The following is a 144,179-nucleotide window of genomic DNA, read 5'->3' on the forward strand; positions in this document are numbered from 1 at the left end:
GGGGAGGAACAGTGGAATAGCCAACTCCTTCACTTAGCCATGTGACCTTGGGCCATGATGTAACCTCTCGGAGCCCTAGTTTCCTCATCTTTAAAATGAGAATGATGATAGTATTTACAATGGCTTATCAAGAGTACTTATTAAAGTACTTTGTAACTTACCTGGCAGTAGAAAGACACAGTATGTGTTAGCTTGAATTATTATTCTCAACAAGTGGTGGAAATTCATTTATAAATCAGGTTATTGGCATTTTCCCTAATTGGGAGCCTTATTTTCTTTAGACTTTTCTTGAGAGTTAATGAAAAAGATCTCAACAGTTCACAGAAAATCACTAGTTGGATGTTAAGTCATTTTTGGTATTTGCTATTTTAGTATTTGGTATTTAGTATTGGGATTCTTGCCCTGGGAGCTTTCCCGTGTTAAGTAGATACTCTGATGCCCTTTCACTGGATGCATACAAAGGATCATTGCCTGAAACCTTCACAGGTCCAGCTTCCAAGCACAACTGTGTCAAGTATATGGGGTCACCTTTGATTTTTACAGGTGTGGGAAGGCCCTGCTAGATGTCTATTTTGGGTGAAGTTGAAGTGATGTTCTAGCTATGGAATGTCCTATGTAGACTGCACTTCTTTTATATCACTATGTTAGGACCAGCTCTGCAGAATCATTTTTTAATCATTATCATCATCATCCTTATCTTTCTGTTTGATGAATTCTGGAATTTTGCCAAACCGGACAGCTTGTAAAATAACTTCTCTCTACTATTTGTAGTGAGCCTTGAATCATGAACACCAGCTGTTTCTTGTATTTGAAGTAAAGCTCCAGGGGTATTGGGGCATCCAGAGAGCACAGGCAGTTTTTTCCTCCTTGAGAATATATGGGGACTGTGGCGCAGCTGGGCAATTTGTCCCTTTAATTCAGAAAGTGAATCTCATAGTTTTTTGTATCTCCTACAAGGCCAGGCTCAGCAGCCAGTAAATATTTGTTGATTTGATTTGCTGCAGGGCAGCAAGTTAAAAATCCATAAGCCATACTCTCAACAAGTTAGGGCAGCTGGAAAAGAGCACTTTTTCCAACCAATATTATCTGTGGAATTCTGGAAAATAGATTGGAATGTATTTCCCGAAGTTCTAAGAGGGACAGAGTATAAATTAAACCTTCAGAGCTAAGGAAGACTTGATATTAGTTAAATTACTTGCATTTTTGTAATGATTTATAGTTTTAAAATGCTTTTATAGATATTGGATAATTGTTACTACAACCACCTGGTAATATATGTGGACTGGGGATTATTATCTCTGTTAAACTGATGAAGAATCGAAGTCTTAAGGAAGTGAAGTAACATGTCCAAACACACACAGTTGGAAACGGTGAAGCAGATCCTCAAGGCCAGCTCTACAGATTGTTGCTGCAAAAGCAAAGAGGACACTGTTCTGTTGACTTTGTTTTTGAATTTAGACACCTTTAAAATGCGTAGAGTTCCTTCAGTCCCTCTGGTCTCACAGCCCTGTATTACGTGCCTCGTCCTGAAGCCTTTGAGCTTCCAGTTTTGCACTGATGACAGGGAATTTAGGGGGGAAACAGAAGCCAGGTCTCCCTCTCTGGCTTCCGTTGCTGGCTGATGATGACCACAATTGAGGGCATTGTGTCATAGTTCCTATGGGTCTGCCCACCTTGTGCCTGCGCCAGAGACTGTCATACAGGAGTAGTGTTTTAATTACTATAAAACATCCAGAATGGACCCAAGACACCGTTTCTGTCCTTTAAGGACTTTATGCCTTTCATAGGGATTGGACAACCCATGGAACCACCTACCCCCATCTTTCACTATTAGCCTTTTGAAACCTAGTGTAACAAAATGTCCTCTTCTCTCAACAAGCAACTAGATATATTCTGTTGGAGTGTTTAAACAACTTGGCCTAAACTTAGAAAACCTTTAACCCAGGTTTTGGGCTTATAATTCCCTCAAGGGCAGAGCCAGGGTTTGATTTATTTTGGATCCCCAGCACCTAATGGTGGATGGTCATGGTGCATCAGGAAGACATTGAATGAATACTTGCAGCCATGTCAGTTTCACATCTGATCCAAGAGAAGCCCATTGTCTTTCTTCCACTTAGCTAACTGGCTGAGGCAGTCTCCCTTCCTTGGCTCTGAGTACCTTGCCCTGGCATCGTTCTTTTCTGATCGATGTAAGAAACGCAGAGGTCAGGGAAAGCAAAGACCTTCTGCTCCAATTTCAGCAAATCTGTACTGGAAAGCTCAACAAGGCCAATCCTGGTGGGAAAGGAACGCTGGCCTATCGCATCATTGTGAAGTGGTATTTCTAAACTGCTTCCAGAGGCAGCTTGGTGGTGGGCAGGTTTTAACTTGTTAAGGAGGCAGGTCAAAGAACAAGGCACTAGATCTTCCTCATTCTCTCCCTCCTGCCCCAGGGCCGTGAGTAGGATCAATATTTAACAGGCGTGTCTCTCTATGTCCTCGGGGCTCCCTGGTGCCTGGCAGAACATCTAGGAGCCTTCTGTTTACTCTGGAAAACAAGTGAAAGACTTGTATAGTCAGAAAGATATTCATTCAAGCTGGAAAGTGGACAAATTGCTAGACTGGCGAAGGCCTGATAATGAGTAGCACTGGCCCTGGAAGAGACTATTTCCCTCCCACTCCTTACCAGTGCTGCGGGGTAGTGGAAGGGTGCAGGGGCCCTCTCTGTCATCTCAGAGGCCAATGATATCATGACCTTTGGAAGTTAAACCAGGAGATTGGAAGGAGGTGGGCCAGAGATGATTTCCGTTACTCTCAATAGAAGGAGAAATAATAAGAAGTTGATCAATGTTTTATCTGAGTTGCTCAAACCTGTTGGAGCTCTTGCTCCAGCAATATCAGGATTTTATTTTTTATTTCTCTGACCCTTAGATCCAAATTTGTGGACCCTTCCCCAACTGCTACCATTATCAATATTTGAGCAATGTAAGGTTTAGAGGAAAGTTGTTGCTTAGGATTTAACGGCTCTGTGCTCTAAATCTCTGTTTTTTCAACACCCTGAAGCGTCTCTCAAATTTCTCATGACGTCAGCACCCAGGGTATTTCTGTGGCCCTAGGAAGGGATAGACCTCACTCTTATTGCCAGAACCATCTTCCAGAGTCAGCCTGCCTTCTCCTTTCATACATGATAAATTCCTGAACATGTATGTATATAAAGCCTCAAGTATGAAAGTCTAGCAGTAAGCACAGATTATAACGAGAAGTTTATTCCCGGTGAGGCAAAAACTTTCTGCTCAAAGTCAAATGACAGCATCAGGCTGTACCAGGAAGCTTGTCAGAAACAGAATCTCTAGCATCACTCCAGATCTACCAAATCTGATTCTCAGGAAGTTCATGTGCCCAGCAGAGTTTGGGAAGCACTGAGCTAAAAATCTATATTATACCTTTCCTCATCATCTCTTAGACAGGTGGTCTCCATTCTGGCTATAGGTTAGAATCACCTGGGGCTTTTGCGAAATACAGATGCTTGGGTTCCATCCCAGACCAATTAAAACAGAATCTCTGGACATGGGTTTTATAAAAACCTGCCCAGGTGATGCTAATAGACAGCCAAGGCTGAGGACCATTGTCTTAAACCCAATTTCCAGCACCATTTTTCCAATGTTTTTTTTTTTAAGATTTTACTTTTTCCTTTTTCTCCCCAAAGCCCCCCAGTACATAGTTGTATATTCTTCGTTGTGGGTCCTTCTAGTTGCGGCATGGGGGACGCTGCCTCAGCGTGGTTTGATGAGCAGTGCCATGTCTGCGCCCAGGATTCGAACCAACGAAACACTGGGCTGCCTGCAGCGGAGCGCGTGAACTTAACCACTCGGCCACGGGGCCAGCCCCCTCCAGTGTTTGATATACATCAGTTGGGAGACAGGCCTCCATGGATTTCTTATATTTCTGCACATCCAGATTATTCCAGATTATCTTTTCAAGGATGTTAGAATAATAAACAACCTTGGAAGACAGAAATAATGTTTCCCTCTGTGGTGAAGGGCAGATTTGTTTATGGTCCAGTATAATAGAAATAATCATCATATTCAAACTGCAGAAAAATAAAGACAAAGAGAAAATCTTGAAAGAAGCCAGAGGCAAAAAAGCCACCTTCCCAATAGAGAAATAAGAAATTACAGTGAACTTCTTATCAGAAGAGGAGAGTGGAGTGAAATATTTAAAGGATTAAAAGAAAAACCCACCAACCTAGAATTCCTATGCAGTGAGATTATTTGGGTGAAGGAGAAATACTTTCTCAGACAAACAAAAACTGAGGGAATTTGTCACCAGCAGACATGCTCTGCAAGAATCATTAAAAGAAGTTCTTCAGGAAGTAGGAAAATGATATAGATCAGAAATTCATATCTACATAAAGAAAGGGAAGGAGAAGGAATAAATAAAGGTAAAATAAATTTTTTAATTTTTTTTTTTTGAGGAAGATTAGCCCTGAGCTAACTACTGCTAATCCTCCTCTTTTTGCTGAGGAAGACTGGCCCTGAGCTAACATCCATGCCCATCTTCCTCTACTTTTTTATATGTGGGACTCCTACCACAGCATGGCTTGCCAAGCGGTGCCATGTCCACATCTGGGATCCGAACTGTCGAACCCCGGGCCGCCGAGAAGCGGCATGTGCGAACTTAACCACCGGGCTGGCCCAAATAAAATATTTTAATTTTCTTATTCTTAACTAGTCTAAAAGATAGCTGTTTAAAGTTGTATTGTGTGATTATAGCTTATGGATAGTGAAATTTATTTCAGCAGTGTCTTAAGGGATAGGAGGAAGGAATTGGGAAAGCTCTGTTTTGAGGTACATGCTCTACATGTGAAGTAGTGTAGTGTTATTTGAAGGCAGATATAGATTAAAGTGTACATTGCAAACTCTAGATCAATTGCTAAAATAATGATAATAAGTATACTTGATACGCCGAGAGAGAAGATCAAATGGAATCACACAAAATGCTCAATTAAAACCAGAGAAGGCGGGAAAAGAGAGGAACAAAAGAAACAAAGAGCAAGTGTAATAAGTAGAAAACAGTTACAAACATGGTAACTATTACTCCAACTATATCAGTGACACACTTAAATGTGAATGGTCTAAATACACTAATTAAAAGACAGAGATTGTCAGACTGGATAAAGAAACAAGATCCAACTATTAAGTTATCTACGAGAAACTCACTTTAAACATAAAGATTCAGATACGTTAAAAGTGAAGGGATGGAGAAAGCTATTCCATACTAACGAATCAAAAGAAAATTGTAGTCATATCTTAATTTCAGACAAAGCAAACTTTAGAAAAACAAAAATTATCACGGATAAAGAGGGGCATTATGTGACAACACAGGATTTAATTCTCAGAGAAGAGATAACAATTCTTAATATGTACGTGCTTGACAAGAGTGTGTCACAATACACGAGGCACAAACTGATAGAACTGCCAGGAGAAACAGACAATCCACTGTCTGGGTGGAGACTTCAACACTCTTCTTTCAGTAATTTATAGGTCAAGCAGGCAGAAAATCAGTAAGAATATAGTTGACCCAAACAGCACCATCAATCGACTTGATCTAATTGACATTTATGGGACGCTTTATCCAACAACAGTAGAATACACATTCTTCTCAAGCTATCATGGAATTTTCGTGAAGATAGACCACATTTGGGGTGATTAAAAAACCTAACAAATTTAAAAGAATAGAAATCATAAAAGGTTTCAGCTTCCCTACGATCAGGATAATGCAGGTGTCACCTGGCCCTCTTTGTGGAAAATAGGGCTCAGGGAACTGGCACAAATGCTGATATTGCCATGAGTAATAAAGTCCTTTGTCTGTGACCCAGGATTTTTGTCTCCTGCTGGCATCCATGAAACTGTGGCAAGCTAACTTGTTAGCCTGAAGGCTGGGTAAGATCTCTGACCTTTCAGAGTTTTGACAACATCTTTGATAATTTTATTCTTTTCTTGCCCAGATCAATACCTAGCTCCTGGGTTAATCCAATGAGTGTCCAAGCGAGGCTATTTGCTCCCAGAATGTTTATTTCCATCTTTATCTCAGTTGCATCAAGTTTATCTCAATTATGTAATCATTGGCACTAATAATTTCAGTTTTCCATTTTCCACTAATTTCTACAACATATGGGCAAAATGCACAAACACTGCTGTTTAGATGAAATCAAGTAAGTTGAGGAGCTAAATTGGCAGGCAGCCCCCTCCCACCTTCCACCCCCCTCACATTTGCTCTCCTTCCACTGTTGCACAGAAGTCTGCTGTTGTACAAGAGGCTGAGTTCAGCGCATACAGAGAGTGTTACTGCACAACTGCTGTAAGTGGAGGAGAGCCTGAAGGAAGCACGGGCCCAGCAGTGGTCTTAGAGTTCTTGATCCCAAAGGCCTGCTGCGGGGGAAGATGGTTCTGACGAGCTACATGACAAAAAGGAGCAGCAAAGATTCAAAATCCCAACCAGACACCAGGTTCCAAAGGCAGAACCTTGCTCACAGCAGTGCTCAAACAGCTTTTTCTTTTCCTCATAATACGTTGATTTCAGAGATAGTGAAATTCTCCCATATCTGCCAACATTGATTTAAATAAATTTTAGTTTAAAAAATCAGATTTTACTACCCAATGCTATGTGAGAGAAGAGGTACTTATTAAGAATGCCAGCACTTAGGCCAGCATTCTTCCGATTTTTTTCATCCTGCACTCCTATAATTAAAAAATTTTTAGCGTGTCACACGGAACATATAAATTATAAATCCTGCATAAATACTATTGAACTCATGTATTTTATAAAATTGAAGAAATGGAACAGAAATTGAAATAAAAAAGGATGAGATAAAAATATACCGTAGAAGTCTTAATACTTTCTTTCTTTACTCCCAATAGGAGTGAATGCCTCACTTTGGAGATCGTTAGATTTGATTAAGAATGCTTCTAACTCCTTCTCTAATTTACATTGAACTCTAGTAGTTTCTAATAGTCTCATAAATGAATGGCTGCCTTGTCAATTAGACCAGGGGTAGGCAAACCACAGCCTGCAGGCCAAATCTAGTCTCCACCTTTTTTTCTTTTTTTTTTTTGAGGAAGATTAGCCCTGAGCTAATATCCACCACCAATCTTCCTCTTTTTGCTGAGGAAGACTGGCCCTGAGCTAACATCTGTTGCCCATATTCCTCTACTTTATATGTGAGATGCCTGCCACAGCATGACTTGATAAGTGATGCATAAGTCCGGGCCTGGGATCCCAGCCGGCAAACCCCGGGCTGCCAAAGCGGAGCTCGCGAACTTAACCACTCAGCCACCGGCTGGCCCCCTGGACTCCACCTGTTTTTGCACAACCCGAAAGCTAAGAATGGTTTTTATATTTTTAAATGCAAGAAAGACTATTCAGCAAGAACAGGGCTGTACAGGTGGCTCTCCAGCCCAAGGGGCTGGCCCTGGCAGTAGCTGCACCCCTGGGCCTGTAGGTACCCTTCTTCCAAAAAGGAGGAAGTGGCTTCTTGGGTGGTGACTGCCAACCGTCTTCCTCACTGGGAGCGGGCTCTTGGCCTGTGGTCTGGGGCACCTCACAGTGATCATTAGCTAGGCAGTCCTGGCTGGCCAGAGTCTCAGCCGCAGGATGGTGAGAGCTGTGGGCTGAGGGCCAGGGCATGTCACTGGGCAAACCCTCTCCCCCTTAGAGACTGGGTAGAGGTGGCCTGGAGCTGGCGACTCCCTTGTTAGCTGGCTGGACCAGTGCGGAAGGGGGTGGGTATACTGCGTTTGGGAGGAGCCCAGCTGGGTGCCCAGGTGGAGGCAGCCATGTGGCAGAGGGTAGCCCAAGAGCCTGTCATCAACTGCTGGGTCTCGGTTTGGGAATGGACACCAGTCCTAGCAGAGGGGAAGGCAAGACCCTGCTGTCGGAGGGCTGCACTTAAGATGACACCAGGTGAGGCCTCTGGTTGTGGGTGGTGAGAATGGGGTCTAGACACTAAAAATGGGGAGCAGGACAGAACAAAGATTTAGGAACTCTGAGCTGGTGGAACAGGCACAGGGAAAGGCCTGGGAAACAAGGGTTGGTTTCTCTGAGCTTTGGGCCATCATTGGAATGAGTGAATCAACAACTCAGTCAATAAGTAGGTCCTAGGCAGTGGCCTGGGCTGTGTGCAGGGCTCCTGGGGTCACATAGATGAAAATGACACGGACCCAGCCCACGAGGACTTGGTTTCATGTTAGACTGATGCTTGTCGAGAATTAGAACCTATACGCTGTGTGATGATAGGGGGAGGCACAAGGTGTGATTAGCTAAATTGGAGATATGAGCAGCCGTCTACGGCTTCTCCCCAGGGGAGGGTGGGGGTTGGCCCAGTGTGGGATTTGAAATGATGAAGTGGATTTAGAAACTCTAGTCTAGAGCAGCATTAACCCACCATTTGGGGGGTCATTGTTTTCTTGGATTTTCGGTACTTGATTTCCTCTGAAAACACCTGTTTAGAATATTTCTGGAAGGAGGGATAAGCCTGCTTTTTGTTGATTAAAGCACATTTTGAGTGTAGCAGGGAAGCTGGCTATGTTAAGAGACTGTGGTAAATCCTCTTGTTAATCAAAGAGTCCTTTTGTAATGTGAAGGATGACACTCCTGTTTTTCTGTTTTTTAAGATTACATTTGATGTATTTATTGCCATTAAGCACCCAAAGGGGACTTTTGGACATTAAATATAATTTAGTTTGGGAGTTTTATGTGCGGATATTGGAGCACCCCCTGAGATCTCTGGAGACCCTCGGCGGGGGTGGGGGGGTGGAGGGTGGGGTGGGGGTCCTAACCAGCAGTGGGAATTAATACCTTTAATGAGGAAGGAATTCAGGGCAAGAATCAGATTTCCTGCAACCTCCTCACCCTGCTTCGGCTTGTTAACTCCTTCATACCCAACCTAACTCAGCTCAAATGAGCTTTAATTTTCTGTGTGTGGTAAAATGTACATAAAATTTACCACTTTTAATACTTTTTGAGTGTACAGTTTCGTGGCATTGAGCACATTCATATTGTTGTGCCAGCCTCAGTAGCATCCGTCTCCAGAACTTTTTCATCTTCCCCAACTGAAGCTGTACCCAGCAAACACCACCTCCCCATTGCCCCTCCCCCCGCGCCTGGCGACCACCATTCTACTTCCTGTCTCTATGAATTTGACTCCTGTAGGTATCAAAAGCCACTTTTTAAAGTTCAGTTTTATTTTAATCAGTTATACAGTTAAATAAATTGTTTGCAGAGTCAGTGGGTTCTACAAGACTTGTGAGAAAAAGCAGCAGGGTCCTGCACCCCTTCCTTCTTCCCACGTCTTGCTTTCTGGCAACAACCGTACTGAATTCATTTAACCTTGTTACTCACATCCACAAACCTAGACAAGGTGTTTATGTTGCTGCTTCTTGATTTTTCAGCTTTAGGCATTTCCTATTGATTTTTCACTGTGAAAAATAAGAATTTAGCTTTTCCATATTTCCTTTAAAATGTGTCTTATTATAAAGTATATCATACATACAAGAGCTTGTCTAAAACTTCCATAACCTGTTAAAAATCAAATTAACACTCTTTTACCCACCGTTTAGCTTAAGAACAAGAACATAAGGCTGCCCGAGAGGTCTGCATGTGCCCCTCAATCGCGCAGTCTTCCCTTCCCCAGAGGCAACCACTGATCCATGCCAGCAATTTCCTTCCTTTGCCTTCTAATTACCATGTGTGTAGACATTCCTAAACAATATATTGTTTCGTCTTGCCCGTCCGTGAACGTATATAAATGGGAATACACAGTGCATATTCTGATTTTGCTTCTTTTACTCAACGTTCCAGTTTTGAGGGTCATCCCCTGGGTGCATGTAGCTGCAGCGCGTTCATTTTCTCGACTCTGTTGCCTTCGGTGTGAATGCAACCATATCTCCATTTATCTAATCTCGTACATTTACCTTGCTGCACACGCACGAGAGTTTCTGCAGGCTGTATAGCTGGGAGTGGAATTGTCAGGGCAGAGGGTGTGCAGTACATTTTCAACTTTACTAGGTGACAACTGTTTTCCAAAATGATTTCATCAATTCAAAGCTCCACCAGGGGTGAGTGAGAAATTCTGTTGCCCCCCATCCTTGCCAACACTGGGTATTGACTGACTCACTTCACTTCTGCCCATTTGGTGGTGTGATATGGTAATTTCATTGTGGTTTTGGCTTGCTGTTCCCTGATTACTCATTACTAATTTTCATATGTTTACAGATCATTTGTGAGTCCTCTTCTGTGAAATGGCCTTTCATGTTTTTTGCCCATTAAAAAAAATTAATTCACAGATGTTGTTTATAAATCATGGATATTAATTGTTTACCAGTTTTACGTGTTGTAAATAAGTCTTCTCAGTTTGAGGTCTGCTTTCTAATCTCTGTCAAGGGTCTTAAGAACAAAAAGTTCTTAATTTTAATGTAATTAGTTTGTCCATCTTTCCCTTTATGGAAGTCTTTATTTTTTTTCTTTTTGTGTCTTATTTAGAAAAATTATTCCTTATCCAAATGTCATAAAAAATATTCTCTATATTGTCTTCTAAGTGTTTTATAGTTTTGCCTTTTACATTTAAATATTGTAATCTACCTGGAATTGATTTTTTTCTTTTTTTCTTTTCTATCTTTCTTTATTTTGAGGAAGATTAGCCCTGAGCTAACATCTGCTGCCAATCCTCCTCTTTTTTTGCTGAGGAAGACTGGCCTTGAGCTAACATCCATGCCCATCTTCCTCTACTTTATATGTGGGATGCCTATCACAGCATGGCTCGACAAGTGGTGTGTAGGTCTGCACCCAGGATCCGAACCGGCGAACCCCACACCACCAAAGCAGAACGTGCGAACTTAACCGCTACACCGCTGGGCTGGCCCCTGGAATTGATTTTTGTATGTGGCATGATAGGGATTTGGTTCCATTTTTCCCAAGTAGATCTACGATTGTCTCAGCAACATTTATTACTTATTCTATCTGTTCCACAATGATCCACTGTGCCAAGTCTGCAAAAAGTAAAGTCTCCAAATGTGCTTGGGTTTGTTTCTGTGCTGTGTTCTATTGATCTATGTTTGCCAAGACTATACTGTCTTCATAACTATAGCTTTATGTGTTTTAATGTCTGATATAGAAAGTTCTCCCACTTTGTTCCTCTTCAGGATTGTGTTGACTCTTCTTAGGATCTTTGTTTTTTTCATGTACATTTTTATCAGCTTGTGAAGTTTTGTGGGACTCTTGGTCTTTTGACTGGAATTACATCGAATCTCTAGATCTATTTGGGGAGAATGGATAATTTTATCACTTTGAGTTTTCTTATCCAAAAATATAGTGTATCTTTAGATTTATTTAGAAACTTAGCATTTTTCAATCAAGTTTTATGATTGTCTCCAGGAAGGGTTGCATAGTTTTTGTTAGAATTATTCCCGAATATTTTTATATGTTACATATTCTTGGGAAATTGAAAGTAGTATCATTATTTAGTGACCTTCTTATTTCTGATAATGCTTTTTGCCTTAAAGTTTATTTTATCTTATATTAATAAATGCACAGATGCTTTCTTCCACTTAGCATTTACCTGGAATATCTTTTTTCCATCTTTGACTTTTAGTTTCCCTTTGCTCTTATGCTTTGAGAATGCCTATTGTGAATACATATAGCTAGGTTTAAAAAAAAATCTATTCTGATCATTTTTGTCTTCCACTGGAGAGAGAAAACCATTTACATTTAGTACAATCAAAAATATATTAGTGAGTTTCTTCTTTTTACATCCTATTTGTCCTCCTTTTAAAAATTCCTTTGTTCACCTTCTTTTCTTACTTCTTTTGCTTTATTTTTCCCACTTTTTCTCATTTCATCTCCACCTTTTCTACCTGTTTGGAGATTATATGGCTCTATGCTTAGTCTTTTAGTTGTTATTCAAGCAATTTGAACATTGCATACTTACCAAAGTCTAGAAAATTATCAAAATCTCTTCTTTCTCCCAACAATTCCAAGACCTTGAAACACTAACTCTGATTTCCCACTTGTAACTGATATGCTATTATTGTCCAGGATTTTAAAATCTTGGTGTTAGTTAGGTGATCTGTGGAAAAATATCCCCTGAGAATTCATAACCATAAGTGAGCCCCTACCTGAGTTTGTGGTCTAAATTTATGCTAACCATACAATCCAAAAAAACTCAAGTAAATAATTTAATTTAGAGTGGTCTCAGGTTGGTAGGGCCCCCCCAGGCAATTCACAAAAGTAAATGCAAATCCTCTCAGGAGGAACTCAACTTCAATCCAGGCCTCGAAGGATTTCCACCGATAAAGGTTCAAAGAAAATGACTGGCTCATAGATAAATGGCACAAGAAAACAATGCACCATGAGTCAAAACCATAAGAAACAAAATGCAGCAGAAATAGACTTACAAAATCTTCAGATGTTCCAATTATCTGACACAGAATATAAACTGTGTTTTATAAGTTTAAGGAAACAAACAAGGAGTTCTAAAATACATAAGAAATTCAAATCATTTGGGCTTGACAAAAGAATCAAATGGACTTTCTAAGAAGGAAAAATGAACACCATATTGTGTTGACTAAAAAACACAATTGATTGTAAGATGCACCATAATTTTATGTACCATCAAAAACACTGCCAATTATCATTGCAAGATGCCACTGATTAAAAGATGTATCCTGATTTCAGAGGTGTTAAAATGTGAGAAAAAAATTGTTTCAAAGTCGATGAACTGTAGAAATAGAAATTTACAATTTAGCAGATTGATTAAAGTACAGATTAAACTCAGCTGATGAGAGAATCAGTTAACTGGAATAAAGAAACAAATGTTTGATACAAATAAATTATCCGGAATGTAGCCTAGAGAGATAATGAAATGGAAATATAACAGAATGATTAAAAGTCTTGGAGGACAGAAGAAGACCTAACATATCTAATCAAAGTTCCAGGGGAAAGTAATAGAAAGAATGGAAAAGAGGCAATGTTAAAAAATATAATGACTGAGAAATTTGTGAAAATAGTGGAAAGAGAGCTACCTCCAGATACTGGAATCTAAATGATTCCCAAGCAGGGTGAACCAAAAGAAATTTATGCCCAGATGCATTGTGGTGTATGGTGGTGAAGATAAAATGGCAGGACATCAAAAGACAAACAGAAGATCTTCAAAGCAACTAATTGATTACCTTTTAACAGCAAATGGAGGCCAGAAGACCGTGGGAGAGTGTTTTCAGTGTGCTGAGAGAAAAACAATAATCAACCTAGAATTTAAACCAAGTAAGACTCTTTCAAGAATGAAAGTAAAATAAAGAATTTTCAAGCAAATACAAACAGAGAACTTTGCCAAAGGAAAGTTTTAAAAGATATACTTCAAGCAGAAGGACAATGATCTTAGATATGAGATGTATTCTTCCAGGTGGAAGATGGAGAACTCTCGAGTTCAGAGGACTCTTCAGGAGAAAATGTGATTACCTCTCAGGCGTCTGGCTTTTGCTTCTTTGTGGGATCTGTAGATTCTTACTTTCATGCTGACACAGCAATATATTTAAAAAGCTGTTATTAAAAATATTTTATCCAGGGCTGGCCTGGTGGTGTAGTGGTTAAGTTCGAGTGCTCTGCTTTGGCATCTTGGGGTTCACAGGTTTGGATTGCAGGCATGGATCTAGCACTGCTCGTCAGGCCACGCTGTGGCGGCATCCCACATAAAATAGAGGAAGATTGGCACAGGTGTTAGCTCAGTGACAATCTTCCTCACCAAAAAAAAAAAAAAAAATTTTATCCAGCATTTTAGTTGTTTCCTTTGGGCAGAATTGTCTAGCTGTCTAATCCACTCACCTGCAGGAGATAAAAGTCCTCCAACAAAATTCTTCAGGGAAACTCTTGTCTCTTCAGTCTGTGTGGAGTCCATGTTACCTGTCCTCATGGCACATGGCACCTTCCCCTTGTAGCACATACACTAGCTATATTTTTATATTTATTTGTATGCTCTTTGAATTAATTGTTTACTTACCCCATTAGAAATCTAAGGGCCAAGTCTGTATGGCTCTCTATTTTATTCCCAGGCCTTAGCAAGTGTCTGGCACATAGTAGGTATTCGATGGACATTTATTGAATAAATGATTAGATGAGTAAACAGTTTTGAGTGAGAAGCCAACATTAGGTATTAAGTCAGGTACAGCTGTGTGTCTCTGCTTCCGATCCAGCCATTGGAGGGAGTCTCTAGGGCAAGTGAATTCCCATAGAATCATGTGGCCTAACAGGATAGCCATTACCACAGAGCCTGTTTAAATTATTTAAATTAATTAAAATTAAATAAAATTAAAAATTCAATTCCTTAGTCTCACTAGTCACATTTCAAGTGGCTAACGGCTCTCCCATTGGACACTGTGGACATAGAACATTTCCATTATCACAGAAAGTTCTATTGGAAGTGCTGCCATAGAATTCTCAAAAATTCTTAACTGCTCCTCTCTCTTTCTCTTTCTTTCTCTTTTGCTCTGCTTTTGTTCTCGCTCTTTCTCTCTCTCTCCTCCACCCCTAAACCAAGGACAGGAATAGTTGTCTTATTATTAGTGACTTAAAATGATGCTTTTGAACGAGAAGATGCTGGGTACTTTTGGTGACTAGCACCATCTGCACTTTTTTTTCTTTTAAATTCCTGAGCTATTGTTTACTAATGCGTTCTTTTATTCCTGTTTCTACTAAAGCTGAATGTTACTTGGGTGGAAAACCTAATTGCTTTCTTTTCTAGGACCCTAAACCCTTTGCTAATGTTTCTGTCTGAGAGTTCCCAAAGCCAGGGTTCTAGGAGAGTGTGGCACAGCTCGACAGCTGAACCACGAGATAATGGAGTAGGTCCAGTGGGGTGTGGAAGCAGGGCATTCTGTCAATAAAAGAGCTCCCCTCTCTGCACACATGGCCAGTTAATTGGCCGTTCTGGGAAAGGACGGATGGGGAGGGGGGCTTCTGAGAATCGCCGGTGACAGTTAAGTGGCCTTTTGTTGATGTCCTCTGCCGAACAATTTTGTTGGATTTAGTCTCTGCCTTTCCTCCACCTCCTGCGGATTTTCTGTTAGATTCATCATTTACCATTCAGGCATCATCTTTCACTTTCTCCTTCCAATATGACTGCTTTGTGTGCTGGCCTCTGCTTTATTCCTACTATTCTCAGACCATAAAGGGGGCCGTGTGGGGCTTCAGCGGGACTGAGAAATTGGCTCTGCTCTCTGTTGAGAACCATAATAATGGCGGCAGTGACCTTCATGTCTGGCAGAAAACGCACTACCTATCCTAGCATAATGGTGACCCCCTGCAGATAGAGAAAAGGGAATCTTCACTGAATTCCTTCTCATACAATACATATTTCCTTTGTTCCCCTCTCCATTCTCTTCTCTTCCCATTCTCCCCATTGCAACTGGAGTACTGACCCAAGATGTGGCTATGACTAAGAATTAATGCTTTGAAATAATAATGTTACATTTTTCAGGCTTTGCTAAGCCAGTTCCTCAGATTGTCTCCTCTAATACCATCCCCTCTAAACCCTGTGAAGTAGGGCCGGGAGGTGTTATTAACCCCATTTGGCTGATGAGTAAACCGAGACTTAGAGAGAGTAGGTCAATTGTCCCGGATCTTTTAGACACGAAGCAGCACCAGCTGTCGCTCTCTAAACCCTGCATTCTTTCAATGGTGTCCACACCCTTATGCGTAAGGAGGCTGTGGCCCAGGGAAAGTGTGAGTGGATGGGGAGGCAGAAGGAAGTGAAAGAAAAGAATTAAATGAGGAGGGAGGAAAGGAGTGGTGTCCTTGGGCCTCTAGCTGCTTTCGTCTTTCCCGAGAGATTGAGGGTTCGATGTTCACAAGAGGTTGGCCCAGCACACCTCCAGGGGGCACAGAAAGCTAAGGGCCTTGTCTTCCTCTTTCCCCCTTCCCTCTCCCCTTCCCAGGAGAGGATTTGCCTGGAAGTGGAGAGGGGCAGCCCTGGCTCTCCCAAGGCCTGGTATGTGCGAGTCATACGCTGGGTCTCCCCAGAGACAGCCTAACACCCATTCTCAGGCCGGGCCTGCCGGCCTTTAGGTGCTGTGCTGTCCTGAGGCCTGGGCCATGCCTGTGTGTGAGGAAAGCCCCTGAAGCTCGCCTGGAGGAAGAAGCATGCAGGGCACCCACAGAGGAGGCGTGGGCCCTGGGCTGTCCCCTGTGGACAGCCGGACGCTTCTGGTCTGCAGCTTTATCCTGGCAGCAGCTTTGGGCCAAATGAATTTCACAGGGTGAGTGACAGCTCCCTAGTAGGAGGGAGGGACCACTAGTGCCAAGAGCTAGGGGACCAGGTGTCCAAGCGGGGCCTGTCCTGCTGAGACCTGATCAAGGCAGAGGGAGTCAGAATTTCGGTTCCCACCCTGAACCCACTTCCAGTTCCATAATCTCCCACTCTCCTGCTCAAAGGCAGGGCACAAAGCTGTAGGATTCTCCCTTCCCAAATCCAGAGTTGTAATCTAGGGTCTTTGGGTAAGCTTTCAAGGCTCGAAGAATCCTCTGAAATCATATGTAAAGTTTTTTGTGTATCTACCTTTTTTTCTGGGGGAAGTGTTCATAACTTTCCTTTGATTCTTAAAGAAGTTAGTAACCCCCAAAATACTGTGTACCCCTACCATAAGTATGTGGTATTGTCCTCCTTTGAATAACAATGAGCGCTAATATAAATAACATATAGTATACTATACTTTTTGTGTGTGTGTGTGAGGAAGATTGTCCCTGAGCTAACATCTATGTCAATCTTGCTCTATTTTCTGTGGGACACCACCACAGCATGGCTTGATGAGTGGGGCTAGGTCCCTGCCTAGCACCAAACCTATGAACCCCGGGCTGCCAAAGCAGAGCACGCAAACTTAACCACTATGCCACCAGGCCAGCCCCCACTATTTTTTATAAATACATACAAATAATATAGTATAATAAGCAGTAGCAGCCTGGTGGCCTAGTGGTTAAGATTCAGTGCTCTCACTGCCACAATCTGGGTTCAGGTTGGTTTCCCGGTCAGGGAACCACACCACCCATCTCTCTGTTGTCATACTGTGGCGGCTACGTGTTGCTGTGATGCTGAAAGCTATGCCAACGGTATTTCAAACACCAGCAAGGTCACCCATGGTGGAGAGGTTTACAGTGGGGTTTCCAGACTAAGATAGTCTAGGAAGAAGGACCTGGCCACCCACTTCTAGAAAAGTTGGCCATGAAAATCCTATGAATAGCCTCAGAGCATTGTCTGATACAGCACTGGAAGGTGAGAGGATGCTGTAAAAAGACCAGGCAGGGTTCTGCTCTGTTGTTCACAAGGTCACTTAGGAGTCAGTATCGACCCCAAGGCACTAACAACCACCACTAGTATTATACACCAGGCCCTCTATGGACATGATTTCTCAGTCTCCCAAAGCCCCCGCAAGGTAACTGCTCCATAGTAGAGAAGAGGAAACACAAGCTTAGGGAGGGGGCCCATTGTCCACAGTATCAGAGCCAGTCTGGGAGGGAGTCAATGCCATCCCAGGCATCAGGCCCCAGGGTCACACTGAAGGCTGCTCAGTTATACCTCCTCCCACCCCATCCAGTGGGCTGGGAAGGAGTGAGACAGGGGTGCCCTATACGGTAGGGTGGGGCTGATCTCTCCTTCCATGTCCTCAGGCTCTTGAATGAAGGCAAGGAGAGGGCACCAGGTTTGGACAGACCATGGCCTTGGGCCCTTATTTGAAGAGTACTTGGGGCCACTGTTGGACCCTCGGCCCCCCTGTATCTATTCCTCTCTCCCCTGCCCTCCTCCATCCCCACATTCCTTTCCCATCTCTCTTCGCCCGTCTTGGCATTGCGTTAGTCAGTAACACTGACCGGCTTTATTTAGTCTCCTGGGTGGTCCGTCCTTGGGGCTGGAGAGACAGCCGGCCCCAGGCTGAAGGACTTGCCTGCTTCCCAGAGCTACAAATCCTTCTGCTCAGGGGTCCTCCAGCCTCCTGGTGACAGGGTGCCTCCAGCCTTCTGCCAGGTTCCCTCAGCCTGGTCTCTTCTCCTCTCTGCCTCCTCCAAGCAGCACAGCCTTCCAGGAGACCCTCTCAGCAGCTCCCTCTGCTCCTCCCCGTGTCTTTGCAGAGACCAGGTTCTTCGAGTCTTGGCCAAAAATGAGAAGGAGCTTTCACTTCTCAAGGAGCTGGAAGGCCTGAAGCCCCAGAAGGTGAGGACTCCTCAGGGCTCGGGGACACGTTCTGCCTCCCTCACAGCGGCTTGTACTTTTGGCTCCCTGTCCTGCGCCCCCAACCCCAAACCTGCCCTCAGATATCTCTGCCAAAGATCACAACAGTGTGGGAAAGTCAAATGCGGCTCCTCTTCAGGAAAGGTGGGGAACACTCCCCCGGACGGTTGGGTGGCCCTTTCTGGCTTTCTGCTCTGTCCAGATGGGGGGCTGCTGAGCAGACCCTGTCTGGGGGCCACTCTGAAAATAGCTGGAATGTCCTGAAGCCATACGGCAGGTACCTATGCCTCCGGGTGAGATGCCATACAGCTCGCAGACTGGACACATCTGTTTCCCAATTGACATGGCTTAGCTTGGCAAAGCTGTGTTTTATTTGGGTTCGTCCCTGTCAGCCTGAGCATTTGTTTCCAAGAACATTTGTCATCTGCAAGTATTCCACAATGGAAAACATTTTCCTCAGCTATTATCATAGGAGGGTTTTGTTCGAGGGCTGTTGAAACAACCAGGTGTTTCTGGAGGTGGCCCAAAGCCCTCATTCGTATTCGTGTGAGTGGCCCTGTCAACCAGTAATTCTCTCCATTTTACAAATTGAAAAATAGCATTCAGGTGACACAGGCACCCAGATTAGGCCTCTCCTACTTCTCCCAGGTTTGGGGGCAGTGATGGCTCTCTTCTGACCGGAGCTCTTGTCCCTGTTAATGTCCCAGATGATGAGCCGTCTCACTTTGAGAAACAGTTTCGGGCTCTTTGGATCCTGGGGAAGTTATAGTGCTTGGGTGGAGCTGGGAGATGAAAGTGCCTGAAATTAGAGACGAGAACTCAGTGCCTTGGGGATTTTGTTTGTCCCCAGCTCTCTGCTCGGCCTTAGGCCCTGCTTTATGGAACTGGGGACCTTGTTTACCATATAAGAGAAGATCATCTGGCTCTCCAGGGTGCCTACAGGATTGTGTGTAAGGACATGTGATAAATATGCCCATTTTTCTTTCCCTTGTGAACAAGGTGGACTTCTGGCGAGGCCCAGCCAGGCCCAGCCTCCCTGTGGATATGAGAGTTCCTTTCTCTGAACTGACAGACGTCAAAGCTTATCTGGGATCTCACGGCCTTGCTTACAGCATCATGATAAAGGACGTCCAGGTGAGGTCATGCCCCAGCGCTGCAGCTGGGGGCTCATCTTCCACACACCTTTCTGGTTTAGGCCCAACATGGAGCAGAAAGATCCAGGGCTACAATGGACGTCTTGTTTCTGGAGTTCCACCTGATTTTTGTGAACCAGCTGTGGAAGGAGTGGAACCTCACACTTCTCAGAGAAAATTTAAATCTAAGACAGAGCTCACGGGGGAGAAGAGCTCATAGTGTGGTAACAGGGTCACTTGTGGATGGGTCCTCCTAGAGAGGATTTGCGGCTCACGGCCAAGGAGGAGATGGGGAGAAGGAAGACGGGAGGAGAGAGCAGAGGCCTGTTCCAGGCGCCGTGCAGAGGCAGCTCTGGATGGCCTCCTCTGCGTTTCCGACTGCTCCCTCCTGTGCTGTGTGTCTCGGCCATCCAGGGAATTCCTTCCCTCTAGAGGAGTAGGAAGCGGTGAGAGAAGCTTCGTGTGAGCCCTGCTGTTTCCCTCACTAGGCACCCCTCCCAGGCAGAACTCTCCCAGAGGAACAGCTTCAGGAGAAGGGGCTGCAGACCCGCCCTCGGGTAGGGCGAAGAAAGACTTCGTCCCAGGCACCCCAATCTCCTCACCCCCCTTGTTGCTGTACCTTACAGCGTCTCTTCTGGACGTGTGAAATTCTATTTCAATTGTTCTGTCTTCAAGGATAGCCCAAGGGGCCTCCTTCCTAAAGTGACTCTTTTGGGTACCACTCCTTGGTTAGGCCTCTCTGGCTGCGCCCCTCTGCAGATGCTGTTGTGTACCTGTAGAATGATATCCACAAAGGTTCATTCCCAACCACGTTGTATTGCGGCTAATCTCCTCTAAGGGCTCTGAGTGTGGGAACGCAGTCTCCCGGGGCGCACACACTTGACACCGCATGCCAGGGGATAAACGCATTAGGCGGCATTCCTTTCTCATGCAGGCACAGGGCCGGGCCACTCAGGTCCATTCAAAGACCTTTATCCCTCATCAGGCACATCTGTTTCCCCGCTCAACATGGGGGTGGGGAGTGGTGGGCTATTTCTCTAATTAAATCCCCCCAAACAAAAATGGGGGAACTCCCCACAGACGGGAGAGGCCACCAGCGCAAAAGAGATAGAACTCCTTTCTCGTTTTTAGCCCATGCCTGCATTGTGAAGTCTGCATTTCCCTGCTTCTGCCGCACCCTGGAAACTTCACAGCATTTGGCCAACAGATATCAAGAGGTCTCCCAAAATTTTCTGTTGATTTCTGCATATCAAGAAGGCCCTGGAGGCACCCTTGAGCCTGGCTCCCCTAGAGTTGGTCATCTGCCTTTTCCTTGGCCTGTCCTCTCCTGTCGTCCTCAGCCCTGCAATTGCTCTGGGGGTTTTCACTCCCTCTCATTTACTGGACTCTTTCGGCCTTCACCCAGCTAGGCGGGATTTTCACCAGCAACTCACTCTGTCTGCAACGTGTCAAGCTCTGATTGTCACACTTGGGATCACATTTTAGCTTCAAGGGCCCTGGGAGAGGGCGAGGCTGCTGCGCTGAGTTGATTTGTGGTGACGATAAGGGACAGTGTCCAGGAGGAGGAAAGCTCAGAGCCGCTAACAGGAGGCTTTGCCCCCCTCGGGTCGTTGGCCTCCAGTTTTGTGTTTTAGTTATTGACGCTCAGGCCTGATTTCTCCCCGTCTTCTGGTTCTTCTCAGCTCCAGTATTTGGCATAGTGTCTCCTGCCTGGTGGGCCCTCGACAACTGTCCACTGAATGAATTACTCTGCTGGCAGATTCAGGAGGAGGATGCCCAGAGGGAGACCTTACAATATGTTGGTCTTTATCTCCAGAGCCCCCTCCCCGAGCCCCTCAAGGTCCAGGATCATGCCCCTTATCCATCTTTCTACCCCAGCACCTACGATAGGATCTGCTACTTAGTTGCGGCCTAATAAGTGTTAGTTGAATTAATAGACGTGAGAAGGAAAGGAGGGAGGAGAGGGTGTGTTTGCTTGATACTACAAGGCTGAGAGGGAGCGTGAAAACCCTTGGTGCTGCCTTTCCCTTTGGCCAGAGGCCCCCGAGATTTTTGAGGAAAGGACGTGCACCTCTGCCCCCCTGCCCTGTGACCAGAGGGATGTTTGAGATGGAAGAGGTGGGTTCATTCCCTCCACCCACAGATACAGAGATACCTACTGTGTGCTGGGCATTGGGCCAGGGGCTGGAAATACAAAGATAAGAAATCTGGCCCCTGTATCTAGGGGAGCTGGAGCATCGTGGGGGTGGAGAGCGAGGGGAGTAAATCAGTGATTACAATGGAGTGGATGAGTGCTCTGATGGAGTGGAGCAGGTTGCTATGGGAGCGAGTACAAGAGGCACTGCTTGTCTCGGCTCTGAGAAGGCAGTAATTACGGTGCGGCTGAAGAGCGGGCGAGGGGCGGATGGCAGAGGGGAAGGGCCCACCCCCCACCCCGCTTTGAGATGAGGCTGAACCAGATCACAAAGGGCATGCTCCACCGGGTCAAGAGGTCGAGATTTTGTCCCCAAAACTGCCAGGGAGCCATGGGAGGGCTCTGTCATGATCAAATTTGCATTGAAGAAAAATCCCTCTGACGGTGACAATGCAGAATTGGGGACAGGAGCAGGGAGAGACTGACAGACAGGAAGGTGGTGAGGAAATTGCAGTGGGCCAGGCAAGAAATTATCTGATTCCGAGTGAGCTCTATTTGCATTTAATTTTTCCTCACCTCTTCGTTCTTTTCAGCCGTTTGGTTTTTGTGGTTTTTTTCCCTGGGATGAGGCACTGTGGAAAGGCTTCACTTGAGCAATCAGCTCTGTGGATTTTAATAGCTTTTTCTGATTACAAAATTAATAAATATTCATGTTAGATAATTTGGAAAATAGGGGAAAGCACAAAGGAGAAAACAAAAATCACCCATGCTCTGAGCATCTAGAGCAAAATACAATTTAGTGTAAATATTGCTTTGCCAATTTTCCCCCTCTCTCCTGGGTCATTCCCATTAGCATAGAAATACAGAGCTATTTGTCTCATCTTAAAAAAAATCCTCTCTTGATCCTTCCCCCAGCTATCACCCCATTTCTCTGCTTCCCCACAGAGCAAAACTCCTGGAAATGTTGACTATACTTGCCATCTCCATCCCTCTCCTCGGACAGACTGTCCACCCCTCGCTTCACCAAACTGCCCTTGACAATGTCACACACATCTCCTAGGTCCACCTCCATGGTCAACTCTGAGTGCTCATCGTTCTTTTGTCTTTTAGCACAACTGCTGGCTCTCTCCTCGTTGAGATGGGCCTCTTCTTCTGGCTTCCAGGACACCATGCTCTCCTGGGTTATCTCATCTTACCGGCTGCTCCTTTGCATATTGTTTTCCTGTTTCCCAGCTCTGTCCTTGGACTTCTCCCCTATCCCCTCATCCAGGATCATGGTGTGGAAATACCTTCAGCCTCCTTAGTGCTCCCATATTTCTAGCTCCAGCCAGACGCACATATACGACCTGAACTGCTCTTTTCGGAGTTCGGGGGGAATTCAGATTCCCTGGTCATGCCTTGTAATGATTGTTCCATCAGAGAGTCCTGGAGTCACCCCAAGGGTTACAATTGTTGTCCTGTCATTGTCATCATCATCATAGCTGGCGTTTACTACATGCTAGGCAACTTTCTAAGCATTTTGTATGTATTAATGCTTCAAGTCCTCACGAGAACGCTTTGAAGTATGTGCTAAAGTGTGTGATCACATGACCCCCATTTTATGAAGGCCCAGGGAAATTAGTAATTTGCCCAAGTTAGTGACAGCGTCAGGATTTAATCTGAGGCAGCCTGGCTCCAGGCGCTGCACTCGTTGATCTTGTGCCATCTGCCTCCTCAGCAGTGGTCACTGTTGTTTGTGTGGTGTTTTAACTTTGCCTTTTGGGCAGTGAAGCGACGGTTCAGCCTTGAGCTCTGAGGGGGTCCATTCTGACAACCCCATATCCATAGACACCCCCTACATCGGCATGGACTGTAGTCGCCACCAGCCGTACAGCTGCTACTGCGAACGTTAGGCCTGGAGAACAAGCCAGGGACATATGAGGCGAGGTGACTGCTGTCATCACAGAGCAGGGGTTAGAGCCCATCTCCAGCTTTCACCGACTGTTTCTAGGAGCTGCATCCATCCTGCGTCGGTGGTTGGAGTTTTGCTGCTGACTGCCATTCCGTCTCCTCCCCTCCCCCATTCTGGAGATGCTGTTCTGTGCTTAATATTCCCATCCTTCCTTACCCTGTCATAAATTAATTCACACCAAGGTATTACTTTCCCTGACAGGTTATGACTTCCAGGGAGGCAAATGGCTTACTTCTGAGAAGGCTGACAGGGCTGTAATTAGGCATTCCTGAGCCTGTGGCAGGACTGCATTCTCAGTTCTCCCGTCCCCTTCCCTCAGCCCCTTGAAGGGAGCAAACATCTGTGTATTTTTCAAGCCAGGGTAGATTAATGTTCCTGGAATTGGGGCCCAGCTGTGAGGGCTGAGCATTCCCAATTTGTAAGCGGGTGTCATATCCATTCACAGGGCTGGGAGGGGGTTTGGAAAGTTATTTGCAGTTTGGTGCTGACTTCCCATTTGCCTCCAAGCTGTTGTGTGGAACAAAGGACTGCCTCAAGGGAGCTGTCTTCTTGTGGGCGTCCCTGGGCTGTGTGGGAAGAACTGGGTCCTCCGGTCCGGTCCTTTCTTCCCAATTTCTCCTCCCTGTCCTCAACTGTCACCCACCGCCTCAGGCCCTTCACCAGCCCCTAGGAAACTAGATATGTGTCCTCTGTAACTTCATTCCAGTGGGACCAGAGCGAGGACCAGACCGGGCCTGACTCTGGGGGCACTCTGGGTCCGGCCTGCCTGCAGCTGCTCGCCGCGCCTGGCAGTGCCCAGCCTACAGTGACCGGCACACATCGGTCATGGGGGCTGCTGAGATTTCCGTTGATTTCCTGGGAAGAAGCCAAATTCCTGTTGTGGTGCTCCGGCTGGTGAGGATCAGGGCTCCTCCAGCCATCTCCAGCCCAACCAGCAACCCCAGCTTTGCCTGAGTGGGAACGTCCCCAGCCTAGCCAGTTCAGCTACAAAACATTGCAATTACAGTTGCCTAGCGTGTCAGTCGGTGCTCACAAGGAAAATAAAATGAGCCCCACACATCGATTTCTAGTTGCACTTTTAAATCTTTGAGCTTGAGGTTTGTGAGCAAGCTGACTGGGACAGCAGGATGAGCGAGTCACTGGGCAATGGCTTAGTCCAGGCAGGGGGCTCTCCTCCAGCCCCGGGACCGAAGACCCCATGGCTGCTTCGTTTTACCCATTAGGGCTCTCTGTTTTTGTTTTAGTATAATTTATTCGTTTAGAAGATCATACTTACTGAAGTAGTACAAGCACACTGCAAAAATGTAAAAATAGAGAACGGAAAAACATTGCTTAAAATCATAATCCTTCTATCCTAACAGGCATTGTTAGTATTTTAGTGTCTTGTTTTTATATGCCTGGGGTACTTGCTTTTTCATTATTTTAAAACACTTTTTAATTGCAAGAATAGTACAATAGGCTTTCCCCTGTTGTTAACATTTTGTATCATTTGCTTTCTCTCTTTCTATGTATACACACACACACATCTGTATCTCTATCTGTATCTTAATACACATATATAGATATGCATGTATACATATAACGTATGTATCTATATGTGTGTGTTTGTTATTATTGTTAGCCTTTAGTTTTTTTGTTTTTGTTTTTTTGCTGAGGAAGATTCACCCTTAGCTAACATCTTCCAATGTTGCCAATCTTCCTCTTTTTTTTGCTTGAGGAAGATTAGGCTTGAGCTAACATCTGTGCCAATCTTCCTCTACTTTATATGTGGGTCACTGCCACAGCATGGCTGATGAGTGGTATAGGTCTGTGACTGGGATCTGAACCTGTGAACCTGGGCCGCTGAAGCAGAGTGCACCAAACTTAATCACCATCCCATGGGACCTGCCCCATTAGCCTTTAGTTTTGATAGCTAGCTAGCCTTAAGGAAGCCAAGGCTAGGAACCAGGACATCTGATTCTTATCTCACTTCTGGCCCTTGTTAACTTTGCCAGTAAGTCCTTCACCTCTCCAATCTGCTTAATCTCTAAAACACGAATAGTTAATTCCTGACTTATTATCTGGTCATCTGACCAGATCAACTGAGATAATGAGAATAAAGACGCCTGGTAAACTCAAAGACTCTGGCCTGAAGCAAGGCATCATCAAAACTTGTGACCCAGAGCCGCAAACTAGGGGTGACTTTGTATTGAGGTCCTAGGCTTTCCCAGCACCCTTTGTGGCAGAGGGGCCCAGGCACTTCTCATACTGAACAGTCAGCACTGAGTCCTGGAGTGCCTTGGCCCCTGGGTGCCAGCATAAGGGTATGAGCTTGGGGTGAAGGGCACCTGCCCACCTCACTGAGTCCCAAACTGGGATGACTAACCCAACCCAGGTACTATACTGCCCTCTCTATGGTCAGTGGAAGTACCATGTGAAGACTGAGTGCCAACTCCAAGTTAATACCCAAGGATATTTCTTTTGGATCACCTATTCTTATATTTAAGAGGCAGTTAACATGGTGAGTGAAAGACTGTTGGAACATTAATAATAATGATTTGGATTGGCCTTGCTCACACCTGGCTTTCTGAACGGCTTGGACACCAATTGTCTAGGCTACTTCCTGGGAGCAGAGTCGATGCTGGGGGTCAGGGGAGCCCTCTGCTCCCATAGGGAGTCAGTGCACATGGTTCAGCTTGGGCCTTGACTCCACAGATTGTTCACAGAGCAAAAGCAAAAGCAATGTCGGCAGTAGACTGTGAGCATCTTTTCTGAAACACTATCATATCCATTACTACATCTTATCCTTTGAGATGGGCAAGGCAGGTATCGCTGTCCCAATTTTCAAGCTGAGGAAACTAAGGCCAGGTTTCCACAGCAAGTTAGTGGCAGTGGCAGACTTAGAACGCAGCTCTCTGGACTCCTTGCCTTGTGCCCGTTTGAGAAATGGTGGCATGAATGCCAGCTTACCAAGCAGAAGAATCACCCGGCAACCTGGCATCTTCTCCTATTGCACCGCTCACCCTCATGGTGGCTCATTCTCCTGTGTCAGTGCTGTCTTTGTGCACAGCCAGCTGAGGCAGGGCTCAGAAGAGGCGTGGTGGGCCTGGCTCTCCTCTTCCCTTCCAATATGTGCTCCTGTCTCCTAGGTGCTGCTGGATGAGGAGAGAGAAGCCATGGCGAAATCCCGCCGGCTGGAGCGCAGCACCAATAGCTTCAGTTACTCCTCCTACCACACCCTGGAGGAGGTAGGTCTGCCTGGTCAAGCTCTGGGCTCTGTTGCCCCTTTGGGCACCTGGGATCTCCAGACTCATGCAGAGACTAGTCAAGGACTTTGGAGTCTATGGGACTGTGAGTTGAGGCTTGGGGAGTACAGAACAGACAGTGGGGGAAGGTCTGTTGGTGGACAGTCAGCTTCAAAGAGGTCCAGAAGCCAGGATTCAGATAGAGGGGACTGCAGTTCAATAGTACAGCCTATGGCATGTAGGGAACCAGAGTACAGGGTCTGCTAGGCAGAACACTCAGGCAGGGACCTGTCATAGGCCAGAACAGGGCAGGTAGACACCTTCATATCCAACGCTCTGGCTGGGGATCCAGGGCTCTTGACATCTTCACAACCAGCCCTGGTGTTAAGTGGCCCCAGCTGTAGGTACTGGAGGGTAGAAGGGGCAGGAAGGCAGGCACATCGGAGAGCCATTTTGTAGAATAAAAGAGTTGCCTTTACTTGGAAAAAATTCATGATCACATGTACAGCCAGCTAGGGTGGGTGTGCCTGATTGTGACTTGTCTATAGAGGAGAATATATAAGAGCATAGGGATGCCCAGTCCAGAAAGAAACTCAAGGTACAGGCTCCATTTCCATGTAAAGGATGTGATGTTATTGATATTGTCCACTCTATTGTTATCATCATCACTCTTCCTATTTCACAAGGCCTGTAATAGAGGATTCATTTTCTTTCATATATTTGTTAATTCAGTTATGTGTATTGAAAGAATAAGAGAATGAATTAATAAAGTCCATCAGTATTTATTGATGTCAGGGATAAATAATCGTGCCTTCAAGGAGCTTAGAGTCTTAAAGGGGCAAGAAGACCAAAAATAACACTGCAAGGTCTATGAGATCTGTCAAATGGATTGAACGGGCAAAGAGAATGGAGGCAAGAGAGAAAATTTCCAACCAGAGAGAGACTTGCAGGCCGACCCTGGGAACTGAGTAGGCTCAGCATATGCTGTTCTTTCAGGCAAAGGCTTAGCTCTGCCCAGTGGTGAGAAGCCTGGGAATCTGGGCTGACCACAGCTCGTTATGTTAGGCCTGGAGGGCATCTTTGATTTTTGCAGTTCTTGATCTGGGTTCTTCTATATCCTCAAGGGAGGTGGGGAAGCATTAAGGTGGGTGGGATGGGGGAAGGAGAACATTTAGAGAAGTCCTAGGGTTCGTCCCCTCCCTGCTTGACTGCCCGTCTGATAAACTTCATTCCTTTCAGATATATAGCTGGATCGACAACTTTGTAACTGAGCATTCAGATATTGTCTCAAAAATTCGGATTGGCCACAGCTTTGAAAATCGGTCCATTCTTGTCCTGAAGGTAAAAGCTCATGGTGTTGACCGCTAGACTCTGCAGTGAGAATCTCTGTCATTGAGCTCATGTGGGGTTGTGGCTGGATGGGAGCTTTGGGGAGAGAGAAGATGTGCATACTCCTGTCCTGAGGTGACTTGCAAGCTGTGGGATTGTGGTGTTCAGGGACACACCCTTGTAAGTATGGCCAGGTGACATGTGGTGATCTGGCACATCCTGGATCAGGGAGGAGAGGGGAGGGTCCCTAAGGAGATAGAACTGCAGAGTGGCAGTCATCACCCTGGACTGGGGGTGTGGGTGTGGGTGAGTCAGCATTCTTCCTGTTACCTTAGTCACTTCATCTGTTAAATGGGAAGAGAGAGACATGGAGCCTCATTTGTAAACGACTTAGGTCATCTGGCTCAAGCAGCCACACATAGGCCTGAGACTATGGGCCTGAGATTCACAGGGGCCACTGGAAACAGAGTTTGAGCAAACTTGGCAGCTGCAGTGCCCTTGGTAGTGAAGGAGACGGCATGAGTGCGAGTGTGGAGCCCGTGGAAAACAATTCTGGGCGTGTGTCTACAGGCACCCAGGAGCATGGACCACACAGGGCATTGGACATCCAGCTCTCAGAGAAGACAGGTGCTGCTGCTCTCAGCAATGCCCTGGGGACTCTGCTGAAGGGCCTGGTGGTCTCACCTGACTTGAGACTTGCCTTTTCCTGTTGCTGCTTCCATTCCCTCTGGGGGCTGTCTATGTTCTCTTTTTATATACGTAGTGCTTGCTCCTTGAAGTGTGGTCCTTGCACCAGCAGCAGCAGCAGCAGCCCTGGGGGCTTGTTAGAAATGCCGAGCCTCAGACGCCTCTCTAGACCTACTGAGTCAGAATCTGCATTTTACTAAGATCCTCAGGGGAGTCATGGGCCCTTTAAAGTTTGAGAAGCACTAGTCTAAGATACTTTCAAACCTGGGAGATTCTGGGCTTCTGGCTGGATCACTTTGCTCTCCAAGAGAATCACTGTGTCACCAGGGCTCCCACATGCATGCGCTTCATGGGCTCATGCACAGGTACCTGCACACACAGCCCCTCCCTCGGGCACATCTGGCGGCCTTCCCTATGCATCTGGGACCTCCTCACCGGCAGCTCAGGGACAGCCTTGCAGCTGTCTCGGTTCAAACTTGTTTGGATTCCTCCTTTTCCCAGTTCAGCACTGGAGGTTCTCAGCGCGGGGCCATCTGGATTGACACTGGAATTCACTCCCGGGAGTGGATCACCCATGCCACTGGCATCTGGACTGCCAAGAAGGTCAGCACGGACGATGGGGGCTGGTGCAGGGGGCGGGGGCTGCTCCACTGTGTAAGAGCATCTCTAGTTGAGAAATTATTCTTGGTTCCTTTAAACTCAGGGTTCTGTCTGCCCTCCTGCCTTTTGGAACAGCTGCCACGTGCTCTGGCCTTTTGCAGCACAGAGCCCATATCTACCTTCTGCCTTCCAGTTGTTTAAAACCCAGGTCTTCGTTTCTGCACGAAGGATGTACCTGATGGCCTGATGCCACCTCTGCCTGCAGCCAATGGTCGTGCAAATGTCCTGCTCCACCTCGGAGGAGAGCCCAGCAGGGTCTTGCATCCCTCACCCTGTATGCACTCTGCCCTTTCTTGCAGATTGTCAGTGAATATGGCAAAGACCGCAGCCTGACGAACATATTGAACGCCATGGACATCTTCATGGAGATCGTCACCAACCCCGATGGGTTTGCTTTTACCCACAGCATGGTGAGGACACCTTGGAGGGAGGGGGTCAGGGGTCAGCTCTGGGGGTTTGGAGGATAGGTCACTGCAGCTTTGGGAAGCTGGGCTGAGGTTCACTGGGAACCAGCTCCTCAGGGGCTCCCTACGGAGAGTCTCACTGAGGCAGGCGGGCTGCTAGGTACTGAAGCTGCGACTCTCGCCTTCTGGCCTCCCTCCTGCTGCCCCAGGAAGGCCACTGCTGGCTGCCTGTGCTCAGGCCTCTCCCCACACCCCAGCTTTAACCATAAAGTGTCTGACCTGCAGCCTTGGCCCAGCCCCATGCCAGCCCCATCCTGCCCTAGAGATTCCTTCCCTTTGCCCCTCCCGGGCCCAGCAGACCCCCCTTCCTAGGCCAGGATGTCAGCGGTTCCCACCCCTGGGAATGGGCCCAGGGAATGACGGCACCTGACCTGGCCTTTCTCAGAACCGCTTGTGGCGGAAGAACAAGTCCACCAGACCTGGAAGTTTCTGCATTGGTGTGGACCTTAACAGGAACTGGAAGTCAGGTTTCGGAGGTATGGCAGTCTACTGGGCCGGGGGCAGGGCTGGAGGAGGACTTGTGGGTCCTTGGCACATTCTCCCACACAGTCAGATTAGGTTGACTCATAGCTTGGGAGGCAAGGGAGTTAGCTAACGCAAGTGAGTCATGGCCAGGGACAGGCAAGCATGTGCCTCGATTGGCCGTGGGATATGGGGAGAGGCTGTACATGTGTGTTACATGTGTACATATGCTAAGCTTTTATGGGAAACAGCTCCTTGCTTGGGGATGAACTGCAAGGATCAAATCTTCAATATGGTGGAGAAGGGCTTGGGGTAGTCTTGCTGGTTGCTCAAAACTCAGAGTTTATGTGCCCCCAAAATATCCCTACCCCTTCCTTGAAGGGAACATGTCAGAAGAAAATACCTCTGAGCTCGTTCCCTGAGAGCTGTGACCTGATATTTGCCCTTTGAGGAGGCCAGAATGATACTTCACTTATAGAGTAAGCCGGTTCCCTATCATCGACATTGACTCGAAGCCTGGTTTTTATTTTTGACTCAGATACTTTGTAACCCTGGGCTGATGGGCTGGTGCATATCTGCAGGGCTGTATGATTCCAGGGAGGGGCGGGCAGCTTCCTCCCAAGTTCCTTGATGTTCTTCCCTGGTTATTTCCCTTATCATACAAGGGGCACAGGGACTAGATGGGGAAAATGAGACTTCCAGATAGCCCAGAGATGCACACGTGGACCTCGGGAACGTGGCAATTTGATGGGTGGGATGCTGGGTGTAGCCAGGACAGTCTGCAGAGTGGAGGGTTGCATGGGCACAGCCCTCAGCCCCCAGATGTGGCATCCACTCTGTACTGTGGGATTGGGGTTTGGCTCCACAGGAGACAGTGCCATTGCTGTTGAAAAGCAGATCCACAGACGGGTGGCCAAACCAACAAGATAGAACATTCTAGATCTGGATGCCTATTGCTTTGAAAATCTGGCTTCTTTGGGTCTGTTGTCATTGAAAACTAATGACAGCTCTGAAGTGTCTGGAGTGAGGCCCCCAGCCCACAGTGTCGGGGTTGCCTGAGAGTCTGGGCTGTGTGTGTAACGCGTGTGTAAGGGAACACGACCCCGTAAAATTAGGTGATTCTACCTCCAAATGACCAGACGCTCGCCCCAAGTGGGCATCCACATGGGCCCCTCAGAACCGGTTGAAGTCAGTGCCCATGGAACATGAGCTGGACGGGCTGGTAGAAAGACAAATTACCTCTTAAAGAAAATAACTTTTATGGGTTTCGTTGCAGGAAAAAAAGATCAGTATATACACAATGGAAAAAAAAGGAAGCCCAGGGGGGACAAAACACTCCCATAATCCCACTACTCAAAGATTACTGCTTTTAATAATTTACCGTGTCCTTCTAGAGATTTCCCCTTGCTACAAATTACATTTTTAGAGGAGGAAAAATAAATAGCTAATGAATCCATTAGCAGGTACTTGTGAAACAGGCAGGCTCAGAGGACTCTGTGAACGTCAGAGAGAGGCAGGCAGCTAATTCCCATTTGGTCAGAGGAAGATTAGTTTATTCTGCTTAGCTCAAACCAGAACTAATGGCCTGAAGTGTTTCTCCATATTTGGGCAAAGCCACCTGGTCGTTGGCAGGGGAACCGCTCTCCCTGCGTGGGCTGCAAACGCAGACAAAGCTTTCAGCCTCCCCCGCTCTGCTCATCTGTTGCTATTTGTCATTCATCAAGTGTAGCAGGTGCAGAAGCTCCCGGCAGACGCAACAAGCAGGACCACCATTAGCTGGGCCCACTCCAGCCTGTGGGGCTGCTCCTCACCTTCTTGCTCCCTGCAGCCACATCCCCTTCTAACCAGGGTCCTCACCTCAGATGAGGTCCCACAGACCAGGAGGGGATGTGCTCCCTGCTCCCCAGTGCATCGCTTCTGGGCCTGCCTGCGGTCAGACGTAGCGTGTGTCTGGGTTGGTGACTCAGGCAGGAAGATTTTGTTTATGGTTTTATTATTGCCTTAATTTAATTGCTGTGTAATGAGTAATCTGTAGATCATCCCTCCCACCCATGCCACCCTCACCTGTACTTTTGGGAAGGACCAGTTTGCTGCAGTCCTAGAGCAGCATCTGAACTGGTCCATGAGCCAGGCCCTCAGCTCTCCAGCCAGCCAACTGCCCTGGAGCCCAAGAGGGTGCCCTGGCATCCTTAGGAGGCTTCTGAAGTTGGGCCGATCCCTGGCCTCTGAACTGGGTTTGTGTGTAATTTCTGGGAGGAAGAACGAGAAGAAGAACTGAGATGGCTGTTTCCCAATATATCCTTAACCTACAAATCTTGACCAGCTCAGCCTAGCTCTCCACAACATGGCCCTTGGGGCGGGGAGGAAAACAGAAGAAGAGGGGACGAGGAAGAAAAGAGATAGAGAGCAAAGAATCCAGGAGGAGATGGGAACACATTAAATTTGTGTAAAAAATAGAAGCACAGCTTCTCTTTATCCTCTCCCCCAATTTAGGTCCCCAAGAAGAATTTTCAAAGACCTCTGTATTTGTGGTTCCCAGAGCAGTCTAGGGCAACTATGGGGATATCTGTTCTCTCTTTTCCTGGCCACAAGTCCTTGTTGCTCCCGGGGCCATGGCTGTGACAAAGCTTGAGCAGATGCTAAGTCCAAGTACTCAAGTGACACTGAACCCAAGCCTTCCACATGGCCATAGAGGGTCCACAGGGAAGGGTCAGCTCAAAGGGGTCACTGCTCATAGGGGAAGCTGGAGTTGCTGGGGAGACCTAGAGTTTCCTGTGGGGGCAATGCTCAAACAGGCTTGCCTTTCTAATGGAACCAGAGTTGGAACAACCAAAGGACAAGCCAAGGGAGCTCCCCAAAGGGCCACAGAATTGCTGAGTCGTGGGGTGGCTACACTCCTCTGATGTGTTAGACTAGGGTATGCAGCAGTAACAAATACCCCTTCAAATCGCACTGGCTTAACACAATAAAAGTTTATTTTTCATGCACACAAAGTCCAATGCGGGTAAACTCTCCTTGACGGCTCTCTTCCAACAGTGACAGAAGGATCCAGGATACTTCCTCCATCTAGAATCTTTTGCTTCCAACCACACGAACAGAAGAGAGTGAGGAGAAGTCATGCTTCCTCTAGATAGCCTTGAACTAGAAGTGACACATCATTTCTGCTCACATTCTCATTGGTCAGAAGTAGTCACATGGCCTCAAACTGCAAAGGAGACTGGGAAATGTAGGGGAACACATGGATATTTTGTGAGCACAAAGTATCTTTCCTAAACCTGGAAATCCTAACCCTCTGGGTGGTTTTATTTAACTTCCAGGAAATGGTTCTAACAACAACCCCTGCTCAGAGACTTATCGTGGGCCCTCCCCTCAGTCAGAGCCAGAGGTGGCTGCCATTGTGGACTTCATCACGGCCCATGGGAACATCAAGGCTCTGATCTCCATCCACAGCTACTCTCAGATGCTCATGTACCCTTATGGCCACTCACTGGAGCCTGTTTCAAACCAGAAGGAGCTGGTGAGATTGGCAGCTTAGTGTTTAGGGGAGGCATCCAGCAGACTCCCAAAGGGTTCAGACCCTCACTTTGAAAACAAGGATCTGGACCAAGAGACCCCATGGTAGGGAGGAGGGGGAGCTTGTTGTTCTCACCTGTGATCAAGTTCAAAGTTGGAGGTGCTGTGCTCCCTTGTCATGAGAGCCATCTACACGTTCAACTTCCAGGACTCCTAAGTCCCTGCTTCTCAGCAGTTGGTGAGGGAGCGGGATGTGGGGAACCCCAGCCTCTCACCCTCTGGATGTAATCTTGCAGTCCAAACTTGCCAAGGACGCGGTACGGGCCCTATCTGAGGTCCATGGGATCCAGTACATCTATGGCAGCATCAGCACCACCCTCTGTGAGTGAGCCTTCCCCTGACCTCTGCTTCAGGCTCCACCTGCACCCAGGGTTGGGCGGGTGCAGGCTCTTTGCTGACTGGCAGGCCTGGTTAGCCACAGGGCAGTGCCATGGATCCTGCTGGGCTGGACCAGAGCTGATTCCCACATCTGGATAGAAGGGTGGATGGTGGTACCCAGAAACAGGCAGCTGTTTCTTTGCAGCATTAATTAATGCACAGCTCCCAATGCCTGGCTTACTGCTAAGTACCTTGAGGGGAAAGATGCTCAGTCTGGTGGCTTCAAGGAGCTTTCTTTTTGCTGGGACAGAGCATGCGCTGAGTGGGCAGGGTGTGGCTCAGATTGAGGCCTGGGCTAGGAAGCTTGGTGTGGTCTGGGGTGCGTGGGGGTTTGGCCCTCAGGGCCCACTTTCCACTCAGGATGCCTCTGTACCTTGTGGCCACACCCTGTTCTTCCTCCCGGGGTCATTTCTTTGCCCTACTGTTTTCAGATGTGGCCAGCGGGATCACCGTGGACTGGGCCTATGACAACGGTATCAAGTACTCCTTCAGCTTCGAACTCCGGGATACTGGGCACTATGGCTTCCTGCTGCCGGCCTCGCAGATCATCCCCACGGCCCAGGAGACATGGATGGCGATTCGGACCATCATGGAGCACACTCAGAACCACACCTACTAGCAACGCTACAGATCGGGAGGGTTTGTCCTCCTCCCCAAGGCCCGGGGTCCCTCCTGAAACCCAAGTTATGCATTCCCTTGCCCACCCCCCTGCCCTGACCCCTTAGGAAATAAAAACAAGTTTGAACAGGCTTGGGGGCCTCTGGCACTGGCTGCCACCCCTTTGGGCTCAGCATTAAGGAAGGGACAGACGCAGCTTGAAATACCTTTTGCTCCCCAGGTTTTCTGGAGGATGAGGTTAGCAGGTCTTGCCATTTCTCCTCTTGCGGGTTCTCACGGACTAGAACAGATAACTCACCCTCTGGGAGCTACTAATATACACATTGTCCCCACAGTCTTTTACATTGTAAGATGACCCTGGAGGGGACACTGTTTGATCTAAAGGAGTGGATCTCTCGTGGTGGCATTTCTGGGACCTTGAGAGAGAGGTGGGTACCAACGGGCAGCCTCTGCCCCTTCCTGCTTCATTTCCCATGCAGGGGAGGGAGCAGAGGCACATTTCAGAGGCCCCCACTCACCCTGTAAACAAGTGAACCAGTCACGGGTTTGTGACCTGTTCCTCCTGGGCATCCTCGCAGGCTCCACTGGTCTTGGGAGCACAGTCTCAGCCTGTCAGAGCCAGCGTAGCAAAGCACCACACATCCAGGGAGAGGAAAGTCTCCTGTTCCTCACCATAGTTGTCACGGTTGTCAGGCACTGAGCAGTTACTCCAGGCCAGGCCATGCAGTAATAAGCACTTCATCTAAGCAAGAGAAAGGAGCGCTATTCTGAGACACTAATGAGGAGCCTTCCCCCATCCTCAGGCTTCCTTGTACCTTTTGCCTTCCTCCACCACTGGGGAGCAGGGATAGTGGGTCTGTCTGCCCTGCCCTCAGGGGAAGGCAGGTACCTCCAAGAAGAAAGAGAACAACTGGAGAGCCGAATTAAGTTTGAGGCAGAAGCAAGACTCATTTGCAAAGGCCAGACTTTTGTTGTTGCTATCGTTGCAAAAGAAAAGGGTTGTGGGTAGCTGTGAGTAAGCCCCCGCAGGACACAGAGCACAGGGTCTTACTGCAAATCACAGACAGGGAAGAAAGCAGGGTACTCAACCTGTAAAGGGAGACAGAGGTTGGACCAGTGAGCAGAAGGAGGAGATCAACGATGGTCAAGACCCCAGGTAAGGCCCGTGTCCAGTATGGCGCCTGAGCAGCAGATTAACAATGGCTGAGCGAGGGGTCTGGGCAGGTGATTAGAGGCAGCCATATGGATGGGTGCACCACAGCGGTACAGCTCTTGAGAGCTCTGAACAAAGAAATGAGAAGGTTGGCGGCTGAGGAGGCCTAGGGTAGAGGCAAGAAGGCTGAGCCTAGGGGCCATGCAGCCAGTGGCCGTGGTGGCACAGTGGGCATTGACTGGGAACACCCATGCCCAGAACCAGCTGTGCCATGTGGAAGGCCTGAGTAAAGCAGGATGTTGAACCCCTGAAGAACCCAAAGGGGAAGAGCCAAGGACGGAGGAGGAGAAAATCCCTCTGCAGTCTGCAGCTTCCCAAAAGAGACTGAGTTTTTTTTAAAGCTGGAAGTGGTTTGAGTGAGCTAGAATTTCCAAGCTGAAGTTTTCTGCTATTAGCGGAAATACCAGGTCACGGGCTAAGTTAATAGAAGCTGTAGATAAATAAAGCAAGTTATACCTTCACACACTGGAGTCTGTGATTATAACTTTTATGCTCTCTGCACAAATATTTTTATTTCATCCTCATGGGGAGGATGTTACTGGTATCAATAAGCTCATTTTTCAGATAAGGAAAGCACGATTTGGAGAGGTTTTAAAGGCCGCACAAGGCCAAGTGGATGGGAAGTTGCTGAGGTAGACTTGAGCTTGGGTTTGGCTAACTCCCAAACCTGTGTTACCATTTGTCTGAGTGTGGCCGTGGCCGCACCTGCAGCAGAATCCACGGGGGGTCGTTTAACATGAAGATACATGGGTTCCATCCCCAGACGGAAGCAGATCTCTGGGGTTGACCCCCACATCTGCATTTTTACCATCTGCCCCGGGAGTTCGGAAGTCCTTACAAGCTGACAACCTCTGATCCCTGCTCTCCTCCCTCCCAGAGGGAACACACTCGAGTCTTCCAGGGGGCTTTGGGGCTTTGGGTCTCCCACCCTCTGCCATTGTCCAGTAGGGCTGAAGGTAGCTACAACAGCAGGAGGCCAGTCATCCTTCTCCAAAATATTCCCGAGGGGCCACCTTGATCCTGGCCTAACGCAGTGTGGTCTGCAGACCACAGCATCAGCGTCAACGGGGAGCTTGCTGGAAACGCAAATTCTTGGGCCCCCCCCCAGACCCGCTGAATCAGAAGCTCTGGGGATGGGACCCGTGTGATTCTAATGCCAAGCTGGAGAAGCACTGGCCTAGAGGCAGGAATATCTGGACACTGGTGGGTTTCCCAGTAACAGTGAAAATAATACACTCTTTTCTAGTACTTACTATGTGCCAGGCATGGTTCTGAGTAGGACGCACCACATTGCCTCCTCATAGCTCTAAGAGGTAGGCCTATTAGTGTCCTTATTTTCAGAGGAGGAAGCTCAGGCTCAGAGAGGATGGTGGTTGAAGGGCACATGGCTACTGAGTGGCAGGGCTGGGACCGGCCTTCAGGCGACAGTTCATCATCTGCCTCCAGAACCCGAACTTGAGTCACAGCCAAAGGCCCTCAGAACCAGGGGCCAGGAACTTGTTGGCAAGATCTCTGTGTTGCCAGCAGAGGTGGGTCTAAGCTGCTTTCCAGATGGGGGTCTTCTCGAAAGGCAACTTTCCTCTTAAAACCCTTCAGTGACTTAAACCCCGCGAAGGCGCTCCGTGATCAGCCCCGCTTACCTCTCCCACATTGTTTCAATACTTCTCGCCCCCTCACTCACCAGCCCAGCCTCACTGGCTGCTTCTCCGTTCCTTCAGCACGAAAGCCCCTTCCAAACTACAGGGCTTGGCATGTGCTGCTCCTTCTGTTCTGGAGCATTCTTTCCTTCCACTCTTCCTGGAAATGGCCCAGTCCTTAAATTTTCCCCTTCAATAGCATTTTCTCACTGGTCCTTCTAGGACCATCCATTGGAAGTAGATCTTCTGTTATTCTCTTTTCCAAGGCCTTATTTATTTCCTTGATAACAATGATGATTAGTTGACTTCTTTGTTTATTTGTTGTTGTTTGCCTCTGCCACTAGTTTGAGAGCTCGTGAGGGTAGGGACCATGTCTGGATTACCACCCTTACTCAGTTCCTGTCAGGCGCACAGTAGGTACTCAATGTTAGTTGAAGGAGTGTTTCTCCTCTTCAGCCTAGTACAAGTTAGGACTAGGTTTAGCATTATGTGACAGAAACCCACCTTACGGTGGCCTAACCAGATCAGGATTTTATTTCTGTCATGTAAGAGGAAGTCGTCTGAGGTGAGCAGCCCAGGGCTAGTTCAGTGACTCCTTGGTGCTTTGGGGACCCGGATCCCTCTGATCTGTTCTGCTTTGTTGCTGTGCCATCATTTTGACCCCTTGTCTCCATCATATGACTGAATTCCACGCAGGAAGGACAAGGGGTAAAAAATATGGCCCATCCATGGACTTCAGCTTACATCTTATTGGCTGGGACTGTCAGGTGGCCATGCCCAGCTGCAAAGGAGGCTGGGAAATTGCTCTATAGCTGGGCGCATCACTGCCGCAAATAAAATTAGAGTTCTGTCGGTAAGGAGGAAGGAGAGAATGAATATTGGGAAGGCAGCCAGTGGAGTCTGCTGCAGCTTCTCTGAGCGGGGAAAGGATCTGAAGGGGCCTCTGAATCCATTTTTTTTGCTCTGGTTCATCAAGTGACTGACTTAATCACACAGCCACAGAACTTCCCAAAAGAACGTTCCTTTAAAAGCTTCTAGTCCAACTCCCTTATTTTCAGTTACAAAGATTGGGGGCCTCTGCGTCACCTGAACTGCCCAAGGCCCCACATGAACCTAAAGGCCCAGAGAAGACCAAAGCCAGGGGTCTTCCTCCTGGACTGAGGGGTCATCTCACCAAGCCCAGGGAGGTGATGGCTGGAGGGTTAAGTTTATCAAATAAAAGCTCAAGACTGAGACGTGCAAGTTTTAGAGATATTATAATCTTCTGTTTTTCATAAAACCTGTACTTTTTTTTTTTCATTTTCCTAGGTATATAATGCTAAACAGGAATTCAGTTTTTCTACATTCTGGGGTTTTTTTTTTTTCCTCCCAACAAACTGCTCTTTCTAGGTATGTTTTTTCATCCTTTTCACCAGGAAAATTTATGAGGATTTATTTAAAAGAAAAAAACATTGGAAAAGCTGAAGAGAGAAAGAACGATTATACATATGGAAAGCTAGAAAGAAGCCCAGTGAATGTTTGCGGTTATTGCCGTCTTAAAAAAACAAGCCAGGCAGGCGGCGTGGGATATGAGAGTCCTGTGTGAGGGCAGGGCGGGTGCAGAGGCCCAGAGGATGGGCTGATGGCCACGGTCCAGGGCGGCCGCTGAGGTGCCTGTCACGTCCCCTGTCCTCCTCCACCTCCCCTCTGACGGCTCCAGACAGAGCCAGAGAGAAAACGGTCTTACTGAAAAATAAAACCAAATCTTAAAAAGCTCCTTTAGAAAAATCAGAAGGCCCAGGCAGCCACTTAGTCTGGGCTGAGAGCGAATCCAGTGAACATGGGGCGCGTCAGGGCTTCAGAGACTGGGGGAGCCACCCCACGCCTCCAGCTTGGGGGCAAATGATGCCCTTGCTGCGGAGGCTGGTCCTGAAGGACAACTTCAGCCTGCTCAGCCTTTGGAGGGTCTCCTTCCCGGAGGAGCTGGGACAATCCTGGGGAATGAGAACTTGTTTGCAAACCCATTCATCTGGCTTGTCACTCCCTGGCCTCTTGCCTGGCCTCCTGCTCTCTCCTAACCAGCTGCACCCAGCTCTGTGGCTCGCCATCCGCCCTCCTGCCCCTCAGCCGACCTCCCTCAGTTCCCCAAAGCATAGCTAAGACCGCAGGGCAACATGTCACAAAGTTTTGCATGAGAATCCAGAAGGATAACACAACGTAGAAAATAAAACACTTCAGTGGGACGCTGGAGAGCGCTGGAGTTGGTGGCTCATGTCCCTGCATGGGGTGACCCCTACCTCCTTCGCTCTCCTGGAGCCCCTGCCCACTCCCAGGTGGCTGGAGCAGCCTGTCCTGCCCCCCAAGTTTACGGATGCCCCTCCAAGTGCTCCCCAGCTCCTCTCTCAGGTTCCGTGAGAAGCCAACCTCCCCTCCTCTACTTGTCCTTTTACAGTACTGGACATTCCTGTTTAGTTCCTCTCTCTTCCATGTCTCCCTTCTGAGATTTGGCCTCTGACTTGACATTTCTTAAAGACTCACTTCTCTCTTCAGGTGACTCTTCCTCCAGAGAAAAATTCTGCCTCCATTCTGGGGACAAACACCGCTAGCTACTTTAAAGTGACAATTGTGCAGCTTCATAGCAAACATGCAAATATGCTCTCCTGAGAAAAACTCAAAAAGGCAGCTAGGGGGGCTGACCCTGTGGCATAGTGGTTAAGATTGGTGTGCTCCACTTTGGTCACCTGGGTTCACTGGTTCGGATCCCAGGTGCAGACCTACACCACTCATCAGCCATGCTGTGGTGGTGACCCGCATATAAAGTAGAGGAAGACCGGCACAGATGTTAGCTCAGGGCTAATCTTCTTCAGTGAAAAAAAGAAAGAAAGAAAGAAAAGAGGCCACTGACGGACCTTCTCCTCCCAGCCTTCCATGATGTCATCAAGCCCTGGGACCAACCCCTGCAGCCTCAGCAGGATGTGGCCACTCTCGACCTACCCTACCCTGGGAACACTTACCCATCACAAGCCCCAAGGCCCCTGTGGCTTTATTCTGATCGCTTTACAACCCTGGCAAGCCCAGACCTGTCACCACAATTGTGATTTGTTGGGGGGTGAAAAATACATGTCCTAGACTCTTTTTTTTTAATTAAGATTTTGATAGTTAACAACCTTGTGAAATTACATTTGTGCATTATTATTAGTCATGTTGTAAGTACATCACTTCACCCTTAGTGCCCTCCCCCCACCCCCCCTTTCCCCTGGTAACCACCAATCAGTTCTCTTTGTCTGTATGTTAACTACCACCTATGAGTGGAGTCATACAGAGTTCGTCTTTCTCTGTCTGGCTTATTTCACTTAACATAATACCCTCAAGGTCTATCCATGTTGTTGTGAATGGGACGACTTTGTCCTTTTTTATGGCTGAGTAGTATTCCATTGTATATATATATACCATATCTTCTTTATCCAATCATCAGTTGCTGGGCACTTAGGTTGGTTCCATATCTTGGCTGTTGTGATTAATGTTGCGATGAACATAGGGGTGCATGGGACTTTTGGAATTGCTGATTTCAGGTTCTTAGGATAGATACCCAGTAGTGGGATGGCTGGGTCATAAGGTATTTCTATTTTTAACTTTTTGAGAAATCTCCATACTGTTTTCCATAGTGGCTGCACCAGTTTGCATTCCCACCAACAGTGTATGAGGGTTCCTTTTTCTCCACACCCTCTCCAACATTTGTCACTCTTGGTTTTGGATATTTTTGCCATCTAACAGGTGTAAGGTGATATCTAAGTGTAGTTTTTTTGTCCTAAACTCTTAAAGTGTCACAGCTGGAAGGGACCACAGAGATCATTCTGACCAACTCCCTCATTTCATAGATGAGGAAACTGAGGCCCAGGGATATGCAGTGACCCGCCCCAAATCATCTAACGGGTTTGTGGCCATCTACTTTTAAAAGGCATCCCCTGCCCCATTTTGCTCTTTTCTGAAGCTAGAGAATGTCTTTGTGTTGGCTATGCACTTTTTTCAGTCATATGCGGCAGAAAACCAACTTCTTGGCCCATCCCTAGAGCTGGGGTGGGGGTGGGGTGGCTAGGTCCACCTGAATCAGAGTCGGGAAGGGGGGTCCTTCCCTCCACAAGGGAAAATGGAGATGCTGTTGCCAGAAGGAGGAGGCCCCTTGGCGGGGAAAGTGAGAGATGTTCGCTACAGTGCACCACATGGCTGCCCCAAATTCTCATAGACTTCTCTTCCCATACACACAGCTGTACCATGTGTGACCTCAAGCACACTTGCCAGGGGGAGGGTCCTGAAGTCTCATCCAGCTACTGCATCCAGTCATTCTGACTGCACCCACTTGTGCTCTCTTCAAGCATTTCTCTTGTCCACTGTCCCCCTTTGATCACTAAAATGGACATGGGGTGGGGCACTGGTTCTCCTTCTGCCTCTTTTACAACCATTTTCTAGGTTTTGGTTTGGGGGTGGTGGTGTTCTCTTAGCATTGCCTTACAGCCTCTGTTTACCATGCTTGGACATTCTCTGGCAACAAGGCTGCCACGGATAGTTGTTCAGTTTGTGCACTGCACAAAGGCATTCTGCTAAGGGGATAAGGGACTATGATTGCCCAGAGAGGGAAGGGTCCCTTTCTCCATGTCACGTAAAGGCTCTCCCAGGCTAAAATTGTGTTGTCCTCTGACAATACCAGCACCTTAAGAGCTTGGTGAATGCATCAGTTAGAATGCTTTCTATAGCAACAACAGAAACCCCAATTAATAAAAAGAAAGTGTATATTCTTTCCTATTACGTAGTCCAAAGATGGGGCAACAGATTTGACAATATCCAGAGAAAAGTGCCTCCTTCTCAAGAGTTGGGAGATATTTGCTAGAAGCTTCCTTGCTGGCCTCCCCTCGCATGTCATTGGCAAACCTGGGTCACATGCCTGGCTCTAAACCAATCACTGGCAAATGAGAAGGGATTTCTCAGTCGTCTTAGACCAATCTTAGAATTTATCCCTGAGCTGGCAATTGGGTGACTTTCCCGAGGCGTGACACCTGCACACAATCTGGGTTTGTTCAGGCTGGAAGAAGGGAGGGACACTGAACACTGGTCGATGCTATAGCAGGCCTCCGTCTGTTTGCACGCGGTGACCTGTCCTTGGATCTAGATGCTAGCCTGGTGGTTCCTTTCTCATGCGAATGGGTCTCGGTGCTCTGCCTAATGGCCTTCGTCTTTCCCCGTTCTTTGGACCAACGTGAAACACGCTCACGGAGTGGGAAGGCAGAGCTGTGGCCCTCTGCCCCAGGTTCCATTCTAGCAAATTGGTCTTCAGCAATTTTCAGCTTCCTGAGGTGCTGTGGAGGGGCCCATGGAGTCAGGCTGAACCTCCACCTGAGACCCCGATTCCTCTGCTGCTGTGCTCTCAGCTTCCTGCCGGTGCTGGCTTCAATTTCAGCTTGCAGCATTGAATTAATCTTTCCCAACCTTGCAAGAAAACAGATTACTTGACTCTTGGACACTTTAGATTGCTGGCGAGAGGCAGCGAGAGGCCCTCTTGGCGAGGCAGGGCCCTTCCCCCCTCCTCCTGTTCTATGGGCTTATCTTTTCTGGAAGGAATTCACAGAAGGCCCAAGAATTTGCCAACATCCCCCAACATGTGTAGTGTGCGTGAAACAGAGTCAAAATTATAGGACAGCTTTAGATTTAGAAATAGAAAAAAACTGTTTTCATAATGCAGGCTAAAGAAAGGCTCTACAAAACCTTCTTTCCTGGTAGGGAACAGATTAGAAAGCTGGAGAACACTGCAAGGCACTCAGGGATGAGGGAGAGCGAGAGGGACGGGTAAGACACGGTTCCTGGTTGGAGGAAATTTATAGTCTCATTGGGGAGACAGAAATAACTCTCTAGGAACAATTAAGGAGGAATGAATTTGAGTTTGTGTTCAAGCACTGAAGAGTATGATAAGTATCCCTTCTCTTCCCGGCCTGGCAAAATCCTGTCATTAAGACCCAGGCTAAACGTCACTTTCTTGGTAAGGTCTTCCCCAGACCCTCCTGTATGTGTATAGTGCTGAGTCCATAGCCTCCGGTAATTTTCATGCCGTGTCGCAGAAAACGGTGCTGCTGGGGTCTTCTGCAGCGAGGAGAGCAGCCCAGGAAGTCTCTTGCGCGTCTCATCCTGTCTTGGCAACAGTTTCTTGGAGAACCTGAGAGAGCACAAGGTAGTTGGTGACTTCTGTCTTCCCCACGAGATGGTGAGCTCCCTGAGATCAGGGACCAGTCTGTCTTGGGCATCACCCCGGCGGGGAACACAGTACCTGGCCGGGTGGAATGAAGAACAAAGGGATGAGCATTCAGAGAAGAGGCAGATTTGTAAGGGAGAAAGACACCAGAGGAAGCTTTTGGGAGGAAGTGAGCCTTCCCCGGGGCCTGGAGGGCAGGCTGCTGGCACAAAAGGAGCAGTCTTTGTGGAGGCTCAACATCTCTTGAGGATGGGGTCAGTGTTTTATCATCTTCCCAGAGCCAGGCTAGGAGAGATTGGGGGTAAATAGAACGGGGTCACTCTGCCTTGGCAGAGGGCTGTCTAGGTAGGGCAGAGGGTAGAAAGGCAGAGGGAACAGATGGGAACCAGAAAGGACCGCCTTTGCTGTCATCAGTGCCCAAGCCTGGGGCCCTGACACAGAGCAGGGCCCCCGATGGTGCCAGGAAACCAGTGCAGGCCCCGGTGGATTAGGGCGGATTTGCGTTAGATGTCTCCGCAGTGAGGTCAGCATCCAGAGCCAGAGTCCATCCCCCTCTGTGAGTTCCAGTTTCTCCTGTACACTGTGCAGTCCCAACGGGGCTCTGGGCCTGCTTCCCACCACCACGCTTTCCGCTCAGATGACATCTGGTCACAGTTCCCACCACGGGCAGCCCTGAGTCCTGAGCTCCAGAGCGGTTGGGGTGGAGGGAAACACTGGAGAGAGTCGGGCTCCTGCCCCAGCTGCGGCTGCTGTGGCCTGACCCCCATGAGGCCTCTGGGGCTGGTAGGAGTGGGGCTGCGCTCCAGAGGGGGATGCATTCCAGTGGGGGATGTGCTGTGCACAGGTAGGGGCAGCCCTGGACAAAGCCAGGGTGCTGAGGAGCCAGCAGGTACAGGAACCGGATGGGGGCAGAGGGTCCCGGCTTGCTCTGTCCCAGGAACAAAACAGCTGGTGCTCAGGGACATGGGAGAAGGGGACGCCTCGAACGAGGCCCTAGCTGGTGTGGCCTCTCTGGAGTCCTGGCTCCTTCTCCATTGCTGGGTCAGCAAACTGGAAGTGCCCGGGGCTGTGAGCGACCGGGGGTCCCAGCTGAGGCTTCAAGCCCAGACCGGCCCCTCATGGCCAAGGGGTTGGGGCCAGGCTTATCTTTCCAGCTGCCCTGTTCCCTGCCACTTTATCACAGAGGGTGAGAAGGTGTCAGAGCTCAAAATGTGCCTCCTCCCCGTGGGACAGGGCCCAGGTGCAAGGGGAGGACAGTTCTGGGGCATAGCCAGGAGACCTCTGTCCAGGGAGAGTTTAAAAGGCCCCAGGAGCCTCTCCCAGCCTCTGTTGGCCTTCCTAACTGGGGACAGCATGCAGAGGCTGCTGATTTTGAGTGTGCTGCTGGGGGCTGTCCTCGGCAAAGAGGACTTTGTGGGGTAGGGGTGTGGAGAGGAGGAGGGAGTGCTCAGAGGGGAGAGAGGGAGGACTTGGCCCCCAGCCAGCATCTAGAGGAGACAGACACACAGATGCATGGGAAGACGGCCAGAGAGGAGCAGACCAGCCCACCCTGGGAGGCGGGCTGACTGGGGACCTGGGCTGAGCAGGGGTCTGGTCTGTCAGGACAGCCTCCTGAGCCCTGGGGAAATCTGAGCTCTGAGAAAGGATTTTCAGGAGAGGGGGTGGGAGGAAGCCTAGCTGGCCTTGGAGAGACAAATAGAGTCTCAACTGGGATGGGGACAGCAGTAGTGTCCAGAAAGTTCCAAGGAGCCCAGGCCTCCCATTGCTAAGACCCCTCATGCTTTGCCCCCCTCAGCCCAGAGGATGGGATTTCCAGGCTGGCCGCCACCCACCTCCCACCTCGGGCGTGTGCTCAGCCAGGAGGGGCTGCTCGGGCCCTCAGTCTCCCCTCCTGTTCTGCCTAGGCACCAGGTGCTCCGAATCTCTGTGGCTGATGAAGCCCAAGTGCAGAAGGTGAAGGAGCTGGAGGACCTGGAGCACCTACAGGTCAGAGGAAGCGGGGAGCCCTCCCTGAGGCCCCAGGGTGTTTCTCAGGCCAGTTGGGCCCATCTCAGGCCCCCACGATCGCCTGGGGCCCACTGGGGCCTGGGCTTTCTCTCTCCAGCTGCCCAAAAAGGAGCCGTGGGACTGATCCTTGTTAGGAAGTGACTTAAACCCCCTAGTTCCAGAAACTTGCTGCCCTTAAGCATCTGAGCGAAGGGGGAGCCCCTGCTTCCAGTACTTCTCTCTCGATTGCTGTCTCAAAGCCCCTCCTCTCTGCTTCCTGGGCCATTTCCCTGACCGCCCTGGACAAAGTCCTTCGCCCTCTGCCCCTAACACCCATGCCCCACCCCCAATTATATGGGGAATTTTGGCACTAGCACCCATTCCCAGGCTGGCCCTTTTCCAGCCCGTTGTGACAGTGCCGGCTCTTGTTGTCCCCAGCTGGACTTCTGGAGGGGCCCTGCCCAGCCTGGCTCCCCCATCGATGTCCGAGTGCCCTTCCCCAGCATCCAGGCTGTCAAAATCTTCCTGGAGGCCCATGGCATCGAGTACACGATCATGATCGAGGATGTGCAGTCGCTGCTGGACGAGGAGCAGGAGCAGATGCTTGCTTTCCAGGCCCGGGCCAGCTCGACTGACAACTTTAACTATGCCACCTACCACAGTCTGGAGGAGGTGAGGGACCCATGAGGCCACTCCCCACAAGCACCAAGCTCTTCATTGGGCTGGCAGAATGTGGCCAGAGCCGGGGCCGCCTGGGTGTGCGTGGCGCCCACTCTGTCTCCACGTGGCCTGGGTGGTCTGGGTCACGCTCCTCTGTATCCGAGAGCTCACAGGACGCTGGTGAACAGAGCTGCTAGGGGAGACATCCAGGTGCTCAGAGCCATTAAGGCCACCTCCCCTCCTCTTCCTTCTCAGATCTACAACTTCATTGACTTGCTGGTGGCTGAGAACCCGAAGCTTGTCAGCAAACTCCAGATTGGCAGCTCCTATGAAGGTCGGCCCCTCTACGTGCTGAAGGTACGGGAGCTGCATGCGGATGTGCATGGGCACATGTGCAAGAATGGGCACCCACATCTGTGCATAGGCTCCCACTGGTGAGCCCACGGTCACAGAGAACACAGTTATACGGACTCCCAGGGCCGACATTTGGAAAGGTCTGAATTTCCATGCTGGTCATTTGTGTGCATACCTATACACGCACAATTTTAACTTTTTTTAAGTGGCCAAGTGTTTTAATCAAGTGTCACATTGTGGGACGTATCCTGGAGGCAGGGTAGTGCAGATAAATGTGACCTCCCACAGAGAACTGTGCATGGGCAGCAGACTGGGGCTGGGCCTGGAAGTCTGGCTGAGTCATCTTTGCCCCAAGGCCAATATGAGGGCAGGAGGCCCAGCTCTGTGGGATCCCCATCCCTACCCCAGCCCCTACACCCCACCCAAGTGATGGCCCCACGAACAGAGCATTAACTGGAGATACCCAGAGAGAAGGTGGCCTCTGGCCCAGGGTACTCTCCCCTTCAAGGACGTGAGATGGGGCCCCAGCTGGACCACTTCTCTGTTCTTCTTGTCCAGTTCAGCACTGGCGGAAAAAACCGTCCCGCCATCTGGATCGACACGGGCATCCATTCCCGGGAGTGGGTCACCCAGGCCAGTGGGGTCTGGTTTGCAAAGAAGGTAAGCCTGGGGAGAAGAGGCGGGCTCTTGTGGGGTAGGGCATTGGTGTCTGAGGCCCAGAGAAGCCCTGGCTTCCCTTTCCCGTCCAGAAGCAATGACCGCAGAGGGAGGCCGAGGACAGGCATCCACTGCTTAACACGGCAGAGGCCTGGCCTGGTCCACTCTGCCTCTCTGCCCCCTAACCCTCCATCAGATCGTGCAAGACTATGGCCGGGACCCAGCTATCACCGCCGTTCTTGACTCCCTGGACATCTTTCTGGAGATCGTCACCAACCCTGATGGTTTTGCCTACACCCACAGCACGGTACAGGCCTTTCCTGTCCTTGAGGAAAGCTGGGTGGGCCTCTGATCTCCAAGATCCGAAAGCTACTCACCCCTAATCTCAACCCCCAGTAGTTGGGGGAGCGGCGCACACACCGGTCCTCCTTGATCAGGGGTTCCTGACCTCAGCGTTCTCGACTTTTGGGACAGGACATTCTTTGTGTGGGGGGTTGTCCTGGGCATGCCGAGGGTTTAGCAGCATCCTGACCTATTACTCACTAGATGCCAGTAGCAACCCCCAGTTGAGACAATCAAAAACGCCGTCAGACATTACCGAATGTCTGGGTGTGGGGGAAAAAAAGTGCCCCCAGTGGAGACCCACTGCCCTAGACCTTATTGCTGGTTCTATTTTATTTTTACGGGAGGTACAGCACGCTTCCCACTAAGTGTGTTTGGGGGGTACCTTATGCCTTCTTCATTTCCCACCAGTAGAACCCTCTGGCCAAATGCCATCCATTGTTTCCTCCGTTCTCCTCCTTCAACCAAGGGCCCCCTTGGACCTTCCTCCCTGACGACCAGTTGAAAGTGGTTTCTGATCACACGCTGTGTCCACACCTGAGCTCTGGGTCAGGGCGCTTCGTGTTGCCTGAGGCCGCTTGCAGCCCACGCAGCTCTCTGCAGGCCCTGAACCGCAGCCTGGCACCATGACCAAGTGTCTGATTCCTTCCCCAGAATCGCCTGTGGCGCAAGACTCGATCCCACACTTCGGGCTCCTTGTGTGTCGGGGCCGACCCCAACAGGAACTGGGACGCTGGCTTTGGATGTAAGGTCCAGCGTGATTTGGGGAGCAGGGAGGGGACCCAGAATGGCTTCTTACCCTCCTTTGTCCTGATCCAGCCCCGTGGGTGAGGGCGGGAGGGGGCTCAGCCTCTCCTCTGAGGCTGTCCGTGAGGAAGGCTGTGCTCTGAGATTTGCTTGTCCCTGGTCTATAGAAAGAAAGTTCCTCCCAGTGGAACCAGGGTCTGACACCTATTCAGGGGTTTCCTAGGGTAACTCCAGCTCCTTCCCTCCGTGGTCACTTCACTACAAGAACCCGTCTTGCTCAAGTTGCCCTGCTTACCTCCCTGGGCCTGGCCATCAGCTCTGCCCAAGCCTGGCTGACCCCCAGGTTATAAAAGGCCGCTGGCCTTTCCTTAACCCCAGGGTGGGGGTGAGCCCTCCTGCTTCCCACCTCACCCCCAACTCCGTGCAGAGACCTGGAAGCGGTGAGGGCCACACCCACACTGCTTGGGGGCAAGGAATGCCACTACCCCGACTCTCCTCCCGCAGTGGCCGGAGCCAGCAGCAGCCCCTGCTCGGAGACTTACCGCGGCAAATCTGCCAATTCTGAAGTGGAGGTCAAGTCTATCGTGGACTTTGTGAAGGACCATGGGAACATCAAGGCCTTCATCTCCATCCACAGCTACTCCCAGCTCCTCCTCTATCCCTATGGCTACAAAAAGGCAGCAGTTGCTGACCAGAAGGAGCTGGTATGTGCTGACCCCCTGTTTGCCCTCCGATCCCAAAGGCAGCTTTGGGCAGGCTTGGGTTTTCATGTTGGACCTGCTTAGGGCCTGAGGGCCTATCCCCTAGCACCCCTTCCTCCCACGGAACCCCGATGATTGGGAAGACCAGCAAGGCAGACTAGCCTCGCTTTCGGTCTGGGAAACTGAGGCACAGAGTGGTTGAGTCACTTCTGTCACATGACAGAGCAAGAGGCAGGGCTTGACTTTGAGCTTGTACTGCAAGTTCACACTTGGAGCTGCAGTGTGACCAAGGGCAGCGGAGTGCTAGCCAGACATCCTGCAGGGTCAGAGGATCGTGGAGCTGCTGAGCCCCCAGGGCTGAGCCTGCAGGGCCTAGCAGGCCCCATGCTCATTGCTGGGGACCCGCTTCTGCGGGGCGCACGCTCCAGGGTCACCCTGCCAGGCCCCCGGGCTACCCTGGCCCTGCTGTTCCGAGGGCCTGGTGCTGCTGGCCATGACAGGTGGTCTGGTTTGGCGTTTTCTCCAGGATGAGGTGGCTAAGTCTGCTGTGGCAGCCCTGACTTCTCTGTATGGGACCAAGTTCCAGTATGGCAGCATCTACACCACAATTTGTAAGTGGGTGCATGGGCTCCGAGTGTGGCCCCAGGAGGAGGCTCAGCTGGCTTTCCTGCCCGAGGGAGCATCCCTTCTAGAGGAAGTAGCCAAGGGTGCCTGGATCTGGGAGCGTCTGACAACCGCTGGCTCGGTGGGCAGGGGTGCCCTTTTCTGACGTGAACTCTGCCTTCTTTGACACCTTCAGACAAACATGTCAGGTCCTCTGTGGACTCTTGTCCCCTTGTCCTGGGGTTAGGTCCAGCTTGATGCATGGACTGGGTGGAGAGTTCTGCTGGTATTTGTGGAAATTCAACTTAAAAAAATACTCCTCGTCCAATCCCCTTCAATTCGAGACTATATCTTATCTTTTCCCAGTTTGCTTGTACATGTAATACCCCGGGAGGAGCACTTCCAGAATGGAGTTAAATCCGCAAGTGTGTATTGCACACTTCCTGTGCACCAGGCCGTATTTTGTGTGCTTGGGATACAATTGGGAATAAGATCAGCAAAGATCAGGAAACATTCTAGCCAGGGAGACTGACAATAAACACAAATAAGTAAATGATGCAGCCTGTGAGGTGGTAAGTGCTAGCGAGGAAGAAAAAAACTAGAACAGGGTAAAGGGCCTCAGGAATAAGGGCATGGATGTGGGGCAGGCAGGTGAAGGGCAGACCTCACTAAGCGAGTGAAATTTGGGCAAGTGTTGAACGAAATGAGTGTGGGAGCCAAGAGGCCCCCTGAGGAAGAGCCTTCCAGACAGAGCAACCTTCTAGAGCAAAGGCCCCACTGTGTCACCTGGCCTGGCGTGTTGCGGGAATAGCAGGAACAGCACGGAGACCCTCGTGGCTGCAGCAGAGTGACAGCAGGGGACTGTGGGAGACAGGTGGGGTGGGCAGATCTGTTGAGCCCTGAGGGAATTCTGCAACAAGTTTGCCAGTTGACAGGAGGCAGGAGTTCTGAAGAAGCGGGGGTGTTTGGGGGGGGACATGACAGGGGCAGAGGTGGGAGGGCGGCACGCCCCCCCAGACTTCCTGCCCCAGCGGCCGGGTTGTGGTGAGTGAGCTGGTCATGACCTTACCTAGGGCCGGCCTTGTTTTGTGGACTCCAGGTCTTCTTTGGAAACTGTTTCAACCCTGAGTCAAAAGGCTGCTTCACTGAATGTGGTCAAGTTAAATTCTGACGTGCAGCCTCCTCCCTCTCCCTGACACAATTCGAAAATGGCTTCATTTCCCACTCTTAACTGCATCTCTGGGCAAAGACAGACAAAGGGCTTTTGCTTGACTCAGGCCCTCTGCAGCTTCCCCTGCAGACCAGAGCCCTGGGGCAAAAGGCCCCATTGCCCTGGCTGGTAACTCTGGGATATTTGGAGGCTCGACCAAAGCAGCTGTTGGGCGGTTTTCAGTGGGGTTTTCACAATCGCAGGAACTTTCTTGCATCTCCCGGTGAGAGAAGAACCATGGCTGGTGGGCCTCCCTGGGCCTCTTGGTCTGAGATCCTTTGAGGGAGCTTCTTGGGAAGAAGCCAGGCTGCTTGGTCCACAGTGGGCACTTAGTAGACACCGACTCCAGTCAACACCGTATGAGGCTCTGGGCTTTGGATCATTGCCTGGCCCATGTACATCTTTCCGATTGATTGACCTTTGTTCTCCTGTTTCTACCTCTGCCCCAGACCAAGCCAGCGGCAGCTCCATTGACTGGGCCTATAACCAGGGCATCAAGTACTCCTTCAGTTTCGAGCTCCGGGACACCGGGCGCAATGGCTTCCTGCTGCCAGCCTCGCAGATCATACCCACGGCCGAGGAGACATGGCTGGCACTTCAGATCATCCTGGAATACACCCTGAATCACCCCTACTGAACTGGCCCCTCAGCCTCTCCCCTGCCTCCTCTTTGGCCCCACCCAGACAACCAAATAAAGTTTGAGCATATATGGAACAGAATCTCTGGGCTTGTGTGTGGGAACGCATGTGGCGCGTCTGCCTGTTCAAGCTGGCGCAGAAGTGATTAGTTCCTGCAGGCCTCACTCGAAATGTGTGGGTGGTTAGACTAGATGACCCCTAAATTCCCCTGCATTCCAAGGTTCTGTGAAGTTGTAGCCAAGTGGCGTCTGTTTTAATTAGACCACCCTGAGCTCAGCTCATCAGTGGGGTGATTTGTTCATACCTTAGTAGCAAGCAGCAGCCACAGCTGCTAACCAAATGCCCGGCACCCCACGGCGGAGAGGAATTCGGCTTGTACAACAGTCTAGCTAGTGGGATCCATTCATCTACAAAAGCAATACCCTTGAGTATGAAATAGAATAAACCTGGTGGCCACTGCTGTCCCAAATAGATGTTGCAGCCGGGCAAAGCAAATTTCTATAAAGCAGAATATGGTCTCCTGAATTAAATTGGAAGAAAACAATTAGGTTAAATGGAATCATTTACTGAAGATAAAGAACAAACACCAATAGCAGGACATTTTACTAACCGCAGTACATCATGAAGACTATGTCTTTAGGGACAGTAGTTTACTTTTCATTGCCACATCCTTTCTAGCATCTTTTGGTGCATTGGCTCTGCTCCTTCTCCTGTTCCATTCATCATCATCCTTATCATTCACGAAATTTCTCACACACGAGGCTCTCCTCGCGATACCTCCACAGCTCCTAGAATTTGGCTTCCCTCTTTTGGCTTGTGATTCTGATGGCTGTGGTGACACACTTGGTGGCTAGCGTCACAATACATAGGTATCTCAATTTTTTTCAAAGAAAGAATCTACCTCTTGTTTCTTCCAAATCTCTTAGGATGTGAATGTGGAGCAGGGGTTACTCCCACAGAAGTCGCTGGGACATGGGTCGGGGTGGATTGGTAGCTCCTCAAACTAGGGTTCTGGGGCTGAAGATGGTAGCCTCTCCCTGCATCTGCCAGGAGAGGTGTCACAACGCATCCAGCTCCACTGACTTAAAAGTATTGTCTTTTCCACATAAAATGCCCTGAAACCCAAATGCTTTTTTTTAAAGGGACAGTTGGGGAATTTTCATCTTGGAGTTTTTTATTTTAATCTTTTTCTTGTTGCCAAACATTCTAAAAAACAAAAAGAATGAGGCTGACTATATACAGAGTATACATAAACTTACACAAACGTAAGTTTATGAGGCAAGGTAAACGGTGTTTCAGTCTTTACAGAAAGATGCCCTAATGATTTTATAACACTTCCTTCAAGTGATCTTTTGGGAAACATTTGCCATCAATCTATGCAGATAACCTGAAACCCATTTAACTGCTCAGTTTGGGCAAGCAAAAAGCTGATCTTATATTTGATTAATAAAGACTGATAAGTGAAAAAATATTGTTAGCAAGACAATATATCATTTTACAAAATTGGATTACTTAGACTTCAAGGGTAGAATTGCTTAATTTAAAATAAACTGTGCTCCCTCACAGCAGAGACCACTTTGTTTGGCATTTAATCTCCAAAACCATCAACAGAACTTGACATACGGATGCCCAATAAATATTTGTTGAATGCATATTCTCCACTTTTACTAATGAACTCATGAACTTTCTAAACTGTGTATTGTAGAATTGCAGGTTATTTTGAATTCTCTGAGTTGTAGTTTAGAAAGTAGGGCTCTGAGCAAGTAAGAATCTTAAGAAAGCTGAAAAGACAAGGAATGAAGCACCAGAATGGAAATTCCATGAGGGCAGGGATTGCACTGTTTTGTTCAACATTTAATCCCTACTGTACATGGTACATAGTAGGCACTTAATGCTTGTTAAATGGAGACATGGAAGTGGTTAATATCTTTTTTTAAATTTTCAAGTGCAGGAGAACCTTACATTTTGTTTGCAGATATATATTTTTACAAATCTATAAGTAAAAAAATTTTTATTTTATAAATAAAAACACAAAGCTAAAATGTAAAAATTTCAGAAAATATTGCAGCATATATGAAAAAGCATTAATAACTTTGAGGGGGGAAGCTCATAAATAAAGGGAGTTAAATAAAGAAAAACTAACATTTCTCTCTTTTTTTTCTCATTAAACTTTGTTTTAACGGGTCTCAAAATTCTGTGACAGATTTTTGGTCAAATCGTTTCCATTAAAAAGTACCGTTTTTAAAAACTAACAACTGAAAACTGCCATATGCACACAAAAACAAATGGTCCCTAAAACATTCTCCTTTCCTTCTGAAGGTTTTATGATGTATGATCATTAACCAGTCTTTTACTTAAACTTAAATGGCCAGTTGACACAAACAGTTCTGAGCTGTCTCACCACTCATTCAGACTGGGGTGGCGGGTACTGGGGATAGTATTCATTTAGCCTTCTGAGCCTTCTGGGCGGTCCTGGTGACCTTGCCGGCTCCAGCTGCCTTCTTGTCTACTGCTTTGATGACGTCCACAGCAACTGTCTGTCTCATGTCATGAATGCAAAATGACCCAGAGGAGGATAGTCAGAGAAGCTCTCAACACACACGGGCTTGCCAGGAACCATATCAACAATGGCAGCATCACCAGATTTCAAGAATTTGGGGCCACCTTCCAGCTTCTTCCCAGAATGAAGATCAATCTTCTCTTTCAGCTCAGCAAACTTGTAAGCAGTGTGAGCCTTGTGACAATCCAGCACAGTTGCATACGCAGCACTGACTTGGCCTGGATGGTTCAGGATAATCACCTGAGTCGTGAAGCCAGCTGCTTCCATTGGTGGGTCATTTTCGCTGTCATTAGCCATACTGCTAGGATGAATATCTTTGACAGACACATTCTTGACATTTAAGCCCACACTGGCCCCAGGAAGAGCTTCACTCAAAGCTTCATGGTGCATTTCAACAGAACTTACTTAAGTTGTAATGTCGACTGGAGCAAAGTTGACCACCAAGCCGGGTTTGAAAACACCAGTCTCCACCAGGCCCACAGGGACAGTGCCAATACCACCAATTTTGTAGACCTCCTGAAGGGGCAGATGCAAGGGCTCCTCAGTTGGTGGCAGGATGCAATCTAGAGCTTCAAGCAAGATGGTTCCACTGGCATTGCCATCTTTATGGGCGACTTTCCATCCCTCGAACCAAGGCAGTTAGCACTTGGCTCCAGCACGTTGTCACCATTCCAATCAGAAATTGCAGAAATGCTACTGTGTCGGAGTTGTAGCCAATTTTCTTAACGTAGGTGCTGACTTCCTTAACGATTTCCTTCTCTCTTCTGGCTGTAAGGTGGCTCAGTGGAATCCATTTTGTTAACCTCAACAATTGGTTGTTTCACATCTAGTGTGTAAGCCAGGAAAGGCATGTTCGTGGGTCTACCTGTGCTTGGAGATAACTGCTTCAAATTCACCAGCACCAGCAGCAACACTCAGGACAGTCACAGTCAGCCTGGGATGTCCCCGTAATCATGTTTTTGATAAAGTCTCTGTGTCCTGGGGCACCAAAGATGGTCACATGATACTTGCTGGTCTCAAATTTCCACAGGGAGATATCAATGATGACACCATGCTCAGTTCAGCTTTCAGATTACCCAAGACCCAGGCATACTTGAAGGAGCCGTCTCCTGTCTCAGCAGCCTCCTTCTCAAATTTTTTGACGGTTCTTTTGTTGATCCCACCACACTTGTAGATCAGATGGCCAGTAGTGGTAGACTTGCCCAAAACTATGTGTCCAATGACAATAATGTTGAGTCTTCTCCTTTCCCATTTTGGCTTAGATTTACCCGTAGTTTTCACGACACCTGTGTTCTGGCGGCAAACTCATTGCAAAAAAGCAAGACTAATGTTTTTGTACCCCAAAGAAAAACAAATAGATCATTTTTCTCCCATCAGATTGACAAAGAATAAAGACTGATAACTCAGTCTTATAAAGGGTATGAAGAAATAAGACCCGTCATGTACTGTTGGTGGAAGGATAAATTTACACCACCTTCCTGAGGGGCAATGTGACAATTAAATAAAAATTTAATTGCTGCTTTGACCCAAAAAGTCCACTTAGAAGAACTTATTTTATAAAAATATTCAGGCAAGTTCAAATATACGTATGTACAAGGTTGTAATAATACAAATTTAAATATAAATGAAAAAACCTAAATAGATACTAGTATTGATACCGATATGACATGTTTACACAATGGAACTTCATGAAGCTGCTGAGGTCTGTGTTGACACAGAAAAATGGTCACAATACACTATGTGACAGAAGCTGGCCACATGATGGAAATGCTAAATTGGATTGTGGTGATGGTTGCACAACTCTGTAAACTTACTAAAAATCATCGAACTGGATACTTAAAATGGATGAATTTTATGGTATGTGATTTATACTTCCATACAGTCATTAAAAAACAAAGAAGCTGGTTACAAAATAGTATGTTGAGTACAAATCTCATTTTTGTTTGAAACACACACACTATGCCTGGAAGGATATATTCCCCAATGACAGTCGTGGTTACCTGGGTGGTGGTGGTTTTCTTCTTTATACCTTTCTGAATTTCTTATAATAAGCTTTTATAATTAGAAAAAAAAAGCTATTTCAAATATACCAGATAACCTGTGGGTAAAGTTATTTAATATCAACTTATTATCCACACTAAATATCTACATGGGCATCTTAATTTGTGCCCAGATTCTTTCTTATAATTTGTCTAAACTCATTTCTTCTGTTCTGGCATATTTCACCATCTCGCCCAGAACAAGGCATTTATCTTATCTTTGGAAAAATTTACACTCCAGATAGAGCTGAGAGCAGCAGTGTTTCTACCAAGGGGTGGGGTTTCTTGTGTCTCCCCGTAGGGGGCCATTCCCTAAGCACTCTGCCACCTCTCAGATGAACACTCCCAAGAGTACTTTCTGCTCACATTCACTTTCCATAGTAATCTGGGAAGTTGATTATGTTAATGCCTATTCTCCAGAGCTTTTCAAAAATCTTTATTTTTAAACGAACTCATTTTCTGTTTTTCTAGACCATTATATATAGGTCTCATGGACATTGGTGGTCCATGAGAATTCTTCAGGCAGTCTCTTGAATTAACACTCAGATCTGCATTTCTAGCTTTCTGGCTGTGGCCTGAAGTTAAAATTGAAATGTCACTGAATACAATCCAGATATGAGCTCACTGCTCCCTCATCCAGTGCAGGGCTATTCATCATCTCAGCCATTGTTTTGCAAGGGCACGTGGGACTAGGTAGATGTGAAGATGCAGATGGACTCTCGCTCTGAGGACTATAAGGATGAAACAACATTCTGTGAACACACTAAGACCCAGATGCTACTTATGGGAGACTGATAGGACAAACCATAACATTCCAATTGGCCAGATGAAGGGCGAGCTCTGAGAAGAAAAGCACGGAGAAACCGTCAAACCTGAAAAACTGTCAAAGGGTAATGAATTCTCCCCAAAGCTTTCGGGATCCACATTAATTTGGCAACTCAAATTGTGAGCATCATCTAACAACCCCGGAGACTGAGACTGCCAAATGTTTATTGCCAAAGTAAAAGAAGAAAATTAAAAGTCTCTGCTTAACCTCAGGGGTGGTGCCGGGCTATGGTGTTAGAAGAGGGCAGTGGAGTAAGAGCTCTGCTGACACGAACTGAGGCACAGAGGCTGGCCGCTGCTTCCTCCCATGAAACCCGGGCCTGTGGCCACGAGCCAATTCACGCAATTTTTGTTTCAGCCTAAATCAGAAACATCACCACAAAGGGAAGAAAAGATCAGACACAAATCATATCAATATGGTTTATTGAATGAATAGTTCAATCCATCAGGAAAACAGCTGACTTTTTTCCTACAATCTAATTAAAGTTTGTAATTCTCATTCCTCAAGTGATATCTCTTTAGGTGTTCATTAAGAAACAAAATTCAGAAACCCTGGAGCACCTGTCTTCAAGATGGGTCACTGGACATAGACAGCGGAAATGTGGAAACACATATGCCAAGGAGCAGAAGCTTCCTTCCCTAAATTTCTATTGCCTCTTGTGCAAGCCGAGGCAGAAAGCTTTCAGTGGAATCTCAGTGACAAGGAGGAAGCCAACAGTCATGGGAAAGTTACATTTTTGTTGGTGAATTTGAGGCATGACCAAGGGAGCACATGGCTGTGCCAACCCAGAGTGGGCAGCACGGAACAGGGTGGCTGAAGGAACTAGCTCTGGAGCCACAATTCTCGGGCTGGCTCCTGGCTTCTCAGCCTTCTCAGAGAATCAAGGCGAGTTGCCTAACTTCCCTCAGTCTCCTCACCTGAAAGCGAGGGTGCCTACCTTGTAGGACTGTTGTGAGAATTAAATGAGTCAAAACTTAAAATGAAGAATCTGGGAACACTGCCTAACATACAGTAAGCTCTCCATAATGTTTGCTAGTATTATTATGTGGAAATTTTCAAGATTTGAAACAAAAGAGAAAAATAACTCACTCTCAGATGGGGATGGTGTGTAACCTGTATTTGATGAATTCCAAAGGCTACTTTGTGCCTGAGGGGACTGTGAAAACAGGCCGACGGCAGCCAGCCAGGGTAAGAGGGCTCCTAATAGCTCTCTGGGCGCCTCCTGCAGAGGGTGATCTAACAATCTCAGGGTTGTGAATGTCTCTCCTACAAAAGCAGGATGCACAAGGGGACAAAAGATAATGAGGTTTCTGGGTCTCCAGAATGGCAGGCCAGCGTTGAGTGGCCACCACAATGTGCATTACATCCCAGACTTCAGTCTTAACAGGTTCAAGTCATTTATTCACACGCTCTTATTTATTAAGGGCCACTGTCATATAGGCTGAGAACTTACAGTCAATATAATTTCAAATAATTTAAAAAATGTAGTCCATCAGTCAATAGCATTTAATAAGTGGCCTCTGTTTGCCCCACGTTGTACCAAGTGCCTCAGGATGTTCCGCAAGCAGACAGAATTTGCTTCCGTGCTCAGAACAAAGAGGATCAGCATCAGAGAGTGAGACCATAAGGGGACCACAGCGTGACACATATAGTTTTGTAAACACTCATAAAATCATGCACTGAATCCTATTCTGTCAGAATTCAATGCTGACAAATTTCCACCATTACACATTTTATGCGATAATTGGCCTGTGTACCAATTTAAGGACACCATAAAAACAATTTCAATAATTACTACAATTCTAGGAAAAGATTACTACCCAAATGTATTCTGAACACTCCACAAGCACAAGGTGTCTTATTGTTTTCATAGGAAAAATATATTTGTTAATCAAAAAATTAATTGAACTGCCTGTAAGCATATCATTATGCCCACATAATTAAACTCATGAATTATAATCCACGTTTCTGATGTTTCTTGGAAAAAAAAAGAAAAGTATTATGGGAGTTACATTTTTGAAAGAATTGTGAAGAAATTAAAAGCATATTAAAGACACTGAGAACATTTTGGAACTTGGAAGAAAGGTTCTTAATGATTATCTTCAGAGCAGAGCATCAGGGAGTCATCGATTTAAATCCAGGTGGACACAAATTAATTATCCCCCCTAAAAAAGTCAGAAAACATGAAAGAGAGAATCTATAACCAATATATAACATGACAGAAACCAAAACCAACACAAGAAAAATTACCTACATATTTCTTCCTAGCCTAGGACTCTGATTTCACATATATTCCACAAGGGAATTAGAGAAAAGAAGGTTTTGTTTTGTTCTGTGTTCTTGGTGAGTAGCCTAAAGTCTTAAGAATTTGTCTAATCTAAACAGCACCACAGGAAAAATCCCTCAGCAACTAATGAACATTATTTGTTTTCTTCTAATTCTGATTTACACCAAATCCAATATAATTGTGCTGGTTCTGGTTTTCTACTACAGGTGAAAAACAAAATTACTTTTAGGCCATTTGAATCATTCTATTGCCTTTCAGTAGATTAAACCTGATTTTATTACAGCCCAAGATGTTCTTTTTGTTTTTGAATAAGTAGTGTAGCTTTCCCTTCCCTCCCTCGCCACTTCTTGCTTCCTTGCTTCTCTCCTTCCTTCCCTCCTTTCATTCCTAAATACACACTCCTGTAAAGCAGTGAACGTGTTATTTAGACTTTGGCCAACACCGTTGCTTAGATGGAGCTGTAGTTGTACACAGGCAAAGCACCTTCCACCTAGGGGGTCACAAGCTCCCAGGCAAGGGCAGCTCGTCAACCCCTGAAACGCTGACAGGGATTTCAGCTGCTGATTACTATCTGCTGTAGAGTGCTTAAGGCGGCGCTCAGTGCCTGCCTGAGCCTGAGGAGAAACCCAGGCCTTCCGACTAGAGAACTAAGCTTCCTGGCCCTACAGGGAATGATTTCCTGATTCATTTATACAAAGAACATATGCCTTTCTGGGAGACTCAGCAAAAAGAGGGATTCTTTCAGATTACCCCAGTCCTGTGTGGCTCCCCCAAATTATCTCAATAGAGAGGAAGAGAGAAGTTGGCAGATCTCAGCATATTAATAGCAAACAACACATTAATAACTATGTACTTTAATCTTCAACATTCATAATTGCACAAAGTATCACTGATCACTTAAATAATACATGTCACTTAATCTAATAAAAAACACCAGTAAAGTAGAGCATTCCAAGCAATACCTTGCGCATGTAAAAACTGTCTGCAAGTGACATTTAATACACAAAGTACAGAATCAGAACAGGTCTTTGAGGGGTCGTTATTTAAAATTCTTACCAATAAGGCAAAGCACTATGGAGAAACACATAAATATATTCAACCTGCCAGATCTCTCAGCTAAACGCACAGCAGTTCTAATAGGTTTGGCTAAAGTGACTTTCCATATATACATAGGAGTTTCTAACACTCTAGCGTTGTTTGGTGATAGGAATGCAGAATAGGAACAAAGGGGGACTACCATTTACTTTCAAAACAGAATCGAGCGGGCACATCTAAACTCCTGACTAGTCAACTTAAAAATGGCATAATCAGAACTTTGTTAGAGAGAAAAATATTTTCTCCTTAGAAATGTATATGTGTCAAAAATGGCTGAAAATCATGTCCATGCTAGGGGAAAATCGAGTGTGGAAAAATTTGCATTTTTTAAAATCTATGCTGTAAGGAAAATAAAGAGCCAGAGCATTTTGGCATTAGCAAAAGGCTGAACTAAGTTCTCAGGCAATAAATTTATGGAGAAACATGACAGGCTCCTCATTAAAGCTATGTGTACGTTGGCTGAATTTTATACAAGATTCTTGAATCTTGTGGAAAATTGGGCACGGCTTGACATCTGAACAATGTCCCTGGTTAGTCTGATTTCTAAAGCATCGGAAAACGTTGCACTTTGGAAATCAAGTAGAGAAGGATAAACACACTAAAACAGGACTGGGCTGAATCTGAAAGTTATTTTTCCATACGTCTCTATGAGATATTTATTACCTTTATTTCTCTTACAAACACAGCCCCCCATGCTAGAAATACTGTGGCACTTTTTTTTTTTTTTGGTGGTGAGAAAATAGTCCCATTAAGGCAAATCTTACCCGGCAGCAGTAACCACCTAAGGACAGGCAATTTTCAGTTGGCTTTTCAGAAGCTGGTTGCCATGACAAAGAGCACAATTTATTCCTTAGTCCCTTATCACAGCTACAGATCACAGACTATAAAAATTAACAAGGCTCTTTTCCTTTTCCCGATGATTTCAGAGTTCCTCATCCCTACCTGAGGTCTTTGTTCCCCCAATTAAATGGAATGAATGTCAGTCATCTAGCAATTCAATTAATGCTGATTCAAAATTCTGGCCCAAACCAGAATCTATAATCACAACCTCCTAATCACAGCTCAGTCATGAGAATGAAAAGTAAGCAGGAAATTGCACTAATTACTCAATTAGACTAATACTGTATTTTTAAGCAAGGGCTTAAGGGGCTGTCAGCTCTGACAAAGGACCGTGGAGTCGTCCTCACCTTGCGTGCCCGTGGTGGCCCCACGGAAGCCGATGTTTTCAAGTGGCCATAATTTCTACCCGTCTAACACAGATGGACCCGAGGTGGGTAACGGAAATTTACAACTGATAAACCAACCACAAATGAGGAGCAGCTCTGGGAGGCTTCAATGGCTCTCCACGCAGCCCTCCATAATGGACGGTGCTCTCCTGCAAGGGGCCCCGCGCCCTGACAGAAGGCAGCTGAGCACACATTACCACCTGTGCTGGCTCCAGGAAAACAGAGTGAGGAGGAACATTCAGGGAGTGTGGGAGCTGCTCTGCTAAATCTTAGAAATTGAGCAATGCTCACAGGTACCGGCCTCCACATTCACAACGGAGCCGCCTGCAGCGTGCGCTCCTCAGCCAGTGGGCTCACCACAGGTGGGGAGCCTGGGGGCGGCTGAAAGCTAAGAATCATCCCCACCCACGGCTTCTCAGGCTGCACAGCCTACCTGGAGAACCTTCAGGAAACCAAGCACAGTGAGTGAAAAAGAACTGGTCGGGAAGAACACACCAGATATAACTGAGGTATTTACAAAACACAGGCTATAGATCAAAACAAGCTGGACCTTATTAAAAAAAATAGCCTAAAAAAATGAGACTCTTTTTGCCTAGTCAGTTTCCGAGATTACATATTCTGTAAACAACAGGGAGGACACCAGAGCCTGTCATGCCTCTGGTTTTTGTAAAAATCCTTCCCGAGTTGGATGTGGGAGAGGAGCTGGAGAAGGGAAGAGGGCCTATCACACACGTCATGGTCTCTCCTCTGCGGCAGTGTCTGAAAATGACCAACTTGGGCACTGCTCAGGGGTTCCGGAAGGAGAGAAAACATTTATTTGACTAAGACAGACGAAGTCTTTACTTCCAGGGTTTGCCTTGCAGGTGGCCAGAGCCCAGAGAGCGGGGGTTCAGGTGGCCGGCAGGGCCCCCTGTGGGCAGATTCTGACCGCTGTGGGTGCTCCGGGGGCCTGGAACCTTGGAGTCTCTTCCCGAGGCATTAGCTTGGCTCAGCCGGCCTGAAGGGAACAAGAAAGCAGGGAGCAGAACTGCAAGAATGATTCCAGGGACAATCTGCCAAGGACACTTTTAAGCTCATGAAGTCTTAGGCTTACGACCACTTTTAAGTGAATGCAGTCCTATTTCAGCATCTACTTTAGGCTAAAACCTACTCTTCATCCTTAAGATCAACTTGAAGGTGGGGAATGGGGCAGGAATGAAAGGAAACCCAGATAGCTTTTCTTTCTTCCTCTCCATTATCCCCAACCAACCTGGCCTATCCTTCCTTCCTTCCTGGTAGAGAGGGGTGCAGGAGCGATCAGAGAAAGAGAAGACGGAGGAGTGTGCAAGGGTAAGGATGGAAGTGTCCCCAGAAGCAGCAGAAGGAAACAAAACTTTCCAAGAAGGAATCTGAATGCCTTAGCTCAGCCTCCCAACTCTGCCTGAATATACACTTTGACTGATAAATTCTCTTCTCTTTCTACGGCTGTGTGTGACGCCTAATTCTTGCCACAATCTGGGATCACCTCCACTCGCACCCCCACCCCCCTGCGTAGCACCTGCACATTTCCCCTCCCCAACAAATATTTTAAGAATTTGAATAGAAGAGATCAAGCGTTTCATATAATGAGGTGATGTTCCAAGTTGCAAATCTCAAGCTCAACAGAAAACATTATCTCTAAAGGTCAAAATATCTTACTAGGATTGTCTGCAGGACCCTGGTCCTCTTCTAGGTAGTACTCTATCTTTCTTAGGTCTTCTGGGGTAAATCTCCATTTATTCTCAGCTGGGAGAGGCGGTACTTTGGGGCTGGCTCGTTTCCGGGCAGAACCAGGAGGAAGGGCCTGCTGGCAGGATGCTGGCAGGGAACCCGTAATCAGTCCTTCGGGGAATTTCTGAGCTAAGACTTTTAGACCTAGGGGTGGAAGATGATCAGAAAAAGCAGCATTAACGTGGCAAGGCCATGGCGAAACCTGGAAAGGAGCCTACGTGTCTCCTAATCTTTGGTCTCCAAGTTGAGGCCAACACAAGGACATGAAATCCTTCTTAACTGCCTCACCATTAAGTAAATTACACAAGAAAATGTCAGTTGTTATGTGGGATTCTGAAAATTCCACCAGAAATCCTTTTGCTCAAGTCTGGAGCATTAAGGCTTTCTTACAGAGCCCTAAAGCAACATCATTATTTCAGGAATTAAAAACATGTGCTGATGGAGCTAATGGAAGTTTCAAATAACTCCTGACTCCTTTCAGCCAGCATGGTTTTCTCTCTTTCCAAAATACTAAATTCTGAACATGATGAGGAAAAAAGTGATGGGGGTGGGGTTGAAGGATTGTGAGTCCAAATGTCTGTTGTTTAAGTCCAAAGCACAACACAGTCCGGCTCACCTCCAGAAAGCATGAAGAGGTTTTCAAATCCCCGCTCGCACATGGTGGTGGCTGCCTGGCTGGCCAGCCTCTCGTCATCGTCGTACAGAATAATGATCTTGCCGTGGGCATTTTTCTAAGAGTCAGATGAGCTAAGGTTTGACTACGCTGAGCTAATGCTCCTAGACTACAAAGAAATCCTCAAGGAACCAAAAGCTGTCAATGTGCACCTTTCTGAGTTCAGGGAACACTGGGCGACACTACTCTTTACCCATCGCACCAGCAGATACTGGATTTCTTCCTGTTGTGGAAACCACACAAGCTGGTATTCTTTTCTTTTATACACTAATACTACCATGGTCCACGATGGCACTAGTTACACACTGTACACCCTCTAGCTCTGTTATACTTAACAACCCTGGAAACTGAATGTTCCAATCTCCATCTTACAGATGAAGAAATAGAAAAACTTTTATGTCCAATGTGTCCACTGCAGCCTTACTTATAATATGTAATATATAAGTAATATAATAAGTAATATGATAAATAATAAGTAATACAATGGTTTAGTAAATTACAGTAAATCTGAGGATGAGATACATTGCATTGAAAATGGAGTGGGGAAATACATTGTAATATGAAGTGGGGAAAAGCAAGATACTAAATTATATACACAGTATGATTTCTACTTTGTTAAAAAATACATAGAAGGGGGGCCAGTCTGGTGGCACAGTGGTTAAGTGCGCACATTCCACTTTGGCGGCCCAGGGTTTGCTGGTTCGGATCCCGGGTGTGGACCTATGCACTACTTGTCAAGCCATGCTGTGGCAGGCATCCCACATAAAAAGCAGAGGAAGATGGGCACGGATGTTAGCTCAGGGACAGTCTTCCTCGGCAAACAAGAGGAGGATTGGTGGCAGATATTAGCTCAGGGCTAATCTTCCTCACCGCCCGCCCCCCTGCCCCCCAAAAATACATAGAAGACAGTCTGGAATAAAATATGCCAAAAGTATAATTAGAGTTGTTCAACTGGGTGATTATTGGAGATTTCCCCTTTCTTTTTTTTTTTTATTTATTTTTTATTTTTTTTTAAAGATTTTATTTTTTCCTTTTTCTCCCCAAAGCCCCCCGGTACATAGTTGTGTATTCTTCGTTGTGGGTTCTTCTAGTTGTGGCACGTGGGACGCTGCCTCAGCGTGGTCTGATGAGCAGTGCCACGTCCGCGCCCAGGATTCGAACCAACGAAACACTGGGCCGCCTGCAGCGGAGCGCGCGAACTTAACCACTCGGCCACGGGGCCAGCCCCTCCCCTTTCTTTTTTATATTTTTCAGTATTTAAATTATTTTCTAATTGTGACTATTATGAGGAGAAAAATTCAAATTTTACGAAGAAAAAAGTTGGAAGGAAAAAAATTAAGCTAAGTTTTAATTTGGGAAAGCTTTCTGGGGAAAAAAATGTCTTAGGACCAACTCTTAGCAGATCATAACCTTTAACCTAATGTTTTCTGGCCCACTGCAGAATGGCTTGGAACCATCTGCCTTAATAGTCAGGACACTCAGCAACAGCTAAGAGTCCAAATCTTAAAATATGCTAAGTAAGCTAATTAGTATCAAAGGTCCTTCACAGTTTTCTTACTGGGAACATGATTCATGGTAAGTTTGATTCTTACAATCCTCATAACTACAACTCCTTAAAATGCAACAAAGGATACATATTCAAGAATATCATTTGAATAAGGGTTCATTGTTCTAGACAGGGTTGCAATTGGGTAACTGTAAGCTGCAAAGAGAAGAAAAAGTTTAGGAAGCTTGTAGTTCTCTTAGTACAACTTGGCCCCAATTCCCAGCTGGTTTAAAGTCTAACTAAGAGTTAAAAGAAACGTATTTTCAAAATCAATGAGCCATAAACACATACTTTTGTGAAAAGAGAAACAGGACAGTGAACAGAATAAGAAGCTTCACTTCACTGTTTCTGACATTAGCACTGGGCCCTTGAGCCATAGGGAAGTCACCAGCCTCTCTCGGAGCATTATGATAGAGCCAACTTACAGCTTCCCATAGTGGATCCAACTAACACGTGGGTTCCTTAACTGTTGCCATGGGATGTGGTTCGAGCCGCCTGGACTCAGGAACAGGCTCTGTTCCTGGGAGTGGGACACGATAAAGCCTTCTCTCTCTTACCTCCAACAATGTGGCACTGCTGGTAAGAATCTCTGTCTCGCACATCTAGCAGCAGGAAGGGGCAGTCGGGATAAGGTTTGTCTTTGGTGTTGGGCTCTGCTTTCTTCACTAGCCCTTTGTCTACATCCAGTTCCCCAACACCACTGATGACGCTGCAAGTGAAAAAGTAGGTTAGCAGAAACTAGTCAGGGATTGGTGGCTTAAAGGTCAAATGTGTTTCTTCAGAACAGTGAGAGAGTGCTCAATGTCTTTTCAAAGGACACCTGAAAGAAAAAGGAAAATGGATATTGTGTCTCAGCTCTGCCTCTGAATGCAAGATCCTATGGATCCTATTCTATTACACTGGTCCCCAAGGAGGGGATTCACGTGCCTCTATTTACCTTCAGAGAATGCATGTTAGGTCACTAGCATGGCTGAGGGGGTAGAAACTGTAGAGCACATGCTGCCTCCAGCAACAAGGGCAGCATTCAGGGAAAGAAAGAGGCGAACAGTTAATCCAAGGGGATTTTGAGGAGTGTAAGAAAGCAGAGCAAGAGAGGAAAGAATAAGGTTGATAGGACAGGAAAGATGAAAGGTGTTTCTATATATACTATATGTAACAGAAAGTAACACAATGTTTTAATATATTTCATACACAGTGACCTATCCAATACGGATTTTGAACCTTAATGTTTTCAATAGTTATCTGTACTTACTTCCATTTTATAGGTTACAGTGTTGAGACTGAAGAGGCTTTTAGATTTGGTGGCATTCATAGACTGAGATAGAGGAAAAACTAGTGTTAAAATGAGGGAGTTCACCACTGACAGTTCTGTTTCTAAGGTCATAAAATTACTAAAACTGGTCACCATATTAATATTATAAGCAAAATGTGGTGAAAACATGAATCAAAGGCATAAGAAGAGTAGGTATTATAAACAACATGGCAAGCAGTGAAATATCTGTATTGGAATAAGAAGATGATAACTTTCCTAGGCAAATAAGAAGACATACATGCCAAATCACAGATTAGTATGTAGCAGCTGTTCCTCTCCCATCACAGCAAGTCAAATTCTGCATTTAAATCTGATAAACATTACAACAATATGCTATACAGTGCATATTATGTTGACCCAAAGGAGAAGAAAATCTATTTCACATGAAACTGGGTCCTCAATGGAAGTTTTGTTGGTCTACCTCATTTTGAAGGCAATTTTAGACCTCTTACACAAAAGTAGTTATAAAAATAATAATAGCGGTATTGATGATAGCAATTCTTTCTCTAGTAGAACTAGTTTCCCTAGGAGAACCGTTTTACCAGTAGAAGGGATGGATATGTGCTGAAAATCGGAACTGTCTTGTAATCAACAGCTAATATTTGAGAAAACGTTGCATCACAGTCTGTGGAAGAGGAAGGTCCAGCCACCTGCAGTTTGAGAAGTGACACCAAGGGTTGCTTTCATTCTTCTTTGTACCTATTTAATATCAGAGCACTACGTGTGGCACTCTATTTTTCTTCTGACTCTAGACAGGGTAATTACAAGCTGCAGCAGACAGAAAAGGAGGGAGGAATCATTCTTTCTGAGTCAAAAGATAGTAGTTGTAAAGCTAAGTCCTAACAGCAAACTTGCATATAGGAAGGCTGAGAAGAACGGAATTGAGGAGTGAAAATGAATGCTCTCCTATCAATATATTCTTACCCTAACTGACTAAGAATGCTGTGAAAAGATTCAGGAGGTGGCATTTATATAAAGAGAAAATAGAAGGGCTGGGATGAAAATGTGGGACTTCATTACTGCCAATCTGTTTCTAAGGTAATTAAATCACTGGAATTGGTGTCTAGATTAATATGAAGGTAAAATGCAATGAAACATGAATTTGATTAGAGTACCTCTGAAGAGTCGAGCGACTAGAGTCCCCCGCTCCCGTACTATGTATGAACTGGACTGGGCTCGGTGACTGCTCCCCGGGGCTCCCTTTCCCGTTGGTCCTGGCTGCGATTTCAGCATCAGGGTCTGAAGCTGCAGAATCGTTGTCTGAAATTTGCAAATAAATAAATAAATAAGTAAATTTAACCTTAGAATTTGTATTTACTTGTCAGGCAGTTCCATTGAAATTAGGTCAAGAAAAGGAAATCATATCACCATTATTAAATTGTTCTCTAAGTTCTAATGCATAGGTTCTCAAAATGTAGTCTGTGGACCCCCGGAGTCCCCAAGACCCTTTCAGGGGATCTGCAAGATGAAAACTATTTTCATAACCAAGATGTTACCTCTTTTAATGTGTTGATATTTGCAATGATGATACAAAATGGTGGAGAAAATTGTTAGTGCCTGAGCAAGGATAAGAGCAGAGGTACCAAGTTTTACTAGTAATCATTGTATTTTTCACCAACACACACACACTCACAGTTAATAGATATGACTGTCACATTTTAAAAAGTTCTTGATGAAGTAGTAATAATAATTTTATTAAAGCTTATCCCTAAGTACACACCTTTTTAATATTCTGTGTGATGAAATGGGGAGAGCACATACGGCAAGTGTGCTACTCACCAAAGTACCATTGTTGTCTCAAGGAAAAGCATTAGGGTGATTAATTGCCCTGAATACCATTTTTACTTAAAAGAAAAACTATGGTTACTTAGACTTGCCCATTTGGCAGATATTTTCTCAAAAACAGTCTAAGTGAACTTGTCATTTCAGGGAAAACAACTCATGGTATTTGTTGCAATGATTAAATTTTGAACCAAAATCAGAATTTTGGAAACTGTATTTGCCATCAGGAGCTTGACTACTTCCCTACATTTAATGACTTTTCTAATAAGATAGGTGGTAAGATTAATAAAAATGGGATTTTTTGGATACTGTGTAATAAAATTTATCAACATTTGGAAGATCTTCATAACTCAGTGAACCAATATTTTCCAAATGACCAATGAATGATATTATAAAATCATGCACAGGTAAAAGAGTCACTCAAAGTCTAAGACAGACCAATGGGTTTAATGCAACAGACTATGAAATTCATCGATATGGTTTCAGATACCACGTTACAACTATCCTTTAAGAAGCTATCGCTTGTTAAGTTTTGGTGTAGTATCAAAACAGAAATCGACAGTTTTTGGAAAGGGCTGTTAAAATATTCCTCCCTTTTTCAACTACAGGTCTGTGTAAGGCCAGGTTTTCTTCATATACTTCCACCCAAAGAGCATATGGTAACAGATAGAATGCAGAAGAAGATATAAGAATCAGCTACCTTCTATTAAATCAGACACTGACAAGATTGACAAAAAAAAGTAAAACAATGCCATTCTCAGTAAACAAAAAACTCTCATTTTTTTTTCTTCTGGAAATATAGCTATTTCGCATAAAAATGTTATTTGTGTTTTGTAATGGGTTTAGTATTGTTGTTTTTAAGTGAAATAGTAAATAAATTTATTTTTTAACTTCTTAGTTTAAAATTTTAACACTCTAAATAGATATATAATTCACATAAACCAAAACTCTTCGAGGTCCTTAATAATTTTTAAGAGTGTGGAGGAAGACTGATATCAAAAAGTTTGAGAATCTACTGTTCTCACTAGTATAATGAGAGAAACAAGAGAAATAAGAGGCCTAGTTATTCAAGCGTATATTAAAATTTAATTTGCATATGATATAATATACTTAGAAACTTTGGGAGAATCCTATGAGAATAAGGAAAATAAATATGTGGTTAGATAACAAAATAAACACTAAGAAAATTTTTTACTATATACCAATTAGAAAATAACATCTCATTTACAGTAACAACTGCAGATACAAAATATACTGTCCTAGGAAAATACCTATTAAGAAATATAACAACAACAAAAAAGAAATGTAAAGGATCTATAAGTCCTTTATAGGGCATATAAGAATTTTCCTTAGGGACATAAAGAAGAGCCAAATGGAGTGACATACCTTGCATATTCCTGACAGGGCAACTAAAAGTGAAATGATGTTAATCCTTTCCAAATTTAATTTTTAACCTTTATACAAATCCCAATGGGATTTAAAAAAAAAGCTTGAAAGGATTTTTAAAATGAGAAGAAAAAAATACATATGTATAGAGAGACACAATTTGGAGAACCTGCTTTATCAAATAGTAACATATATTGAAAAGGTAAATGATCAAAATAATGCAGAACTACAACCAGAACAATGGAATATGGTAGCTAACAGAGAAACAAATCCTAGAATACACATAAAAAGCAAATATATGTTAAAGGTATCATCACAAATCAGTAGGTAAAGGCAGAACTACTGAATAAATGGTGCTGGGATAAGTTGTCAACCATCTAGAAAAATCAGATTTAGATAACGCCCTCACATCACATACCAAACTATATAACAGATGGATTGATGTAGGGGAAAAAACAACCAAGCAAGCTAAAAGAAAACATAGGTGAATAATTTATCTTGTTTTTGATTTTATGAGTCTAAAACAATAAAAAGAAAAAACATGAAAGGCTAATAGATTTTAAACATGTAAAAATGCAAACCTCATATATGTCAAATCCAGCACAAAGAAAATTAAAAGGTGAATAACAAATTAGGAAAAACGTCTGTGATCACACATATGAATGAGAAAAGGTTAATATACTTAATTTACAAAGAGCTTTTTAATTAACTAGTCCTTTAACTGAAAAAAGATCATGTTGCAGAAGGTAAAAAATGCCATCAAGATGAAACTGTGACCATAGAAGGAAGTCTTCCTCCCTTCCAGACTGCAGACCCCTCCCCCAAGGGAGCTGCCTTCACTTCCCTCCAGAAATAAAACAACTACATACTTTTGCACATATTTTATTTCCTCCCCTTTCTACACATCCAGGAGAATGCCATTCATACTGCTCTACCCTTTGGTTTTTTGTTTGTCTTGCTGTTGCTTTATTTTTACTTAATAATACAGCTTGGAAATTGTTCCAATTCATCAAGTAAAGATTTTTCTCATTCATTTTCAAGGCTGTATTGGTTTCTAATGTATAAAGATATCATAATTATATAGAGCCTTTACAGATCAATAAGTAAAAGATGAACATTCCATTAGAAAAAAAAAGGGAAAGGACAAGTAATATCCTCAAAAGAAGAAATATGTATGACCAATAAACACTCACAAAGGTCAACCTCACAATCAGAGAAATTCAAAATAAAACTATTAGATACCACTTTTCATCTATCAAACTGGCAAATAGTTACAAAAATGACAATTATTCAGCAGTTACAAAAATGAGAATTATTCAGCATTGGCTAGGATGGGGAGAAACATGTCCTCTCATTTACTTGGTGGGAATGCAGACAGATAGAACCATTCAGGAGATAATGTGGAATCAGCATTGAGAGTCTTAAATGTTTCTACCTTTCCACCATCTGCAGCAATTTATCATCAGGAAATAATCAGAACCATGCAAACATTTATGTATTTACACTGCAGCATTATTTTATAGAAGTGAAAAATTAGAAAAACTGTAATGCCCAACAATGGAGTAATTAAATAAATTATGGTATATCCAAAGGATAGACATTATATGACAACACAACCTTTACAATTAAGCTTTTGAAGTCTATTTAATGACATGCATAATGCATGATAAAATGTTAACTGAAAACAGCATAATACAACACTATATACAAAAAGTATGGATTTGGGTGGGGAGTTAGGGGGAAAATAGACCAAAATGTTAACAGGAATTATTAGTTATTTTATTTTTCTTCTTTATATATTTTTTTTACAGCATTCTACTTTCTGGAAATATACTTTTAAGTCAGGAAAAAACAATAAACATTACAAAAGGAGATTTTTTAAATGCCTTCAAAGATAGCCAATATGCATACAGATACAATCTGTTCTAGAGGCATTCCTGAGTGAGTTATTATTCTGTGTAGAGCACTAGAAAAACACTAATATTACTCACACATTATGGTGTCCTACTTTACAAGGGCCTATTTTGCTGTGCAAATTTATCACAGAAGAGAAAATTGCCTGTGCCCATATGTTCTGGTGCTGCAATTTCAACAATGAATTAAAGGACCAAATCCATGTACTTACATAACCAGGTTAAAATTGGGAGTGCTTGTAAGAGGAGACTCAATTATCTCCGTTACAAAGAGCCCTTATTTCTCGGCTGTGTGAGAGGCATCTGTCAAAGATAAATTCCTGTCTTTTTCAGATTCTCTTTATCCTCCCTAGCAAAAACAAGCCCAGGGAAACGATAGTTGAGTTGCACAAACCCCGTGTGCAGACTTCCTGAGAAACTTGTCTTGAAATCAGAAGTCAAATTCCTGGCTACATCAACCTTAACAAAACACAGTCCCCTTCCGTAAACAGCCACACATCGATTGTTAGTACTTCAGGATAAAAGAAAGACCTAAACTCGGTGTATTCTTTTTATGAGAGAGCAACTAAAAGGTTTTATTTTTGACTCGGTATTTAAGAGGGGAAATCCAGGGCCTGCCTCTCTTTCTAGCCTTGTCTCCTACCTGCGCCTACGCTTCCCTCAGGCCACAGCCAGGCCGGATTAGGCGATTCCCCCAACACGCCTGGAGTTTCTTCTCTTCCATGCCTTTGCTCAGGCTACTCCTCAGCTTGCAAGAGCCTTACCCTTAATTTGCACCTGTTGAGATTCAAACCCCACTTTTAAGGCCCAGTTCAAAAGCTTTAAGAAAGCCTACCTTGGTCTTCTAACTGGAAAATATCTTTCCTTCTTTGGAACACCCACAGCAAAGACACTAGTTGCTACCAGAGATGCATAGATTTGGATCCTATGCCCATGCCTTACGGGCTGTATCACCTGGAGCAAGTAATTTAACCTCTGAGGCTTATTAGGCTTCTCATCTGTAAAGTGCACCTTCCTTCTAGAGTTTTTGAGAAGATTAAATAAGAAAACTCATGTGAAGTACCTAGCAATGTATATTCAATAAATGATGGTTTCCTTCCAGTCCTCCATCATGAATGTTTACCATATTAGCGATATTAATAATTTTGTGTTTCTATTATCATTCTCCTCACCCAACACACATAAACCTGTGCATGTGCACATACGTGACTACAAACTTCATGTAAACAGAGCTGCTTTATCCACCTTTGTAGTCTCATAGCACCTGATTCTGTGACCTGTACTTATATGGGACTAAAAATATTTGTTGAAAACAAGTAATTACTATATTAAACACATCTAAAACATTTAAAACTATAAATGTTCAAGCCAGAAAACCAGATGGCTGTTTTAAGGAAATAAGAGTTAACAGTCAAAGAACCAGGTAGCGCTTCTCAGAGGGCAACAATCTAGTTACAAATAGATACTTCAAAGTCCCAAGTCCCTGTGAACACAGCAGCACAGGGTGAGCACTTCAGTCAAACAGTCCATCCGTTATTGTCCCCACATCCTCAATTCTCATTACCTTCTAGCCTTTGAATCTCCTCAGCTGTCACTTCCAGTGTTTGATCAGATAGGGAAGCAACTTGGATGACCTGATAGAAAAGAGAATGAAATGTGTAGATGGTGTATGTTCATCTGTCTTTAAACAGAGGCAATTCTGTCTTTTACAAAAGATGAGGAAACATCAAACATCAAAGATTTCTCGTTTTAAGAAACTTGTCAGTCCTCAACTGGAGACTAAATCTCAGGTCTCCTTACTTTGCGAGTGGTAATTACAGTGCAGATGATCATTCCAGAAGAAAAGATTCATCTAAAGCATTACACAATAAACTTAAAAGACTAAAAGGATAATTTAGGACAAGAAACATGAATAAGAGTTTAAAACTGCTCCATACATATTCTAGTTCCAACATGACACATTTCTTGAAAATGCAATACTTACAAGAATAGAACTCTATCAGTAATTCTTCATGCAGAAAGGAAATAAATGTAATTATGAATATATTGATAACAAAGTTGTATACCTACATACAGTTTTTAAAGCACTTGTACAACTTAGCTCATAGGGCTCAAGATACACCTTGAGTTACATCAATGGAACTCTTGTTTGGGTGCCAGAGTGATACTCTGTTCATAATCTTCAAATAAAATTAGAAAGTGACTTTCCCCAAGTAACAAAACAGCCTATGGCAGAAAGACTTGGCAAAAGAGCTCAGTCGTAGACAGGAGACCCCCCAGCTTCCACAGAGATAAATGCCCAAACAATCCAGAGTCCAGAATTCTAGAGTCTAAATATTAAATTAAATGGACAAGGAAAAAATAAATCCTAAACCACAAATTTGATGATTTAAAAGTATAGTGCACATTTTACTTTATAAAATTCTTATCAAAGAGAAAAATTTTATACCATCCTTGAATGAACACACACTACACACCAATTAATCCTCCCATATGTGGAATATAAAGAATCAGAAGAAACCCCTCTGCAAACATTACCTAGAGTTGAATTTAGAAATAGTCACAAAAAGCAGCACAAATTAGACAGTTTTTACTCCAATGGAAGATCATTAAACTTACCAACTGGGCAAAAGTTGTAACTTTCAGTCTCTTGAAAAGTTCATCTTTTTTGTATCTATAATCTGAAAAGCAGGATAGGACAAATATTTTTCTAGATTTATTTTGCTTTCTTAGAGGTATTAATTCTTTCTAGTCATCAAGTTATATGGCATATTTTCCAACTTATTTATATGCCTTTATGGTCTCCTTTACATATGTTATCTCATTTGATCCTCATGATATCCTCAAAATTAAGTGTGGCCACTATTATATCATCTCTTCATTTTTTCCCTTTGCTTTGGCTGGTAGGAAGCCTAATGTTGAATTTAGAAGCCACCTTTTCGTGTCTAGTGACTTTATCCCTCGCCTTTATATTATTAGTCTACCACTGTGCTTTCACTAGGCTGTCTCTACTTTGACCATATCATATTGCATGCATTTTTATAAGCCACTTTAAATCCTTTTCAGAACAAAGCAGGGAATAAACGTCTGCATTTTACAAATGAGGACAGAGACGGAGAGAAGCTGAGTTGCCCCAGGTCAAACAGCTGGTAAGACATTTACACCCTACAATTCTAACTCTGCCCTGAAAAGAGAATAATTATACTCCCTGAGGTTACAAACTATGCTAGAGACACAGGACAACATTTTCTTTTCCTGGAGTACAATGCTAGGATCCAAGTTATGACTGGTCCTGATAAACTCTTGTGTCAATTTCTAATCAATCTATTCAGTTTTGCAAGATGAAAAAGTTCTTGAGATCTATTGTACACAATGTGATATACTTAATGCTACTGCATTGTACACTTAAAAATGATTAAGGTGGTAAATTGTGTTTTTTAACCACAATTAAAAGAAAAAAAAAATCAACCTAAAACATCAATATTTATTCAGTGCTATTTTTACAGTTCTGAGATATAATTCAAATGGGGGTACTTCTGTACTGTGTCAATCATTCTTCATATCATATTAAACAGTTTTTAAAAATTTAGCCAGGGGCCAGCCCCATGGCCGAGTGGTTAAGTTCGAGTGCTCTGCGGTGGCCTGGGGTTTGCTGGTTTGGGTCCTGGGTGCAGACCTACACACCACTCATCCAGCCATGCTGTGGAGGCATCCCACATAGAAGAACTAGAATGACCTACAACTAGGATATACCACTACGTACTGGGGCTTTGGGGAGAAAAAAAAAAAAAGGGGAAGATTGGCAACAGATGTTAGCTCAGGACCAAACTTCCTCACCCAAAAAAATAAAATAAAAATTTAGCCAATTTCACTTTATCTAGTATCTGTCCCACTGAGGCATGTTAAAAGTTGGCTTCCTTAAACTTTTCTGAAGATGACTGCCAATTCTGAAGAGTTTTCAGCATTGACCTCCTGCCCGCCCTCACATTTCACTCCTCTTCTAGATTTTTATATTGGCACCTATACTCCTTAAACATGACCTCATTATTTCAGAATTACTAAATGTTAGCTGGATAATTACTATGGCCTTCACAGGATAAATGTCTCATAAACCAAGACTCATAGCAACAAAGGAAAGGATTAACTGTATTTAAGATTATTGACCTGGTGTTACTAATCATTTCCATGAATTTCCAAAAAACCAGTACAGACCAGACAGTTATTTTGGAGGATAACGTTAGGTTGGCTTACCAAACACCTTTACAACCCAGAGTCAGGAAATGATATTACCTTAAAAACCAGCCTTTTATAAATATGTCAAGACTCTTTTTTATAGGGAATTAAAGCTTCTCTGCTCTAAAATGTCTTAAAAAGAGCAATTTGGCTAATAACTGACCATTATTTCTAGAAAATTCTTAGAAGAGCTTCTTTTGGATACAAGGTAACAAACCTAGATGCAAAGGAGCTTCTAAAAGCTGCCAGGATGCAGACCCTCCTAGGCTGAGCAGAAGCTTTAAAAAGTGCAACCGAACAACTACAATATTCCTCTCAATTGCCACCAACTTGCCTACCAAAAGTCATTTATGTAAATCAAAATGGCAATAAATCAGTCAACGAAAACAGTCAACTTTAAAGTAGTTTGCACTGTGGCATTTATCCATTGATATTCTTGTTGTATAGTTGCATAGTTTGAAATACTTCTCCAATTCTTCACATTCTAAGTACAAAATGTACACATTAAAATACCCTATAACTAAGTAGAAATCACCTTAAACAAAAAACAGACTCTACCATAGTCTAATGATTGCCATTTCTAGTGTCCTCTCACAAGCACTAGAAATCCCACTGCATATTTGAGCCTGAATTCTACATACCTGGTTCTGGTTTAGAAGGACAGCCATCATTGGGACTTTCTGACATTATTACTCACAGATAAAAGATCAAACTAGACGTTTTACAGTAAATTGTAAGTTTTATAAAAAGGATGACTTGGAAAGCTCTGTCAGTCCTTGCAAGAGCGAACAGAGCTTTAAGAATGGAGCTTCTGCTACTGTAGCTTCTCCCAAACTCTGTGATGAAGACAAATAAGCCTAGTGTCAGATATGTTATCAAGCTTTGCTTCTCCAGTAAGTCTGGAGTCTAAGTCTGTCTCTCTCAAGTTACTGGAAGGACAGAGACCTGACTATCTAGGATGTTTCACACTGGGTCCAACTAGTGTCATCTAACCACCAGAAGCCAAGAATAGGCTTTGTAAATGGTCAATAGACACAGAGTGTCTCTTTTCCCCAGGCAGAGTTGAAAGAATATTCAGACTACAAAGGAATTCTGCGTTTTCAGGGTTCTGTTAAAACACGTTATTAGCAAAGGGAAGTTGGGCTCACAGTGGAAGATAAATCAAAGGAAGTAACAGAACAAGGTTTGTGATTTCACAGAAAGACATGGCATCTAAGGTAATCTGAGAAAAGTGATGGGTTTAGGGTGTCATGAAAAAAGCCAATATTCTCCTCCCTTTTTACCCAAAAGAACACCTGCAACAGAAAACGGGAAAAGAGAAGGAACTATCTTCCAAAATGTAGATCCCAAACCAGAATCTGAAGTAATTCTAGTCAGGGAATCGGCAGAAAGTGTGTGAAACAAGGTGAGAGGAACCTTCTGTCTTACTAAAAGGAAGCTCACAACTTCTAAAGAGGGAAGCAAGCATTTTTCAAGGACTCCATTCCAGAGGTATTTCTTCTGGGAGATAAACTCCTTTTAAAGTTTAGATGTTAAAGAAACCACATCGTGCTCTTAAGAAAGGTTTTAAATAGGGTTTCAGAAATCTGGGTGGAATGGGACATTTTTACGGGACAAATTTTGGTGTGGACATGTGAGCTATATTCAGCTTCAAATGGATAGGACGTGAAAGAGACTACAAACCAAAGTAGAAGCAGGCCGGCTGAATCTTGCCTGCACAGATGAATTAAGGACAACAACAATGAAGCGTAGGTGAGTAAACAAGATTTTTTCAAAGTTTAAAATTTTAATATATACTTAAAATGTATATAGTTTACAATATAAACTGTATAAATATAAAATATATAAGAAGAAAAGGGTACTGTGACATTACACATTAAAAACAAATATCTACAGCATTAGCCCGTATAGCTGAACCTGGCAAATAAGTCAGCATAAAGCTGTTCCTGAGTCCCCGTCTATTGTTTGGGGTTTCTCAATACTGCAGCAATTCAAAAGGAACAGAAACATTATTGTTTAAATTAAAAGGCCTGCTGTGTAAAAGCAAAAGTTCTGGTGAATTCTGGATTTGTAATATTCTCTTCTCAGAAAATGTATATTACCAGAGCCAAGTACTGAGCTGTTTTCAATTAGAGGACCTCTTTACTACCCTTAGCTAAACACTCTCCTACCACCGGGTTCTCCTACTGAATATAAGAGCAAATCCATCTCAGAAAATAGATGTTTCTATTTCTTCTTTAATTCTGGCCTTGATATGTACATTTTACATCCGTTTTGGACACACTGAAAAATTAAGATTTTGTGCGAGGGCAATGCACTCAATGACTAGTAGCATATCTTTGCAGAAGATCATTTTTTAAAAAGGATGTGCATGAAATATGATTTTTAATTAAAAGAAAGCAGACTGCAATGAATTTACAATGCATAATACCACTTTAAGAATAAGCTTTCTTCCTCACATCTCTAAGTCTTTCATGAATACTAATTCATGCTCAAAAGAATGTTATGAAATAAGAGACAGATTATTACTCCTATCTCAGGGACAGAGAACATAAGAAGACAGGAAAAGGTCATGAAGACTGTAGGACAATGAAACTAGCAGCTCAAGTTCTCCCTGCTTACCTAGAGCTCCACATTCCAACATTAACATCTCCTATGGGATCTAAATCGGGCTCAGACCCAAAGGCCACAATCTTAGCAGCTGACCAGGATGACAGTGTTTCCCACATTCTTCTAGGCACCCACCAGGCTCAGCCATCCATGTGTCAGGTGTAGAGTATGGTAAGGGTTGTCAATAACCAACGTACAGAACGACTATAGGGTTCCATTATCCCAAACCATCACCACTGTTACTCACTTTTTTTGATCTCTTCTAGCTTCTCAATGTATTTAGTCATACTGTTACCTAAAAAGAGAATAAGAATTTTAGATATGCTCTTAATGGAAGAAAATGAGTAAAACTGTGAAAACAGAATGGAGTACAAGTACACTCTAAGCTTTCCTATCCTGTTCTTACAGAATTACAGTCGGCAAATGGCCACACATAGTAAACAGTCTTTTGCATTATACAGCATCATTAAAAGATGAGGAATCAATGGAAATGTTTGGGCCAAATGTGTTTAAGCTGGGGTGCATACCCAATAAACATTAAGAAGTCCCAGGCAGTACAGATGATCACTTTATATAATTTTTTTTTCTTTTGGAGTCAAGGCTTTCCTCCTCCTTTTATCCCCCATGATCTTTTTGTTGGGGAGATACGCAGAGGAGGAGAAAGAAAGCAGCAATGATATTTGAATGTCTATCTGCGCTGCTGTGGCCACCCAAGCAACCCTTTCCTCTCCGCTTAGTCTTTGTGGTTTCCCTCTCTTTCTTGAACTTGTCTTCCACCAGGCAAGCTGATGTTGCAGCCCGAGCTAGACCACACAGTCTGTTCACTAGTGTTCACCACGGGTTTGATTTGCTGAGAAACAACAGCAGATTCCCACCACTGTGGAGAGTCCCCAACTCTCATGTTTTATAGCCTGGTTCTACAATACTAGGTTCTAGCCAAGGTGGTTTGGAGAGTTTTCATACATTAAAAGTGGGCCAGAATCATTCTAGTTTCCGAATGAACTAAAGTCTAGTTCTCAAGCCAGGGACTATTATTTTTTATTGGGTATGCTTTGATTTGATTCAATTCAACACAGCAAGCTCTATCTGGCACCTAAAACATAAAGCAAAAAGAAAAACATATAAAATAATTTCTCATTTCTCTAATTGTGCTCCTAACTTTTAAGTTTTGAGAGGAAATAGATTCAGTCTCAACTTCAGATAAAAGAAATGCTTCCAATTACATAATAGCATGAGCTGATGTTTTCAAGGACTATTCTGAACTTTTCTTCATGTTTAGGTCAGAAACAGAGAAAGAAAATTTTTGCTCTGAAATCCAAAATACATTTTCAAAAAACAACTTATATCATTTGTTGTTATTAAATCTTTATCATGAATTCACAGTGGAAAAAAATTCCACTGAGTTTTTAAAAATTTTCTCTCTGAAGACACACACCCTCCAGATCAGGACCAGGAAGCGGGATTCAGTATAGTCCTAGAGTCAGACTGGATCCTTCCAAAAGCTCAGAGAGACATGATGGCACCAGTCAAGGCCACTCAGAAGGCCTGAGCCTTCTCAAGACAGACACTGGGAACCTCTCAGAAGAGGCCCAAATAGCACCAAAGACCAGGATTAGAACCAAATATGATTTTTTCTAGGTTCTTCAGGCTGGAATTGACTTCAGATGCAACCAGATCTCCAGAGAGGCAACCACGAATTCTTCCAAGACGCATCCCTCTCCCCTGCAACTCTGAACTCAGGCGAGAACCTGCTAGCGCATACAATGGGGGAAGAAGACGGGGCAAACAGCGTGCTGTTCAGCATCCTACAATCTTATTCTCAAACTATCTTACGTAACAGCTTTTGGTTACATGTTCCTGAGTCCCCTACAGTTGCACGTGTGGACATGGCAGTTCGTTTCTTTTAGCTAGAGCTGCTTCAGGCAGTCTTGTCAGAAAATCAAGGTACGAAAAGCATTACTGACTTGTCCAGTGACACAGCGAGTTAGTAACTAAACCAAGATTAGTACGGATTAGACATTCCCAACCTGATTTCTAATACGGCTCACAAAAACACACTGCTTCTCTAGTTGCGCTGTTTTAAACACACGATTTCACTGTGAGGTAAATGTTACTTCCCTGATAGTAACAGGTGGGAACCATTTCGTGCTCTAAATTCCCTGAGGCATATTACGCATGGAAAACAATAGCCAGCCTTATTATATCATCTTTATTATTAAAGCATTACATTTCCAATCCATAGTGGTTTCCACTAACAAAGTGTCTAAAATCCTGTTCTCAATCAATTATCAACATTTCCAGAGCATTTACGCAGCAGTGCATCTTGGCACCAGCAGAGCCACACAACAACCCTGCGAGTGGGCTCTCACTCTCACTGTTTTTTTTCCTACTAAAGGAGAAGGCCGGGAAACAAAGTCTTTTGCAGAGGTATACATATATCTGGCAAATATAAATATTTCTGGCAAATACAGATATACAAATATCTGGCAAAATTAAGGACAAATCTAAGAGGGCTTCTGATAAGAAGCTCTTTTCATTACATTTATTTATTCTACCCAAGTAGAGGAAAAAAAGAAAATGGAGGATTTCTACATTGTTTCAATGGGAGAAATGGGACAGTAGGATGGCTGACTAACCAACACAAAAATCTCTAACAATTATTCTAGGAAGTATGAAAGTAGGATTTTACCCCACTTCATATACTGCTTATATCTCATCTGAGCAGCTTATCTTGCTGGATCTAATTTCATCTGAAGATAGTTTTTCGACTACCTTTTAAAAATACTAGAAACAAATCAATTCTATAACTGACTTATTTATAAACACATCTTTGTTTTATATAAAAGTAAGGAGACTATCAGAGAACCGTTTTTTTAAATTTTTGAAATTTTCCAGACAAATTTTCCTAGATAAGACTTTATTTAAAAAACAACAAAAGTCACTGGCTCTCCACTGCTACCTGACTGAAGTTTAAACTCCTTGGTCTGGCGCTGAAGGCACCAGCATCTTACCTTGCTCTTCAATCTTGCTCTAATTACTAAATTTGACAAACTCTCAGTTAGTTTTCAGTTCTCCAACATGTCACCTTGTCCACATAATCATAATAGCTCATCCAGCAAGAAATGACCTTTCCCTCCTCTGAACTTCTGAACAGCACTTGGCTTGCCACTCACAAGGCATTTATCATTGCACTGTCTTCCTTGTGTACAAGCCTTATCTACCTTATTATACTGAAAGCCCAAGACTATTTACACTCTCATACACACAGGCACGCACAGAATATCTTTACCTCTTACATTGTCTAGCGTAGGAGGCATACAAAAATATTTCCTAAATGAAATATACTATGAAGATCTACTATCTGAGGAATCCTCCTAATGAATTATTTTATAATGCAAATAACCACACCCCAATTTGGTTTGAGTTTTTGTATGTTTGATTTTCTTTAAGCTGTGAACAACTTGATTAAGAGTCTATGTTATGTCCTATCTATATGACTTTTATTGTTTCAGAACTTAGGTAACCTAGAAATGTAAAGGTGATATTTGGCTTCTACTTAGTTTATAATTTAAGTTGCAACAAAAGATATATAAAAAATGTTTTACAATTAGAATCAAGAGGAGAAACAACTCAACCACATCAATAGTGCCCACAAAGATAGAGCACAATCAATGAACTGAGTGACTCATTCATTAGATTTTTTCCTTTGTTTTCCTATAATTTAATAACATTATTTGTACTGAGCCAGTAAGAAAAGCAAGTGATTTTGAGCAGCAGTAATCTGAAGTGGGTAAGATTTATAAGTCACAAACTCAGTTGCTAAGAGACAATTCCATTGCTTTATTTTTCTTCAATATTTCCCTCCTCTACAGAGAAGTTCTTTTGGCTCAGAAGGAGCAGAAAGCAAGAAAAGAGGCTCAGTGGTCCTTTGTTAAACTCAATAAGTTATACAAGTGTATAGTGCTTTCTGGGTTGTAAAAGGCTTTTACGTACATTTTTTCCTTTGACAGAAGAAACAGAATTAAATACCAAACAAATGAAGAGTACCTAGTCTGTAATGAGTTTGAGTGCTTAAGATCAAGGCTATTAGCAAATATACAGGAAAAGGAAAGACTAAAGAAGAAAAAAGGAAATGACTAGTTTGGTGGAGATAACAAAAATAAGGTGAATTTTAAAAATATAAAAATAAGGCTAGAAAAGACTGAGTGGAGAAAATCTACAGATTTTAGAAAGCTAAAGAAATTTCAAATTAGATTGCATATAGACGGAAATGAGAGGATAATGCAGGCAATAAAAGAGTATAAGAGACTAACAAAGGGAGAGCCCTGTGTTTGGAATGTGCCCCTTAACCAGCCTGCAGTGCTGCAGAACAGAAACCCAGAGAGGGTGCTTGAGAATACGCAAGAACCCTGCGGTGGAGACTGAACAAAACGCCGTCAGGGATTTCATCAGAAGCATAATCCATTCATGGCACAGGCTGCAATGCTGGGGAGCTGGTAAGATACACTCAGGCACCTATGGAACAAAAGAAATATTTGAAATTCAAAATAATTCTGATATTTCTAGCTATGGCTATACATCGGTATCTGAGTTTATAAGAGAAGCAGAGTCAGATGTATAGAAATAAAAAATAATTTTTACCCAGGAAGGAGATATCAGTCTTTGAAGAACTCAGTAGAAGGTGATTTGGGTGACGACAGGAGATACCATGAAAATCTTGATTCCTTGTGAATAACTGAATTGCTCACTGTTTGGTAAAAAAAGATTAAAGACCCATCTGTTTAGCCTAGAAATGAGAAATGCTCACTTGTTCCTGTGCCTATTTCCACTGCTCTGACTGCAGAGCTTAAAAACACTCCATAGATGGGAGCTTCTTACTCTTGGCCTATAAGGTCACTCTTGCGTTTTCTTAACCAACACTCCTCAGTCTTTTCACCTCAGGGCACACATATGAGTGACGATATTTGGACAAAACGCTGGGGTTTGGGCCACCTCAGGCCCTGATGGCTACCCAGAGGACTGAAGGGGTCGTATCTTGGCATATAACCCACAGGCCACTGTAATGAATACACAGGGAGGTAAGTCACAAAAATGCATAGAAAAAAATTAAAATAAAATCTTTACCTTAAATTGACTTTTAAATAATATCTAAATTTGAAACAACAAAAAAATCGAACTTCTCTCTCATACTGACTTTAAAATACTTTGAGTTTTAAGCAATGCAGCACACTTGGGCCCTTCCAAGGCTATAATAAAACTAGTTTGGGAGACTTCTGCTTCCAGGAAGATGCGGTAGATGTACTTTTCTCTACTCCACCAGCTAAGTACAACGAAAACCTGGACAACCCACAAATGCAAGAAAATATTTGCAAATCATATTTCTGATAAGGGTCTAGTATGTAGAACATATAAAAGAACTCTTATTACTCAACAATAAAGAGAAAATAACCCAAATTAAAAAACAGGCCAATGATTTGAATAGTCATTTCTCTATAGGAGATATACAAATGCCAATAAGCACAAAAAAGGTGTTCAACATCAATTAGTCATTAGGAAAATGTAAATCAAAACCACAATGAGATATTACTTCACACCCAAAAAGATGACTATAATCAAACTGATGGACAATAATAAGCATCACCAAGGATGTGGAGAAAATAGAGCCCTCTGACATTGATGGTGGGAACGTAAAATGGTGTGGCTGCTTTGGAAAACAGTTTGGCAGTTCCTCAAAAAATTAAACACAGAGTTAACACATGACCTCCTTCAACAATTCAAACTCCTAGATATGTAAGCAAGAGAACTGAAAACATATGTTCACACAAAAACTTGTACACTAATGTTTTATAGCAGTATTATGGCCAAAAAGTGTAAACAACACAAATGTCTATCAACTGATAAGATGATAAACAAAATGTGGAATATCTACACAATAGAATATTATTTGGCAATAAAAAGGAACAAAGTGCTGAAACATGCTACAATAATGATGGATCTTGAAAACATTATGCTTAGCAAAAGAAGCCAGACACAAAAGGCCACATATTGTGTGTATCCATTTATATGAAATGTGTGGAATAGGGAAAATCACAGATACAGAAAGTAGATTAGTGGTTACCAGGAACTGGTAAAAGGAAGGAATGGGAAGTGATTGCTATTAGGTATGGTGTTTCTTTATGGGGTGACAAAAATGTTCTGCATTAGATAGTGATGATGGTTTCACAACCTTGTGAATGTATGAAAAACCTCTGAACTGTATACTTTTAAAGGGTGAATTTTATGGTATGTAAATTATATCTCAATTTAAGAAAATACATCAATTAGAAAAAAGATTGAATAAAGGGGCTGGCCCCGTGGCCGAGTGGTTAAGTTCGCGCGCTCCACTGCAGGTGGCCCAGTGTTTCGTTGGTTCGAATCCTGGGCGCGGACATGGCACTGCTCATTAAACCACGCTGAGGCAGCGTCCCACATGCCACAACTAGAAGGACACACAACAAAGAATATACAACTATGTACTGGGGGGCTTTGGGGAGAAAAAGGAAAAAATAAAATCTTTAAAAAAAATAAAAAAAAAATAAAAAAAAAAAAGATTGAATAAAAAAAAAAGCTGGACATTATACATAAAACAAATATAAGAAGACTTTGATAGGTGTAGAGAGAAAGGCCGACTGGCTAGGGACCTCGGAACCTGAGGAATGACATGATGGTTGAGTTACCTGAGTTTTTGTTTGTTTGTTCTTTGCCTCATATACCCTACTCTTGGAGCTGAAGAAGCCAGCAACCCAGAAATACCAATGGACAGAAAAAGAAATCCCCAACAAAAGCCTGCTGTCAGTCAAAGGACCAGGAAAGCGGCAGTCTAGCAAGACAGAAAACTATCATAAAGTAACTGCCTTATTCCAGCCAAACTCCACAGAAAAGCTATGGCCCACCTTCACCTGCCAGCAAAGGCCAAGTGGGGAGCCTCAATTTCTATCCTTGCTGGGCTGTGATGAGATGCTCTTGAAGTACCAGAAAGAGGAGGAAGACGGTGAGGCTGAAAAGGTACTCAAAGATATAATAGCTGAAAACTTCCCAAATTTGGCAAGTGACATACAGATTTATATAGAAGCTGAGTGAACTCCAAACAGGACAGACCCAAAGAAATCCACAGCAGAACATGTCATAATTAAACTTCTAAAAACTAAAAAAAAAAAAGAAAAAAAAAAATCTTGAAATCAGTAAGAGAAAAATGACATTTTACCTATATGGGAAAAACAGTTCAAATAACAGCAGATTTCTCATCAAAACAATCATGGTGGTCAGAAGAAAGTGGCACACTATTTTTCAAGTGCTGAAAGAAAAGAACTGCCAACCTGGAATCTCATACCCAGAGAAAACCCTCTTCAGGAATGAAGGGAAATCAAGACATCCCCAGATGAAGAAAAACTAAGAGAATTTGTCACCAGCAGACTTATCCTAAAGAATGGCTAAATGAAGTTTCCTAATTAGAAAGGAAAAGAAAAAAGAAAAAAAAGGAGCCTTGGAACATCAGGAAAGAAGAAAGAATACAGTAAGCAAAAGTATAGGTATATACATTCTTCTCAAGTGCCCATGGAACATACACCAAGAATTTATCCTGAGCAATAAAATGAACATCAATACATTTTTAAAAATGGAATTAGAGTGCGTTCTCCAGTCACACTGGAATCAAACTGGAAATCAATAACAGAAAAATAATAGGAAAATCTCCAAACACTTGCAAACTAAACAACACACTTCTAAATAATCCATGGGTCAAAGAGGAAGTGTCAAGGGAAATTAAAAGCTACACTGAACTGAATGAAAATGAAAATACAAAATATCAAAATTTGTGGGACAGAGCTAAAGCAGTGCTGAGAGAAATTTATAGCACTAACTACATGCATTTAAAAAGAGCAAAAGTCCTAAATCAATAATCTAAGATTCCACTTCAAGAATCTAGAAACAGAACAGCAAAATAAACCCAAAGCAAGCAGAAGGAAGACAATAATATAGAGAAAAGCAAAACCCAATGAAATTTAAAACAGAAAAAATAGAGAAAATTGATGAAACCAAGAGCTGGTTCATTGAAAGGATCAATAAAATGGACAACTCTGTAGTGAAGAAAAAAAAAGAGAAAAGACACAAATTACCAGTATCAGGAATGAAACAGGGGCTATCACTTTAGACACTACAGACATCAGAAGGATAATAAGGGACCACAACAAACAACTCTACACACGTAAATTTGAAAACTTGGATAAAATGAACTAATTCCTCGAAAAACACAAACTACCACAACTCACCCAATATGAAACAAATAATTTGAATATCCCTATAACTATTAAAAAATTGAATTCAAAATTTAAAAATTCTCAAAAAAGAAATCTCCAGGCTCAGATGGTTTTACTGAAGAATTCTACCAAATGTTTAAGAAAGAATTAACACCACTAATACACAACCTCTTCCAGAAAATGGAACAAGAGGAAACACTTCCCAACTCATTTTATGAGGCCAGTATTACCCTGATACTAAAACCAGACAAAGGCAATCCAAAAACAAAAACAAAAACTACAAACCAATGTCTCTCATGAGTATAGATACAAGTCTTTAGCAAAATAATAAATATTTACTCCATGGATGGAAAACCAGTACAGTATTTGGAAATCAATCAAAGAAATTTACTATATTACCAAGCTAAAGAAAAAATCATATGATTATATCAATTGATGCAGTAAAAGCATTTGATAAAATTCAACAGTCATTCATGATAAAAAAAAACTCCCAGAAAAATAGGAATAGGAGAAAACTTCCTCTACCTGATATAGCCAACGTACTTAATGATGAAAGACTGAACGCTTTCCCCCTAAGGTGGGAAAAAGATAAGGATGTTCGCTTTCACCACTTTTATTTGACACAGTTTGAGAAGTTGCAGCCAGTGCGATAAGGCAATAAAAGGAAATAAAAGGCATACAGACTCGAAAGAGAGAAATAAAGCTGTTCCTTTTTGTAGATGACGTGATTGTCTACATAGAAAAGCCCAAGAAATCTACCAAAAAAACCCTCCTTCTGTATGTTACAAGTGAGTTTAGCAAGGTCTCAGGATACAAGATAAACATACAAAAATAAGCTATATTTCTATATACTAGCAATGAAGACATGGACACCAAAATTAAAAATATAATACTATTTACAATTGCTCAAAAAAATGAAATACTTAGGTGCAAATCTAACAAAACATGTACAGGACTTATATGCTGAAAATTATACAATGCTGATGAAAGAAACTAAAGAAATAAAAAAATAAACAGAAAGATGTTAATAGATTGGAAGACTCAACATAGTAAGATTTCAATTCTCCCCAAATTGATAGGCAGGTTTAATGCAATTCCTATCAAAATTGTGGCAATAATTTTTTGTAAATATAAGTAAGATTATTCTAAAATGTACATGGAAAGGCAAAGGAATTAGAATAGCTAAAATAATTTTGTAAAGAAAAATAAAGTGGGAGTGATCAGTCTAACCAATTTTAAGTATCCAATTTACTATATAGCTACAGTAATCAAGACTGTGTGGCACTGGCAGAGGGAAAGGCACAGAGATCAATGGAACACAACAAAGAATCCAGAAATAGGTCCACATAAATATGCCCAATGTTTTTGACAAGGTGAATATGCAATTCAATAGAAGAAAGGGAACCTTTTTAAGAAACGGTGCAGGGGCAATTGGATATCCATAAGCAAAAAGTTAATCCTTTTTTTTTTAGCATTAAAAGTATTTTATTGAGGAGCTGGCCCCGTGGCCGACTGGTTAAGTTTGTGTGCTCCGCTTTGGGCGGCCCAGGGTTTCGCCGGTTCGGATCCTGGGCAGTGACATGGCACTGCTCATCAAGCCAGGTGGCATTCCACATGCCACAACTAGAAGGACCCACAACTGAAAACGTACAACTATGTACCAGGGGGCTTTGGGAAGAAAACGGAAAAATAAAATCTTTAAAAAATTAAAAAAAAATTTTCATTGATATTTTCACTAGTTTACATTTATTTAGCACGAAGTTAATATTGATCTAAGTGGCACATCTTATACAGGAATAACCTCAAAATGTATCATAGATTTAAATGTAAAACCTAAAACTATAAAACTTTTTGAAAAAACCATGATAGAAAATTTTGGGGACCTAGGCTAGGCAAAGAGTTCTCAGATTTGACAACAAAAGCATGATCCATGAACGGAAACACCGATAAACTGCACTTCACCAAAATTAAAAACTTTTGCTCTTTGAAAGACTCCATTAGGAGGATGAAAAGACAGGCTACAGACCGGGAGAAAATATTTGCAAACCACGTATCCAATAAAGGACTAGTAGCTAGGATATAGAAGGAACACTCAAAGCTCAACAAATAAAAAGCAAACAATCCAATTAGAACATAGGCAAAGACATGAACAGACATTTCACTGAAGAAGATATACAGATGGCAAATAAGCACATGATGAAGAGATATTCAACATCATAAGCCATTAGGGAAGTGCAAATCACAATGGCAATGATATGCCACTACACATCTATCAGAATAGGTAAAACAAAAAACGGCAATACCACCGCATGCTGGTGAGGATGTAGAGAAACTGGATCATTCATACATTGCTGGTGGGAATGTACAATGGACCAGCCATTCTGGAAAGCAGTTTGGCAGATTCTTAAAAAACTACTAATGCAACTACCAAATGACCCAGCAATTGCACTTCTGGGCATCTAATCCAGAGAAATGAAGACTTATATTCACATAAAAATCTCTAAAAGAATATTTATAGCATCTTTATTTGTAAAAGTCAAAAAGTAGAAACAGTCCAGATATCCTTCAAAAGGGAAATGGTCACACTGTGGTGCATCCATACCATGGAATACTACTCAGTAATAAAAAGGAATGAACTACATGTGACAACCTGGATGAATCTCCAGAGAATTAGGCTGAGCGAAAAAGCCAATCCCAAAAGTTGCATACTGTATGATTCCATTTATATAGCATTTGTGAAAAGACAAAATTATAGAAAGGAAGAACAGATTAGTGGCTTCCAGAGGTTAAGGAGGGAATGAAGGTGGAAAGCAGATGTGGCCTTAAAGGGCAACATGACGGATCCTTGTGGTGATGGAAATGTTCTGTATCTAGATGGTATATATCAAAGTCGATATCATGGTTGTGATACTGCAGTACAGTTTCCCAAGATGTTACCATGGAAAATGGGTAAACGGTACATGGAATCTCTCTGTATTATTTTTTTTTTTTAAAGACTTAATTTTTTTCCTTTTTCTCCCCAAAGCCTCCCGGTACATAGCTGTATATTCTTAGTTGTGGGTCCTGCTAGTTGTGGCATGTGGGACGCCACCTCAGCATGGCCTGATGAGCGGTGCCATGTCCGCGCCCAGGATTCGAACTGGTGAAACCCTGGGCTGCCGCAGTGGATCGTGAGAACTTAACCACTCAGCCACGGGGCCAGCCCCTGTATTATTTCTTATAATTCCAAGTGAATCTACAATTATCTCAAAATAAAAAGTTTAGTTAGCAAAGACACTAGTTTAAAAATCTCAGGATAAAAAAGGTAATTACTATGTATTATAAAAAGCAGATATAAGTACATCAATTTAAAAAAAATTGAAATTAATTTCAGGTAGAGTTGAGTTAAACTTCGGTATAAATTTAGGAATTGAAGAGAAAGAAATGGGTTTTCATTCACAGATCCCAATTCAATTTCCAGGAGAAAAAAATATGAGGATATAGACAAATCTACATATCTGAAAAAAACCTCAGCTCTAAAAATTTTAATTTTAGAAGGTTCCAAAAGAAACGCACTCCTTTCCAGTGGTCTTTAAAATGTTATCTGGACTCCTCAGAGAGAATATGGCATTTTTAATCAAAGTGCCTCCCTCACAGAATAGCTTATTTCATTAAGGGTGGGTCACAGTAGCAATTAAGGGGGAGACAGAGATGGACGAATTGAAGGCATTTGTGGTAGGTGAAATAAGATGGAGGAAATACTGGGACAGCATGGCCTAAGAGATAGTACATAGGACTCCAACACTGACTTCCTCATCCTGCATACAAATCCTAGTTCTATCTCCTTTTATTGAACTTCAAGGAAATCACATAATCTCTGTGCCATAATTTCTTCCTTCTCAAAAGCAGAGAGTATTTTTTTACCTCCCATCGAACAGGATATTTGCAAGGATAAATATCTGTATAGCACGGAAATGTCTGAAAAAAAAGGCCCCAAGAAATAGTATCTGTAAATGTGGTTCATTTAAAACATTTAAGTCTATTTCATATGAGGAAACACGTATAATGGAAGATAATGATTTTGAAGGAGATTGGAGAAAGAGAAAGACAAATGAGATTTAAACAAAGTCAGGCTTCCAGTTTATTTTCTCAGTTGTCCTCAGGTTACTGGTGGAAAATTTAGTATTACAAAAGGCACGTGGTACTCCAATCCACTAGCAAAGCCATCTTAATAAGATGGATTTTCCACAGCAGACTTTAAAAGGCTGAAAAAAACTAAACAAAATAAACAAGCAAAATCCCACAAGACTGCAAAGCCACTAGGGGCCTAGGGAGTGGTCTTCATCACGACACTGAGAAATGTTAACAGCATGCAAACAAGCAGTAATGCGCTCTTAAATGTCATTTTACCTGAACTGCAGCACCAACTTAATCCTGTGTTATAGCTACTCATCCAACTCTGTCTGCCTCCACTTGAATCTAAACTCTTTGACTGCAAAAATCATGATTCACACTCATCTTTATATGTCCCATAGTCCATAACTTTGCATGTCGTTGGCACTCTGCAAATACCGAAATGAACAATCGTGCACAAGTACGATCTATTACTCCCAATTTAAAGGAGTGTACACAAAGTGTTCCAAAATAGAGGTTGACTTTCTGATATCTATTTAGTCTCAGTCCTGCAACTTACTGAACAATGTTTTCACCGAATTCTCAATTTCTAATAAGCTAAATTATATGAATGTAAATTTTTACTGATAATCTGAAAAACAGCTTTCAAAAATAAGTTCAGAGCCCAGAAAGACATGAGGCAAGACAGTGAGAAACTTTTAGCTGTGAATTATACCAGACATGACAGGCTGCTTCCTGTCAATAATTAGCTATTGGACTAAAAAAAAAACAAGTTTTAATTTGCTAATCTTTACTCACCAGTGTCCAGTCTTGACTTGACATGCTGATACTTTGGGTTTTGTGGTATCCTTCGGGTCAGATACTAAAAAATAAGAAAACTCACAATTAATTAGGTCAATGTAAGGATAAGGGTAGCAAAGTTGGGAAAGAGTCAGATACTTAAAAAAAGACCAAATGCTAAAATTTCACCAAATTTAAAGACAGAAGAAGCTCTAGAGGTCCAATCATCCCTTTAAAGTAGGAATCTTATCTACAGCATGTCCACAGATGAAAAATTATCTTGTTTCTGTCAAAACATTTCCATATTTTGTCAAAATAATCTCATAGCACTATGTAATTAAGAAAGAACCTTTTAAAAATTATTTCTGATGTTGAGCCAAAATTGGTCTCTCTCTAATTTTCATCCAGTCCATGTTGCAACCCAGAATAAGCCACCCAACTCTGCTTCAAGAAATCCGCTAAGATAACTAATGGCAGCTCTCTGGTCCTTCTTTTTAATTTTACTCTTTGTATGACGGTTTCTAGGCCATCTTCTCTGGACATCCTCTAGATTTTATCTACATCTCCCTTAAAAAGTCGCACGCGGATCCAGACTTGAGCACAGCGCCCAGGTGTTGCCAGGCCAGGACCCAGTTCGGCAGGCCTCTCATTGTTGGCTTGGAGTCTACGGTCCACAGATGTCCTTACGATGGCATCTGCTCCCGGGGCAGCTGCAGCACATCCGGGCTCAGGGTAAGCTTGTGGTCAGCTTTTTTTGCCTATGTCAGGTCTCCCTTGTCTGAACTCCGGGAATGAACTCTAAATCCGAGCACAAGACATTTACCCACATCAAATTTCAGTGGCGTACTTGAAGGCCATTAAGTGAGAGAAGGCTAATGAATAAAGACATTACAAAATATAGCTTTCTTGCTCAGGCTTTTTTCTGGCTGACAAGTATGAAAATCTTATGTTCAGTAACAGGTAGCTGTGGAATATGAAATTAAAACTGGGTAATACCTTTCCAGCTTCATCCTCTGCCACTCTCCCACATGTTCCCAAGTTGAAGTTGCCCGAATGATCCCCAAATGTGCCGCCCACATTCAGGTCTCCAGTCTTAGCAAATGTCTGCCTAGAATGCCTTTCCTCAACTTGTCCTCGGGCAAAATTTTACATCCTCTCTAAAGCCGTCCAAGGTGGAGTTAGGCACTTTCTTCTCCCTGGCTCCCAGAGCATCAACACCCTGCACCCCTGTTTACACCTCGACCTTCCTCCCTCGTGTAGGATTTCCTTGAAGGCAGGGACGGTAACTTACTCAAATTTGTATTCACTCAGGACCTAGTACATGGTAGGTACATTTACTGACATTCAATCAATAAACGAATATCTCAAATGAGGATCGCATTATAGCAACCACTTGATTCCTTAGAAGAGAACATCAAATTTCAAAACCTGTATCACTTGCCCTTGAGAACAGTTAACTACAGCACATCCTGCCAGGAGGATTGAAAAATAAATTATTTATATGTAAAAATACCCTTTCAAATGATCCACAACGCATAAAAATAATAGAGGGCACACTTCAAAGTCTTACAGAGTGCCTGTTGGTCAGAGTTTTGGAGTTCAGAGACCAGGAAGAATTTTTAAAAACTGGGGGCACCTACAGAGAGTTATCAACTTTTAATTTTGCCAAATAAGGACATTGAAAAAAAATGAAGCAAAACCTCATAATAACTACCATCTGCTATTTTAACACCTGAAGATTAACAAAGGAAAAAAAACACCAGAATAAAAAGGTCAGTCCTTTAGTGTTATTAAAAACCTCATGATATTGTCTGCGTTTTTATTTCCCCCCAGGCAAGTAAAACCTCCGTCATGGACACTGAGCATTGGTCCTCAGGTGTGTGTGTGGAAGGCCTGAGCTAGTTTGTGCTGAGAGAAAGAATGGAAAGCTCTTTCCTCCATCGGATCAGTAACTTGCTGTCTATACGGGAACGTGACCCTAATGCCAATTCCAACTCCTTCCAAGACGAAGATGGAGAAGGTTCTTAAGTGAGAGAATGAAAATATTCAGAGACTGAAAAGGGGGACTTTAGGACCAGTTCCTCAGAGGAAGACACTATCATGGCAAAACAAAACAAAAAAGTAAACCAAAAAACAAGGAAAACATGAGCCTGATAAATTGGGTCAAGAAAAGCTAATACTAGAATTCAGTTATCTTAGGCTAAGCGATTTTCTTTTTCTTCTTTTTTTGCACTCTGTATTTTTCTAATTTCTATATTCTATTTCCTGTTTTTACTTTTGTTTTGTTTTTCCAGCTAGTTTCCTAGCAAAGCTTCTTTTGAAAAATTCCAGGCTAGTTTCTGCCGAACCAAGGGGATTTGTCCATACCTAAGCCAACATAGCTAAGAAGTGAGGGTGTCTCTGGGGACCAGGTGGAGTGGCAGCAGAATGATGGGGGGAGAGAGTGTGGACAGCTGCAGTGGCTGAGCCCTTCCCGCCCCCGGTTTTCCCTTACATAGACTAATGAGAAATCCATATGCCACAGTAGAAAAATGTAGTTTCTTTTCCATTTTCCCACTTGGATCCAACTTCTTGTTCCTGACTTTCTAGTACCAACCACAATGTAAAACTATTTGTGCTCCCCTCTAAGCAGAAGATCATAGATTTTCTGGAAGTGCCATACTTTTTTTCCTGAAAAGTCTTGCTTTGGGGCTGATTGTTTCTTGACCTACTGACCAAGTGGCTTTTTTTTTCAATTACATAAACAGGATGGAATGGTGGAAAGTGAAAGAGCTGAGAAAAGATGCTGTTTCAAGGAAGACTATTCATTCATTCAACAAAGCCTTATTAAGTACCAACCATTCATTTAGTCAACACTTACTGGGTGCCTACTAGGAGTGAGCCACTGTGCTGAGGACAGAGGTAAAAAACACACACAGTCCTTGCCATCCAGCTCTCACTGATGCTGGGAAAGAAAGACAAGTGAACGAACAGATGCCACACTACATGAACAAGGAGAGGGAAGCAGGAGGTGCAACAGGAACGTGTAAGATTGGCACCTAATCCAGACTAAGCATCAAGAACCGTTTCCTGAGGGGTGACTTCTAAGCTGAAATCTGAGGGCCAAGAAAGTCAGTCAAGCTAAAGGAGTAGTGGGTGGGAGCCACAGGGTTCCTGGTGACTGGTAGATGTGGGCAATAAGGGGCAATACAGGGTCAAATAAAGCCAGAGAGGCAGGCAGGGGCAGAGCATAAAGGGCCTTGTATCCATGCTAAGAAACTTGGATTTTATCCAGTAGATCATTGGTTTGCAAACAGGGAGAATTTTGCTCCCCCCAATACCCCCCAGGGACAATTATCAATGTCTGGAGACATTTTAGTTGTCATAACTGGGTGGTGGGGGGTGCTACTGACATCTGGTGAGTAGAGGCCAGGGATGCTGCTAAACATCCTACAATCACAGGAATGCCCCCCCACAATAAAGAATTAGCTGGCCCAAAAAGCCAATAGTGCTGAAGTTGAGAAACACTAGTGTAGACAATGAGGAGTCATGGAAGGAAATTTAAGGAGAAGTTATGAGATTATATTTCCGTTTTAGAAAGATCTCTGGCAGCACTCTGCAGAATAAGATCGTAGTCAATAATGGAGGCACAAAGACCAGTTACAAGGCAGTTGTACTAAGAGAATCTGTGGTCCTAAGGAAGTGGCAGTAGAGATGAGGAGGAAGAGACAATTTCAAGAAATCTTTAAGACGAAAATCAGTATGATTTAACATTGACTGGTGTAATGGGGAGGACAGTGATACAATTCCCCAAAAAGGGGACTTGAAGAACCATATATTGAAAAACATGATGTGTTCTGTTTGGGGCAGGTTGAGTGTGAAGTATCTGTGGGTTATCCAAAAATGGAAGTGATGAGCTGGCTATTTGGGTGTGGAGATGAGCAGAAAGATCTGGGCTAGAAAAAAAAAGATTTAGGGGTTGTGAGCATATAGGCAGCAGGGGAAGCCATGAGAATGGACAAAATCACTGTTGGAGAGTGTGTAAACTGAGAAGAAAAACCCCAACATTTAAGGTTCAGTGGTGAAAAGTGCCATGGATGAGATTCCAAAGAGGCCAGAAGAAAGTGGGTCATAAAAATCAAAGAAGAGGTTCAGGAAGAAGGGAGGGATCCACAGTGATCGATGCTGTCAAGCCAGAGAACAAGAGATCAGATATGAACAACCAAACTAGAAGGCAGGTCAAGTAAGAGAACAACAGAAAAGTGAATTTGGGTTGAACAAACTAGGACACTGTTGACCTTGGTGGATGTGGTTATAAGTTGACAGGAGCAGAAGCAAAAACAGCAGGTTGAGTGTGTGAGAGGGGAGGAAGGAAAGAAGAGGATAGTAGACAGATGGTCTTTTTTTCTGTCTTGGGAGTTGCTAAGGAATAGTTTTCGTTGTGTTTTGTTTTAGAAGAAAGGAGAGATTTGGGGATGTTTATAGGCTAATGGGCAAGATAAGAGAGGCTGAAAATGAAGCAGAAAGACACAGAAATGAGGGAGTGGGAGGATGAGGCTCAGAGTCCAGGCGAAAGGTTCAGCTTTGGATACATATTTAAGATAACCATATAAGATAGGTGGTCATGATGAAGTTCATCAGGAGGAGGGAGGAAGTTGAGAAAGTTCATGTTCGTGGGTATTATTACAGCCTCTTTGAGAGCAACCCAAAACCCCAAAGGCCCTTTAAGAGCATACACCTCTAGGGAGAGTCAAAAGACAATGCCCTCCCTCTCTATCCACCCCATCCCAGCTACTTAACTTCTACTCAGCTTTTGAGACCCAGCATCTTCAAGGAAGACTGGAGGCCCCAGTCAGAAGGAAATCTCCTCCCTGCCTGGATTATCACAGCACTTTGTACCATTTACACTCCCCACTTCTTGCGCTTGGGACAAGGGCTCTACCTTGTAGATCTCTGTACCGACTATATGGCCTTGCACTAGTGTGAGAGCAGTAAGTACTGCTGACTGGATAAAGGTGGTTCTGAGACCCGAGCAACATGCACCGTGCATGCTAGTGCCTCGTGAGCAGGAGAGACATTGAGGGCTCTAGGAATCTGAAACAAAGAGAGAGCTCACACGCTGCGGGGGATAAAGGGAGACCTCACGGAAGAAATGGCACTGGAGCTGTGTTTTAAGGGTTGAACGTCTGTGGATAAAAAGATAGGGAAAAGGGATGGAAACAGTATTCCAAGTAGAGGAAATTAGAGCAGCAAAGCCACTTTAAAAAGCATGTTTAAAGAACAGCAAATCATTCTATTTGCTGGAGAAGGTGCAACAACAATAAAGGTAATCGCTGCTAACATTTACTGAGTGCTTAACTATGTGTTCAGGCACTCACCTAAGCATTTCACCTCCATTATTTCATTTAATCCTCGCAACCACCTGTGAGGTAGACACTAACATTACCTTCATCCTACTATTGGGAAACAGAAGAACAGAGAGGCAGAGTGACTTCCTGAGGTTACTCAGCTGGTAAGAGTGCTGGAACCTGGATTTAAACTGGGCTGTCTGGTTTTAGAGCTTAAACTCTTTCACACCCTATTGTACAGCCTCCCTCAGGCACGGGTTCTGAATATGGGGTCCACTGATGGGTTTTAGGAGGTCAGGCATCCCATGGAACCGTATGCAAAATTTTGAGTGTATGTGCATTTTTCTGGGGAAAGGGTCCTTGGTTATCACCAAATTTTCAAAGGGGTTTATAACCCAAAAAGGGTTAAGAAGCATGGGTATATGGAATCTTGTGCTGTAAGGTTGGACATGGATAGGGAGGCTCAAAGTAGAGAACTCTGAGTGTAGACTGAAGGTCTGGCCTAGTCCCTGAGAACAATGCAAGGTACTAAAAAACACTGATCCATGAGCCACACAATCAAAACAGTATTTTGGCAGAATACTAACATATGCAAAAACTGGACTTTGTGAATACATGGATATTAGAGAAGAAGGGAGAAGAATGAGAAGTCAACTATGGGATTTTTCTGAAGGGAAATCACCAAAAAAAATAAGTGTGATTGTCTGAATCACAAATCATTCAAAAATGAGTGAGCTTTTCTGACTTTCCACCTCTCTCAAAACGTAACTCACAAGGTTGTCACATTAAAATGGCAACATATGTAATAAGATTTACATTTAAAGGATTAAAAATATACCATTATACATTTTGTTCAGAATCTACTTATCTCCTTTGCGTAGAGTCCACAAAATGAAACAAGCGGGTGTCAGTTTTAAAAACAGCCTCATTTAAGGCAATCTCACATTTAAAATACGTCTTTTAAAGGAGAACATTTTTTTTAAATGGGAGTTTTAATTTGATCCAATGCTACTGATCTCAAACACCAAACTTGGCCCATGTTTGCAAGGGAAGCAGCCCCTAAGTTGCCAGCAGCTACCACCTGTGGCCGACTGTATTTTTTAAGATGGCCACAACAGAATTTCCCATCCCACTAAATACTGTGAGGCTGACACTCCTCCCATTGAGGGCTGGGGCCTATATTCCCTCCCCTGGAATCTGGGTGGGCCTGCGACTGTGATGGAAGTGGTACCATATGACTTCTGAGGCTAGATCATAAAAGGCAGTATGGCTTCCACCTGGTTCTTTTCGGACACTTCTTCTTGGAACCCAGCCACCATGCTGCGAGGAAGGCCAAGCCATGTGGAAAAGTCCATTTGTAGGTGGCATGGCTGACAGCCCCAGCTGAGGTCCAAGCCAAGAGACTATCAACGGCCAGACAGGTGAACAAAGAAGGCTTCAAGATAACACCTGCCCCAGCTTCTGTCTGTCTGCAAAACCACGTGACAGATCTCAAGCGAGATCTGCCCAGCTGAGCCTAGTCAACCTCCAGAACCATGAGAGACAATAATAAAATGACTATTGTTGTTTTAAGGCACTAAATATGGGGGGTGATTATTACAAACCAACATATAATTGGAATGCCACCCCCACTCTTTTTACTTTCTAGCTAAGCTCTTTGAAAAAGAACAACACTGGATATCTGTACCTTACTCCCCACCATTCTACCGTGCTTCCTGTAGCAGCTAGCCAACATCAGAGATCCCCTAATTGCCAAATATAATGGCTACTTTTCAGTCTTTAACTGACATGACCTTTCTGTACCATATGACACTGCCATATAGCCTCACTTTCTTCACTTCCACTTCCTTGTCTTCAGTAATATCTCTCTCTCCTGATTCTCCAACAACATGTGAATCATTCCTCTGTCAGCCACTTAAACACTGTCTTCCCCAGGATTCCATCTTCTCAATCTACAGGTTCTCTATGGGCCAAACACTTAGGTTTAATTCCATTTATATGCTTCTGATTTCCAAATAGTGAACTCTAGCTGGACTTCTCCTCCCAGCTCAGACATATATTCATTTGCTCATTCAACAAAGATTTAAGGAACAACTATTGTGTGCCAGGCAGTGGGACAATGCAGACAATGTCCCTATCCTATACTCCTGTGAGTATGCCAGAAATAAACAAGGAAATAAAATAATTACAGATCATGATCTATTGGGTGAAGATAGCATAATGAACAAATGTGACTAATTTTACTTTCTTCTAAAACTTCAATAAAACCTCATTGAAAGGATATTATTTTGAGAACATAAGGTCCAAAAAACACAGAGTGGGAGAAGTGATAGCAATAGATTTCTGAAGTCTAGAAAGCCTATCAACAAGTGAAAATGACTTGATTGACTCAGCAAGTCAAAGGAAAGCCAAGAACAATTCTTAAAAGGCTCAGGAATTGACAGCCCCAGGCATCTCCAGAAGTGGGGAGTAAAAGCAGAGGCTGAAATAAGGAAGATTAGTTGAAGGCTGACTGAGAAGCAGTTGGATCTCCAATCTTCTCCCCTCTGTGCCACTGAGTGACTGCCCCTCCCCCACCATGGCAGATATGTACAGATTTATTCCCTGGAAAGGGTGTCTGGACTAGGGGGTCTCCAGACACAGGGAAAGGCAGAGATCTCATTACTGAAAACAGGGGTATTGAGTGATGCATACTAATGTTGAGATTTAGCCCCTGGCCTTAATTCCTCCAGAAATTCAAGTAGCCTTTTACTCTCAGGAGAGTAGAGGAGTTCTCTGGGGAAAAGGACCAGCCTGAGAGGAAAGAGCTGAAGACACAGCTCTGGGAGAGGGAGTCTCCAAATCATGGCGCAGTGAGATCTTCCTATAATTAAGCTCACCATCAGCAAGCCTGTCTCACATATACAGAGATCCCAATCACCTTTTTTTTTTTTTGAGGAAGACTGGCCCTAAGCAAACATCCATAACCATCTTCCTCTACTTTATATGAGGGATGCCTGCCACAGCATGGTGTGATAAGCGGTGCACAGGTCCACGCTCGGGATCCAAACCAGTGAACCCTGGGCTGCTGAAGTGGGGCGTGCAGACTTAACTACTACACCACTGGGCCAGCTCCCCAATCACGTTTTCAGGTCTCCTACTCAAAAACATAAATTAACAATTTAGGATTAAAAGAAGTTTGAGAACATTGCTATGAACTAAATTGTGTCCCACCTCAAAATCTGTACAGTGAAGCCCTAACTCCCAACGTGACTATTACTGGAGATAGGCCTTTAGAGGTAATTAAGGTTAAATGAAGTCATAAAGGTGGGGCACAAATCCAATAGGATCAGTGTCCTGATAAAAAAAGACAGCAAAGAGCTCATTCTGTCTCTTCAAGCACACACTGAAAGAAAAGGTCATATGAGCACAAAGCAAGAAAGTAGCCATCTGCAAGCCAGGAAGGAGCACTCACCAGAAACTAAATCAGCCAGCACCTTGATCTTGGACTTCCCAGCCTCCAAAGCTACGAGAAATAAGTCTCTGTTGTTTAAGCCACCCAGTCTGTGGTATTTTGTTCTGGCAGCCCAAGCTAATACAAACATCATCAAGAAAACAAAAGAAAAACAGCAATATGGAGGAAAGAGAGACTATGTAGGGACAAAAAAGACCTTTTAAAACTATCATTAAAGAAATGAAAACATACATCCACCCAAAAACTTGTACGTGAATATCCATAGTAGCATCATTCATAATAGCCCCAAAGTGGAAACAACCCAAATGTCCATCAATAAAAGAACACATAAATAAAATGTGCTATATCTATGCAAAGGAATATTATTCAGTAATAAAAAGGAATGAAATACTGATGCACGATATAACATGGATGAACCTTTAAAACATTATGCTAAATGAAAGAAGCCATTCACAAAAGACCACATTTCACATGATTCCGTTTATACGAAATGTAGAGAACAGGCAAATCTACGGAGACAGAAGCAGATTAGTGGTTGCCAAGACTGGAAGTTAGAGGGATAGGGGAGACAATGGGAAGATTGGGGAGTGACAGCTAAAGGATACAGGATTTCTTTTTGGGGTGATGAAAATGTTCTAAAATTGATTGTATCGATGATTGCACAATTCTGTGAATATACTAAAATCACTGAATTGTACACTTTAAATGAATGAACTTATGGTATGCAAATTGTATCTCAATAAAGCCGTTACCAAAAAATTAAAATTTAACAAGTGAAAAAATACAAAAAACTTTTGCTCTACAACCATACCAAGTACTTAGGGAAAAGTTAAAAGAAAATAATTAAGTTGAGCTATATTCTTCTGACATGGAAAGATGTCCAAGACATATTAAGTGAAAAAAAAACAAGTCAAAGAACCATATGAACAATGTTGTAACATTTGTATAGAACAAAACCAAAATATGAAACTTGTGCGCACCTGCGCTCTCACTCTCTCTCTCTCTCGACACACACATGCACAAACGTATGCAAATATATATAGAAAGTTTTGGAAAACACATCTATGCAAAAAAATGATAAACAGTGATGTAGGAAACTGTCCTATATTATTCATAACAATTTATAAATACTACAGAATAAAATAAAGGCAGAAACAGCAGGAAAAACAATAAGCAGTAAGAAACAAAATGTAACCCTAATGATCTCTGCTGTGGCAGTAATCAATCTTTACAGCCACAAAAGCCAAAAAAACCACACAAAAAACCCAAAAATACTCAATAATAATAATAATTTAAAAAATCCAATTAGAAATTAGGCAAAAGACACAAAGAAATACTTTACCAAAGAAGATATATGGATGGCAAATAAGCACATGAAAAGATGTAAGATGTTCAAACTCAATATCCATTAGGGAAATGCAAATTAAGACCATGACAAGAGGTCACTACACATCTACTAAAACAACTGAAATAAAAAATGTTGACAATAGCAAATGTTGCCAAGAATGTGCAAAAACTGGGTCTCTCACACACTGGTGTTGGGAATGTAAAATGGTACAGGCAGTCTGGAAAATAGTTTGGCAGTTTCTAAAAAAAACTAAATGTAAACTTACCACACAACCCAGCAACTGCACTCCTGGGCATGTATGCCGGAAATGAAAATTAATGTCCATACAAAGAACTGTATCCCAACATTCTTGTCTTTATTTGTAATAGCCCAAAGCAGAAAACCACCAAAACATCCTACAATAGTTGAACGGCTAGACAAACTGTTAGACATACCACAGAATACTAATCAGCAAGAAAAGGAACGAACTATTGCTACAGGCAGCAACTTGGATGTGTCTCAGGGACGTTATCCTGAGTGAAAAAAGCCAGTCTCAAAAGGTCACATACTGTACGATTCTGTTTATGTAACGTTCTCAAAATGACAAAATTACAGAAATAGAGAACATGTTAGCGGTTGTCAGGGGTTAAGATGGTGAAGGGGAGGAAAGAAGACATGACTAGGAAGGGGTAGCATGAGGGAGATGTTTGTGGTAATGGAATAGTTCTGTATCTTGACTGTAAATCTATACATGTGCAAATCTTGATTATATTAAATCTACACATATGATAAAGTAGCCTAGAACTATATACACATATATTGCACAAACATTAATTTTCTGGTTTTGATATTGTACGATACTTATGTAAAAGATAATCATTGGGGGAAACTGGGTGAAGGGTACATGGGATCACTTTGTACTATTTTTGCTACTTCCTGTGAATCAATATTTATTCCAAAATAAAAGTTTTTTAAAGGACATCACAGTCCAGAACAGAGGTCTTAAAAATTAAAAACCTGATGGCAGAAATTAAAAACTCAATAGAAAGATTGGAAGATAAAGTTAAACACAATCTCCCAAAGAGAGCAAAAAGACAAAGATGTGGAAAACAAGAGATAAAATTCAAGAAAATTAGAGACCCAGTCATATAGAAACAACATCAGAATAATGAATTCAAGGAAGAGAGAATGGAGAAAATAGGAGGCAGAAAGTCGACAAAATAACTTAAAAAAAACTTTACAGAACAGAAAGACACGAGTTTATGTTACCCACCAAAATGAGTGAAAATGGACTGATAGCAAGAAATATCTTTGTGAAACATCCTAACACTGGGGACAAAGAGAAGATCCTATGCTTCCAGAAAGAAACAATCAAGTCATATACAAAGGAACAGAATGGACTTCTCTCCAGCAACACTGGATGCGAGAAGACCACAATGCAACGTTTTCAATATGCTGATGATTTCCAACCAAGAATTCTATACTTAAATTGTCAGGCAAATAAATGTGAAGGCAGAATAATAACATTTTTAGACATGCCTAACATTTTAGGCATAAGAAATATTTATTTCTTATGCACTCTTTCTCAAGAAACTACTGGAAATTGTGTTCCACTAAAACAAGAGAGTAAGCTGGACATCTATGGCACAAACGTAACCACACAGGGCATCCCTGCTCCTCCCCCCCATACCCCTAAGACTATTCCTCCTTCTCTTTCTCTCATATTCCTGATCTCATTAATGGCATCAGCACCAAGCAGTAGCCCAAGCTGGGAACCGAGGTCATCCATCACACTCTCATTTCTCAAAGCTAATCATGAAGACTTGATGATTTTACCCTCTAAATATTTCTCAATTCTGTCCCTAGTTCCATGGCCTGACTTCTGGTCTCTATCACAATAACCACCTAACCAATCTCCCTATCCCCAGTCCTGGCCTCCGCAAATCCATGCTCCACCATGTGGCTACAGCCATCTGCCTAAAACGCAAAACTAACCAAGTGACTCTGTCACTTAAAACCCCAAAGTTTCTCAAAATCTGACCAGCAGGCAAGAGAAACACGTGGCAATCAACCTGCCATTCTCCACGCCTACCTCCCCACCTCCATGGTAGAGATTATAATCCAACATGGCGCTTTCCTGCAGAGCCTAAACTCAGCCTCATAACTTTCTTAAGAGAGCTCACAGGCATCCCCCATGAGATGAAACAATCTGCAACTCCTGTTCAAGAACTTTAGCCAGGCGCGGAAGGCCCTTCCAGACTCTACTCCTGCCTCTCTACAGGGACCTGTCCACTCCCACATCTCGCACCTCCTTGACTTCGCTCACGCAGTTCTTCTCCACCTGGGATGCTGCTTCACCTGGCTAACAACCTTGCCAACAACCTTGCCATTTCAGGCCGTCTCCAGGACCCTTCTCTCACTTCCTCAGTTGAGTTCTCTTCTCTCTGTACTCTTCTAATATCTTGTCCCCCAAATTCTGTTCCCCCGGTACTCAAATTCTGTTCAGAAGTCTCCCTCACTAGACTGAATTTATTAAAGGACAAAGGGCTTGTCTTATTCTCTTTGTATTTCCAGCCCCTACTGCACGGTAGGAGTCCAATAAACATTGGTTGAAATTAAATGACCACAAATGCAGCAGGGCACGGGGGGGGTGTGAAACAGACAAGAAAGTGAAAAGACCTTCCGGGAAGCGCGTAGAACTAACGTCATATTTTGCATCCTTTCCAAACGGCTTGGTCTGCTTATTCCTGCTCTTCCTGTATCCCCGTAATCAGAAACGATGGCTCCTTTTGATTTTGTTCCTTCAGTGTTCGGGGCTTCATTCATATGTTACTCATGTTTTGTCACTGTCACTCCTAGACTGTAAGCCCTTTGAGGGAAGGGATTGTGTCTTTACGCACTTCGCTTCTCACGGTGACAGATGGCGGCGTACAGGAAGCACGTGAGGCACGGTGGCCGGTCACCAGAGGACAATAGACCAGGCCCCGCTTCCCCGAGTCCCGCCCGCCCCCTCCCCTCTCCTCTCCTCTCTAGACCCCTCCTCACGCCGGCCGCTTCCCGCCTTCCGGGCGGCGGAAGTCGCGGCTGCTCTTCCCTGCCCACGTGGAGCCTTTTCCGGTGCGCCCGCCCCTCCGCCTCGCCGGTCCGGACCTGGCCCTCACCTCAGGATTCCCAATGTGCCTCCGGACAGACATATTTGCTCCAACCGACCACGCTCGGGGTTCTAGCCTCACCGGTTGCCTCTAGCCCTAGCTTCCTACCCCCACAACCCCGCTCAGCCGCCTCCCTACAACCTCTTCTCTGATTGGCCTGCCTGCCCCGACCAGCCAATGGAGGCTCTGTTTACTGTGTCATCGCGGGGTCAGAGGAGAGCGAGACGCCGCTCCACAGTTGCCAAGGGCAACGCGGGACGCCGGCTGCAGAGGCCTTTTGTGCTCTCGGGGGCCGACAGGCTCCAGGCTGAGCGGGGGAAGAGGGGCGCGGGGGAGGGGCGGCTGGCGCCTGCGCGGGGGCGGCTGCGCAGAGTCCGAGGGGGGAGGGGCCGGACGGGGGAAAAAAGCGTTTCTGGCTAATGTCGGAGCCGAAATACGGCATCGAGCACCCCATTTTAGCCAAACATCTGGCTACGTCTTCCACGACAGGGAACAGATATGGGACAGGGTTGTGCAGCAGGAAGGGGAAGCTGTAGTTTATTATTTTCAAGTTAAGTTAATATGCAAATTATGCAAAGTATGTGCAAATACAGTAATTATTGTTGCTTTAAAAGCTTTTAGCTAGCTAGAGAAAGGCCACCATAATTAGAAAATGCACACGCCATTCTGTGATTCATCATTCATTTAACAAATATTTAATAAGCACCTTATGAGAAAAGCTGCAGTAGGTTTTGTGGAGGATGGGAGGATGACTAAGACCCAGTCTCGTTGTCATGGAAACCATTGTGACTCCTGCCGTCAGCCACCACCTGTTCTTATTCCAGATCTGAAAATGAAGTCTTAGCACCTTTACAAAACAATCACACACACAGTTTGCCTTGGCTCTAAAATGTCCCACCAAATCCATTAAAATTATTATTTCCTTTTATATGAGAGAACAACACGGTAACCTTTTGTCCTTTGCTCTAAGCTGTTTTTCCAGGAATGGAGAAAGGTTGCTCTGAGCTGTTCGTACTCTCTGCTTGTGAATGTTGGCATACATCTGAAGCTACTTCAGGGTCTGTGCATATGAGCCATTCAACAGCACGGCCTTGTATGCCCTTGTCCTCTCAGACACTTCAGCATCCCACCCTTAGGGCCATACCTTGAATCGTGTTGTCACCCAGAGCTGCTTGACCTCCAGGATCTTAAACTGACCATAGCTGTCTCTTGCAGCTTCATGCCTACTGAATTTGTCTTAACTTCCATAGTGTTCTCCAGTCCTTCAACCCTTTTAAAGTTCCCAGTTTCTCACCCGTCCACTAGAATAAGGAAGAGTAGGGGCTGCAAGAAATGGGAAGAGGGACAGTGGGGAGGATGTTTATCTAGAAGATACTATACTTAGAATGTATGCTTACCCAGTGGAGTGTGGGGGTGGGGTGATGATAGAGATTATGGGTAAAGAGGAGAAGGGAAAGAAGAGAGGGAGATAATGAGGGACTAAACTAAAAGGTGGTGAGAAAGAGAGGAAAAGAAATTTAAAGACATTTGTAGGTAAAATAAACAGTTATATACATGAGAACAGAGAAGGGGTGCAAGCAATAGGAAGGCATCAAGGATGTCTATAATTTTTCTAACTTGGGGGACTGAGTAGATGAGTGATAATGCATTAATCAAGTTAAAGAATAATGGAGGTCTGGGGCCAGCCCGTGGCCGAGTGGTTAAGTTTGCACGCTCCGCTTGGGCTGCCCAGGGTTTTGCTGGTTGAGATCCTGGGCACGGACATGGCACCGCTTGTCAAGCCATGCTGAGGTGGCATCCCACGTGCCACAAATAGAAGGACCCACAACTAAAAATACACAACTGTGTACAGGGGTGGGGGGCTTTGGGGAGAAAAATAAAATCTTCAAAAAAAAAAAAAAAAAAGAGAAGAGTGGAGGTCAAGCAATCAAAAGAATAGAAAGTACAAGACCCAACAGCCCCCTGGAGTTGGAAGCTCAGCTTCCCTTCTTCAGGGTTTGAGCTCATGTCTCTGTATGATTGGGTTTTTTTTTTGCAGAGGGTCTGGGAATATCAGGTCCATTTGCCTCAGTAGTTATTGTGGTGGTCAAATTTGGGCTGCATATAAAGCATACAGAGAGATTATGAAATGTGGTTTCTTGGGTCTGTCAGAGATGCCGACTCTGTGTGTCTAGTGTGGGGATGTGGGAAACTATACTTTAAATAATGCTCCTCCACTCCCACTCCTTAATTCCAATGCACAGAGTCCAAGGGCCACACCTTGACAGACTCTGCTCTAGAAGCACCTCCCATTTCTTTCACATTTTGCCCCAGTGGAATCCTTGGAAAGCTTAAAGCTATAAATCAAAAGGCTTTTAACATCATAAGTTTCTCTTTAGGTTTCCTTTTGGATCCTGCTATAACAAAACTGCATCAAAATTAAAGCAAGGTGCTTATTCCTAATATGAAAAATATGTAAACATCACAAAAAGATAATTCATAGAAGAAAAACATTCAATAAGCATACTGAGAAACATCCAACTAATAATGAAAGAAATACAAAACCAGACAGCTAGATCCATTTTTCAACTAACAAGTGGACAAAGGGATTTTTGTTTTCTCTCTTTTTTTAATGATAATGTTCAGTGTTGGCTGATGATTCATGAAACAAGCATGCTCATCCATTGTTAGTGTGAATATGAAGAAGTGTACTATTTTGAAAAATAATTTGAGAGTGTGGGTATTGAGAAGCCCTCAAATCTTAATATTCTGAGAATTTCTCCCATGGAAATAATCAGAGATGCACAAAAATTACACCCACAGATGTTTACTGGAATCTTATTTAAATGACAAAAGATTGAAACAACCTAATTGATCATCGGTTAAAAAATGGTTAAAATAAATGGTGGCATACCCAGAAAAAGTAATATTATGGAACCATTAAAAAGTATGTTTCAAGGAATAATTAGGGCAATGGAGAACTGTTCCTGATATAGGAAACAATTTTTTATTTAATATAATCCTGAATTGTGTGGAGAAAAATACAGGTATCCACTGAAAAAATTGAAAAAAATATTTAAAATGTAAACCATCTCTGGATTATGGAATACAGATATTTGTTTTATTCTTTAGACTTTGTGTATTTTGCAGATTTTCTGTAGTGACTATAAGTTAATTTTATATGTTTTAATAAAAACATTCTCCCCCTAAGAAACAAAAAACATGAATCGGACTTCAGCCTGAAAATTGTGTATGGCCTTTGTCTGGGCTAAATTCTGTGTGATTCCTCTAACTGAAGTGCTGTAGCTCTGCCCTTTTTGGCGGTAAAAAGACTCTCCAGGCGCTTGAGTAAGATCCTTGCAATCAGAGTCGTGATTGCCAAGAGGTTCAAGCTTTGTCTGTAAGAGAAGAAGTCCTGATTCTTTTCTTTAAAAGTTCCTACTTCCACTGATTAATCTTATTTTTCACGAAGTTGGAAGTGCTCTCGGGAACTTCCATTTGTTTGATGTCTTCTTTTTAACCCTATCTGTGTTCCACACAGCTTTCAGTCTCTGCAGAGTTGGTGGGAGCCCCAGCTAGGTAAGCGTGGCTGGCTAAAGGACAGTGAGTGTGTTAGCTGCTCCTGTGCCTGGTCACCCCCTCCCTCAGCCTCCCTTCCCCAGGAACCACACAGGCGTTTAGGTGTCAAGGAGTCTGGCCCTCTCCTGAGCCTAAAACCCTCTGGACCCTCCTTCCTCCTGAATGCATCTTCTGGTCCAGCCTCCTGCCATCCAGCTCCTCACGCTTAGCTCTCAGCCTTGGTTCCTGATCAGAGCCCAGCACTCTCCCCTCAGACGTGTCTCATCGTGTTGCTTCTCGCATATGGGCCTTGGCTCCCTTTCTTAGCTGCATTTGCCTTCATTCTCTAAATGACATACACTTCCAGATGCTTAAGGAGACAATTTTGCACAACCCTGTCCGGTCCTGGGGTCTTTTCCCTGCCTCCCAGGAACGGAACTGCATCTGAGGCAGTGAAGCCACAGAGCAATAAAGTGCCTGCAGTTCTGGTAGAAATTTGGTGTCATTCTACGTGTGGTGAAACGTGCCTAGGGAAGAGCATACCAGCCTCTGAGTGGAGGGCTGCCCTTGCCTGCCTCCAGCTCAGGCCAGAGTTGGAGTGCTTGGCCTGGGCCCAAAGACCTCAACCATCCCTGCAGCCCCTCCCAGGGGAGTAATTCCTACCTCTCAGATTTCTTTGGAACTGCCAAAAGAAATTGGCATCCTAGCTGCTTAGCTGATGGGGTTGGCATTCCCACATATGCAGTTCTGTAGCCACTTCTGAGAGCCACGTGGGATGTGCACCTGTGGTAGAAAGGATGTATGATGTCCCCTTCCAGGGAGCCCCAAGACTTCCTTTACCACCTGTGATCAAGCCCAGGGCATTTGGTTGTCACAGGCCGTGGTCTGCTTCTGGCTTGGGATTTACATAGAACGATGCTCTGCCACAGACCCAGTTCCAAGAGAACTCTGAGGAGCCAACCTGGGTCTCAAAATGGTCTGCCCCAAGGGGGTGGAGGAGAAGTCAGTGTTGGGAGGTACCTCTGTCACTCTGGGCACAGGGGACAGCTGGAGAGCCCAAGCCCCATGAAAAGACCTGTCACTGCGGATCAAGTGTGTCAGATGTTCACGTTTCTCAAAATCATCTAGAAACCTAGGATTTCATGTGAAATCTACAGGCCGCTAACTTGCAACCCCTGTGGTAGACTCTGCAAATACAATTCCTGTTCTTCATGGTTTTTAAATAATCAAGATAATACCCATGGTAAAAACAAATGCTAGTGGGATTTCTGCTTCCATTTAGGATGTAGAAAGCTGCAAGGGACATCACTCCTGTCCAACAATAAGAAAAAAATTAACACTCTACAAAATCACAAGTTTTCTTGAATCCTTCAGAGAGCTGAGATCACAAGGCAGCCACATAACTAAATTCTAAGAAGTGACAAGCCCAAGGAGAGAAGGAACACACAAACTGTTTCGTGTTTGGCCGAGCTCTGGAGAAAACATGACTGCTATAGAAGTGGGCAAGAAGAAATCAGCTAAAATTTTCACTGATTTCTAAAGGCTGAGTTTGGGCTAGCAGATCAGTTTAGAATAACCGTGATCCTATGCTGGTTAATTTTATGTGTCAGCTTGGCTAGGCGCAGTATCTAGATACTTGGTCAAACACTATTCTAGATGTTTCTGAGAAGATTTTTTTAAAAAATCAATTTACTTTTTTTCTGCTTTTTCTCCCCAAATCCCCCCAGTACTTAGTTGTATATTTCAGTTGTGGGTCTTTCTATTTGTGGCATGTGGGATGCTGCCTCAGCATGGCCTGATGACTGGTGCCATGTCCGCGCCCAGGATTCCAACCAGCGAAACCCCGGGCCGCCGAAGTGGAACACGCAAACCTAACCACTTGGCCATCAGGCCAGTCCCTTGTGAAGATATTTTTTTAGATGAGGTTAGCATTTAAATCAGTAGACTTTGAATAAAGCAGCTTACCCTCTACCATGTGGGTGGGCCTTATCCAATCAGTTGAAGACTTTAAGAGAAAAAGATTGAGGTTCCCTGAGGAAGAGGGAATTCTGCCAGCAGACTGCCTTTAGACTCCAGCTGCAATCTTCCCTGGGTCTCCAGCCTGCTGGCCTACCCTGCAGATTTTGGACTTTCCAGGCTCTATAACTGCATGAGCCAATTCCTTAAAATAAATCTGTCTATCTCTCCTCTCTCTCTCTTTAGAGAGAGAGAGAGGGATAGCTAGCAAGCTAGCTAGTTAGATATAAATATACATCTGTATCTATATATATTTATGTTGGTTCTGTTTCTCTGGAGAACCCTGACTAACACAGAGTCCCCGACACAAGGGAAGTTTATGTTTGCTTGCAAGGTCTTCTCCATGAGTGTCCACTGGGTGCTCAAAAGAAAGTTTGGGGGCGGGACAGGAGACTAGAGAGAGCCCTCCTTGGGCATAGATTTGTAGGAAGTGACTGGCTACCGCTGGGGACAGGCACAAATCACTACCCATACCATCTGACTCTTCTTTCATTAAAGCAAAACAGCCTTAAGCCTCTAGGGGAGGGGCAGCAGACCCTCCTGCTCCCAGGGTCATGTTGGTGGGGCAGAAGCAAAACTGTCTGCATCTGGGGGAGGGCAGGAAATTATCCTTCTCACTCTCAGGAACCCAGCAGACATCTATTACTTCAGGGGAAAGGGTAGAAGAAAAAACTGTTTGTTCTGGGGCAGCGGTAAGGCAGAGGGGAGAGTTGGGGAGATCATGGAAACCTCTTGAGCCCAAGAACCTGCACCAATGTAAAGCAGAGGTAGACTTCCACTGGGAGATAAACAGGTACCTCTCTCCTGCCCAAAGCCCACCAAAGATATAAGGCAGAGTTTGGTAGGAACATTGAGAAGGTCCCACTCCCCAGGCCCAGATGCCTTGCCTGAGACTGAGACTGGACCACGAGAATCAATGACCACCACCTGCCTCCATCACAACCTAGCAATGAGCAGCAAGCAACAACAGTCTACTGCTGAGGGGGAAGCAAGATTGCGGAAAGAAACCCCACTTGATAGTGCAAATGTGCAGTTACTGCTGAAAGCCAGTGGCAGAGCAGGAATACTGAGGAAAACCCTCCAGCAACCCATTCCCCACACTAAACTCAAGGTAATGGCACTCGCTGGTGCACTGAGGGTCATGATAGCAATAACTAAGCGTAAACCAACTCAACTACTGACTAGATCAACTCAACTCCCACCCAATAACAGCCTAACAGAAGAAGAGGCATGCCTCTTCATAAACACTGTTTACCTCAGTCTCTGCTGGCTTCTACATGTAATGTCCAGCATTCAATAACATGTTATGACGATACAAAAACAAAAAGAAAAGAAAAACATGAGAGAGAGAGAGAGAGGAAGGCTTATCATTAAGAGAGAAAGCAATTAACAGAACCAGATCTCAGCAATAAGGATCTATCAGATAGGAACTTCTAAATAATTATGATTAATATATGAAAGATCTATTGGAAAAGGTATAAAACATGTGTGAACATATGGAGAATTTTGACAGAAAGATGGAAACTATAAAAAGGAAATGTGAGAGAGAAAAAAGTACAACATCAAAGATGAAGAATTGTAACAGGCACATTAGTAGACTAGACACTGCTGATGAAAGTATATGTGAACTTGAAGATAGAACATTAGAAATTATGCAAAATGAAACACAAAGAGAAAAAGGTGGGGGAGGAGAGTACAGAAGAAAGAATTTTAAAACTGTGGGACAATATTAGGGAGAAGATAGAGAGGGCAAAAGAAACATTTAAAGATAAAATGGCCAAGAATTTTCCAAAATTAGTGAAAGACAGTACTACAGGTCCAAGAAGCTCAGAGAATCTCAACCAGCATAAATACAACCAAACCAAAACAAAATCAAAATAAAATCCCTCTATATACACATCACAGTCAATCTGCTGAGAACTGAAGATTTCTCTGTTTTGAGAGAAAATCTCAAAGGCATCCAGAGGAAAAAAGAAATATTACATGCAGAAGAAGAGAGATAAGATTAGAGTGAACTTCTTTTCAATAACTACACAAAACAGAAGACAATAGAGGGACATTTTTTAAGTGCAGAAAGGAAAAAAATAGTCAACGTAGAATTGTACACTCAGTATAAATATCTTTTAAAAATGAAGATAATATAGTTCTTTTCAGACAAACAAAAATTGAAGAAATTCATTGCCAATAAACCTGTATAACACAAAATGTTAAAGTAAGTTCTTTGGCAGAAAGAGGATGACACTAGTGGAAATTTGGACATACACCAATGAAGATCAATGGAAATGACAAAATGATGGTAAATGTAAAAGACATTTTCCTTTTAATTTTTATTCTCTTCAAAAGAAACTTTATTTTCTAGGTACAAATAGTAACAATGTATTATGAGATTTATAACATGTAGAATTAAAATGTATGACAATAGGACAAGGGTTGGGAGAGGAAGTTGAAGTGCATGTTGTATTGTTCTTAAACTATACATGAAGTGGCATATTATTTCACGGTAGACTGTAATAAGTTTAAGATGTATATGGTAAACCATAGAGCAACCACTTTAAAAAAAAAACAGGTAATAATTAAATAGCCAAGAGTGGAGATAAAATGGATAATAAAAATACTCAGTTATTCCAAAGAAAGCAGAAAAATGAAAGAATAAAGACTAAATGGGACAGATAGAAAATGCATTGCAAGATGTTGGGTTTAAATGCAATCATATCAATAGTTAAAATAAATAGAAATGGCCTAAACCAGGGCTCAGTAGACTATGGCCCTCAGCTCAAATCTAGGCTGCTGGCTGTTTTTGTAAGATAAGTTTTATTGAAACATAGTTACATCCATTGGTTTATGTATGATCTGTGGCTTCTTTCTCACTACAATGGCAGAGTCAAGCAGTGGCAACAGAGACTGGATGACCTGCAAAGTTTAAAACATTTACTATCTGGCCCTTTACAGAAAAAGTTTGCCAGTCCCTGGTATAAACACCCCAATTAAAAGGCAAAGATTTTCAGACTGGATTAAAAAAAACAACTATTTGTTACTCACAAGAAATATACTTTAAGTACAGTAATCAAAAGAAAGCTAGACTAGGGAAAAGGAAGTTTGTTCAACAAATGGTTCTAGGAAAACTAGATATCCATACAAAAGGATGAAGTTGAACCTTATGCCATATACAAAAATGAACTAAAAATGAATCAAAGACCTAAATGTAAGAGCTAAAACCATAAAACTCTTAGAGGAAGACATAGGGGAAAATCTTCATGACTCTGGAATTGGCAATGATTTCTTAAATATGACACCAAAAGAAAAGCTAATAAATTGGACTTCATCAAAATAAAAATGTGTAAAGGGCACTGTTAAGAGAGGGAAAAGAAAACCTACTGAATGAGAGAAATTTTTTGCAAATCATATGTCTGATAGGGATTAATATCAAGAATATCTAAAGAACTCCTAAAACTCAACAAAAGCAACAAAACAAACAACCCGGTTAAAAAAGAGGAAACGACTTGAATAGACGTTTCTCCAGAGAAGATATATGAATGGCCAATAAGCAAATGAAAAGATACTCAACATCGTTAGTCATTAGACACATGCAAATCAAAACTACAATGAGGTACCACTTCATACCCGGTAGAATGGCTATTACTAAAAAAAAGAAGAAGAAGGAGAAAAGAAAAGAGGATAGGTATTGGTGAGGATGTGGAGAAATTGGGGCCCTTGTGCATCACTGGTAGCAACGTAAAATTGTGCAGCTGCTGTGTAAAAACAATTTGGTGCTTCCTCAAAAATGTAAACATAGAATTACCGTATGACTCAGCAATTCCACTCCTAGATATATACATATATACAATATATAGAGAGAGATATTGGAAACAGGGACTCAAACAGATACCTGTACACCAATGTTCATGCTAGCATAATTCACACTAGCCAAAAGGTGGAAACAACCCAAGTGTCCATCAACTGATGAATGGATAAACAAAATATAGTATATGTGTATATGTGTACTTAAAAATGTTTAAAATGGTAAACTTCCTATTATGTATATTTTGCCACAATAAAAACAAAACAAAACAAACACTAAACTGGCTCTAGTAATTTTACACAAAGTAGATTTTAGAACCCTACAGTGATTCTCCATAGTCTTATGGTCAAAGTCCATATTTTTTAGATGACACACAAGAAATTCTGTCTTCTCCTACTATCTCAACCCAATCTCTTACCATAGAAAGTGCTCTAGCCATTCTGAAGCACAGAATGTCTTCAAATATGCGATGTTGTCTCTTGCCTCTGAGTCTTTTTGCCTGCTATTCTTTCTCTTTGGAAAGTCCTTTTCTCATTCTTCACTCTTCCTTTGGGATAAAGATGGAAATCACTCACCTCTTTCTGGCAGCCTTCTCTGACTAACTCCTACCCCAAACCCAGACCTCGGGGGGTGCTCTTTCTAAATGCCTCCAAGGCACCATGAGTCTACCACGCCATACTGGGATGGGTGATTTCCTTGCCCACCTCTTTCACTACCTTATCAACTCCTTGAAGGCAGGGATACCATATCCCATTCTTTGTATTCCTAGTGCCTGGTGTGGTACCTGGCATACAGTAGGCATGCAATAAATACTAGTCAAATGAATCAAATTCTGTGACAATGCTCCTGAAGGCACATGGGAGACCCAAACACGGAGAGTCTTCCTCTTTATCACTCTGGTCATTTTCGACCTTTTTTTCTGCTGTCTAGTGTATCAGTGCAGAGGGCACAATCAAGAAGTATCTCCCAAACTGATGAATAATATTATTCTGTGATTGTTAAACTAGTGAAATCTACGTGCAATGGATGTGAATAAATGCCTGCAAATGCTGTCCTAAGGAACAGGATGTAGAGGCGTCTGGAAATTTAATCAAGGCGTGACGGAATGTGGAGGAAAGCTGTAACCTAATCAATGGCCTTAACAGCTGAAGAAAGACTATGTGAGCAGAAGCGGGGTGGTCTGTAGGGAGTGCTGAAAAGTGGAGCCAAGGAACAAACATTTGTCATTATGTCTCTAGCCCTGTCAAGGGAAAGAGTTGTTTTTTGACCATTAGATACAAATATGCAGTCCACCCTATATCCCTATGGATGCCACAGAGCTCATCCAATTCCCTCCCTTTGTTCTGATTTCATGCTCACAAACAATTTCTTGATTATAATTTGGCTTTCCATGTAGATTTTCCAATGGGAGAGAATGCGCTGACCAGTCAACATGAACATCTGGTCCATTTGGCAAGGAGTGTCCTCTTTGTATATGAATGCATTGGTGTTCTGGTTTATACATCAGTCAGTTCATACACCCCAGGGGCTGCAGAGGTGCTCATTCTCCCAGCTCTCACTGAGACTGCCAGCGAGGTCCTGTTCCCCTTTGTTTGCACGCTCACTCAGCATGGGCTGAGGACAAAGGATCACAAGTCAGCCACAGCTCCTCCAGTTTGGAGCCCATTTTGCTTCAGACTTAAGTCTTCCTTGTAGGGGGAAGAGCTGTGGACACATAATCCATGTTAATGTGCGGGGTCTTTCCTTAGGACTTTCTCTCCTCTTCAGAAATCTGGCTTCTGCAAATGATACAGTTCTCATATTCTCATAGCATGATTCCTTGGTAATGTATTTATTTCCCTTAGTAATCATTTCCAAAGGCCAAAGATTAGGGAAAATACTTTCAGAGAACATGGTTAGAGTTGAGATGAGTCTGGCAAGGCCTTGCCCTGTCAAGGGCTCAGGCACAATTAGAATGGAAGAAGGAGAAGGAGACCAGCCTGTACTTGGTTGAGATAGTCTTGTGGAAATGGATGCTTGGACAATATCTGTAGGCCCAAAGTCCTTAACTAATGATTTTGGTAGTACTGTGGGCATTCTGCAGGGTACTTTGTCTCCATGGGCTGACTTGAGTTCCAGGAAAAGTTAAGGGCTAAGTTAACAGGATTGCTGAGAAGAAATGCCAAATGGATCAATGCTGGGCTGGAGAGAGGCCTTGAATACATTTTCAGGCTGAAAGGAAGATCCATAGAAAGTAGATGGAAGGAAAATAGGGTTGGTGAACTCTACTTTAAGAGGAAAAAAACCCTGAAAATTTGTAACTAAATGGAAGGAATTAGCATACATCTTCCCTTTCTACTAGGAATTGTATTTCAGGGTAAGCAAATAGCCCTACCTGATGAGGAAAAGCTCCACAGGAAGAACACCAGCAAATTACCGTAGATGGAATTATACAGTAAGGAAAAACAATATTTTGGAAACTAATGAAAATATCGATTCAGGCAAGGCGCTTCAACTCGTGTTAAAAAAACTATCTGGTGAGAGGTTGTTGGGAGCGGATATGCATACAGTGCCAAAGCAACACACCACAGAAAGCTTTCCAGTGGCAAGGTGAAAAAAATGTACAATGAAGGAGTCAGGCTGTCATCACTCTCATATCCTGGATCCATCTTAGTATGACTAATAGACAGTCAACCAGATGTTACGTGTCCTCTGATGTGACTCGATATGGAGTATACAATATACGCTATGATACATTCTAGCCAAATATATTTAACTTGAATGTATAGTTTAGATATAATTTTTATTTTATGTGAAAAACAAGAGATGGAGGAACAAGCTGAACAATACCGTGAGGAAGCAACTAGACAAGTCCAGAGGGTAGAATATTTTGCAAGACAGCTGATCTGGCATCTTCAACAGCCAGTGTCATGGAAAAGACACTGTGCTATGTTCAAAGAGACTTAAGGGACATCAAAACAAGATGTAATATATGATCCTGGATTGGATACTGATTTGGGCAAACCAGCTGTAGAGAACGCTTTTGGAACAAATGGGGAAGTTTGAATATGTATTGAATATTAGATGAAATTAAACTTATAGAACTGGCAGGGTGATTAAAAAAGATTTCAAAGATATATTTAGTAATATGTTATTTTGGTTAAAACCTTACATATTACACATAAGCATAGAGAAAGATCTGAAAAGACATTAATAGGGTACTAGCAATAGTGTGTATCTTTTTTTATTGAGATATAATTCACATACCATAAAATTAATCCTTTTAGAATATACAGTTCAGAGGATTTTAGTATATTCACAAGGTGTGTCACTATCATCACTATATAGTTCCCAAACATTTTTATGACCCCACAAAGAAGCCCCATACCCATTTTTAATTACTCCCCATATCCCTCTTTCCCTACCTCTGGCAAGCAATGATCTACCTTCTGTCTCTATGGATTTGCCTATTGTGAATATTGCGTATGCATGGAATCACACAATATGTGGCCCTTTGTGTCTGGCTTCATTCACTTAGCATAATGTTTTCAATGTTCATCCATACTGTAGCATGTATTAATACTTCATTCCTTTTTATGGCTGAATAATATTCAATTGTATGGGTATATCACATTTTGCTTATCCATTCATCAGTTGCTGGACACTTGGGTTGTTTTAACCTTTTGGCTATTATGAATAATGCTGCTTTGAACAATTGTGTACAAGTTTCTGTGTGAACATATGTTTTCAATTCTTTTGGATATATACCTAGGAATAGAATTGTTGGTCATATGGTAACTTTATGTTTAACTTTTTGAGAAAATGCCAAATTGCTTTCCAAAGGGGCTGTACCATTTTACGTTCCTACCAGCAATGTACTGGGGTTCCAATTTCTCCACATCCTTGCCAACAGTAGTTAGTATCTATCTTTTTTATTGAAGCCATCCTACTGTGTGTGAAGTGGTATCTCATTGTGGTTTTGATTTTCATTTCCCTAATAGCTAATGCAGTTGAGCATCTTTTCACGTCTTTATTGGCCATTGTATATCTTGTTATCATTGTATATCTTCTTTGTAGAAATATGTATTGAGGTTCTTTGTGGGTTTAAAAATCATGTTGTCTATTGTTGAGCTCTAAGTGTTCTTTTATATATTCTGGATATTAGGCTCTTGTCATACATGGGATTTTCAAATATTTTCTCCTGTTCTGTGGATTGTTTTCTCACGTTCTTTTTTAATTTTTTAATTTTTAGATTTTATTTTTCCTTTTTCTCCCCAAAGCCCCCCTGGTACATAGTTGTGTAGTTTTAGTTGTGGGTCCTTCTAGTTGTGGCATGTGACGCCTCCTCAGCATGGCCTCATGAGCAGTGCCATGTCCGCCCCCAGGATTTGAACCAGTGAAACCCTGGGTCGCTGAAGCGGAGCGCGTGAACTTAACCACTCGGCCACGGGGCCGGCCCCTTTTCATGTTCTTAATGGTATGCTTTGAAGCACAAAAGTTTTTAATTTTTATAAAGTTCAACTTAATCTATTTTCTGTTGTTACTTATGCCTTTGGTGTCATGTCTTAAAAACCATGCCTAATCCAGATTCATGAAGATTTACTCCTATATTTCCTCCTAAAAGAGTTTTATAGTTTTAGCTCTTACATTTAGGTCTTTGATTCATTTTGAGTTAATTTTTGTATATAGTATGAGGTAGGTGTCCAATTTCATTCTTTCGCACGTGAGTATCCAGTTGCCCCAGAAACTTTTGTTGAGAGGACAATTCTTTCCCACTGCATTGTCTTGGGGACGATTTGTCAAAAATCAGTTGACCATAAATGTATAAGTTTATTTCCGAACTCTCGATTCTATTCATCTATGTGTTTATTTATCTATGTGTCTATTCATTCTCTACTGACATCATGAATACTATAACATTGTAGTGAGTTTTGAAATTGGGAAATGTGAGTCTCCCAAATTTGTTCTTTTTCAAGATTGTTTGGATTTTCTGAGTCTCTTGCATTTCCACTTGAATTTTAGGATGATTTTGTCAATTTGTGCAAAAAAGGCATTTGGGATTTTGGTAGGGATTGCATTGAATCTGTAGATCAATTTGGGGAGTATTGCCATCTTAACAAAAATAAATCTTTCAACCACGAGCACAGTATGCCTTTCCATTTATTTAGGTCTTCTTTAATTTATTTCAACAATGTTTTTGTAGTTTTCATTGTGCAACTCTTGCACTTCTTTTGTTAAATTTGTTCCCAAGTATTTTTTGATGTTATTGTAAGTGGAATTATTTCCTTAATTTTATTTTTGAATTGTTCATTGCTAGTGTGTAGAAATACAACTAATTTTTAAATCATGTATCCTGTAATCTTGCTAAACTCGTTTATTAGTACTGATAGTTTGTGTGTGTGTGTGTGTGTATTCTTAAGGATTTGCTATATACAAGATCATGTTATCTACAGAGAGTATTTTTACTTTTTCCTTTCCAATCTGGATGTCTTTTATTTCTTTTCCTTGCTTATTTGCCCTACCTAGAACTTGCAGTACAATGTTGAATAGAGGTGTCAAGAGCAGACACCCTTGTCTTGTTCCTGATCTTAGGGAGAAAAGCCTTTAGTCTATTACCATTAAGTGTGATGTCAGCTGCGCCTTTTTTGTTGATGCCCTTTTTCAGGTTGAGGAAATTCCTTCTATTTATGGCTTGTTGAGTGTTTTTATCATGAAAGGGTGTTGAAGTTTGTCAAATGCTTGTCTACATCTATTGATATGATTGTGTTGTATTGTGCTTTATTCTATTAGTATAATGTATTAAATTGATTTTCATATATTGAACCAAACTTACATTCTGTCATCCTTCTTATCTGCTGCTAGATTCAGTTTTCTGGTATCTTATTGAGGATTTTTGCATCTAAATTCATAAGGGATATTGGTCTTTAGTTTTCTTTTCTTGTAATATCTTTGTCTAGTTTTGATATCAGAGTAATAATGACCTCACAGAATGAGTTGGGAAGTGTGCCTTCCTCCCCTGTTTTTTGCAACAGTTTGTGAAGGATTGGCGTTAATTCTTCAAACATTTGTAGAATTCTGGTTTGGGGCTTTTCGTTGTGTGAAGTTTTTGATTACTAATTCAGTCTCTTTACTTGTTATAGGTCTATTCAAAATTTTTATTTCTTCTTGAGTCAGTTTTCATAGTTTGTGTCTTTCTAGGAATTTGTGCATTTCACCTAGGTTATCTAATTTGTTGGCGTGCAACTGTTCATAGAATTTCCTTATAATCCTTTTTATTTCTGTAAGGTAACTAGTATTGTCCCCTCTTTCATTCTTGATTTTAGTAATTTGATCTTCTCTATTTCCTTGATCAGCCTTGCTAACGTTTTGTCAATTTTGTTGATCTTTTCAAAGAACCAACTTTCAGTTTCATTGATTTTCTCTGTTGTTTTTCTAGTCTCTATTTCATTTATTTCATCTCTAATCTTTACTATTTCGGTCTTTCCATTTGCAGTGGGTTTAGATTGCTCTTTTTTGTTAGTTTCTTAGCATGGGAGGTTTGATTATTGACAGGAAAATGTTCTTCTTTTTGAGTATAGCTATTTACAGCTATATATGTCCATGTAAGCACTGCTTTCACTGCATCCCATAAGGTTTGGTATGTTCTGTTTTCATTTCATTCATCTCAAAGTATTTTCTAATTTCTCTCATGATATTTTCTTTGACCTGGTGGTTAATTCAGAGTGTGTTGTTTTTCCAAACATTTGTGAATCCCCCAAATTTTCTTCTTTTTTATTTCTAATTTCAGTCCATTTTGGTCAGGGAGCATACTCTGGATGACTTCAATGCTTTTAAATTTATTAAGACTTATTTTATAGTCTAACATATAGTCTAACCTGGTGAACGTTCCATGTGCGTTTGGGAAGGATGTGTACGCTGATGTTGTTTGCTGGAGTGTTCTATAGATGTCTGTCAGATCTAGTTGGTTTAGAGCGTTGTTTAAGTCTTCTGTTTCCTTGCTAATCTGTCAAGTTGTTTTACCCATTATTGAAAGTGGGTTATTGAAATTTCCAACTTTTGTTGAATTGCTGATGGTGTCCCACAGATCTCTGAGATTCCTTTCATTTTTCTTTGTTCTTTTTTCTTTCTATTCCTTAGACTAGATAAACTCAACTGAACTATTTTCAAGTTTGCAAATTATTTCTTCTGCCTGTTCAGATCTGTTTTAGACCCCCTCTAGTGAATTTTTCATTGCCATTATAGTAGTTTTCAACTATAGAACTTTTATTTGGTTTGTTTGTTTTTTGATATAATGCCTACCTCTTTATCAATATTTTCTATTTGGTGAGACATTGTTCTCATAATTTCCTTTAGTTTTTTTAGACATGATTTCTTTTCATTCTTTGAAAATATTTATAATAGTTTATTTAAATCTTTGTCCTTTCAATGCAACATCTGGTCTTCCTCTGGGAGTTTTTATTAGTTGCTTTTTCCCTCTGTGTATTGACCATATCTTCTTAGTTATTTTCATGTCTCATAATTTTTTACTGAAAATCGGATGTTTTAAATAATATAATATGGTAATCTGGAATTCAGATTGGCAATCTGGAATACAATCTGTAAATCAGATTCTCTACCCTCCCAGGTTTGTCATTGCTGTTGCTGTTTGTTATTGTTTGTTTGTTTAGTGGCTTTTTCTGAACACATTTTGTAAAGCCTGTTTTCTTGTTGTCTGTGACCACTGAAGTCTCGCCTTTGGTAACCAAGTGGTCAACTAGTAATAGAACAGAGATCTCCTTGGAGCCAATAAGTCTCCCAGTCTTTGCAGAGGAGCTCAGTGTGTATACTGGGGCATGCCTTCAACACTCAGGCAGTTGAAAATTCTTCTTTAGCCTTCACTTCTTGCTTGCACAGAGCCTCAAGGTCAGTAAAAGTGAGCTCTTAAGGTCTTTGTTGATCATGTGCACAGCCCTGGCCATGAGCACAGCCCTGTGTTTGCATGTGGCCTTCTGGATTCCCAGGAATATGCAGATCTTTTTACAGCCCCTATAGATATTTCATTCTGGAAAATGAGATTTTGCACTGGATGAAACCTGAGTCAGTCAAATAAAGACAGCTTTGCAAATGGGATCCCCCACGGAACCATCAGATAGGTCAAATAATGACAATTCTTTATGAATAAGGCTTTGAAGGAGCTCCAACTGCATTCTGCCCCTCTGATGGCTGCCATGCTGCTGGTTTTCACTGTAATGATGGGCTATTGGTTTTCAAGGCTCCTATGGAGCTTGAAAGAGGTGCATGGGATCAGAGCAAGTTAAATTATCACAAAACTCATAGTTCTTACTGAGATTCATCTGTTTTTCTTGAATAACACTTTTTGAGTTGCCATAAGACTTTGTTTAAATTTCAGAGTTCTGGAAAAGTTGATTCTGATTATTTTGCTAGTTTTTTCAGTGCTTTTATAGAGGAGAGGATTTTGAGGTTCTTAGTCCTCTATTTTTTTTTTTTTTTTTGAGGAAGATCAGCTCTGAGCTAACATCTACTGCCAATCCTCCTTTTTTGCTGAGGAAGACTGGCCCTGAGCTAACATCCGTGCCCATATTCCCCTACTTTATATGTGGGACGCCTGCCACAGCATGGCTTGCCAAGCGGTGCCATGTCCACACCCGGGATCCCAAATGGCAAACCCCGGGCCGCCGAAGCAGAACGTATGCACTTAACCGCTGTGCCACTGGGCCGGCCCCAGTCCTCTATTTTTGCTAACATCACTCAGTAGCAGTAATCTCTTGGTGATGGGCATGTAGCATTTTATTTTGTAGTTTTGGTTTGTCTATATTTTCTAGTGTTCCACAATACACATGTGATGTGTCTGCAATAAGTAGCCATTTACATAAAAAATAAAATCTAAAACTAATGTTCATGGAATTTTAGTTGCCATCTCAGTGAATTTTGCTCTTCAGACCAGGGACCATAAGTTAGGCACTTCTTTAATTTTCCCTTATTGTTTTTCTCAGTTATCATTGTCTATTTACCTCTCACGACTAGAAGTAAAGCCTTTAAAATAAAAAGTCTTTCTGCATTTTTGTGGGGGCAACAAAGAGAGTGCTGTGGTGACCATGAGTCTCTAGTTAGTTTTGAGAGAGAGAACTCCCTGGGGTGGGGAGGTTATTGTTAGAGTGACCATATGTCCTGATTTTCCTGGGACAATCTCAGTTTATATCTGTTGCCACAGTGTAATAATTAACAGCACCCACTTTACACTCTCAAAAGTGTTTCAGTTTGGATGATAAATTTTATGGCCACCCTGGTTAATGACAGCCAGCAGTAGTGGTCTAGTGGTTAAGATTCAGCACTCTCCCCACTGCATCCTGGGTTCATTTACCAGTTGGGAACCACACCACCCGTCTGTCGGTTGTCATATTGTGGTGGCTGTGTGTTGTGATGATGCTGAAAGCTATGCACTGGTTTTTCAAATACCAGTAGGGTCACCCATGGTGGACAGGTTTCAGTGGAGCTTCCAGAATAAGACAGACTAGGAAGAAGGACCTGACCACCCACTTCTGAAAAAATTGACCATGAAAACCCTATGAATAGCAGCAGAGCATTGTCTGATATAGCACTGAAAGGTGAGAATGGGGCAAAGATGCCGGGCAGGGTTCAGCTCTGCTGTACACAGCTTCGCTAGGAGTCAGAATCAACGGCACTAACAACAACAACAAAGTTATTGACAGCAGGAGGTGAGGAAGTCAGCAGATAACTCAGGGACTGCTGCAAGAACAGAAAACATGAGGAACCAGTCTAGTGGCAAGAATGGAGCTGGGGATGAACAGTTGAAAGGCTGAGCATGGCTCTCCAATAAAGGCATCAATGTTTCCACCACAGTTTCTCAAGTCTCTCTTGAACCCCCATCTTGAGTGAGTTCGTTCAAGCTGATTCCTCCCGACTTGCTACAAAGCCATCACTAGATCCTTCTCCCACCTGCTTTGGCCAGCAGGGGAAATCAGGCCCGCCTCTAAGCTCCTGCAGATGTTTCCCATTTATTGCTGGTGAGAACAGCCACATGGTAATCTTTCTATGGGCTCCTTGAGCCAGGGTGTAGCTTGGGATTTGTGATGCTGAATTATCTAGTAAAGGAAATCCTGCTACAAATGGTCTTCCTGGTGTCAGTGGCTTGGCTGAAGTGCAGGGAGAGAGGCTCACGTTGGCTGCAAGGACCTAGGTAAGCAATCAGGTTTAGAAGCATGGAAGCTGCGTCCTGCTGCCTAGAGATTAGTGAGAACAGGTTCCCAGGATTCAGGATGGCTCTTAAATGCAAAATGGGGCCCTGGTGAAAAGCCTCCTTTCGATGCCTCTGGTTCGAGGGCAGGCAGCACCTTTCACTAGTTTCCTGTTTTTGGAGGAGGGGAATTCTCCTTGTCTGGGGCAAATATCTGGATGTTGCTCCCTGGGAAAATAAAATACAACAAATCCCAGAATCCACTGTGATTGCCACAGCAATGTAAACCCTTTCTACGAAAGAAATCTTTCAACAGAGTGGTCAGGAAGCAAGGGTGACATCATCATCTGAATGCCTGTTCTGACCCTCACATGCAATCATGCAGGCATGGGCCTGGGGGGTTGAAAATGCAAGGCTCTTTCAAAAAGAGCTGGTGATTAAGTGTGGAGCAAATTGGCAGGTGAGTTGAAGTCACTCACATAATATTAACCCATATTGGACAAGATTCAGCTGGAGGGAGAATTGTTTAAAAGGTATTCTTTTTTTTTTTTGAGGAAGATTAGCCCTGAGCGAACTACTGCCAATCCTCCTCTTTTTGCTGAGGAAGACTGGCCCTGAGCTAACATCCATGCCCATCTTCCTCTACTTTATACGTGGGATGCCTACCACAGCATGGCGTGCCAAGCAGTGCCACGTCCGCACCTGGGATCAGAACCAACAAACCCCAGCCTCTGAGAAGTGGAACGTGCGCACTTAACCACTGCACCACCGGCTGGCACCTAAAAGGTATTCTTAAAGTATCTACAAAATTGTCTGCCTTATTTATGTTTTTTTCTCTTTTATTCAGTTAACCTATTGAATTATATCAGTTGATTTTCAAATGTTAAGCCAATCTTCCATTCTTGGGATAAACTCCCCTTGGTCATGATGTATTATCATTTTTATATATTGCTGCATTTAATTTATTAATATTTTATCTATGTTTATGTAGATACATACAGATTATGTATCTATGTTCAGGAGGGATATTGGCCTGGATTTTATTTCCTTGTAATGTGTTAGGTTTCAGTATCAGGGTATTGCTGGTCTCATAAAATGAGTTGAAAAGTGTTCCCTCCTCTATTTTCTGAAAGCGTTTGTGTAAGATTGGTGTGCTTTCTTCCTTAAATGTTTAATAAAAACCAGTGAAACCACCTGGGCCTGGAGTTTTCCTTGTGGGGAGATATTTTACACTCACATTTATTGAGTTATAATTTACATGCAATAAAATGCACCGATTTTAAGCATACAATCCAGTGAATTTTGACAAATGTATAGATCCATGTAACCACACCTGCAATCAATCCTATTACCCTTAAAAGTTCCCCAATGCCCCTGTCCAGGCAATACACGTTTCCCCTCTCCTATCCTACCGCTGATCTGCTTTCTGTCACTATAGATTAGATTTGCATTTTCCAGTATTTCATTTAGATGGAATCATATGGCATGATGCTTCTCATTGCTCATCATACTGTTTTTTGAGATGTTGCTGTAGGTTTTTGAGAGGTTGCTGTAGGTCCGCTATAGGGATACCACAATTTGTGTATCCATTCACCTGTTAATTGATATTTGGGTTGTTTTCAGATTTTAGCCATTATGAATAAAGCTGCTATGAATATTCATGTACAACCCTTTGTGTGGGCATATATTTTTATTTCTCTTGGGTAAAGAGGAGTAGAATTGCTGAATTGTATGGTAAGTGTATGTTTAAATTTATAAGGAATTACCACTGTTTTCTAAAGTGGTTGTACCATTTTGTATTCCCACCAACAATATATGAGAGTTCCAATTTCTCCACATCTTCTTCAACACTAAGAATGACCCCTTTTAAAATTATAATCGTTCTAGTGGGGTTAGTGGTAATTTATTGTAGTTTTAGTTTGCATTTCCCTGATGACTAATTATACTGAATTTTTTTATATGCTGATTAACTAATTATATACCTTATTTTGTGAAGACCTCTTCAAATCCTTTGCCCATTTTTAAATTGGGTAGTTTGTTTTCTTGTTAATGAGTTGTAAGAGATAAATATATATATTCTGGATACAGGTCCTTTGTCTGATATAGGTGTTGTGAATATTGCTTTTTTAGGTTATCAATTATTATTATAAATTGTATTTTTCAAGGTTTTTCTCCATTTCATCTAGGTTGTCAAATTTATTCAAAATATTATTTTGCTATTTTAATGTTTATAGGATTGTCGTGATAACACTTTTTTCTATCCCTAATATTGGTGATTTGTGTTCTTTATTCCTAGATCAGTCTAGCTAAGGGTTTGTTAGTTTTGTTGATCCTTTTAAAGAAGCACTTTTTTACTTTGTTAATTTTTCCATTAACTAAGTCTTTTCTCTTTTGTTAATTTCTGCTCTTATCTTTATTATTTCTTTCCTCTTATGGATTATGGGGTTACTTTGCTCTTCTTGTTCTAGTTTCTTAAGGTGGAAACTTAGGGCATTGATTTCAGATCTTTCTCTTTTTGATAAGGTTTAAGTTTCTCTATAAGCATTGCCTTAGCTGCATCCCAGAAATTTTAATATGTTGTATTTTCATTGTCATTCAGTTAAAAATATTTACTCATTTTCCTTGTGATTTCATCTTTGATCCAGAAATTATTATATTTATCATTTAATTTCCTTCTATTTGGGGTTATCTTGGCCATATGAAAGAAACTTAAACTCCCATTGACATTTGATTTACATCTAGACACCTTTAAGTCTTATTGCCTACCTGTGTTTGTTGCCTCCTGTGGCATCTGCTAAAGCTTACCCACACCCAGGCCCCACAAGCACATGTGCCCTGTTGTTGCCTCCTTGAAGGTTCAGGCTTGGTGGGAACTCTTTCAAATCTTACACTGGCAGCATTTTCCCTTATAAAATGTTGTGCATTCACTATTCACTCTATTCTGGACTTTCTCTCTGAGAGATCAATCCACTCCATCACCCACCTTGGGACTTCTACTTCTGTGAGTAATTAATGTTTATTTGATCATACTAAACAATGACTGTCATATTGACATCCAGACATAAAGTTGGGGCATCTCCATGTTACGGTAGAATTGCTGTAACAGGGGTTTTATTGAGTTCTAATTTAATGACTTTGTGGTCAGAGAATATACTGTATGATTTCCCTCCTTTTACATTTGTTGAAACTTGTTTTATGGCCCAACATATAATTTATAGCGGTGACTGTACCATGTGAATTTGAAAAGGATGGCCATTCTAAAATCACAGGGAGTAGTACTCTACAAACGTCAGTTAGGTCAATTTGGTTAATAGTGTTGTTCAAGTCTTCTATGTCTTAACTAATTTTCTGTCTATTTGTTCTGTTACTGAGAAGGGAAGGCTGAAATCTCCAACTATAATTGTGAATTTATATAATTCTTCTTTTAGTTCCATTGGTTTGCCTCATATATTTTAAAGCTCTGTTATTAGATGCAAACACATTTAGTTTTACTACATCTAAATGAATTGAGTATTTTATCATTATGAAATATCCTTATGGCAGGGAGAATTCTAAGATGACCCACAAAATTTCTTTCCCCTCTGGTATATGACCTGAATAATCTCCGGGACTGTTAGTGTGATGGATTTTACTCCTAGGATTAGATTATCTTATATTGGCACTATTGACTTTAAAATGGGGAGATTATCTTGGATAGGCCTGACCTAATCTCGTGAAAGGAGAGAGTTTTCTCCAGATGGTCACAGAAGAGGAGTCAGATATTTGAAGCATGAGAAGGATTCAATGCCCTGTTGCTGGTTTGAAGATGGAAGGTACCATGTGTCAAGGAATGAGGGTAACCTCTAGGAACTGAGAGTGACTCCTGGCTGACAGCAAGCAAAGAAAGAGGGAACTCAGTTACACAATCACAAGGAATTGAATTCTTCCAACAAGAGTGGGCTTGAAAGCAGATTTTTTTTCCCCAAAGCTTCCAGATGAAAACTCAACCTGACTGATGTCAGCCTTGTGATACCCTGACTTGAGAAAGTAGTTATGCCATGTCAGACTTCTAAGATACAGATGTGAACTAATACGTGGGTGTTTTAAGCAGCTATGGTTGTGGTAATGCATTATGCAGCAATAGAAAAACCAATGTAGTCCTTCTTTCTCTGGCAATATGCCTTATTCTAAAGTTGCTTTCTCTGATTATTTTATGGTTCCTCTAGATTTCTTGTGATTAGTGTTTGTGTGTTATATGTCTTTCCGTCTTTTTATTTTAGTCTAAATGTTATTTTATATATCAAATGTGTTTCTTGTGGTCATCATATAGTTGGGTTTTGTTTTGTTATTCACTCTGACAATCTCTGCCTTTTTATTGAGTATTTTTACTTACTTCCACTTAATTTAATTACATATCTGATCTTTCTTATGTCTACCATCTTGCCGTTGCTTTTCTATTTGTTTCATCTGATTTTTGTTCTCTTTTTCTGCCTTGTTTTGCTGTAGTTATGTATTTTTTAGTGTTTCATTTTGTTTCCTCTCTTGCATTAGTAATTATGGCTCTTTGTTTTATTTTTCTGTGGTTGTTCTATATCTTATAATATCCACCTTTAATTTATTACACTGTACCTTCAAATAATGTTATATTTAATAGTAAGTATGCAACTGTAAACTTCTATATACCCTTCCTGTCATTTGTGTTCTTGTTGTTATACATTTTACTGCTACATATATAAATCTCACAGTACATTGTTAATATTTTAAACGGTCAAGTATACTTTAAAGAAATTATAAAAATGAGAAGATTTATTTATTTTAACCCACACACTGGCCATTCCTGATGACTTTGTGTCTGTGTAGATCTGAGGTTCCTTCCCTCAAGAAGGAATCATTTTCCTTCGGATTAAAACATTTCATCAACATTTTTTGTACTACAGCAGTGCTAGAGACAAGACTAGACTTACAGAATAGTTGAAAAGGTAACATAGAGAATTCTAATAAACTCCTATTTCCTCTATTATTAACATCTTGCTTTACCATGGTTCATTTGTCAAAACTAAGAACCCAACATTAGTACATTTCTATTAACTAAACTCCAGAGCTTTATTTAGATTTCAGGAGTTTTTCCACTAATGTCCTCTTTCTGTTCCAGGATCCTATCCAGGGTACCACATTACATTTAGTGATCACGTATCCTTAGACTCCTCTGGTCTGTGATAATTTCTGAGTCTTTCCTTGTTTTCATGACCTTGACAATTTTGAAGAGTACTGGTCAGGTATTTTACACAATGTTCTTCAATTTTCTGATGTTTTTCTCATTGATGGATTTAAGTCTGGGTTTTTGGAAGGAAGACCAAAGAGGTGAGGTGCCCTTCTCATCACTTCCTGTTTGGAGGTTCATGATGTCCACATCATACCACTGGTGATGTTAACCTTGATCACTTGGTTAAGGTGGTATTTGTTAGGTTTCTCCATGGTATAGTTAATATTTCTCCCGTTCCATACTTTATTCTTTAGAAATGAATTGCTAAGTCAAGGGAGGAAGTAACTAAATTTCACCTGCTGGAGTAGGAAAAAAATATATATATGAATTTGTATCTGGAGAAGATTTGTCTCTTCACTTTCATTTTATTTACTTATTTATTCATTCATCAATCATTTATTTATATCAGCGTGGAGTCATGTATATTTACTTTGTATTTTGAGCTATAATCCAATACTGTTATTTATTTTGTTGCTCAAATTGTTCCAAATTTTGGCAGTTGGGAACTCTTTCAGGTTGGTTCCTATGTCCCTTTGACATGTCCCATCCTTTTGTTTTTTGAGCATTTTCTTGCTTTCTGGTGTTACAAGATGCTCCTTTCTTGTATTTTCCCCATCACAATCCTAGAATCAGCCATTTCTCTATTATGCCTGTTTTGTCATATTTTAATTTGAAAATGGTATATAGGAACCAATATATGGGCACTGGGTTGTTCATTACTACTGGGATGTTATTACTTTTAGTCCCTTTCAGCAGACAGAGCTAGGTAACATACGTGTGTATACTAACTCATAGACACAAGTATATCTATAATTATTTCTTCATGTATGTGTGTGTATGTGTATATAAAACACAGACATGATTTCATATGTAATACATATATGAGTTCATATTGATGCCTTTGATGCCAAATCAGTATTACAGGGTTAATTGTAGTCTTCTTTTCTGTTACTTCCCTCTCCAACAGTGAGAAACCTGGCTCCTGCCTTTCACTATCCATTTACTTAATTATCTGCCATATACATGTGAAGCAATTTCAGAATTATGAACCTTTATTCCAATGACAAACAAATTTACCAACTAGAATATAGTTTTAATGTATAGTTTCTTTTGTCTTTAGCCTTAAAACTTCCAGTCAAAATGCAGTTTCTAAAGATACTTAGGTCAGCTCCTTTTCTCCCACACCCTTAAGTGTGGTTACATCATACATTTGTAATACAGTTAGATGTATTTTTCACAGTTTACATTCCATCCTGGGATTCCCCCAACCTCTGGTTAATCTACATCTATAAGCATTGTCATGATTACTGTAGTGTTACAGTAAGTCTTGAAATCAGGTAATGTGTTCGTATCCAAAATTGTTTGGATATTCTAATTCCTTTCCCTTTCCATGTGAACCTTAGAATAAGCTTATAAAAATCTACAAAAAATGTTGGCTGGGATTTTGATTGGAACTACATTGAATCTATAGACCATATTTGGTAGAATTAACATCTTAACAATATTGAGTCTTCCAATCTATGAGCATGGTATATCTCTCCATTTATTTAGATCTTCTTTTATTTCTTTCATCAATGTTTTTTAGTTTTCCACATATAGATCTTGCACATATTTTGTTAGATTTATACCTAAGTCCTTTTTTGGGGTGGTGCTATTTTGAATGGTATTGTTTTTGTTTTGTTTTAATTCAGGTTCCAATTGTTCATTGCTTGTATATAGGAATACAATTAACTTCTGTATGTTAACCTTGTATTGCGTAACATTGCTAAGCTCACTTATGGGTTCTAGGAGATTATTTTGTGTAGATTCCATGGGATTTTTTACATGTACAATCATGTTGTCTGTGACTAAAGACAGTTTTATTTATTCCTTTCTAATCTGTATACTTTTTATTTCTTTTTCTCGCCTTATTGCACTATCTAGGAATTCAAGTACAATGTTGAATAGAAGTGATAAAGAGTACATCCTTGCCCTGTTCCAGATCTCAGAAGGAAAGCATTCAATTTCTTGCCAGTAACTATGTTAGCTGTAGGAGTTTTTGTAGATGCCGTTTACTAGGTTAAAGTTCATCTTTTATTCCTAGTTTCCTGAGCCCATGAACCCTGTGCTGCCAAAGAGGAGCATGTGAACTTAATCACTACATCACCAGGCTGGCCCCAATTGACTTTTGAATGTTGATCCAGGCTTGCATTCCTATTGTGAACCCCAGTTAGTCATATGTATTATCCTTTTTATATACTGAAGGATTCAATTTGCTAATATTTTGTTAAGGATTCATGTGTAATTCATGACAGATATTAGTTTGTAGTTTTTTTTTTCTTGTAATATTTTTGTCTTATTTTTGTATTTGGGGTAATGCTGGCCTCATAAAATAAGTTGGGAAGTGTTCCTTCCCTTTGTTTTTTGAAGAAGAGAGTGTGCAGATTTAGTGTTATTTCTTCCTTAAATATTTAGTAGAATTCATGGTGAAAACATCTTGTCATGGAGTTTTTTGGGGGGTTTAACTACACATTTAATGTCTTTAATAGATATAGGGTTATCAGAACTTTCTTATCTATTCCTTCTGTCATGAGTTTTGGTAATTTGTGTCTTTCAAAGAATTGGTCTATTTTATCAAAACTTTTGAGTTTGGGAGCATAGAGTTGTTTGTAACATTGTCTTATTATCCTTTTAATATAGATGAGATCTCTCTTCTTTTATTCCTAATATTGGTAATTTTAATCTTCTCTTTTTTCTTAGTTAGCCATGCTGATCTTTGGTTCTTAACAGAGAGACTGGCATTCAGGGAGCACAAACATGCCTAGAAAATTATGGTATGCAGTGAACTCAAGCATTGGGCTAAGAAAACCTGTAGATTTTTTACTTTCAATGAAAAATTGGATTTCCTTGTATCAGGAACGCTAGCCCTATTGGTCCTGCTGGGGACCCCTGTATCCAGACGGATGGTGAATTTATGTTCAAGCATAATTCCTTGGCAACCGGAGTTACTGTAGTTGTACCAGTAGGTGAGTCCCTTTAGACACAGGTCTGGAATGCCCTCATGGTAAGGGGTTAATTAATGGTTCAAAGTCCTAGAAACTTGCATAAGAGCTCATTCTTTGACAGAGTTAAAAGCTGCTTCTTTGGGAATATCAATGAAGTAAATAAATCTGTAGCCATACTGATCAGGAAGAAAAGAGAGAAGACACAAATTATCAATATTAGAAATGAATGAGGAGATATCACTACAGCCCCTTAGACCTTAAAAGGATAACAGCTTTTCTGAAAAAATATACACCAATAAATTTGATGATGATACAACTACCAAAGCTCACTTAAGAAGAAATAGATAACCTGAATATTCCTATATCTACTAAAGAAATCAAATTTGTAGATTAAAAATCTCCGTCTCCTGTAAAATAAACTAACCAATCAAAAAAACCTCCAGGCCAAGATAGCTTTACTAATGACTTCTGCCAGCAATTTAAGAGAAAGAAATACTTACTCTATACAAATTTTTCCAGAAAACAGAAGAGGAAGGAACATTTTCCAACTCATCTTGTTAGGCCAGCATTACCTGGATATCAAAACTGGACAAAGACATTACAAAAAAAGAAAACTGGATGCCAATATCTTTCATGAACATAGTCACAAAAAGTCTTAATAAAAGTTTAGCAAATGAAACCCAAATCAAATAATACATCATCAGCATTTACTTAAGGGAAATATGTCGACACAAAGCCTTGCATATAAATGTTCATAATAACTTTACTTTTAAAACCCCAAAATGGAAACAACCCAAATGTCCATCCACAGTTGACTAGATAAAGGAACAAATGAATAGATAGTTGATTTCACATAAAGGAATACTATCCATCAAGAAAAATGAACAAAGTGTCAATACACGCAATGACATGGATGAATCTTAAAATTTTTATGTTGAGTGAAAGACTTCCTCCAAAAAAGAGTATGGACTGCACAGTTCCATTTATATAAAATTCTAGAAAAGTTTAACTAAACTACAGTGACAGAAATTGGATCAGTGATTGCTTAGGAATTGGGGAGTGGTGGATAGGAGTTGGGGGAAGGGAAAGAAATGGATTACAAAGGGGAGCAGAAAATTTGGGGGTGATGGATATTTTCTTAATCATTATCTGGACTATGGTGATAATGTCAAGGATATATTTCAAATTCATGAAATTATATACTTTAAATATTTGTGGTTTATTGCACATCAGCTATATCTCACTAAAACTGTTAAAAACTCACTTTCTAGTCATCGCCCCCCCCCCCCCCCCCCCCGCCTCCACCCAAAAAAAAGAAAAACAGGAGAGAGGGCTGAGGAAAGCTTTGAAATAGACTTGGTCTCCGGCAGTCCTGCATCTCTGGCTCACCCACTTGCCTAGTTTTCTCTCTTGGATTTCCTAGTGCCTTAATCCTCCCTCATTTTGACTCTCTCTTAGCTTTGTTTTCTATTGCCGTGTCAGCAGTTTACCGGGTTAGAACTTGGAGAGGGCACTGGGTCTTTTCACTCTTTCCCTTAAGAGCCTGTTAGTTTGCCCCTAGTTTGCCTTCCGTCATTTCCAAAGCTAAGACCATTTCCAGAGCAATGGTTTTTGTTCTCTCTATACATCCTGTATATAGTTGCTGACCCCATAGGCTGAGGCCTTTCCACTGCCTCTCTGTTAAACCAAAAGTTTAATGGTAGCAAGAATTGGCAGTCTGTTTTTTTAGTACCCTTGAATTTTTAGCCGTAAAACCCCATCCTTGAATGGCAGAAACAGGAAGACAGTTTCACCCCTGAAGATGGTCCAGGCCCCTATATCCAGGGCTTTGGGCCCCATCTCTTTTGAGGGGGTGGAAGAAAACCTCTTATCCTTCATATTCAATTTTCTGTTTTTCCGGGAAGCATTTTAACCAATTCCACAGCCTCCAGCTGCTTCATCTTGAGAGCAGAGAGTGCCACACTAATAGCAGGCGGTCCTCCCAGTGCAATTTATGGCTTCGCAGCTCTGAAAATTACAGTCATTTACCGTCCTCTCCATTAGTGCCCTGACCCCATCCAGTTATGTCTGCATGTTTTTGGTTCCCAATGTCTAAAGCTTCTTGTTTTACTACCTGATCCGTGCAAGCTGAAAATTTTCCTTTTCCATTTCCTGGGGGCCTTCTGATCTGTAGACCTGCTCAATAGAAAGATCATAGGGTCACCTGTGTTTGTTTGTTTTCTGTATTGGGTTCACTAATTTTTCTATTACAAACTTGTAGTTTTCCAGCGTTAGTTCTCTGATAGGGAGAGATTATCAGTGAATTCTTATTCTTCCCAAAGTCCTGTTGCTTAAACTAGTCCTGTCTATCTCTCTTCTTTGAGCTGAGTAATTTTGCTTATAATCTCTCCCACCATCAGTCCAACGCCAATGTCAAACTCAGACGCGCCTTCTCGTGGCTCCTCTCTGGTGAGTCTCACCATTTGTCTGCCTGCCTAGGTTGACCTGGAGGTTTAACGGACCCCCTGCTCCCTAGCAAGCTTGTACTCAGGAGCCATTAAAGACAAGTCAGGGATGCTTTTGTAGGGTTGTTCTCAAACTCTAGTGTGCATCGTTATCACTTGGAGGGTTTGTTGAAATGTAGATTGCTGGGCTCCAACTCCAGAGTTGCTGTTCAGGGGGACCAAGTATTTACATTTTGGCAAATCCCAGGTGATGCTGATGCCGCTGGTCAGGGGGCTATATTCTGAGAACCACTGCTTTCATCCATTCTCAGCAACTGCCCAGGTCCCTCCTTCATATAATATCCAATTGCCCCTATTCCTCTTTCTTTTGTTACTGGCTACTGTTTTGATCTCCACATCTGTCCTTTGTGCTCATTCCAGGCTTGGTTCCCCAGTTGTCCCTTATTGTAAGCCCTTTGACCTATCTCACTGGCTCCGCCTGATTCAGGAAGCCCCTTCTCTAGCTCCAGCCTCTCAGGATTCCGAATTCAGTACCAAAACCCTTCGCCACCTTGCAGGGTATGTCCAACCACACTTTTACCAAGTCCTAATTCTGAAACCTCGTGGTCATAGTTGCCCAAACCATTTCTCGTCAATCATCTCCTTGCCTCGAAACTAGCCAATTAGTATCTGTGGATTTCATGCCAATAGCTCTGGTCTTTCCTCTCTCAAGAAGGCCACCTCAAGTTATCACGGGCACCAAGGCGGCTCCTTGAATTTATTTTTATTATTATTTCTCTATCAATGACTCTCCAAGAGCACATTTCCATAATACTCTCTGGGACAGAGGGAGACAGACGAGAGTATCCTAATTTCTGCTCCTGACAAATTTCCCGTTTCTTCTCTTAAATCTCTTGAATGTCTGATCAACCATCCTAACCTAGAAACAACTAAAATAGCTTCCTTTTTCCTATCTTCATTTTTCAAAGCAATTAAATCTGCATTTGTCCTTTTAAGCACATTTCTTTCATGTAGTCTAGTCTGGTTTCTAAGATTTCAGCCATCCTGTGTAGTGCCTTTTTTTGTTCTATTTCTCTTAAGCCTCTGTTATTTTCCTATTTGCCATTTCTAAGCTAAGACTGTCTCCAGGGCAACGATCCTCTGCTCGCTAGCGAGTCCTCAGCTTCTGCCCACCCTCAGCGAAGGCCCCTCCACTCTCTATGTGGAAATTGAATTTCCAGAACCTAATGCTCCAGGTGCAGGCTGATTGTTTTTCTTTCTTTCTTTCTTTTGGCCTTTAGGTTTGTAATTATTTAATTTCTTCATCCCCCTCAGTCTAAGAATCTATATTTCCAATTTAATTCTCCCCCTCCACTCCATCCCTCCTTGTTTCCTGGCCTCTAAAATCCACCATGATAGTCAAGACTTATTAAGATTTCCAGAGGGCCTCCACCCAGGAGAGACAGAAACAAAGGTGTCCTTGGCTATCCTCTGGTCAGGCTGTAGTTGTCCAGCCGATTGCCATGAACTGGTCTTTCCCTTTTTTTAAATTGAGATATAATTGACAGATTGTGTAAGATTAAAGTGTACAACATGTAGGTTTGATATATTTATATATTGTAATATGATAACTACTGTAATGTTAGCCAATCCCTCTGTCTTTTAATAAAGTCCTTCTGGGGGTAATTTTCATGTCATCCCAGAATGCATGAAAGGAAGGACTCATCCTGTCCTTCACTGGTTCCCAGTTCCTCAGCATGATGTGATCTCTGATAAACATTTTTTCTGCCTTGTGATAAAAGAAAAAAAAAAAAAAGACTAGGTGCCAGCTAATGGTCCTGTTCTGGGGGAAGTTCTGTCATTTCCATTTTGTCCTTCTTACTGTTCTAGTGTTAAAATGACCCTTTGCTGATGTCTTATATTTTATTATACCTGCGAACTCAAAACCTCTGGACTCTATCTCTCTCCTCCACCAATTCTGAAGCTAAAAGCTGGCTCACTGGTGCTCGTTGTTTGGAGATGAACTTCCCCTGACCCCAGAAATGAATCTGCCTCTCCAAGAACACTAGATTCCTATTCCTACCAAGAGACACTAATGCAGACTCCCAGCCAGGGCAGGACCCCATACTTTCCACATGAGATGTTACCAAGGAATGCAGCTGCTTTAGAGTTTGTTTGAGCAGCCCCGGACCTCACTCCCCGATGCATATACTTACTTCAGTTCTGCCAACCCCTCCAGATGTTAGCCCTGTCCTCAAAATCCCAAATCGTTCAATTCTGAATCCTGGCCTGGTTTCCTCTTCTGGCAAGGAGTCTAGACATGGTAGAAACCTCAAGAACATCCCTAGCCCTAGCCCTTATTCCTTAAAGAAGTACTTCTCAAAATTTTCCACCAAAGCATGCTAACAGCAGAAAAGATTGAATTCACAGGAAGGAGAGAACGAGAGACAGCCTGAAGGGCTTATTGCAAGCCAGAAATTCATATTTTATCTTAAAAATTCATGTAATTCTTGCTTTCCGCCTCATAATGCATTCCTATTTGTATTACTACAAAAGTGGTTAAGATTATTTACCATCAGGCAAAATTGGCCTGATGCTGCTGAAGTGCAATGTCTTCAACCCGGAGCTCCAGGGCAGGTGGTGCACAGAAATGACCCCACGGGGGTTTCAGCCATCCCCATATCCCAGAAGGGTCACACGATGCAATCTAGCCTGCCCTCAGCTTGACTCAGAAATCCTTTTTTCATCCGTAGTCAATTTCCTATGCCATGTCCCCCGAGGGACTACGTCAATCCTCTCCAAACCCAATCTTACCTCTACCTCTTTCTACAAATTATCTTCTGCTTTGGCAAGAAAAGGGTTCCCCTTGGATGGCATCTTCCTTCGCTCCAATCCAATCCACCCACATACCCACCCTGATGTGTGGGTGTCTTCGCCAGCTTAGAGTGCTACAACCAATACCATAGGCTGGGTGGCTTAAACAATAGACACTTATTTCTCACAGTTCTGGAGGCCAGGAAGTCTAAGATCAAGGTGCTGGCAGAGTCAGTGTCTGGTGAGTGCCCACTCCTTGGCTTGTAGATCGCCGCCTTCTCACTGTATCTTCACATGGTGGAGAGAGAGAGAGAGAGCTCAAGTCTCTCCCTCTTCTTATAAGGAAACTAACCCCATCATGGAGGGTCTACCCTCATGACCTCATCTAAACCTAACTACCACCCAAAGGCCCTACCTCCTAATATCATCATATTGTGGATTAGGCTTTCAACATATGAATTCGAGGGGGACACAAACATTCAGTTCCTAACAGTGGACCAAGGGATGTCTCTTTCCTCCTTTATGCTATGCTCTGTTAGAAGAGCACTGAAGGATATTGCCTTGGGCTCAATTATTCTAAAGATTAAAAACAAATAACTTTTTTTCTAGTTCCAAAAGCAGTACATTGTAGTGGTCATCTGCTGCTTTTGCCTCCCAAGCTGCCTTTATTCTGATATCAGACCTCTTTCTTTTTTTCTCCTTTTGGGAACCACCCTGCCCTGGCTCAGTTCCGTGCATGGTCCTATGACCCAGGCTTGGCCATCCCAGTCCCAGTGCTCAGGGAAGGACATGTGTCCCAAGATGGGTCATTAAGGGTTGGCCCAGGACTTTTCCTGATGTGTCTTTTCCTCTGGAGTTGCTAAGATGGTAGGCTGTGTTGTCATCATCACAGGGAGATAGGCAGTCTGAGAAAGAAGACAACACAGAGGAAGGAAGAGCCAATAGTTGGGGAAAGCCTCATTCCCCACAAATTCATTGGAGCACCTGGGTTCAGCTATGCCTGAATCTACCCCCAGACTATACAGGCGTGTGAACTGATAAATTCCTCCTTTTAAGTTAGTTCGAGTTGGGTTTCTATCACTAGCAATCACAAAAATCCTCACAAATCCTCTTTGTAAAAAGAGGAACATAGAAATATATAACAAAGTGAAATAGAAAGTAGAAGTCTTTTGTGATCTCATCCCCATTATTAAGAATTTAAGGTACATTCTTCCAGACTTTTTCTAAACTTATACTAAATTTTTTTTACATCATTTTAAAAATCAGCTTTATTGAGGTATAATTTACATACAATCAAATTTAATAGGTTGAAGTGTATATTGTACACAACCATCTTATCACCATCACAATCATGATATAGAATATTTCCACCATTGCCAAAAAGTTCCCTGGGCCACCTCTGCAATTAATTCCCTCCTACCCCTGCCCTCTGGCCACCACTGATCTGCTTTCTATCTATAGATACTATAGTTTTCCCCTTTTTAGAATTTTATATAAATGGAATCATCTAGTTTGTAGTCTTTTGTTTCTGACTTCTTTCACTTAGCATAATCTTTTAAGAAACATCCACATTGTTGCATATACCAGTAATTTGTTCCTTTTTATTGCTGAGTATTATTCAATTGAATGGATATTCCATAATTTATCCATTTACAAGTTGAAGGATATTTGGGTTCCTTCTAGATTTGACTGTCACAAGTAAAACTACTCTGAATATTCAACAAGTCTTTGTGTGAACATACATTTCCATTTCTCTTGGGTGAATATCCAGGATCATATAGCAATTGAATCATATAGTAATTGTATCATACAGTAAGTACGTGTTTAACTTTACAAGAAACAGCCTGTTTCCCATAGTCGTTACATCATTTTGCATTTATGCATCAGCAATGTAGAAGAGTTTCAGTCATTGCACATCCTTGTCAACGCTTGATATTGTCAGTCTTTTTCATTTTAGTCACTTTACTGGGTCTGAGGTAGTATTTCATTGTGATTTTAGTTTGGGTTTCCCTAGTGATGAATGTTGTGAGGCATCTTTTCATGTGCTTATTTGTCATTCACATATCTTCTTTGGTGAAGTGTCTATTTAAATCTTTTGCTAATTTTAAAATTGGGTTGTTTGTCTTCTTATCGAGTTACGGGATTCTTTAGATACGTTAGGTAAAAGTCCTTTATAAGTTAAATGTATTGTGAATACTTTCAGTCTGTGGCTTTGCTTTTCATTTTTGTCACAGTGTCTTTTGAGAATAAAAGTGGGCCACCAAAGTGGAAAGTGCAAACTTAACTTCTGCGCCACCAGGCCGGCCCCAAGAACAAAAGTTTTTAATTTTGATAAAGGCCAACTTATCATTTTTCCTGTTATATTTTATTTTTTATTTATTTATTTTTTTAAAGTTCTTCAACAGCTTTAGAGATTTTATTTTTCTTTTTTCTCCCCAAAGCCCCCTGGTACACAGTTGTATATTTTTAGTTGTGGGTCCTTCTAGCTGTGGCATGTGGGACACTGCCCAGCATGACCAGATGAGCAATGCCATATCCGCACCCAGGATCTGAACCGATGAAAACCCGGGCCACCAAAGCAGAGCGTGTGAACAGAACCACTCAGCCATGGGACCAGGTGTATATATTTTATATTTTTATGTCCTAGTTAAGAAATATTTGCCCTGGGGTTTGGATTCTGGGTGCGGACATGGCATTGCTCATTGGGCCATGCTGGGGTGGTGTCCCACGTGCCATGGCTAGAAGGACCCACAACCAAAAATATACAACTATGTACCAGGGGGCTTTGGGGAGAAAAAGGAAAAATAAAATCTTTTTTTTTTTTTAAAAAAGAAAGAACTATTTGCCTAACCAAAGCCCACTAAGAGTTTTCTCCAATGTTTTCTTCTATAACTATTACAGTTCTTATAATATTTAAATCTGTGATCTATTTTGAACATATTAATGTAGACCACTTCATTTTGGATGAAATTTTATAAATGATATGCGGTAAGCATCCAGATTTTTTTTCATTTGTATATATGTGCGTGTGTGCATGTGTGTGTGTTGATATGGATATCCAATAGCACTGTGTTCCAGTACTATTTTCTGAAAAATATTATCCTTTCATTACTGAATTGCCCTAGCAGTTTTGTTGAAAATCAGATGATCATACGTACGTGGGTCTATTTCTAGACTCTCTATTCTGCTACATTGCTGTATTTGTCTATTTTTACACCTACATCACTTTGTCTTGATTATTATAGCTTTATAGTTAAGTCTTGAAATAAGATGGTATAAATCGTCTAACTTGTTCTTTATTTTAGAAATTGTTGTAGGGGCCAGCCCCGTGGCCGAGTGGTTAGAGTTCTGCATGCTCTGCTTTGGCGGCCCAGGTTCACGGGTTTGGATCCTGGGCACAGACCTTCTCCACTCGTCAGCCATGATGTGGAGGTGTCCCATATGCAAAGTGGAAGAGGACTGGTGCAGATGTTAGCTCAGGGCTGATTTTTCTCAAGCAAAAAAAAAAGAGAGAGAGAGAGGAGGATTGGCAATGGATGTTAGCTCAGGGCAAATCTTCCTCACCAGAAAAAAAAAATTGTTTTGGCTATTCTAGGTCCTTTACATTTCCACATAAACTTTAAAATCAGCTTGTTATTTTCCACCAAAAAAGTGTGCTAGGATTTTTATTGTGATTATGTCAAATCTATAGGTCAATTTGGGGAGAATTGATATTTTAACAATGTTGAGTCTTCTAATCCATGAACCTGATGTAACTCTTCATTGATTTCGATCTTCCTTAATTTTCCCTGGTAATGTTTTCAGTGTACAGATCTTGTAATATTTTATTTAATTTATCTCCAAGTATTACTGTAAATGATATTGCTTAAAAATTCAGTTTCTAATTGTTTGTTGATAGTAAATAGACACACAATTGATTCTGTGTATTAATATTGTATTCTACAATCTTACTAAACTCACTTCTTGGTTCTCAGCTTTTTTGTAGGTTTTTTAAGATTTTCGACATACACGATCACATTGTATATAAAATAGAGACAGTTTTACTTATTCTTTTTCAACATGTATGATTTTACTTCTTTTTTTGCATCATTCCATGGGCTAAGGCCTCCAGTACACTGCTGAACAGTAATGTGGAGAGTAGACATCCTCACCTTGTTCTCTGTGTTAGGAGGGAAGGCATTAAGAATGTTAGTTGTAGGGGCTGGCCCAGTGGCGCAGTAGTTGGGTTCGCACGTTTCGCTTCTCGGTGGCCCGGGGTTTGCCAGTTCAGATCCCAGGTGCGGACACAGCACCGCTTGGCAAAAGCCATACTGTGGTAGGCATCCCACATATAAAGTAGAGGAAGATGGGCACGGATGTTAGCTCAGGGCCAGTCTTCCTCAACAAGAAGAGGAGGATTGGCAGTATTAGCTCAGTATAGATTAGCTCAGGGCTAATCTTCCTTAAAAAAAAAAAACAAAAAACCCAAAACAAAACAAAACAGAATGTTAATTGTAGGTTTCTCATAGATCCTCTTTGTTCGAGTTGAGGAAGTTCCCTTCTATTCCTAGTTTGCTGAGAGTTTTTATCAAGAATGGGGTCTGAATTTTGTCCAATGTTTTCTGCATCTATTGAGATGGTTTTTCTTTTTGGTCTGTTAATGTGGTGAATTACACTGATTGATTTTTGAATGTTAAAGCAATTTCACGTTCCTGGGATAAACCCTACTTAGTCATGATATGTCATTCATTTTATATATAGCGGACTCAATTTGCCAAAAATTTGTCAAGAATTTCTGTATCTATGTTCATGAGGATATTGGTGTGTAGTTTTCTTTTCTTGTAATACCTTTGTCTGGTTTTGGCAATAGAATAATGCTGGCCTCATAAAATGAATTGGAAGACGAGAAGACCATGTAAAATTGGGATTATTTCTTCCTGAAATGTTTCCTAGAATTCACCAATGAAGTCAACTAGGCTTGAAGGTTTCTAACCAAGAGTCTAATTTATTTGGTAGATACATGGATATTCAGTCTCTCCCTTTCTTCTTGAATGAGCTTTGGTAGTTTCTTCTTGAATGAGCTTTGGTAGTTTGTATTTTTCAAGGAAATTGTCTATTTCATTGAAGTTGTTGGGTTTATTGGCATAAAGTTGTCCATAATATTCCTTTTTTATCCTTTTAATGTCTGAGGATCTGTATTCTCTCCTCTTTTATTTCTGATATTGGTAGTTTTGTCTCCTTTTTCTTTTCCCTGATTAGTCTGGCTAGCGTTTTATTAATTTTACTGATCTTTTCAAAGAATTAGCTCTTATTTTCATTGATTTTCTCTATTGTTTTTCTGTTTTCTATTTCATCGATCCTGCTCTTTATTATTTCCTTCTTTCTATTTACTGTGGGTTTACTTTGTTCTTTCTATAGTTCTTAAGGTGGAAGATTAGATTTTTGATTTGAAACATTTCTTCTTGTTGAATATAATCTTTCATTGCTATAAATTTCCTTCTTAGCACAGCTTTAGCTGGATCCCACAAATTTTCATATGTTGTGTTTTTATTTCTATTCATTTCAAATATTTAATAATTTCTCCTGTGATTTATTATTTGGCTCATGGATTATTTAGAAGTCTATGGTTTAATTTCCAAATATTTGGGGATTTCCATATATTTTTCTGTTATTGATTTATGCTTTAATTCCATTGTGGTTAGAAA

General features: G+C 42.6%; 3 protein-coding genes and 1 pseudogene across 7 annotated transcripts; 2 read left to right on the plus strand and 2 right to left on the minus strand.

The window, feature by feature from the left end:
• The first annotated feature begins 16,164 nt into the window (after window positions 1-16,164).
• CPA5 (carboxypeptidase A5) lies at window positions 16,165-34,949 on the plus strand. The gene is made up of 11 exons (XM_046669850.1): window positions 16,165-16,280; window positions 18,145-18,226; window positions 19,244-19,378; window positions 26,591-26,689; window positions 27,926-28,027; window positions 29,204-29,305; window positions 29,662-29,772; window positions 30,212-30,302; window positions 33,606-33,805; window positions 34,098-34,182; window positions 34,671-34,949. Exons 1-11 carry the CDS (start codon window positions 16,165-16,167, stop codon window positions 34,856-34,858), a joined length of 1,311 nt encoding a protein of 436 aa, XP_046525806.1. The 3' UTR covers window positions 34,859-34,949.
• Window positions 34,950-45,277: 10,328 nt separating this feature from the next.
• CPA1 (carboxypeptidase A1) lies at window positions 45,278-51,821 on the plus strand. Its single transcript, XM_046670471.1, has 10 exons — window positions 45,278-45,342; window positions 45,829-45,910; window positions 46,349-46,582; window positions 46,826-46,927; window positions 47,483-47,584; window positions 47,778-47,888; window positions 48,578-48,668; window positions 49,175-49,374; window positions 49,898-49,982; window positions 51,634-51,821. The coding sequence occupies exons 1-10, from the start codon at window positions 45,278-45,280 to the stop codon at window positions 51,819-51,821; spliced, it is 1,260 nt and encodes a 419-aa protein (XP_046526427.1).
• A 2,251-nt stretch (window positions 51,822-54,072) lies between these two features.
• On the minus strand, window positions 54,073-55,589 carry LOC124243274 (elongation factor 1-alpha 1-like; annotated as a pseudogene).
• Window positions 55,590-57,667: 2,078 nt separating this feature from the next.
• Window positions 57,668-105,618, minus strand: CEP41 (centrosomal protein 41). Of its 5 annotated transcripts, XM_046670177.1 has the most exons (13): window positions 105,516-105,586; window positions 92,265-92,328; window positions 83,701-83,806; window positions 83,373-83,574; window positions 79,307-79,354; window positions 74,836-74,897; window positions 73,781-73,850; window positions 68,251-68,395; window positions 66,381-66,532; window positions 65,912-65,979; window positions 64,221-64,335; window positions 63,533-63,748; window positions 59,421-62,852 (listed from the first exon to the last, which is right to left on the minus strand). In XM_046670177.1, exons 4-13 carry the CDS (start codon window positions 83,515-83,517, stop codon window positions 62,695-62,697), a joined length of 1,179 nt encoding a protein of 392 aa, XP_046526133.1. In that variant the 5' UTR covers window positions 83,518-83,574; window positions 83,701-83,806; window positions 92,265-92,328; window positions 105,516-105,586; the 3' UTR covers window positions 59,421-62,694. The 5 variants fall into 5 exon arrangements, with proteins under 5 accessions (XP_046526134.1, XP_046526133.1, XP_046526132.1 ...); XM_046670178.1 differs by lacking the exons at window positions 59,421-62,852; window positions 83,701-83,806 and adding an exon at window positions 57,668-59,412 and having other exon boundaries at window positions 105,516-105,618; XM_046670176.1 differs by lacking the exon at window positions 83,701-83,806 and having other exon boundaries at window positions 105,516-105,618.
• Window positions 105,619-144,179: the final 38,561 nt, after the last annotated feature.

Source organism: Equus quagga, chromosome 8 (assembly GCF_021613505.1).
Source record: "Equus quagga isolate Etosha38 chromosome 8, UCLA_HA_Equagga_1.0, whole genome shotgun sequence".
NCBI lineage: Eukaryota > Metazoa > Chordata > Mammalia > Perissodactyla > Equidae > Equus > Equus quagga.

Bases quoted from the DNA above. Each gene is read 5' to 3' on its own strand.
- CPA1 (XM_046670471.1), top strand. From the start codon at position 45,278: ATGCAGAGGCTGCTGATTTTGAGTGTGCTGCTGGGGGCTGTCCTCGGC. The intron at 45,911-46,348 runs GTCAGAGGAAGC...TGTTGTCCCCAG, and splicing joins AGGACCTGGAGCACCTACAG to CTGGACTTCTGGAGGGGCCC. The intron at 47,889-48,577 runs GTACAGGCCTTT...TTCCTTCCCCAG, and splicing joins TTGCCTACACCCACAGCACG to AATCGCCTGTGGCGCAAGAC.
- CEP41 (XM_046670176.1), bottom strand. From the start codon at position 92,288: ATGTCAAGTCAAGACTGGACACTG. The intron at 64,336-65,911 runs GTATCCTTTGTT...TCTGACTCTTAG, and splicing joins CAAATGATATTCTTGAATAT to AAAAATGCCCACGGCAAGAT. The intron at 62,853-63,532 runs GTAAGATATTTT...TGTTCCCTTCAG, and splicing joins GGGTCCTGCAGACAATCCTA to GCCGGCTGAGCCAAGCTAAT.
- CPA5 (XM_046669850.1), top strand. From the start codon at position 16,165: ATGCAGGGCACCCACAGAGGAGGCGTGGGCCCTGGGCTGTCCCCTGTG. The intron at 18,227-19,243 runs GTGAGGACTCCT...CTTGTGAACAAG, and splicing joins AAGGCCTGAAGCCCCAGAAG to GTGGACTTCTGGCGAGGCCC. The intron at 28,028-29,203 runs GTAAAAGCTCAT...TCCTTTTCCCAG, and splicing joins GGTCCATTCTTGTCCTGAAG to TTCAGCACTGGAGGTTCTCA.